This window comes from Natator depressus, chromosome 21, assembly GCF_965152275.1.
Source record: "Natator depressus isolate rNatDep1 chromosome 21, rNatDep2.hap1, whole genome shotgun sequence".
Taxonomy (NCBI): domain Eukaryota; kingdom Metazoa; phylum Chordata; order Testudines; family Cheloniidae; genus Natator; species Natator depressus.
This window is the reverse complement of record NC_134254.1, coordinates 1,033,256-1,176,380: the sequence shown is the minus strand read 5'-3', so window position 1 is coordinate 1,176,380 and position 143,125 is coordinate 1,033,256. Positions and strand designations below refer to the sequence as shown.

At 48.2% G+C, this 143,125-nt stretch overlaps 1 protein-coding gene across 7 annotated transcripts; it reads right to left on the bottom strand.

Annotated features, from left to right (window-relative positions):
• Positions 1–30,784: 30,784 nt before the first annotated feature.
• SYT6 (synaptotagmin 6) lies at positions 30,785–141,036 on the bottom strand. Of its 7 annotated transcripts, none has more exons than XM_074936021.1 (7): positions 141,015–141,036; positions 84,217–84,464; positions 78,868–79,426; positions 44,071–44,191; positions 41,238–41,409; positions 40,370–40,520; positions 30,785–33,229 (listed from the first exon to the last, which is right to left on the bottom strand). In XM_074936021.1, the coding sequence occupies exons 2-7, from the start codon at positions 84,384–84,386 to the stop codon at positions 33,158–33,160; spliced, it is 1,245 nt and encodes a 414-aa protein (XP_074792122.1). In that variant the 5' UTR covers positions 84,387–84,464; positions 141,015–141,036; the 3' UTR covers positions 30,785–33,157. The 7 variants fall into 7 exon arrangements, with proteins under 7 accessions (XP_074792122.1, XP_074792116.1, XP_074792119.1 ...); XM_074936015.1 differs by lacking the exon at positions 141,015–141,036 and adding an exon at positions 122,701–123,303 and having other exon boundaries at positions 84,217–84,547; XM_074936018.1 differs by lacking the exon at positions 141,015–141,036 and adding an exon at positions 122,701–122,833.
• Positions 141,037–143,125: the final 2,089 nt, after the last annotated feature.

Genomic DNA, 143,125 nt, shown 5'->3' with positions numbered 1-143,125 from the left:
AATTAAACCCGTTCTTTTGGCTCCCAGATGTGCACTTTTTGCCACTGCCTTTAGATTTGGCTGAACTGTTATAGACACATCACAGGGGAACAGTAAGTGCCTTGTTCTTGTAGATAATAGAGCTAATACCCTCTGTGGGGATAAGGCGCCTTCCTGCTGCTCTGTAACGCCCCCCAAAATGAACACATCCACTTTTGGCATGTGTCAAGAAGTCCAGCACTGAGGCATTGCAACCTCCAGGCCGCTCTCCAAGGAAAGATCAGCAGCTGTCATTCTTTTTAGTTTATTACTTACAAATCTAGCAAGGGCTGGGTTTCCAGTGTAAGCCAGGAACACGTACAGGTAATTAACAAGACAGAGAGACGAGGGAAATATTATCAGGCAGTTCCACACATGGAAGGGGGTAATGTAATTTAGAACCAGCCTTGGTTTTAATTTGCAAGCGTACACATTCTAGATGAATTACTGGGTTTAGAAAAGGACTCTATTTACACCCTGTGAATTTCTAATTGGAGACCATCTAACTCCTCCACAGAGCAATCTGCAGGGGAAAGCCACAGAATCTGATACAAAACCTCACCCAGAGAAGGAAAGCTGAAGCACAGATTCTGGGAGAGGAACTGTGTACTCAGATTCAGAAGATTTTTTTTATGTAGAGAAAAACGTTGTATTTCACTGCCATCCATTTCCCCTCCTCAGTCACTGACCAGTCGCAGTGCCCCACAGAGGCTGATTTGGACTAATTAACCTCACTACAACCAATAATATTCCATTAAACCATGTGTTGCACATGCACACACACACGCACAGAGCCCTGGTAAAGCTTCCTTCAGGACGGACACTCCCATGTCTATTGTGGTTGGCACCCACCTTGCTGGACCCATGTGCTCTTTGAGCCTCCTTATTCTGACCTGAATCCAGGCCCTGCCCCTGGCAGGGTCTCTAGCATGCTTTCAGGGTGCAGAGTCTCTAGTACCCACTCAGGAGAGCTGGAACCTCACAGTCCAACTGCCCAGCTCCTGGGCCCAGTGCTGACCCCTCAGACTTCCCATTATTTAGACACCCCCTGTTCAGAACTGCAGCCATGTGGGCGCTCTGGGCTTGCAGTTTAATGTGTCAAGGGCACACGACAATGAAAGCCAACAGACGGATGGACAGAGAGACAGACAGCCAGTGCACAGGATTCTAAACACCACTGGTCTGTACTTAGCACGAGAGATATATGGCTCTAGACAAAATAATACACACATCTGTCTGCATTTCCCTGCTTCAGTTTCCTCCCCAGGATAGAATGTGCTTCTTGGTGCTGCAGCTGACTAATACTGGCACTTTGGCTATGCCACGGAACCCACGGGGGTTGACTCCCAAGATGTTCTTGGAAGAATAACTTTTCTGTGGAACTTTGTCCCGGGTGCTGAGATGCCTAGGTTAGACAGAGAGATTGTGCCCCAGAGATGGCTGCACTTGGGTTGCTTTCTGTACTTCAATAGTTTGTTAAGCACTTGGGGATGAAAAGATGCTATCTAAAGATAACCTGTCTGTTTAATTCCCACCGGGGCAGCCCACTACAGACAGATAGGAAGGGCCTCAACCTAACTTCTTTCTCTGCTCTCTCAACCACGAGTTTCTCCCTTTGTCAGAGTTGCTCTGTTCTAACACCATTGGCAGTGATGGGTACAATGCAGACGTGTCAGTGCTGCTGCATTAGGAGGCTTCCTTGGTTTGTGCCTGGAGCCACCCTTCATGTTATCATTAAGAGAGCCAAGTTCACTCCTCTGTGCTAAAACTGCAGAAGTTTGCTGGGTAACTATTAGGACTATCGATTAATCACAGTTAACTCATGCGATTAACTCAAAAAAATTAATCGCAATTTAAAAAATGAATCACGATTAATCGCACTGTTAAACAATAGAATACCAATTGAAATTTATTAAATATTTTGGATGTTTTTCTACATTTTCAAATATATCGATTTCAGTTACAACACAGAATACAAAGTGTACAGTGCTCACTTTATATTTATTTTTATTACAAATCTTTGCACTGTAAAAATGATAAACAAAAGAAATAGTATTTTTCGATTCACCTCATAAAGAGATTGCACTACAGTACTTGTATGAAGTGAACTGAAAAATACTATTTCTTTTGTTTATCGTTTTTTATATTGCAAATATTTTTAATAAAAAATAAATATAAAGTAAGCACTGTACACTTTGTATTCTGTGTTGTAATTGAAATCGATATATCTGAAAATGTAGACAACATCCACAAATATTTTAATAAATTATATTTTGTTATTGTTTAATCGCATGATTAATTGCGATGAATTTCTTTAATCGCTTGACAGTCCTAGTAATTATTCATCTATACTTAGGTGCTGGATTCCATTTATATTTTTTTTAATTAACCCTTGATACAATCAGTCCCCAGTCATCTTGGCTCTTCCTGTTGATTGAAACTGTGTTGCAATTATAAACTATTGATTAGTCTTTGAAACAGCAACATGCATCTCTTGGAAATCAGTGACTATTGTAGTTAATAACCAAAGATTCCATGACATTAGCAGCCTCTGGCTTGAGACCAGGAAAGTTTACCAAAAACCATTAAGACCTACATGAAACAGTTAATTTTCTTGCAGTTTGTTGCCTGAAAGGATTGTTTTTATTTTGTTGTAGATAATGCCCAATGTTCAGCTCCAGCACCTCGTCCCCTTGTTTTGGGAGCTTAGAGCATTTTGTATCATTCCTAACCTTCATTGCTTCCCTTCATTCATTTTATGCTTATCTCCTCTGAGAGGAACACAGGTTTCATAGTCAAGGCATTGAAAATGTACCTCTCTCTCCTGGTGCAAAGATAATGGACCTTAAATTCCTCCCCTGCCAGAGAAAGCAAAATCTTAACATCCATATTAAATGCTTATTTGAGATATAATTTAAAGAGATTTCCCCAAACTTGTTGAAAATGCTGCTTGCTGTGAAATCAGTTCAACACAACATTAGTAGGAAACATGCAGCTAACGCCTGATTGGTTACGATGAACTGACACTTTGTCTATGTCTAAACTAGCACTTTTGTTGGCAAAACTTTTGTTGGTCAGCGGTGTGAAAAACACACCCCTAACTGACATAAGTTTCACCAACAAAAGCACCAGTGTGGACAGCACTATGCCGGCAGGATAGTGTCTCCTAGATTCATAGATTCATAGACACTAAGGTCAGAACGGTTTGTCGCTCCAGGCCAATAGGGGCTGCGGGAAGGGTGGCCAGCATGTCCCTTGGCCCGCGCCGCTTCCCGCAGCTCCCATTGGCCTGGAGCGGCAAACCGTGGCCAGTGGGAGCCGCGATCGGCTGAACCTGCGGACGCAGCAGGTAAACAAACCGGTCCGGCCCGCCAGGGGCTTTCCCTGAACAAGTGGCGGACTCGCTTTGAGAACCACTGCCTTAGAGGACACTCTCCTCCAGGAGGGCTGGCTGGGATGGGCCTCACACTGCACATCCATTAACATGGATTGGCTAGGGACATCACGGCATGGGCGATGCTTCTTTGCAGCACCTTGGGGCCTAGCCCTACTTTGCTCTCCTTTCCTGGGCATTGGACTCATTGAGTGCAGACCTGTGACTGAACCAAAGATTTCCACGTGTTAGATATTCACCCATACAAATGGGTGTTAGCACTAATTTTATTCTAGGCGAGTTTTTTCACCACTTTGCCAACAAACAGAGGTTGGTTTGTTTTAGCTGGGTAAAGCCAGGAGTATCAGGGCCATGCCTATTCTTTTCAATTCATCCTCAGGACACCTGGGGGAAGTCTTTCATGCCAGCAAAATACTGGGAGCACAGATGCTGACTCCATGGGTGCTCTGGGGCTGGAGCACCCATGGGGAAAAAATGGTTAGCACTGAGCACCCACCGGCAGCCCCCCTATCAGCACCTCCCGCTCCCTACAACAGCTCCTGCCCACTGGCAGGTCCTGCTGATCAGCTGTTTTGTGGCATGCAGGAGGCAGGGGAGGGCAGGGGGAGGAACGATGACGTGGCGCACTCAGAGGAGGGGGCGGAAAGAGGGGTAAGGAGTGGGAAGAGGTGGGTGGGGTGGGGGTATGGCTTTGAGGGAAGGGGTGGCGTGGGGGTGAAGCCTGGGGCAGAGGTGCCGGGGCACAATTGCAAGTCGGTGCCTGTGACTGGAAGAGGGAACCAAAACGATTTATGTATGTTCCCAATCCTCAGGATAGAGAGAGATAGACGGGTGCTGTTCACCACAGCACCTGGAGTCCTGAGGCAGTCACCAGGCACCAGGGAATCCTCACTCTGCTCGGCCTGTTAATGGGTGTTCCCAATCCCAAAGCCAGTATGAACCATGTTGTACTTTCCTCCCATGGTGTAACTGTGGATAGAGCTGTGTGGCAGCTGTAATCTGATCGTCACAACATAGCCTGCTATTGCTGATGTTGCCCCAGGATGGTTGGTTGGTTCATTCATTTACGTGGCACCACATGGTGGGGCTTGTTAAAAGTGTTGTGTCACTTTTTATATTGATTGTTTATGGATTTAATTATATTAGATTTCAAATGCTTCCTGTAGGGCTTTGAGCACCCCAGCAGGGCAGCATGCTATAAACAGCATTGCTGTTATCACTGAGATGAGGCAGACTCCTGACCTGCTCTCCCTAGCTGATTGAGCCCAAGTTCTCTTTCTTCACTTGCTTGGTTTGTTGATCCCTGTTGTATTAATGTAGATGGAATATGGGGGCCCAAGGCATTAACATAACCCAGTCACTGTCCAACGTTAAGCAGTGTTGGACAAGGTCTGGCGTTCGGTACACAGAGACAGATACTCGCTTGGTTACTTGGTTCCTAACATCTTCCCAGCACTCCCTCCCTACCTTGCAGAGACATCAGAGGCCAGAGTTGAGAGATGAGAGGTTATAAATATACTGCATGGCTTCATCTTATCTCTGGATAAACCACCCCAATGAAGATGTACATTTGAAGGGGTTTTGTTCAGGTTCTGTCACTGCTGCAGTCCAATGCGACGGATAAATGTGTGGTTCATATAATTTAATCAAAGGGCTAGATAATGACTCTGTTTTCCATCAGACGTGAGTGACAAATATGCTTTCTCGGCTGCCTATAAAGGGAAACTGCTTGGAGGATCTCATTATCTGGATCTCTGATTCATGTGATTATACCTGAGTCAGCTGCTGATTTACTGTTGCTCCAGATATTAAAAATCTCAGCGTGAAAGGAGGCTGAACAACTAATGCTGTGATCATCCTGAAATGAACAGGACTCAGGAGATCCCATCTCAAGACACTTAGCACTAGACTGGCAAAGCTCTAGCAAAGGTAGCAATGCACCCCTCAGTGCCTGAGCCACAGAAGTATCAGGCTGGGACAGCGCCCTGCCTGGGGGCTTGGTCCTGTAGGAGCTGCTGCTTTAGTTCTCCAGGGGCTGGATTCAGTCTCTAGTGCTGACCAACTTAGCCATGGTCACAGACACACTGGAGGGAATACTTCCTCACTGGCCTGTCCAGTGGGCAAGGGTTCCAGGGTTCTCAGGTGCCAGGCCTGCCAACCCCTCAGACACAGGGTCTTGGCTAAGCTCAGGTGGTTGCATGCTGATTGGACCCCTGGTGCTGGCGTGGATGCTGGGGGTGAGTGTAAACATGCCTGTGTCCCAACCCAGTGGTCACCTCCAGCTGGAAGTCAGGGGCTCCGCTTGGGCCCCTGGTAAGAATGGACACTGGCTCTGCCTGATTTCAGAGCTCTCCAGGCCAGTGCCCCCCAGCATCACCCTGCCCCCCAGGACTGACTGACACCAGAGAGTTAGAGTCAGGAACCCTGGCTATGGAGGAGCAGCACTGGTCTCCTCAGGACCAGGGAGTGGGTTCAGGTGCCTGTCAGTAACATCAGATGACAAGCTGGGACTGTTCCCTTGCTCCTAACGATTAAAGCCAGCACCTGCTGCTCATGGCATTCATGGGGCTGGGCTCCCCAGGTGCCTAAGCTTGTCTGGGGCATCCCCTGCCCTTTGCCTGTTTGGCCCATCAGAGTGAAAGCTCTGTGGGCATGAGATGCGTCTCTTCCACGCTCATGCAGCACCCAGCACAGTGGGGCCCGATCCCAGCTGGGACCTCTGGAGTCTTCTATAAATATTTACTGCCACTAGTTACAGGGGAACCCACCAGCAGTTTACAGCTCCTCTGTGAGAACTAACACAGGTGGAATGAGTCTTCCAGCAGCAGTTCTTCACGTTCCTTCCCCAGATAGCCCTGGAGTTGTGATGGGCAGTCACACATACTCCCCAATGCCTGTGGCTGCTCTGACCTCAGTGGGACACTAGCTTGTAGATGGCTCATCGGGTATTGCTAGTTTGCATGCAGAAGACTCGTGCACACAGACAATGCCTGCTTGCTTCTCTTGAGCTATTTTAATCTTTTACCTTCCCCACCCATGTGGGGCTGATCTGACGTGGACGGGGATAGAGAGAGGGGGTTCTGAACCACTAAGTGCTTTGTGCTACTTTTAGAGACAAAAATTCTCTGAGATATCCAAAAACTTAAAAGCCACCTCTTGCATGCAGTTTTTCCTCTCTGCAGTGTGATTATCATTAATTCCAGGCATGCGGTTTGTATGACATTTTTTTGGTACACTCCTTAGAATAGAATAAGCAAGCAGTCTCCTTTCAGAAAGACTATGGTATGGGATTTGAGAAATCTTTAGTTGACTCCTGAGCTGACCTATGATTTGCATATATATGATAAACTCTGCCATAACACAAGAACAACTCACAGTGAGGCTGACTGGTGCAAAGTTGGACATGCAAGGAATAAATCTCTCTGTCAGTGACAAAGAGACAGTTCTTTCTAGCAGGCTTTTAAGGATGCAGTAGACGTTCTGCTAGTCTACATGATAAGAAATCATAATGGCTGTTGCCTTATTAATTAATGTACAATGAGACTGTACCTCAGTCTCCAAGCACTGGGCTATTCTCTGAAAACCTGCCCCATCATGCAGATAAACCTTCAAAATCTAAGTCTGTATCTCTGGGCTTGGAGAAACTCTGATAATTCTTTTAGCTTTCAAAGTGCTTCCAGCATCTACGTAGCGAGAGAGACAGTTCTGGGTGCCTTGGGACGACCTTGTTCTGTATCTTGCTCATCCCATGGTAGCTTGGCTCCTCAGCAGAGTCTGAACTTGTCCTGAATCACAGAGGTTTGTAAATCTGAATTAATTGCCACATCCCCTCCACGAAGGGGTGGACCCCACAGACATCTGAATGACCCATCCCAGATTCACCTGCCAATCACAAGATTAACTCTGCGTCAAGGGGACTAATTTGTAACCATACATTATTGGTTCACTTAATCATTCATGATTCTGGACCCCTGTGGCTGCAGTCTGGGCATTGCCATGACTGTCAGTGACGACCAGGTAGCCCTAGATGAAGCAGAGGGATGAACGTATTCGCTATGAAGGGCGGCATACACTACAGCTCATGAAACGTTGCTGTGAAAACTCCGGAGCCCCAGGTCCAGGGAAATGACATTAAAAGCTCCCTCATCTCCAGCATCTTGCAAGAACTCCACAGGTGATACTGCCTATACTAATGCCATTACTTCTGGAAGACCAGCTCCAGAGAAGGCAGGTCCTTCTGGGTCAGTGTGAGCCCCCCTCTTGTTTATTTGGAATATAAATGATCTTGGCTCATGTTTGCAGAATGCCATCTGGTATTTCAATGTTTTTTACTCCTGGGACTTGTGTTTCGGGCAGGAGACATGCCACTGCTTCCTGGGCCAGAATAAGCACTATCTATTAATTCCCAGTGCAAGGTTGAAAAGCTGCTGCTACTTTGACACGCAGATTTGTGGCAGGGGGCATTATGCTTTGGCCATCTCCTCTCCAATGTACATTCACGCAGATCAGCAGCATTGCAGAGGGGAAGGTGGACTGCTAGAACGAGGCTGGTGCCAGCATATGCAGGCTCCCTAGTGTGGGAAGTAACAGACACTTATGGTGCCATGACAGTTCACACAAGCTGAGGAGCAGCCTGCTCTGGCTGCCCCTGATGCCTTTACTGTTCTCCACAAAGTTGGTGCCATGGGAGGGTTGAGCTGAATCACCCTCTGTGACTTTCTGAGCCTTTTTAAGTTGTTTTGGGGCAGAAGAAAGGGGTTGTCTTCTCTTGTGTGGCTGTGGTTCGTTGTTGGGGATACACTGTATCAGATGTTGGAGCAGACTGCACTACACTAACACAGCTACACAAATGCACGTGGAAGGGGAAGAAGAGTGTTGCACCCCAGCTCCTCTATAACTTGTAGTGCAACACATTACAGAGTAGCTTGCAAGCTCACCTATGCCAGCATAACCCCACTGGCTTTAATGGAGTCACTCCTTAATTACACAGGTTGGTGAGAACAGAATTAGCCCCAATCTGTGTCACAGCCTTGCCAATGTCAGCGTGCTGCAGTGACCCACAGCTCCAGCTGAGGGTAGTTGCTACAAGTGGAGGCAAATCCAGGCATGGTGGTTGTAGAGCTGCTCCGCACAGCTGTGTCCTGACAGTGCCTTAGTGAACATCATTGGACGTGGCTTCATGGCACATGCGTAAAGCATGTTGGTGATTCAGCTTCTCTGCATTATCTGGGGTCTGATGCTAGGCATGGAGGCAGCGTCACGGAAGCAACCCCCGCCCAAGAGTGCTCTCTTGAGGAGTAGTTTAGCCACAAACTAAGCAGGCAGAATCCATTGCCAACACCCCAGGGACTGACCTAGTTTATTTTTTGAAGGGAACAGCGCCATCTTCAATGGAACATTCCTGCATTCATGTTTTATCCATTCAATCATTAAATGTCAAATGTAAGACTAATTCTCAGCTGCTCTCAGTTTGCCTGCTCTGTGTTAATTGGGAGCTGTTCCTGGCTGGCTTATCTAGGTACATCGAGGCAGGGCTTCCAGTTCTGTTTCTCCCTTCTGGCTGGGAAAATTTCAAGGCCCCTCAGATAAAGGTAACACACCGTCTTACCATGCCACATCTCCAATTTGTTCCTTAGTAATACAGCCAGTCCTCAGACCCTGATCTCAATACATGTGCAAACCTAGATAATAACTGGCAGGCCTTGACATGGGCTGGGCAAGCTGGTATTCAGCTGGGAGAATCCACAGCCATTCCTCCGAAGATGGATTTTTTGCAAGGGCAATGTGGATGCATTCTCAACTACTTCATTTAGAATAAAACTGCACTTTACAGGTCCCATGATGCCAGGGTCTGTGGCACCATCTCTGTCCTTCAGGGGTGTTTCCTGTCCTTGTTTTCAGCTACCTGGAAAATTCAGATTTCTGCTTCAGCCAAAATTTTAATTCATGCTGGAAAGTAATTCGTTGTTTGGACAGGCAAGCTCCCCTGGCTCTCACTGTTGGAGTGAGCAAATAGCAGCCCTATTGTCTGGCCAAATTATAGACTGGCCAGTGACTCTGTGCCTCCCAAAATCCCTCACCATATTCTTCCCTCTCTCTCCTAGACTGTTGCATGGTGTTACTGTGTGCTGGGGAACAGAAGTGGCGGTGTCTCAGAAATGAGTGACGTGAGCCCAGTACACACGAGCTTGCAATCAATTTGCAAAATGCCTTGAGCTCTTTGGATGGATGACAGGCACTAGGTAAACGTTACCCGAGCCTTTATCACTGTGCACGCAAACAGGAAAGGAACAGATCCACTCCCGTTGTTCAGTTTCTCACAAGGGCAGCTGGATAAGGACAGGCTATATTGTCCTCCATCCCACCCTTGGTATCAACAGCTAATTACACTGGGAAGGACAGTCACACACTTTTCCTCTTCTCTAGGTCACGATCCACCTCTTTTTTCAGGGTGACTGGCGCTTCTGGGTATGCGTTGAGAAGTAGCCACTTGATTTGGTGGCAGGACAATGCCTCTCAGGGCTGCAAACAGCATTATCAGTGTGAGAGGAAGCAGATAGACAATTCCTTCTGATCTCTTGGCTGAGGGTTCAGGGATGGACAGAGCCCTGCCCAGTCTGCTACCTATACCCAATTAGCTCTGCCAGAGGGGAACACAATTATCCAAATAAGCAGGCAGCATGATGACAGAGACCCTGCAGCGAGGGCCCAGCACATGGTAATTAGAGCCTTCATTAGATAAAGAAGAGATTGCACAACAGCCAGAAAGGTCCTCCTCGTTTTCATAACGATCACTGCCTAGAAAATTCATTTATGATCTTCTCCAGCAGGCAAGGCAGTCCGATAGCAGGCAATGCACAGGGTCAGCCAGCCCAAAGCCCTTCATAGGAGCGGGGCCTCAAAACACTCATGGGGCTAAACCAACACATAGCTGAAGAATGCCGCAGCCACCTCGCAACAGAACAGGGGAGGAGAAGACACATCTTCAATGTGAAAATGAATGGAGAGCGGGGGAGGCCATTCCAGACAGCAGGCACTGCGGAGGAGAAGCCACTCATACCAGCAACACTTGTATTTTCTGTAATATCTTCTGTCTAAAGGCCTGCAGAAGGTGCACCCAGCACCACACAGACACAGCAAGGCGCCCAGCAACTCTCTCCAGGTGCTAAGATGAGTTCATTCCATTTATGTCCCCACCATCCCCAAGATCACTGCACTGTGGAGAGGGAATGAAATCCCCCCATGCTGCAGAACGTGGGACCTGCCTGTGTCTGTGCAACCTGCCCTCATCAGGAGCCTCCTACTTGACACCGAAGCCACTGTAGCTCTCAAGGAGCATAACGGAGTTGGGAGCAGCCACCCAGTGTAACTTGGTGTGCCAGAATAGAACTGGGGGTTCTGGGGTGCTCCGCCTGCTCATTTCACCCCTCCCAGCAGGTAGCGCAGTGACTGTGCCAAATGGAGCAGTGGTTACACAGACCTGGCCTTGAACTGGGAACCTGGGGGAGTGAACATTGGCCAGCACTGGATGGAGTGTGGGGGAAAGTAGTTGTAAACCCTTGGAGCTGCATTGCCACTCCCCAGCCTTTGCCCCCTTTCCCCATTCACCTGAGCTGAGTTTGGCCAGGTGGATATTTACAGAAAACACCCATGACTGGTGCACAGACCTTCATGAACAACCTGTGTTCTGACCAGTCCCGTGGGTGGAATAGCAGAGACCCAACCACAGATCAATAGTGCTCCAGTTTGTGAGCTGCCCATTGGCTGAAACTTTTTCACATTAAATCTTCAAACATCAACAAACATCTATAAAATCTGTGATTTCTTGGTGGGCAGTTTAAGAACAGAAAGCAAGGCTGGATTCAGCAGAATAATTGTTTGTGATGTACTATTGAGCCAGTTCTAGCCGCGACATTGGGATATTCCTTCCACATGGAAATGGTAACAGGAGCTTTGTTAGACATTTGTACAGCACCTAGCACAATGGAGGTGGAGTGTCTAGGTGCTACCACAATACAAATAACGTATAACAGTCTCCAACATTCAGCTGGACACAGCACCCAGAGCAGGGAGAGGAAACTCCAGTACTTGCCATGTTAGTACCTAAGCATTTTGCCCACTTTGATGAATTTAGCCTCCCAACAGCCATGCAAAATGTCATCCATTAGCAGCATGGTGCTGCAGTTATTTGCCTATCATGCTGTGACTGAGCAGCGAAGCCAGCGAAAGAACCCACCTCCTGACACCCCATCCTATTCCTTAATCACAAGGCCATGCAATAGTTCCTCCAGCACTGCCTTGTGCACCCCTTTGGAGCACGGGGTGAAGCAGTGCTGGATGTCCACTGGCATTAAGAATTAGGTGTAAAGATCTTTTCTTTGGTGGGTGACACCCTCTATGAATGCAGCAAACCCCAGTGTTATGGAGTCTGAGCTCGAGATTCAGGGGGACTGGACCTGACAGGCTGCCCTAGAGCTGAGAGCCATGCCTGTGGATCTATGTTAACATTGCAAATGTAAGGCACAACCTCTGAGGCTTTTTGCAGGTAGCAGTTGACTAAGCAGTGTATTAATGGAGGACTACAAATCGGGAGTGAGGCAGCTGGGACTGCAGCATTCGGAGGAAGTTGACAGAGCAATAACAGAATCCAACTCCATTTATGAAAAACAGATTCATTTTATCCTAGAGTAGCACCAACAACTGACTTAATTAAAAAAAAGTCATTAGTGCTCTTCTTCCTGTCCTTTGTGGCAGCAAGACTCATTTGCTGAGGCGGTCTGAAATGGAAAGAGACGTGCGATTGCTAATGGGAGATTAGAAACGAGCCCTTTGCACTGGAAGTAACTAACCGCCCAGAAAGTATTTACAGATGTGAACTGATTACTGGGTGAGGTTTCCTGTGTATTGGTTTGCTACGTGTCTCTCTGAGCCCAGAGTGTACAATGCCAACGCGCTGTACAGAGAGCGCAAGGGTTTCCTCCCTTCCCAGCTGCTCACCCCACAGCGCTTGCACCCCTCTGATAGGAAGGCAGGGAAATGACCCTTAGCAGCTCGTCCTGAGGGCTTCCTCCACCCCAGCTGTGGAATTTGAAATCCAGGCCCAAGCTTTGGGGCCCAGCGGGATCACCCCTGTTAGTCTGTGAGCCAGACATGCCAGGCAGCAGGTCAGCGCACAAACCTGCTGGCCACAGCATCTGTCTATCTCTCTCCTGCAGAGCCAGAGAAACCAGAACCAGCCCAGGCGGGACACAGCCAGGGGTGGTGCAAGCTCCCAGGCCCGCGCCTCTGCATCCCTCCACCGGAGTCCAGAGCCACCTCCATCCCCCGCAGCTACCGGTCCCCACCCCAGGCTAGCTCCCCCCAGCCCAGCTCCACCCAGCCCTGGAGCCCTGGGAGGGCGGGTGGAGCGGCCCGAGCCGGTGCCACCCCACAGGGAGACAGGACTCCAGCTGCATGGAGCAGGAAGCAAAGGGGTCACACCTGGTACCTACCACCCATGGACACAGCCAAGGGTCAGACGGGCCAGGGGATGATCTCATGTCTGAGGAGAGGGCAGAAGCGAAGGAACTGCTACATCAGAAGCATCCCCCACTGGAGCCCTGCGAAGAGCAGCCACCAGCGGTTCCCCTTGCTTTCCATATGGGCTTGGGGGGAAGAAACATTCTGTTGCCACCTGTGGCATCCCCCAGGGCCCTGCCATGTGGCTCTCACAGGCAGAGACTGGAACACTGGAAGGGACCATCATGATCACCTAGCCTGACCTCCTGCACGTGACAGGCCACAAACCTCCCCCACTAGCGAAATGCCCTGCAGCAGGATTCTGCATGGAAGAGTTCAGAGACACGTACCAAGCACTAGCAAACCCTGTCCCCCAGTTGTTCTGCATTTGAAACTCTGCCCCAGGAGAAGTGATTTGGAAGCCCCCATCCCAGTTGCCAGGGAAGGGGGCTCCATTCTACACCCTGATTGTTTCTTTGACATGGCCAGATGTAACATTTAGATAAGTACTGCTCCCACGGGCATGGCTGCTCTTTGACGCGTGAGAATCAGTGGAGCTCTCATGGATTACATGGGAGTTGACATGCTGCCCATCATTTCTCTTACAAGTTAGTGTTTGGATAGCACGGCTCAGCTGCCAAGCAGACAGAACAGGGACTTTCTCCCTGTGATTTGCCCTGCTGTGGGGGCTGGGGCAGGAGAGAGGTGTGTTGCTCAACCTTGGACCCATTACTCCAGTCAGGAGGTAGGCACCATACAAATGCTCGGGAAGAACCAGTCCCTGTGTGCTCACAAGCTAAATCGATAAGGCAGAGTAATGGGGATACAACACAGAAGCAAACCCATCCAGTTTCCAGGTTACCACATGCCCTAGCTGAATCTAACTGCTCTGTGGATCTGGATCATGATGACGTTGGAATGAGAGTGCTTCTCAAAGTTTAGCAAATCCCATTTCCCTGCTTGCAGAAATCCTTGTGCATTTCTCTCTAGTTTCCCTTAGGCCACAAGCACGGCTGGGAATATAAATCTTGCTGCCCCATGAACCCAGGACTGTTCAGACTGCAGCACCAGCAGTTTGCAGCCCACAGTTTGGCCTGAAGCAGTCACTGCACGTTTCCCCACCTGCAGCTATATATAGCGTGTGGGTTTTTCCAATATGACTAGTAGTGCACCTTCCCAAAGAGTCAAGAGCTTCCCCTTTGTGAGCCAACCCAACAGAGCTGGGAGGCTGTCTGCACTTCGCCTGAGTCTCCCCTGTCTGCAGAGCCAGCCTGGGAGCAGTTACAAGAGGCTCCCTGAGGACATGGAGTTACCAGCAAGGCCCTCGCCCTGCAAGCTGACTCCACGGGACAAACTGCTGAGCACAGCGCTCTGCCTACCTCGGTTTAGTTTGAACCCCTCTATTTTCAGCCCCTCCATAAAGCAGTTTTCTCCATCCTGCTGCCAGCTCTCATGTGTAGCTCATGTTCCCTAGCTGGCAGCTGTGGTCTGTTACAGGAGCACTGGGCTGGGCAGCTCCTCTGGGTGTTGGTCAGGCAGCACTATCCCCCTTGCCCAGTGCAGTACTCTTAGATATACACATTTTGCATGGCTACTCTCCTAAGAGGTGTCACTACCAGCTAGCTTACACCAGTGAGCTCCAGCCTAAACACAGGCTAAACACCCTGTGAAAGGGACCTTCTGAAGCAGCTCCTCTCTCCGCTTTCTCAGGGTGTCCCTGGAGCTAAGTTCAGGTGCAATGAACCCACTGTTCTAATGTGGGAGCTTCTAGAGGCAGCAGTTCCCTGCCTCCTGCCATCCCTTCCATTCAGAGTCCTGGCCTTGGCCCCTAGGCAGCTACAATCCACTCCAGTTTGCCCAGGGCCTGGCTCTTCCCCCAGGTCAGCTGGAAAAGGAATCTCTCTAACAATGGCTGCAGTGCAAGAAAGTAACAGCCCTGCCCTCAGCTGTGCACAGGTTACAGAGCCTGCCTTGTGACCCTCCCGATATAAGCTCTCCTGCAGCCCAGTCAGCACCCTGGAACACCATACACCTGTGTAGGCTTTAACCGGAGCCCAGCAATTAACCCTCCATTAACCCTCTGCACTTGTGCTCCTAACGAGCTCTGGCCTGTCCCGCCCCTTGCTCTCTAGTTCCCCATGATTGTTCTATGGGGTGATATTAGAAGAGACTGGACAGCCGCTGTTTACTTTTCCTCTAATTACCTCATGTTGGTTCATGTGTCAAGGTCTCCCAGTCCACCTATCAGACTGAAAGGGCTCCTGTCTCAGCTTTAATGCCCTTCTTTAGATCCCTAATTACACAGAAGTTTGTTGGATTTCCCCAGGTTGGAACTCAGCAAGGAGGGGATCCAGCTATTGCAGCCCAGCTGCTTCTTACCGGTTCTTACATTTACCCCGGTTCTGAACAAAGATTCCTCGTTGTCCTTAGAATTCCAGTCAGCCCTGCCCTAGGGAGGAAGCACGGCCTAGTGGATGGAGCTTCTGGGTTCTGTCACTGAACCCCTGTATGAGCTGGAATGAGCCCCCTGCCCTGCCCCCTCTGTGCCTTAGTTTCCCCAACTGTAAAAGGGAGCAATGACAGCGACCTGCCTGTGTAAATGCTTGTGAGATGTATGGATGAAAATCTCACATATATTCATCCATATGAAATAATGGATTTTATTGAGTGTTGTGTTGTTATTAAGGCACTGGATAAGCCCTCATGGTTCCTTCCTCAGCTATTCTGATCTCTATCTGAGCTGATGGGCCCAGCCATCTAGCCTCACATTCTGAGTTACAGGATCTGCTCTTCACTTGCACTGAGGAGTCTATACAGTAACATCCAAGCATTAAGAAAAGGAGTACTTGTGGCACCTTAGAGACATGCATCAGATGAAGTGAGCTGTAGCTCACGAACGCTTATGCTCAAATAAATTGGTTAGTCTCTAAGGTGCCACAAGTACTCCTTTTCTTTTTGCTTATACAGACTAACATGGCTGCTACTCTGAATCCAAGCATTACTATCCCTCCCGCCCACAGCCCCTAGCACTTACCCAAATGTAAGCGGGGGAATGTTCCTGCTATCATGGGGAACTTCCCTGGCCTATACCTCACCCCGGTGAAATTGGCTAGCGAAAGGAGTCCTGAGTCCTCGCTCCCACTCCCTTTACCCAGAGGCCTGCCTGGCCTCGAGGACTCCCCTTCCTCCCTCCCGTGGGGCAGAGTCCTCATAACCCCAACAAGGCCAGGCCCAGGATCCCTGGGGGGAGGGGGGGCTGGACCCCCAGTCTTGTCGTGGTCACTTAGGACAGTGGCTAGGGTGTCCCCACTGCGGGGGGCTCTTTCCGCCCCGGCCACGTCCCTGACCCACTGCTCATTACATAGAGTGGTTCAAAGCAAACACGACTGATTAAACAGCAACCAACAAACAAAATAAGGACAAATGGGCCGGTTAAAGGAAACCACGTCACCCCCTCGGTGGGCCGGGGACACACCACCAGCCGCCTCTGGCTGCAAGGGAAGGTCAGTCCGTCCCTCGCACGTCCCAGGCCCTGGCCGCGCGGCAGGGACGCCGCGGGTGAGTTGCCAGGTGTCCAGTTTTCACCCAAACACCCAGTTGAGAAAGGGCCCGCCCCAGCCCGGTGAAACGGAGCGAGTGGGGGGGGAGATGGAGGGGGTGGGGCCTCGGAGAAGGGGCGGGGCGAGGGTGTTCGGTTTCGTTCAGTCAGAAAGTTGGCAGCCCGGCGGGTCGGACACTTGCTCTGGCCGGAGCCGCCCTCAGGCTCTAGGTGGCCGGGCCCTTCCCCCAGGGTTGCCCCCTCCCCCCGCGGGGTCACGGCCCCCCTCCCGGTCCGGCCTGTGAGACCCCTGGGCTGGTGACCTCTCCCTGCGCTGGGCCCTCGGCCTGGGGTCCCCCTCGCAGTCCCCAGCTGCTCACCACACGCGGCTCCGGACGGCCCCGGCCTCAGCGCGGCTCCCCAGGCTGCCCCTCCGGCCGGCGCGGCTCTCTCCCGGCCCCGCCCTGCCCTCTGGGCTGCTCCTTTCGGGCTCTGCTCCCGGCTCAGCTCGGGCCCCCGCTCCCCTTAGCTCGGCCCTGCGCTGCCTCAGGCAGCTCCAGCGCACACGGAGGACGGGACCCCAGGCTCCTGACTCCCTCATTGGCCCGTCTGCCCTGTCAATCAGGCTGATCTGGAGGTTGGCCCCTCCCCGTTGGCCCTGGGGACCATCAGTCTCAGGCTCCTGATTTCTCATTGGCCCTGCCCCTTTCCCTTGGCACAGGGCAAAGACCCGCCAAACCCCCCACTCGGTGTCAGCGAGGGGCCGACGGTCCCCTGACCCAAACGCCTGTAGGGCAGCACCACCCCCGTCAGAACGGATCTGCGCACACACCACGTCGGGCACCCAGCTGTCCTTTCTCCTGCTCTGCGCCGGCAGCAAGTGCATTATCACGAACTTCAGCACAGCCGCCATGTTTCCCTGGCCTCGGGCAGCCCTAGTTGCTATCACAGCGTGTCGTGTGGAGACGCTGTCGCTGGAAAATAGGCTTTGGGGTCAGACTCAGACAGCACTGAACAGGAATTGTCGCTTTACGAGTGGGGTGACCCCAGAGAGCTTCTGGGTAACAGGGAGGCTGGATTTTGTTCTCTGGACCCAGTCACGTGAACTGAGGCTGGGTGACAAAGCCGCTACCCTTAATAGGCTGCTGTTACTCCATGTGCAGTCAGAGCCAGGAGCCTTGGTGCCCAGAGGGTTTTGTGAAAAGGCCTGTTTTGTGCACTGATAGGGAGAAGCGTCCAAGGCCGGCGAGTTCTCACCCCTCTACTGCTCCTCTCCTAATGGCACATCTGACAGAGTGGTGTGTCCCTCCTTCTCCGTAAGCAGCTGGTTGTTCAGCCTGGTTACGCAGCTCTCCCTCCGCCAGCCTCATGCCGCAGCTCAGAACTGTTTGGAGAGCGACATGTGGAAGAGAAGCATATGGAAGAGAAGCATTATTACTCATGTGGAAGAGAAGCATCTGTTCAGATCTTCAGCCCATTCCTTCCCTTCCCCTCTGGGGCAACATCCCAAGCCTTGGCTGATCATTTACTGAGACTGATCCTGCAAGCTGCCCACACAGACAGGTGGTTGTGCCTGGAAAGAGCCATATGCAATCCACTCTGGCAGCAGGGCTTCCTAGGCTGGGCCTAATGCGTGGCTGCAAAATGAGGGGATGCTGGAGGTAAAGGGCTGGCCACGTTACACTAGGTCATGATGGCTAAGCCTGGAAATTTACCCAATTAGCTATTCTGAATTCTTACTCTGGGATAGTTATTGCACTATAAATCCCGGGTGGACACGCTTATTCTGGAATAAAAGATTAATCCACCACCAAGATATGGATGACTATTCTGGACAAGGTATTTCAGTCAATCCCAAGTGCAGACAAGCCTTATGTCTTTACTGTCCAGTGAACATGAGTCAGTTGCATTCCAGCTAACTCCTCTCCAGTTCGCCTCGCTCAAGTGAGAGCAGCCACACTGCCCAAGGACATGCGAGCGGCACAGAGAGCATTAGCAGCTGACAGGTTGTGCTAACTCAGCCTGAAGGCTATACCTGCCGACAGGCTAACCAATTTGAGTTCAAAGCACCACCACACTTGGGAGTGTGGACAGGACTTGACTTAGAGCCAACACTTGAGTTATTCCTCGAGTTAACTCCGCAGTGAAGACAAGGCCTGGGAGTTTTCCATACATGGCACATCAGGTGAGAACCTCCTGATACTCTTTAGTTCCTAGCTTTAGTCCTTGCCACTGTCTTTCCCAAGGGTGACTGAATGCTCTGGGATAGATTCCTGGGAGTAAGGAGACCCAGAATGTGCAGATGGGGAGATGTGCAGCAATCACTCATGGGGCAATGCACCAAAGGGAAAAAAGCCAGGGAAAAAAAATCTCATGTCCATTAGTGAACTGGACCCACCAGAATTAAAATCCTCCCCACTCCAGCTGTCATTGGCCTGCAGTAGCAGCATTGTCCATCTGTCCCAGATCAGCCAGGGGAATTTTTTGCCTCACACATTGCTTAGGCATCTCTGCACACTGTGTTGCTGATGGTCCTTCCCACAGTACAGTGATTTCTTGGCCTTGTTGAAGTATTTATCCATGTTTTCCATTTGCCAGTGAAAGTGCTAGGTCCAGTATCTGGCTATATGTCAGTGCCTTCTCTCATTGACACACAGGATTCTCGGCTGTGGGTGGGAGACTCAATGCTCTGCTTACTGGTCTCTTGGCTCCATAGGCCTTCATTTTCCCAAGTGACAGTGGTAGTTGGTGCCCAGTGCACAATGCCATAAAGGAGCTGGTTTTCAGGCCATGCCAAGCACCCACCCTCTGAGAGCCAGGCCCCTCGAAGGTGTCTCAAACTAGGCACCCAAAATCATTAGCCTAATAACCAGGGAAGCTGTAATCCACATGTGTCGTGTAAGACCCAGGAAGCAAGAGCAAAGCTTGGCTTATGTCCTCAGGAACTAAGCAGTGCCCTGAATGTGCCCCTTTGACGTTCCTGCAAGATGCTTCCATCACTTTATGGTAATTTTCTTGCCTTCCTAAGCTTTCCAGTGAGACTTTTTCCTCTTGTTCATTTGTATATTTAATACTTCTTGGGGGTGACTCTGAGTCTGGTCCCTGAATGTTCCAGCACTGTTTGGAAATCAAATCCATCTGAAGGCCCTGATTTCTTGGGGTGCAGGAGCTCTACAGTTATAATGACCCGCATTGTGACTAGGTTGGCAGCCTGGTGTTTGACACTGTCCTAGGTACAGGAAGTTCAGTTTTTCTTTGTTCAGGTATATAGGATTTGTAGTAATGGATCAATCCCTTAACCCACAGTCTGGTATCCTGCCTCTTGCTGTGCCAGACCATCCATCAGCTAGCTCACTACCTTCTCCACCAGCTCCAGCCACTGGAACATACAGTCTGGCAGCTCAGCTTTGGAGGAGGTAGAAAAAAAATCTTCCAAAGGCCCCTGTCCAGCAGTACCACGCTGCACACGGAGGGAAATTCCGGGGCCCAACAGAAATGTATTATAACCCACATGTCTGGTGGTATGAGGAAGACGCTACAGGGGAGACTGGCTGTTGTGCACTTGGGCTTAGCTGGGCATTGCAGCCTCACTGGCAGACACTCACAGAGGGACAGGAAGGAACAGGGGGAATTGTGGGTTGTTTGTTTTCATTTTATTTTGTACTTGACAAAGCTGCAGGTTATGCTCATCACCATGGGTGTTTTCCTTGGCAACAGAACATATATTAAAATGAAGACTCACAATGAACCATTCTAAGTTATTTTATTAAATTTAATAAACTACATTTTTGAATTCATGTCTAGACTGGATTTCGGAAATAAAGTGTATTGTAAATTCCTTTTTCTTTTTAATTAGGAGTTAAATGGAAAAAATAAACTATACACCTACTTGCATGCTTAATGCCCTGTTTTAAAATATAGAGACTCTCTAAAGACAAAGACAATCACTGCATGGCACAAAACTGTACAATTATTTTACACATCTAGCTACAGGAAATAAACATTCCTCATAACACAGAGATTCAAGTAAAATTGCCACTGATGGTGCACTGAGGATGTAAGGCACAAGGACTATCCCAAGATGTTTAATGCAGTCATGTACTAAGTGTCATTCTCTGTAAACCCAGGTATCAGAGTAACAGCCGTGTTAGTCTGTATTCGCAAAAAGAAAAGGAGTACTTGTGGCACCTTAGAGACTAACCAATTTATTTGAGCATAAGCTTTCGTGAGCTACAGCTCACTTCATCAATGAAGTGAGCTGTAGCTCACGAAAGCTTATGCTCAAATAAATTGGTTAGTCTCTAAGGTGCCACAAGTACTCCTTTTCTTTTTGTAAACCCAGGCTGACTGTAACGATGAGTGAGAGCCTGCTTCTTAGTCCCAAATTCACCATGGGCAGATGACCAGAACAAAGTCTGACCTTACCACAAAATAGACTTTAAATGGCACATTGGCCTAGTTTTGGCCCTTTTCATGGGGCAGCATTCCTTCTTGGGCAATAGAACCAGCCTACATCTTTCCCTTCTGCACAGTGAGTAGGGTGACATATTTCCCAGAGAGAAAATGGGACACCCCCAGCTGCTTGCCCAAGGACCACTCTCTCCACACACCCCCTCCGCGAGGCTGTTGCCCATGGCTAGAACCCTGCAGGGTTGCGGGGAGCCCTCAGGAGGCTGTTGGCCCCTTGCTAGAACCTTGCTACCCTCCCTCCTCCCCCCATACTGGAACACTGCCTCCCCTCCCCAGCCCTGCCTCCCCTGTTGCAGGGAGCTGGCATCTCTGCTTGCCCTTCCCTCCCCCCGAAATTCCTCCACACCGCACCCCACCTTTTTGACAAAAGTGGGCATTTGTCCCGTTTTCTCTTGCCAACTGATAAAGTCAGCAAGAGCACAAGGGACAAATGCCTCCTTTTGGAAAAAAAAGTCAGGACGGCCAGGGCAGGGCTTAAAAAAGGGAATGTCCTGGCCAAAACGGGACGTTAGTTCACACTAGGAGTGAGCCACTCCAGCCCCATGCACAGACACAGACTGCAGCTGATCTTCTCAGCAGGGCATGCGGAATAAGGTGGGGATCCAAGACCGAACCCATTGCTGGAACGGACTACAGAGCACAACACAAAAGCTAAGGGAGACCCAGGGCATCAAAGTCCTGACTGAATGCTGGAATAAGTAAGGGCAATTTCCTTCCAATTGCCTCACAATGTGTGCATGGACTGTGGGAGGTTGTAACTGTGACAGCCACGGGTAGTCTGCACAGCACGTGCCCTTTTCATGCACACTTAGCAAAAAAAAAAAAAAAAGCACAGTCCAACTTGACTGCACACTGTGCCGCAGGATTCCCACACGTTCACAACACAGCTAGAGCTAAAAGAATGGTCCTTAGGGTGCTCCAAGACTTTTCTCACCTGGGAGGGCTTTTTCCTTGCCAAGGTTTGGCCTCCAGCCCTCTGCCGTTTCTGCTGTGCAGCTGCTAAAGAAATGACCAGAATGTTTTTCATAAAGGGGAAAGTATCTTCCCTTGCTGCTCATACCAACAAAGAGCTGAGCCACTTTTGCTCACCGTTAAAAAGCTCTTCTGGACAGAGAGCAAGCTTGGAATATGTCAGCCTGGAAAGGGAACATTTCAGAAAGTCTGACAGCAGCAGAGCTCAGGGGTTTATAACAGAAACGGTCACAGCTTTTTAGCTAGGAGTTGCCCTGTGCTACCTAAGAGATCAGACTTGGTGACAGCGATCTTCTATGAACTCTGGGTGAAGTTTCTGCTAGAATGACGTCCAGGTTGCTGGAGAATATGCACCTGTGACTGGGCTTCTGCTCTAGCAGAAGTCCATGTATAGCAAACTGCTGACAGCTCTGCTCTGGCAGAGCTCGGGGCTGGATTTGGCTACCAACATGTGAAACGACACTGATCGCACACGCTGGACGCCACAGGAAAGATTTTCTCTTTGGACCTGTTGCCCTTCTTGCCTATATGCAAAGCTTTGCTACAATATAGAGAGTCATTAATACATGTGTCAGAGAGATTATCCCAAATCTGTCTAACTGGGGGGCTCTTGCACCTTCCTCTGAGGCAGCCAGTGCCACTGGCAGAGCCAGGATACTGGACTAGATGGCCCCCAGGTCAGATCCAGTCTGGCAGCTCTATATTTCTATTGGCTTCTAGGGAAAGCATGTGTGCAAAGTGCTTTGCTGGATCAGGGCATAATGTCCCAACTGCACAAACCTTTCCCTCGCTCCTGGCATCGCAGGCAGACTTTGGAACTTTCTCAAACTGGCACAGATGCTTGCTGGGAGAGCTCTCACTCAGCTGAGGGTCCCATGATTGCAAGGGGGAAGGAATGCTCAGGTACTTCACCACATTACCAAGACAGCTGCAGGGAGTTAGACAGCGGGGGGCACACTCACTGCAAGGCTGTGCTGAAGTTCGTCTTCTGTATTTATTGCTTTGGTCTCTCTCAGATAACGGCACAGAACCTTCATTTATTTCTTAAGGCCTTGTAAAGCCTCTGTGGCTGCTCTGGCCTCCTTTTTCAATTTGTCCAGCTGTGACAGTCTAAAATCAGGGCCCAAAGACTTCCTTGAGATGTAACAATAACTTGCTAGGACAAGGATCCTGTCATCAGCAGGTCTTGGGCTACTGGTGCTTAGGGGAGTTTCCTGACACAGCAACTGGCCTGGAATCTGTGGCAGATGGAGGAAGATGGCCAAGCTCCCCAACTAAAAAGGACAATTTATTTAAAAAGGAAAAGAAGATATTGCGATAAACTAGTCCTTGGGGGCCTAGGGAAGGAGGGCAACCAGCTGACGGGATACTTGTCAAGCAAGCCTTGTGAATTGTGGGGAAGCAATAGACGTGGTATATCTGGGCTTAGTAAGGCTTTGGATACTGTCTCGCATGACCTTCTCATAAACAAATGAGGGAAATACAACCTAGATGGAGCTACTATGAGGTGGATGCAAAACTGGGTGGAAAATCGTTCCCAGAGAGTAGTTATCAATGATTTGCAGTCAAGCTGGAAGGGCACATCGAGTTGGGTCCTGCAGGGATCCATCATGGGTCCAGTTCTATTCAATATCTACAGTGATCATTTGGATAATGGCATAGAGAGCTCTCTTACAAAGTCTGCAGATGATACCAAATTGGGAGGGATTTCAAGCACTTTGAAGAACAGGATTAGATTTCAAAATTATCTTGACAAACTGGAGAAATAGTCTGAAATAAATTGGATGAAGTTCAATAAGGACAAATTCAGAGTATTACATCTAGGAAGGAATAATCAATTGCACAAATACAAAATGAGAAATGATTGCCTAGGAAGGAGCACTGCAGAAAAGGGTCTGAGGGCCATAGTGGATCACAAGCAAAATTTGAGTCAACATTGTCATACTGTTGAAAAAAAAGCAATCATTCTAGGATGCTTGTCAGCAAGACAGAGAAGTAATTCTTCCACTCCACTCAGCACTAAGGCCTCAGCTGGAGCAGTGTGTCCAGGTCGTGGCACCACACTTCGGGAAAGACGTGGACAAACTGGAGTAAGTCCAGAGAAGAGCAACAAAAATGATTAAAGATCAAGAAAACATGACCTATGAGGGAAGATTGAAAAAAATGGGTTTGTTTAGTCTGGAGAAGAGAAGACCGAGGGGGGACATGATACAGTTTTCAAGTACATAAGAGGGTGTTATGAAGAGGAGTGTACCGTTCCTCCGTCTCGGGGCTGGGGCAACTCCTTTTGATAGTGTTGGGCAGGTGGTATGCCCGCTGGCAGCTCGCCAGGCAGTCTGACTTGTGGCCGCACAATTGCCCATATGACAGTTCAGGGTGCAAAAAGGAGGATTCAGCACACCACCAGTCAGATTGTAGCCTCGGCCTCCTGGCTGGGTGGGCAGCAATACACTGGGGCGCTGGCCCTTTGGCATGGGCAGAGTAATCAAACAGTCTGAATCACTGACCTTCTGGCCTAAAGGTTTGCATGCAACCAGCCCCGCATACGGGGCTAGAGGTAGGGAATCCAGGCCCATCCTGCTCCACCAGGTCCCAGCCCAGGGCCCTAGAAATGACGGGCGATCCCACCACGGGGCCAACAGGGAAACTTGCAGTCGCTGCCTTGCGTCCTGGCAGCACAAATGGACCAAAATCTTGTTTCCCTGAACTACTTCCTACTGGGTTCTGCTGGTGCTGCTCCTTCGCCGCTGGGACCTGGCTCTCAGTCTCAGTTGGGTGGCCCTTCCTCCAGTCTCTCCCTGGGGTCTTCAATCTCCTGGGGCAGTGGGTGGGGCTGAGGGCTCAGTTCCCTGGGAGGGATGTCCTGCCTCCTTCCTGGCTCCAGCACCAACTGAGCTGCAGGGCCCTGTTCTTATGCTGCTGGCCCTGCCCTGCACATCCTGGGGGAGTTAACCCCCTCTGTGCTGGAGGGAGGCCGTGCTGCCTCACTACAAGGAGGGTGATAGATTGTTCACCTTATCCACAGATAGGGCAACCAGATGTCCTGATTTTGTAGGGACAGTCCCGATATTAGGGGCTTTTTCTTACATAGATGCCTATTACCCCCCACCTCCTTGTCCCGATTTTTCACACTTGCTATCTGGTCACTCTATCCACCGAGGACAGGACAGGAAGCAATGGGCTTAAATTTCAGCAAAGGAGATTAATGTGAGACATTAAGAAAAACTTACTGTCAGAGTAGTCAAGCACTGGAACAAATTACTTAGGGATGTTGTGGAATCTCCATCATTGGTGAACAGGTTGGACAAACACCTGTCAGGGATGGTCTAGATAATACTTAGTCCTGCCTCAGTGCAGGGGACTGGACTAGATGACCTAGCACAGTCCCGTTCAGTCCTGCATGTCTCACACCAGTTAATTTCATTAAGATCACTAAGGTTACTTCAGAGTTGCAGCAGTGTATGAGATCCGGGCCTGATTCTCATTCACACTGTGGCCCTTTCATACAGCTCCAGTGTAGCTGCGGAGTCAGGCTTGTATAGCTCAGTCTGGAACTACAATAGATGTTTCTTACTATGACTGTTATCTGTTTTTAAAAGAGTGTGATTGTGTGAGGATGAACAAAATCAGCTGTAGTCATTTGAAATGTTTCCACAGAGTACTGGGGAATCGATGCTATAACCCAGGGCCTGTCTACACTGGCACTTCAGAGCGCTGCAACTTTCTTGCTCAGGGGTGTGAAAAAACCCTCCCCTGAGCACTGCAAGTTTCAGTGCTGTAAAGTGCCAGGGTAGACAGTGCACCAGCGCTGGGAGCTACTTCCCTCGTGGAGGTGGGGTTTTATAGCGCTGGGAGAGCGCTCTGCCGCGACTACACAAGCCACGTTAAAGTGCTGCTGCGACAGCGCTTTAAGGTTGCTAGTGAAGACGTGCCCCCAGTGGGGGATGCCCAGAGGTCTTTCTCTCCCACGTATCTGAACACTAACGTGCCTGTATATGATGCAAAGTAAAGGCAGGATTGATGGCAGACCATGACAAGTGTGTCATGCAAAAACATATTTGCAGGACAAGTATTTAGCTACACCCAGTGTGTCACATTGTCTTCTAGCTTCATTTCAGAGAGTCCCACAGGAGCACTTGGTAATTAAGCTGCACCTCAGGCAACAGCATTCCACTGGTTTTTCTGCCCTTTAGCATGGCTCTGAAAACCAGGAGCTGTGTGAGGCTGTAACAAAGAGAAGAATGAGGCTGAGGTCAGGCCCAGGGCTTGGGAACATTTGGCAGGGTTTGGTTAGCTAGTTTCCCTTACACTGAGTAAAATTCACCACTTGTGGCTATTGTTCTGATTTTGCAAAGTTGTCAGTAACTGGTTCGTGCCCTGTAAAGAGTTACGTGTCTCCGTTGTGTGGAGGGTGTACGCAATCAGGGGCTGGAGCTTGAGGGGCTGAAGGGGCAATGCATACTTTGAGGAGTACTTAGCAGAGCCTTGATCCAGCTCCCATTGGAAAGACTGCCAGTGACTTGGCTGGATCAGGCCCAGGAGCTGTCCCACTGATTTTAATGGGACCATTGGCATGAATCAGTACTAGAGGGGTGAAAATCACCCTTGTGCAGCGGGCGACCATTGGCCAATGTAGCACTGACGTCCCACCTAAGTCCAAAGCGTACGTGGTGCATGGCCCTGGCCTGCCCCTCTGCACGAGGAAAGAAAGAATTGGTTCTGCATTCCACATGTGCTGGCCCAAGCTGCTCGCAGAGATAAAAGAACAGGTTTTCCATTGGGACTAAGGGAAATAGTGTGGTCAGCTTGTGGCCTAGTTGAGGTCAGGTGCTGATGAACATACAGCGGATTGATTATCCCCTCACCAAGAGTCATAGCTCAGCTGCGGTGTTTCTACTCTAACTGTGGGTTTCGTAGCATGCTCGGTTGGGGGTGTTATTCAGTAACAAGGTGGCAGCATTTCACAATGCTGCTGACAATCAATAGCAAGAGGAAATTGATTATCTGTGTGAAGCAGGAATTAAAAATAGAAGCTTGATGCCAAACCCCACATCTATTTTGACTAAATCCCAGCTAATGAGAGACATGATGGAAAAGCAGTGATTGTTACAGAAGCACAAAGCCCAAGAAGCGAGGCTTTAGGAAGCAAGGGACTGAGTGGGAGAGTGATTAATACATTTTTAGATTACAACATCTTACCATCCAGCCGAAACTGGACATGCAGCTTCCAGGGGGTAAGTCTTCCCTGCAACCGTAACCCCTGTGATGGGCACCTAGGTCTGAGCCCTGGGTTAGCCTAGGTGGGGTGTGAGCTGCCCTGCTGCAAAGCCCTGCCTACATTGCTGTGACCTCCCTGGGGCTGCATTCACTGGGACCGCTGGGAGCACAAACCAGGGTTCTTTGGGTTACAGTCAGCTGAGCCGCTCTCTGATTCCTGCCTAGGGAATTGTGGGAGAACTGCTCTGGGGGGGCGGGGGGGGAGCAGGAAGCACTAGAGGGCTCTGAGCACTCGCCTGTGTTACCAGCCTGTGTGAAAGCAGAACCTGGGCTCCCCCAGTTAACGTGGCCTGGGTCAAAGCTGGTTAGGTCTGAGCAGTTTAAAAAACACCAGTTGGCATCAGTGGGAGCCACGTGGACACAGAGGCCATGGCCGCTAGCATGGGATAGATTCACACCCCAATGTGCCATGAACAAACTGGTCTTGCAGCCACACCCTTGGGGAACTTGACTAATGTGACCGTCATTCTTGTGCTGGCTGATGAGCAGCTGAGTGTTCATGGGGAGGCTGTAGTGGGGCAGGGGCAAGCTGTGCACCTCGCTCAGTCACCAAAGAGGCTGAGCAATGGACCCAGGCCAGCTCTGACAGGAATGAGTGGAGCAGGGGCCCACATCGAAACTAAGTTACAGCACAGTGACTCCAGAGTAATTATACCAGAGCCAGTGAACCTAGTGTACTGGGGAGCAGAGTCCGACCATAGGACTCACGACACTCAGGGTGTGTCTGTGCTTCCTCGTGAGCACAGCTCTGAAGGAACTGGCCTACGGACTCAGCATCCCCACTTCATTGTAATCCTGTGTGGCCTACTGCTGGCCCTGGGTCTCACAGCTGTGCTAACAGAGCTGCTGATGGGGCTGTGGCTTGAGCTGCGGCCACACTGCAAACATGCCAGGGCTTGGGTCCAAGGCTCAGTGGGAGTCGGGCTCTGACCTGCCCTGGTAGGTAGCCAGACTGATTTGTGTGTGGACAGAATGGGGTCTTGGCAGGGCTTAAAGACTCATAGAGTAGTTCCCAGTGCCTCCCCCTCCCCCCCCCGCGACACCCTCCCCATTCTCTGCCTACCAGACTGGGAAGCGGGTGGAGCTCTGCAAAGGGGGGAGGTCATGGGGCTAGGGGATTTGTGGGGGGAAGAGCATGGGGCTTCTGCCCTGCATGGTGGGGTGGTCTAGGGGCTTTTGTTCTATGTGTCTCCAGGCTTCAGCTACAGGGCGGAAGGCCCCCCCGGGAAGCACTGGGGCTCAGGGCTTCTGCCAGGCAGGTTTTAAAATATTTTAGGAACACCACTCTGGCCAGCACCCCCTGAATTTAAGCTCTGGGTCTTGGGTTCAAACCTGAGCCAGAACCCAGGCTCAGTGCCCATTGTAGCCATAGCCTGCAGTGTAAGCCTAGGGTTAGTGACTAGCGTTAGCAGAGCCTGTTTGTTACCCTAGGGCTTGCACGTCCACACCCATTTTTAACCCCCAGGTTAGGAATTGTTGAACCCTGGAGCCGAGCCTCACTCCTCTCTAATGCGTCTACACAGTTTTATATGGACCTGAGTCCACAGCCCAGACTTTCTAGTGCCCTCCCACAACGTGGCCGCTCTAGCCCTCTGTTCATGGTGCAGCGTGAGAAAACTTGCCTGCCCATCCAACCTTAACTGTCCAGAAGATGGTCCGTGGGCTTGTGGGATACTATTGGCCAAATCGCAGTGTGTGGCCACATCTACACTGCAAAGCAATAGGGCATAAAACTTGGGCTTGACTCAGACTTGGCTCCTCCAGCCCTGTGGGGGCCTAGCATGATAGCTGTGTAGACCAAAAGGGATTGGGCTTGAATCCTGGACTCACATTGCAATGTAGACCAGGGGTGCTGGAATTGGGGGGGGGGGGGGGGAGGGGGGCATGGCTTTGCCACTTTTTACCGGCCCTAAAGGCAAGCAGTGGGGGGGAGGGGCAGAGAGGAGCAAGCGAGGACAGAGTTGTCGGGGGGCGGAAGAGGCAGTGTGGGAGTGGGGGCTCATGGGAGGGGCAGGGCAGGGGCTCAGGGAGAAGGGGTGGCATGGGGTGAGGCCTCAGGGGGAAAGGGTGGCATGAGGGGTGGGGGGGGCCACAGTTCAGGCACCAGTGACCCCCCACTTTTAGGAAGCTTTCACCGCTCCTGGTGTAGACACACTCTCAGTGGCCCCAGAAGGCCCATCAGGAGAGAATAGCATGCATGCATTGCAGAAGATTAACATAAGCCCCTGAAAGCAGTGGGAGGCACTTTTTAACTTATGATAGCGACCCTCAACAGGTTCAGTTCAGCTCAGATCTCAGAGTAACAGCCGTGTTAGTCTGTATTCGCAAAAAGAAAAGGAGTACTTGTGGCACCTTAGAGACTAACCAATTTATTTGAGCATGAGGTTTCGTGAGCTACAGCTCACTTCATCGGATGCATACTGTGGAAATTTCCACAGTATGCATCCGATGAAGTGAGCTGTAGCTCACGAAAGCTCATGCTCAAATAAATTGGTTAGTCTCTAAGGTGCCACAAGTACTCCTTTTCTTTCAGCTCAGATCGTGGTTTAGAACGTAAGAATGGCTATACTGGGTCAGACCAATGGTCCATCTATTCCAGTATCCTGTCTTCGGACAGTGGCTGGTGCCAGATGAGTTAGGGGGAATGAACAGAGCAAGGCAGTTTATCAAGTGATCCATCCCCCATTGTCCCGTCCTAGTTTCTGGCAGTTGGTGGTTTAGGGACAGTCAGAGCATGGGGTTGTGTCTGTGACCATCTTGGCTAATAGCCATTGATGGACCTGTCCTCCATGAACTTATCTAGTTCTTTTTTTAACCCATATATAGTTTTGGCCTTCACAACATCTCCTAGCAAGGAGTTCCATAGGTTGACTGTGTGTTGTGACGTAGGACTTCCTTATGTTTGTTTAAAACCTACTGTCTCAGCATTTCATTATGTGACCTCTAGTTTTTGTATTATGTGACATGGTAAACAACACTCCCCTATTCCCTTTCTCCACCCCATTCATGATTTTATAGACCTCTATTCTATTTCCCCCCTTTAAGTGACTCTTTTCTAGACTAAGGGCTAGGTCAGTCTTTGTGTGGTCCATAGTGGTTCGGCTTTCCCTGCTTGTGAGTCACTATTTTGACTTATTAAAGCTTTTTCCTACTAGAAGACACAGGCCACTACAGGAAAGGATATACTGTCCGGAAGGTGTTTGTAGGATACCACCTGGGCGGTATAAGCTATAGCACCAATCACCACACCTAATTCTGCACCTTCACTTCTCTTTTGAAAACGAAGTGTACGTAGCAGTGGACTGCAAAGTAATATGTTTTATTGGGCCAACACCTGTTGGTGAAAGAGAAACATTTTCAAGCTCTTCTTTCACCATTAGACGGGCCAATAAAAGATCTGACCTCCCCTCCGGTCTTCATAACATCCTGGGACCAACACGGCTACACCACCACTGCCAGTATCATTGGATTGTCTCATTTTCAGCAGGGTGTCTTCACTCAAGTTTAGAGTCCCACAGGGGTCTTTGTGTGTGTGGTCTGATTGGCTGAACATCTGGAAATGGACAGACACAGTCACTACGTTCCCAAGAGAAACAAGCATTTAGGCCAGTAAAACAGGCATTACAAATCAAATCTTTTATTGAGTTTCTGCTCCTTTAGCATGTGGCACACAGAGAATTAAGATACAAAGTCTGGTGAGAAGTTAGGTATTTGTGCTTCACCGAACAAAGGCTCCCTCCTCTCACCCAGCAAAGATATACATACAAGTCTAGAACATTCAGATCAGTCAATCATGATGCACAGTATAGACTAGTGCATGGTGTGACATTTAGGGGAAATGAGGCCGAGCTGGAAACTGATTGCTGGCTCAGGTGCTTGCTAACCTGAGTCACTGTACCTGTACATTGGTGATTAGAGAGGAAGGGGATGACTGCCCAAAATTGTTTAATATCAGTGAAACAAACACTAATGTATTTAGCAACTTAGAGAACAGAAGTCCAAGATGAAAGGTCTCAGAAAGTCCATTTGCTGATAAATACCAGCTGACTTTGTAGGATTCAAAAACCTGGTACATTGAGATGTGGTAACATCATTTTCTGGATCTTGCAGGTAGTGGCATTAGCAACCATTCATTATTCACAACAGACTTTTACCTTGATTTGAGATTTTAGACACTTCTCTTATTAAGTAGCTGCTTACAATTTATGGAAAAATTTAAAGTAGGGCTGTCAATTAAATCAAGAGATTAACACAAAATTAGCTACAATAAAAAACCTCTAATTAATCACAGTTTTAATCACACTGTTAAATTTAAACAATAAATATCAATTTATTATAAATATTTTTGATGTTTTTCTACATTTCCAAATATATTTATATAAATTACAACACGGAATACAAAGTGTACAGTGCTCATTTTAATATTACATTAAAAATGAAACAAAATAGTATTTTTCAGTTTACCTCATACAAGTAGTGTAATGTAATCTATTATGAAAGTGCAACTTACAAATATAGAAATTTTACATAACTGCTCTCAAAAACAAAAACAATGTAAAACTTCAGAGCCTACAAGTCTACTCAGTCCTACTTCTTTTTCAGCCAATCGCTAAAACAAACAAGCTTGTTTACATTTACAGGAGATATTGTCAATAAGAAGTGGGCAGCATTGTCACCAGAAAGTGAGAACAGGTGTTCGCATGGCACTGTTGTAGCTGACGTTGCAAGATATTTACGTGCTTGATATGCTAAACATTTGTATACCCGTTCGTGCTTCCACCACCATTCCAGAGGACATGCTTACCAATTGAAATTCAGCATGGATTCTAGTATTGTTTAACAGTGCAATTAAAATTACGATTAATCACAATTTAAAAAAAAAAAAACTCATGATGAATTGTGATTTTTTAAAAATTGTTTGACAGCCCTAATTTAAAGCTTTAAAAATTAAAAAAAACTTGTTTATATTTTTTGTGCTCCCCTGTATTCTCTCACGCTGTACTGCTAAGGATCATTTATAAAAATAAAGATCTAGTGTTTATGCAAGACTTTCACCTGCTCCTATAACCCATTTCCCACCTCACATCAGAACCCTGCTTGTGTCAGCACAGTCCTCCTCACTCCGCATCAGACAAGCGATGTCACAGAGGAACAAGCAGCAGTAGCAGACAGGGGTTGGGGGGAACGGATAGCTCAGTGGTTTGAGCATTGGCCTACTAAACCCAGGGTTGTGAGTTCAATCCTTGAGGGGGCCATTTAGGGATCTGGGGCAAAAATTGGTGGTTGGTCCTACTTTGAGGAGGGGGTTGGACTAGATTGACCTCCTGAGGTTCCTTCCAATCCTGATATTCTATGATCTATAACTGTGTTCATGCAAATGGCCCTAGTGAGAATACAGAAAATGGATCATTTTCCCTGAGGAATCAACAAATCTTCAATACATCACAGAAGGAAGTTTGGGGTACACATGGCACAAACTTTGAAAGGCTCATGAACATGTCTACGTGAATAAGAAACCTGTAAACATGTGGCTGAATTCAGATTGATCACAATAATAAAGAGCTGGTCACATGAAGTCTAATCAAGGCTTCTATTTATACGGTTCCAATCAGTCAGAAAATGCAGCAGCATGCTTCTCCCCATGCCTCTTCCCTGGGGCATGTCATCGGTGTTCAGATAGGCTGAGAAGGTCTCTGTTACTGGTCCAGCATTTTACACGTTATTTTACAGACCAGCCTCCCAGCTCATGTTTTGTTCCATCTTCTTCCTTGGGCAGCAGATCCATAAAATGCAAACCACAATCATCATCTTGGGAGACATAACAGACCAAGACAAATTTGACCACAAAGTGTTTCTTCTGCCTTTACCTACGTTCGAACAACTAGGCCTGGAACGCCTCACTGGTGCCACTCAGCAACAAGTTGTTCAGACTGTAGGACAAGTGCAAAATAACTTTGTTTAGTTCCATTCTAGTCCACTGCTTCAGTGGCTCATGGTGTGGGAGGTGGCTTAGGAGATGGACATGAGCCTTGGCTGTCGAAGCTTGCTGCTCGGCCTTGCCACTGATGGGAGAGAAAAGCAGCACGTTATTTCCCTTGTCATGATCACAGTCTTACTTTCCACAGTCTCATCTGCTGCTGAATTAGGTTTAGCCTATGACTGTCTACTTCCATCACTTGGTCATTAAGACCTCATTGGTGGCAGCCATACCTACCTGACACCACCTATTGGAGGTTGCCAGTGCGTTTTATTACCTTTTTAATCCTGAACCCCGGTGCAGAGACTGAGCATCAGCTAAATCATGCCCATGCTCCTTAGCTGGAGAAAGTTTTGCCCTCCCGCTGCTTCCCATTTTACCATGCAACTTTTTTTTTTTTTTTTTTTTGGTAATACTGAACGACAGCAAAGTGAATTAAATCACTGCAGCACAGAGAAATAATGAGACTCCACAGGACCCAGTGCCAGAGCCATTTTTCAAATTGAAAATCAGATCAGACTGGGGATGGATGGATAGGTTAGTATGTAGTAAAGACTTCATTGTCAGGGACTTCAGATCATAAATTATTAGCAATTTGTCTTTGAGCTATTAGTGTAGTTTAAAACCAGTATCACTCGAGCTTTTGACGTCTTGCCAGTCTCTCTCTCTCATTTTATTGAATGCGAATGACAAACTACATGTATCTCCCAAAGACTGCAGGGAACATGGTATTTCACATTGCACCTGCTCCTGGCTCCTGTTGCAGTGTTGTCCACCCCAAACCAAATCTTTCCTCTCCTGAGCCAGCAAAAATCTTTGCATGTAAATATTAGAGCTCAAAGTGCATGAAGTTCACATAAGAGAAAATTCACCAGCTGATTTGCACCAAATCACTGCAAATGAATGAATCCAGGCAAAAGTCACACCACCGACTGGCTTTGCCACAGGGTTTCCCTGTTCCAGTCCAAATGTGCAACGTGAATGTTATGCTGTTTAGGAGGACCAATGCTCTCAACCATCACCCATGCACGTAAATCATCCTGTGCCATGGAAAGCATACACAGGACAGGACCCTGGGGAAAATCAACTTGCCCAGTAGGATCTGAGAGGTGCAGTTACTCACTTAAACTCTCAGAATAACTGTGATAATAAGTTCCAGAGTAATTGCTCCCCCAACCCAGTATAAACCTTGCAAGTGGCTGGGTTTACTGCCATAGAGAAACAAATGTGGTTCCATACCTGGTTGTGGCTCTCATGTCCACATGATGTCATTGCAGCTTTGGCCTCTGATGGTCTAGGAATTCATTCCATGTAAAGTGGGTGGAAAATGCCATGACAAGTGTGTATGGGTGGAGAATTCGGATTCAGTTTCATTTAACACCCACTTTGCACAGGTATAAATGGTGATCCGAGGTGCAAAGCAGTGGCCAATCAGGCCTTTCACCCATCACTTGCTACCTTGGAGGTACTGTCCCTTCCATGTGCAGTTCTCTCCTGTACTCTGCTATGCCACCAGCACAGGATGGCAGATCAGAGCTATGTAATCTCCTTTGTGTAGGATGGCTGACTCCAAAGATCCTGTTTAAGACATGCTATCTGAATACACTCGCTGGCCTGTAAGAGTTCTCATTAATTCTTTCCCCGTTTTTCACTTCAGAAAATAAATGCTTGCTTTGGCCCAGGCCCATTAGTGAGAAGAATGAGTCAGCATGGGGAAAAGGCATGGTGGTGGGAACATGATAGTGACCAACCAGAGAGAGAAATACTCAAAAAATCCTGCTTCCATGTAAGAGTCATTAACTCAAAGCCAGAGGGCTGCAAGTGGGACATCAGGGTTGCATAGGCCTTGGGATGGTTCCTTGTATGGGGGGAGTTTCTCAGGACTCCCCCTGTTCTTTGCAATGGGCACAGTCTATCTGCCCAAGAGGATCGGATGTGCTAATGCACAGATATGCCTGGCCGGATTGTGAGGTCTCCAGTCAGTGCTGAGCAAGTCACAGGGGAAGGTGTGCTGGCCATTGCCCATCTCGGCTCAGCTCTGCCTTTGCAGGGTACACTCAAATTAATGTAAAGCTAACATTATGCCAGCAGCAGCAGCAGACCTGCTTTCATGACTTATCTGTACAAATACTCATTCTGGGGAGGCAGGGGGCAGAATTGGGGGGTTAAGGGTTGGCATTTACTACTTCTCCTCAAAGAGGACAGACCTTTTCATTTCCAAAGCAATCCACTACACAGCAGAGTGGGCATTTAATTAAAGGTCAGCAGAGAGTACTGCGTTAAGAACCAAGAATGGTCTCTCAGACCTAGGGTACCTTAAGGTAATAAAGGCATTCTGCAGTTCTGCCAGGCTGCTCACTACAACCTAAAGCCCCAGAGGAAAGCACAATGCAGATGTAATCTCAATGGTAGAATTGCCTCCAAAAAGATGGGACATCAGAAATTACTCCAGAAATAAGCTCTTGGTAGAGTTTAGGATGTGCCATTGCAGCATTTCTCCTGCTTTTACATTGATAATGTTATCTATTCTTAACAGTGAAGGAAGCTCTAGTGAGACCAGGGTCAAGTGACCTACGTGTCTTGAGAAACCTCAGGATAATTTTCCCTTCTCTTAATTAGAGAAGTGAGCCATTCTTTCTGTAACAGCCAGGGAAGTGTCAGTTCTTGGAAGGCCAGATGAACTCAAAGGACTAGAGGAGATTGGCTTTGCATATCATTAAAGATGAGCAGTTATCCTTCATTATGGACTAGATCCTGCTCCCAGTGAAGTTAAATTATTTCTCCAGAAAAAAGTTTAAAAACAAATAAATGCCCAAGTGCTGAACGTTGAAACTGCCTCGTAACATTGGAGACACATTTTATACTGGGCTGGTGATATTAGGTGCTCCGAGACAGAGACAAATCTCCACTTTTCACTGTTTCCTTTAATGTTCCTAAAAATACTCTGATTTTTAAAAATCTCTTCCTGTAAACATGGCAGTTAAAGATCCTGACTGACTGATGTCAGGAAGTATTTTGAGGGAGACAGCAAGGCATGAGAAAGTAATTGGAATGGCTGAAGCATACCTAGTACTGCAAGGGGAAACTCATCAGATGCTGAATTGTCCTGGATCAGCGTGTAGGTTCTTTAGCCGTGTGCTGATGATTGTAGGAAGCGTGTGTTAGGTACCAATCAGTGCAAGGCACTGGAAAGCAGGATACCTGGGTTCCATGACCAGCTCTATTGAAGTTGGTGTGAATGTGGACAAGCCCCTTAATCGGTCTGTGCTCATTCAAAGAAAGGGGGAATAACACTTCCTTACCTAATAGGGGCCTGTAATTAATTAATTACTTTAAAGTGCTTTGAAATCCTTCAAAGAAAGTCACCAAAGAAGTGCAAGCTTCTCACTTACTGGCAGCAAAACAAGAGTGAACAGAGCTGTGGCTATTGACAATGGTTCATTGGAGATCATCGCCATGAAAGAGGGAAAGGGAGAGCAAAGACTTGGCTCATGCAGACTCAGGCCTGATTCACCATTTTACTACCTATTCCTGCAGGGAGCCATCCGTGTAAGACTGATGCAATGGCTGGGGGAACCAGGCCATGCAGCACACAGGTTCCTCTTGTTGAATAGTCAGGAAATGCCAACGGGAAGGCAAGAAGTCCCTGGAAGAGAACTCCAGGTTTTACACAACTCTGGAAGATTGCCACTGAGAAGCCATAGTGCAGTGTTGTGTCTGGAACACACACCAGCAGCTGGAACTGTACAGGGATGGGCAGCAGCAGCCTTGGAGGAGAGGAAACCTTGGGGGAGGGACTAGTTCATTTCATTAAAGAAAGTCCTTCCTAGCAAGGAAAGTCTTTTTCTGATTTATTTGAGGTCTGTGATCTTATTCCAAGTCCAAAGTGTGACAGGAGCACCTTTTAGACAGATTTCTGCCCCCTCCCCCACAAAATAGGCATTAGTTGAGTGCAGATTAGAGAACGTATAACAATTAGCAAGGAATTCTACATTGCTCTTCAGTTTGCACATGTGCAGTCAAATTGGGAAAGGAAGATGAGATGGCCGGGAGCTTTATCTGAGAGGAGGAGAGGAAAGACGTACAGAACTAAATGGTATAAGTCACTGCAAATTCCCCCAGGTTGACACAATTTTCTGTTTTACAATTTAGATCACTTTAAAAAAAAAAAAAGAATTCAAATTGGTTTCCTTGCTTTTGACTTAAGATCCAGGTCTGCATTTGGAAAGAAACTGTCACATGACAGATTGTTCCATTTCTTTCTAAAGTTGTTGATATTCCTCATATTCAGAGGGAACACATGTGGCGGACGGAGAGAAGGGAATCCAGAACTTGCTTATTCTAATGGAAGCTTCCTAATAGAGACATTGCCCTGAATAGCCTGGTTATTACTGTTCCCCACAATAATGGAAAGTAAGCTCACCCAACCCCAGAGGGCAGGAAGGGGAGACACCGGCTGCTTCATTGTGACAATTCACACTACCTAGGTGTTTTCACCAGAGGATCTTTCGATGCAAGTGATGCGTACCGAGTACACTGGATAGGGACATCTCAAACAAGTGCCTCTGTCTTGAGAAGTGTGACCAAAGATTTGAGTCATCAGCTTTGCTAAGACTGTACATCATGAGAATAGAGTCAATCAGCTCCCTTGTTGGAAAGCTCAGCTGCACACACAAGATCTGAAAAAGCACACTTGCTGACAAGCTCTGGGAACAAGATACCCAGCAGTTATAGGAGAAACCTTTCATTTGCCACCCACCTTGTTTTCTGTGAATTGATGCCTGCGAACATGACAGTGGGTGATGCCCAACACCACACAACAGACCATTAAGGAGCAGGAGGAGGAGGGGGATGTGCAGGGATGAAGCAGCTAAGGATAACAACTTGCCACCAGAATTCATCAAGGCATTTTAACAACCTTACCCATCTGTTTTACACAGGGATTGTGTCCTGACCTCCTGAGAATCCTCGATAGGAAAGTGATCAGCAGATCCAGCAGGGGGGCAGCAGAGCTATTTTTATGCTCAGAGGGAGATTAAAGACACCTTGACCCTAAACACTCTTACAAGACTATGTATATTTAGTGCAATAGAAAAAACATTTCCCCAGTAATTGCTGCTTGGGACTCTGGTAGGTTTTTTTGTTGTCTTTTGTTATTTGGTTTTTAGATATGTCTGTGTACAAAAGAGTTGCACACAGGCGGGCTAAAAAATAGACACAAATAAGAGATGGTATGATGGGATAACATGATTTTGGTAATTAATTGATCTTTAAATATTCATGGTAAATAGGGCCAATGGCCTGTGATTGGATATTAGATGGGGTGGGATCTGAGTTACTACAGAAAATTCTTTCCTGGGTATCTGGCTGGTGAATCTTGCCCACGTGCTCAGGGTTCAGCTGATCGCCATATTTGGGGTCGGGAAGGAATTTCCTCCAGGGCAGATTGGAAGAGGCCCTGGAGGTTTTTCACCTTCCTCTGTAGCATGGGGCCCGGGTCATTTGCTAGAGGATTCTCTTGCTCCTTGAAGTCTTTAAACCACGATTTGAGGACTTCAATAGCTGAGGCATAGGTGAGAGGTTTTTCGCAGGAGTGGGTGAGATTCTGTGGCCTGTGTTGTGCAGGAGGTCAGACTAGATGATCATAATGGTCCCTTCTGACCTTAGAATCTATGAAAAGGGACCATTTGCTTGCTGGCTGTGTGTAGTGGGTTGTGGCAAGAATACAGGACTCGATGATGCTGGGCTTTTGTAATTGTCCCCCTGATCTGCCCAGCATTAGGGTGAAATGATGCATTTGATTTTTTGTTTTCAACATTTGGGTGGCCCAGCAGTGGGTTTTGATTTCCATTTTAAGTGGGTTTCATATTGTGCCTGTTTCTTTGAATTTTCCTGTAAATAATTGAATTTTTCCTTGTTTGTTACCAGAAATTTTATAGGAACTGAGCCTTGAAACTGTAATCTGGGTCTTAAATATAATGGAATAAAATCATGCAAACTGCCAAATGGAGAAATGATTCTATCCTCCTGCATCAGACATGACAGCTGGAACCAGGTGCTGTGTGGCTGCTACTGATACTGCAGAGGAGGTTAAGCTTCCTGGCTAATGGATCACTGAATACCGCATATTTATCCTGAAACTTAGCAGCTACTAAATGCCAGCCCAGCAGACAGGAATAACTCCTATATTCCTGCCAGAGGGGTTGTGTGACATGCTGCAGTTTTAGCCTGAGTGGTATATTTCACAGCACAGCTCACCACCCAAAGTCACTGCTATTGTCAAATAAATTCCATATCAGAGATGACTCTGGGTCTGATTCTAGTCTGACTTGCACCAGTTTTACACTACTGACTCCTGATTTACGGTATTCTAAAGCATCTTGGTGATAGATGACCAGGTTTCAATGGACACATACTGGTTCAGGCCACTGCTGTGATCCATGGGGCCCAGCATCTGGCCACCAGCAGAGCTCAATCTCTGACACTTCAGAGGACAACAAAATACTCCTTATACCACACCTAGCCATTGGGCAATGCTGCATAGGAGGGGAACGCTGGCTGTCCTGGCCCCGGCCAGGGTGGGGATGTTATCGTCTTTATTGCTTTAGATGGCATAGCTGTAAATGGTGGCTTTGTTTATCATCACTAAAGTGCCATTGATGTGCCTGGCACTGTGCAGGTTGGCAACTGCACCTCTTGGGATTTACCATCCAAATTAGACAGATAGCAAAGGAGACCAGGAGCCTGCGGGAGGAAGGGGAGGAAATGGAGAGCGAGGGAAAGGGAAACCTTGTGGATGGTCAGGAAGTTGTCCAGCCTTTTCAAGTCCAGTGACCATATTGAGGGATACAAAGATGCAGCGAAATGCTCTCCAAAGATGTTTGGAGCAGTTAAGAGTAGAAACATGTGGTGTGCCTGGGGTATTTATTCTGGATCACAGCAGTGTTCCCTTTTCCTGTCTGTTCTCTCAGATAAAAAAAAAAAAGAAAACCACAAAAACAACCTGATCTGTAAATTCCATCCCTTTCCACTCCTGCTTGCCAGCCAAGGAACTATGTCAAGCCAGAGCAGAGATGCTGGTTCTCTGGGGTCCACCTCCAGCAAAAAGCTCCACTCAGCCCATCTCAGAAACTCCCCAACTGAGAATAGAAGCTTTTTGCAATCCTTGCACCAGCTCAGCCATGCGTGGCACATGCAGTCAAAGGAAGTAATTGACTTCAAGCACCTCTTTGAAGGATTTCTTCACCTCCACTAATGGGTGCCAGTGTGCAATCGGTTTGCGAGGGTATGCCAGCATCTCGTTCCAGTGGTCTCGGCCCAGTCCCTCGGCATTGATCCCCACACGGCAACCTCCAATGATCTCATTATGACCAACTCTGAAAGGCAATGGGAAAGTGGCGTCATTATTTTGACTAGAAAGTGTATGTGCACATTGCCTATACAGCCATACTGCTTACGAGTACTGGAAGTTTCCTGTGGACTGCTAAGACAATCTCTTACTATCTCTTGCAACGTGTGTGCTGCTCCCAGCACAATGGGGCCCTGATTGCAGCTAGGCCTCTGGGAGCTACCAAAATATAAATAAAAATCATGCTGATGGTTTTATCCAATTACAGGCCTTTTGGGATTCTGTATGTTGGGCTGACTTCCAGACTAGGTCAACAGACAGGATCCCAATGGATGTGTGTTCTGATAACTGAGGAGTGAGAATGAGTGCTTGGGGCTCACTAATAAACGAATCCCTCAGAAACGAACGGCTCCACTCTGGGGGAAGTGGTTTGCCTTCTAACAGGGATGATGGCTCAGATGAAATGCATTCAACACTCTGCAGCTATGGGGCATATTATGCTCACTCAAGGAGAAAATTACTTAAAACCTAAGGATCAGGTTTATTGTTCTCATGTTTCTAGCAACATAATTATCCATAGCATTAAATGTCCATGACATTTTGCAATGCATCGTTATGGGATGCATGGTGACACAAACTGGCTGTGTAATCCAGGCAGCAATACCAAGGCGATTTGGAATGGAGCATGAAAACCAGGCCGAATGGGCTTGTCCCTTCTTTCTGCTCTCCAGAAGCTCCCACCTACCTATCATAATCCATGACGGAGATGAGCAGGCTAACTTGATCCATGTTCTCTGGGGGAATATCAAAGATTATCGCCTCATTGTAGGTAGGATTAAGAGTGTTTTTCTTAATGGTGGTTTTCTTCTTTTTCAGCCTCCGCCCATCACAGAGCAGAGACACCTTGACATACGGATCTGAGGAAGAGTGGAAGGGAAAAACCTACTGCTTATGGAGGATCATTTTGTCCTATAGGAGGTAAATACAATGCATAACACCACCTCTGTGGGATGTTTATAAGAGGCCATTCCATGCAGCTAATTTATTAAAAAAAAAAAAAAAACCAATTCCACCCTTTTCTTCTACCTGCAAATATTCCAATTTCTGTCCCACAGCAGTAGCTCAGGGCTCAGTAACATGAGTGAGCAGCAAACAGATTAAACAAGGGAGGTTATTTTTTTGCTGCAAAAAGAAATTTTATTTAAACCCATATTCTGTAGAATGCAGGAATGGCATGAACAAGAACCCCATTCAAATTTCCCTGGTTATAGCGATAATTATAAGACATTTGACCTGACAGAACTCTACTTACTTTGACCAAGGGGAGAAGGGGCCCCAAAAGAACTGCTCTCTTCACCAATTCACCACTGGGAAGTGAATGTGTAATAAACTCAGCCCACATGGGTCATCAGCAGGGTTTGAAACCAGGATCTTCAGCACCAAAGTAAAGCCTTCTACCCCTTTAATTAAAGGAGTAACTCCATGAAGCTGGTAGAAGTAGTAGACTGTTATCCTGTAGTGGACCCACTAATAGAATGGGACCCAACATACATTTTGCCAATGAGTTACACAGGATATGTAGCAGCAATGACTCATTTCTCTGCAACGATGAGACAGTTCAGCTGCCGTCTGTATCAATTCAGAGTAACTGTCAGTCTCTTAAGGAGAATCTTTCATTGTACTTTTTCCCCCATTAGGTTTCATCCTGACATTGCCTTAATACATCAGTGTCTAAGTTACCTCAGGAAGGTGCCATGTGCCTACCATAGAATCCTCACTGTATTTCCAAGTGGAGGGAATGTTCCACAGAACAAGCCAGCAGTGTGCCAGTTTTCACCTTCATCCCACTGCTTTCAATCCCTGTTTAGTTTTTGTCATTTTACATTGTCAGCTCTTTGGGGAAACCACCTGGTCTTCCTACCAGTTTGTACGGCTCCTAGCACAATGGAGCTGAACTGAATCTGCAAATGCATCTGACAATACAGCAACCCCAAAACATTTCCTGAAGCAAAAACAACAACTTCAAACATTTGTAGAACAGAGTAAAAATGTAACACAGCCACCTTGAAGATCAAAATATGAAGTGGAACTTAATTTACAGAGATCTTTTGCTGCCATAGCGCTCTGTGTGTGTGTGTGTGGGGTGTGTGAGAGAGAGAGACAGACAGACACACACACAGCAGGTACTCAGGATACAGTCTAATTAGATACAGCAAAATGCCTTTGTATCTTAGCCAAAAATATCCTATTTCTAGGACCATTCTCTAGGAAAGTTTCCATAACTTGCACATACAAGTTTATTGTTTAAGTGGCGAGGAAATAAATGGCTGTCACATCAGGGGCCTGATAGCAAGAAGTGGCATTTAACAGCCCTTTTTCTTGGTGCGAAAGGGCAGGGGGAAGAAGAGGAGGTAGGGCAGCCGTCACTTGCTTCACCAGTGGCTGGTTTTGGCAGAGTGCCTCTAAGTTACGAGCACAGCTTGGTTGCTGGGTAGACTGCTGGGGAAATCTCAATGCATTTTGAAGTTCCAGTAAACAAACAGCATGTTATTGCAGAGCTACTAAGCTGCCTTCCATCTGAAACTGGGATTCTCAGACATTTCACACTGCAGCAAGTTCCATTTGAGCAGAGCTGAGTGTGCTCAGAGATCTCTTCAGTTAGTGTTACTGTTTATTAAAAGAAAAGGAGTACTTGTGGCACCTTAGAGACTAACCAATTTATTTGAGCACAAGCTTTCGTTATGCTCAAATAAATTGGTTAGTCTCTAAGGTGCCACAAGTACTCCTTTTCTTTTTGCGAATACAGACTAACACAGCTGTTACTCTGAAACCTGTTTATTAAAAGGTTTGTCAGAAGAATTCAAGTACTTCCATTAGACCTCCAGGTAAGAAACTTGGCTGGCTTTCATGTTAAACACTAGTGTTTGTGCATGGTGAGTTCCCAGGCAAGATTTTGGTTTTTGGAACTATGAACGCACAAAACCTTGCTAGTTGATTAAACTTTCTCACACTGGAGTGCTAGGGCAGTGTGTGGAGTGGAATTCCCGGTCACACACGTTTGCTCATCATGGGTCAGATTATTCAGGCGAATAGTCTAGATTCTGGCAGCAAGTGGCTAGCAGAAATTTCCCTAGGTGGAGGGGAATGTCCTTGCTAGCAAAAAGCAGCTGGAGCCAGTGCCTGCATCATTCCCCAGGCCCCGGGAGTGCAGAGAGAAGTGGAGGGACATATCCGAGCTCCAATCCACCAGTACCGCACTGTTGTAACTGGTGATGCAGCACGACATGCCCAGCAGAGAACGAGGAACCATAACTGTCCCCACTTCCCTGGGCCGAGTGGCGCGTGGCTCCTGGGAGGGTCGAGCACCCCTCTCATTCTCCTGGGACTGGCTTTCCAAGTTAGTTTTATTTTTAAAGCTTTGTGAGTACAGCTCCATATCTGTGTGCACACACAAACACCCCACACCCTTTATCAGGGCACCTCAGAAACAACACAAACACAGCATCAAAGCCAGCAAGCTGCCAGGTGGGTTAAGTAAAAGGGAATGACACTAACTCTTTGAGCAAATGAACACATACCTGAGTAGCCGGTAATATCCATAGCTTTAAGATTCCTGCATTTAATGACTGTTAAGGTGAGGCGACCTGCAGTTGGCAAATAACAAAGGGAAAACATGATCTCTCCCAGGTCCACGCTTTCCTTTAATAAAAGAGGGGACAGAGCATTAGAAGTATGTAAGAACCAGCCATGCACCAAGGTCAGTCCTTTGCATTTTTTGACTCTTTTACCCATCTTTCCTTTTTCACTCTGCAGAACTGCTTCACTTCTCTCTCACCCCAGAAACCCACTTCTGGGGAATGCATTTTGAATGCTAGCAGTGCACCTGAATTAGATACCATGGACTAAAAAGCTTCCTGTTCTCCCGAGTTAATATCTGTTGGGGAAGTCAGCATTGTTTAAAAATCCTAATTTTGCAAATATTCTCTGGTCAACCCAGGTTTCTTGTGAAAAAGAAACCAGTCGGCTTCCTGCTGAAATTGCAACATATCCCAAGTTTCTCTATCTCACCAATGTGTGAGAGGCAGGGCAGATACCATAATGTCCAACAATGCTTCAGTAGACAGGCCTCTTTGGATAGTGGGCAGAGACTTGGGGAGTTAGTCTGAATCCTGGGCAAAGGCTTTTCTTCATCTGAGTCAGTTTGCCTCCCTCATTCTGTTTTACTAACTGACACAAAGGGGTCAACATTCTCCCCCACCCCCCTACAACCACTGCTCAGACCTGTACACTGGTTTTATTTTTAGTGTCTCGAGTCAACTCATCTTATTGTGGTAAATACCTGCCCGGATGTTGCTTTTCCACAGCCATTTGAATGAGGTTCACTAGAATTCCTCTAGGTGGCAATGGGACCCCTCCCTTTCTTCAGACTCATCCTTCCACATCTGTCCTGCCAACTAATTAAATCATTTATGGAGTGTAATGAGCCAGGACCCCCAGGACTCCCACGTTTGGAGGGGCGGGGAAGGTGCAGAGGTAACACTATCAGCTCAGCCGTCACTGTTCTTCATGAATCCTTGCAAATTGGATTGTATTTAAGTCAGCGGCTCCAAAATCCCATTTTAAAAAACAGATGCTATATCTCTTCTGACTCCAGTCGCTGTACAAAACCCCATGCTGAGCACCCAACATCAAGGGACAGCCATTATAAAAATCTCAGGCCAGGCCAAGCACAGCTTCAGTTGGCTAAAAAACTGTATTCTGAGCTGAGGTGCTTCCTGTGACCCTAGGCTGCAGCCTCTGACCCTATCCGTATTTGTACACTGCATTACAGCGGCGCCTGGAGAGCCTAGCCAAGATGAGGGCCCCATTAGAATCATAGAATATCAGGGTTGGAAGGGACCTGAGGAGGTCATCTAGTCCAACCCCCTGCTCAAAGCAGGACCAATCCCCAATTAAATCATCCCAGCCAGGGCTTTGTCAAGCCTGACCTTAAAAACTTCCAAGGAAGGAGATTCTACCACCTCCCTAGGTAACGCATTCCAGTGTTTCACCACCCTCCTAGTGAAAAAGTTTTTCCTAATATCCAACCTAAACCTCCCCCACTGCAACTTGAGACCATTACTCCTTGTCCTGTCATCTTCTACCACTGAGAATAGTCTAGAACCATCCTCTTTGGAACCACCTCTCAGGTAGTTGAAAGCAGCTATCAAATCCCCCCTCATTCTTCTCTTCTGCAGACTAAACAATCCCAGTTCCCTCAGCCTCTCCTCATAAGTCATGTGTTCCAGACCCCTAATCATTTTTGTTGCCCTTCGCTGGACTCTCTCCAATTTATCCACATCCTTCTTGTAGTGTGGGGCCCAAAACTGGACACAGTACTCCAGATGAGGCCTCACCAACGTCGAATAGAGGGGAACGATCACGTCCCTCGATCTGCTCGCTATGCCCCTACTTATACATCCCAAAATGCCATTGGCCTTCTTGGCAACAAGGGCACACTGCTGACTCATATCCAGCTTCTCGTCCACTGTAACCCCTAGGTCCTTTTCCGCAGAACTGCTGCCTAGCCATTCGGTCCCTAGTCTGTAGCTGTGCATTGGGTTCTTCCGTCCTAAGTGCAGGACCCTGCACTTATCCTTATTGAACCTCATCAGGTTTCTTTTGGCCCAATCCTCCAATTTGTCTAGGGCCCTCTGTATCCTATCTCTGCCCTCCAACGTATCTACCACTCCTCCCAGTTTAGTATCATCCGCAAATTTGCTAAGAGTGCAATCCACACCATCCTCCAGATCATTTATGAAGATATTGAACAAAATGTGCTGGGCACTGCCCGTACATCTAGTCAGAGACAGCACTTTCAGTCTTAACAAATAAGACGGACACTGGATGGGAGGGGAAACTGAGGCCCAGGAAGAGAAAGTGATTTGCCCAAGCTCACCCAGCAGCTCAGTGGCAGAGCTGGGAACAGAACCCAGGTCTTCTGATGCCTTATCCGTGCCCTGACCACACAGATGGGGAGATGCCCGTCACCATGACAGCGACCCTTGACACTGCTTATCCTGGGCAGGACTGCGGCACATTATGCTATTTGTCAATCTCATTAACTGATGTGACGCTGCACTGCAGACAGCCTGGAAAGCATGAAGCATCCAAACCAGACTGCAGGCCATTACAAACATGCGTTACATACCACACAATTCCTGCACCCTCTGGATGGGACACAAGGCGATTTTCATTTGCCTTCCTAATTCGGTTTCACTGGCCTGGGATATCATCTTGCCCTAGCACTGTATCATTTGGAGAATTTCTTTGGGGTGTCATGTGCAAACTTGCTATTAGCTGGGACATTGTTCCTCACAGAGCAGGGAACTGCCCCTGTATCAGTGTGATGGTGGTTCCCACAGAACACCACTACTCCACCTTGCTCATCAAGGTGACATCAGCTGCACATCACAGTATTACACTTTGCTTGGGTTTGATCTCAATGAGCGTATTAGTCTGCCTAATACACAGTATTTCTACAATGGAGCCCAATTCCCAGAAGGGGGTTTTACCAGAATAGTTCATTCTAATCAACTCTTGCAATCATGCTGCATTATTCATGGCTGCTAGTGGAAAGCCTAGCCATTTGCAGATAGTGCTTCTAAGGGCCTCAGGGAAGGGCTGCCTATGTGACAATCATAATTCAATCATAGATCTTCCCTAGCGTCTCTTTCATTTACTGGACTCTGCTCATTCCCTAGGTCTAACACCTAGCCACCCAAATCTTGCTAACTGTATGCTCATGAAACCAGAAGTGAACAGGTCAAAAGGCTACTTCTAGCTAACCCTCACCTGCACAGCACACAGAGCTCATTAGTTGCTTTAAGTATGGATGGGATAAATGAGGTTTCTCAGCAAATACAAGGAACTGGGACTAAAAAAAAAAAAAACACTGAGCAAAGAGGCTGACAAGCCCTCATCTCTCAGAGTATTTAGCTTTCCTCCACTTTGCCTTTAAAATTCCAACCTAACCTTCCTCTGCTGTGGAAATTGCCAGGCAGTAAATCTGCCAGTCGGCTCACCTTGTCTATCTGCTCTTTTGTAAAGGGGCACCATATGTTTTGGTCTCTTTTTTATCCCAACTAGAGAGGCTTTGTGACTGGAGAGTAGTCGCTCTGGCAACTGCAGACAGCATGGCAATGGGTATTGGCGGGGGGGGGGGGCCCATATGTTGGTAATGAGGAGCATGCACTTGAACAGCCTACTGCTTCTGATTTAATTTCCGAAGAGCATCGTGTTTGGAACTTCCAGATTGTAAATAGCTTTTCAAAGGCTCTTGCTCCTTAGTAATGATGATGCGGGGAGCTGGCTCAGGACAGAGGCAGAAGGAAGCCTGCTGTCTTGGCTCCTTTCAGGAGCAGCACTGACTTGTTGGTAGAGTTGAAAAGAGTTCAGTTATCTTGGGAGCAGCAGTAGAGCACTGGCAGAACGGCAACATCTCCTCCTCTAGTGGCTAGGCCACAAGAGGAGGAGATGTTGCCATTCTGCCAGTGCTCTACTGCTGGGCCACTAGAGGGCAACAGGTTACCACTACCACTTAAACACGCCTTATAGCGTTAAGTTAAATAGATTGAGCTCCTGGAGCCTAACAAAAAGAGGAGGTTAATGGCTGCCTTGATTAAGGTCGTATGGGGAACAAATATTTAATAGGCTCTTCAATCTCCCAGAGATTCAGACTGGAAATAAGGTGTATGTTTCTCATAGTGCGGGTAATTACCCTTGGAACAATTTACCAAGGGTTGTGGTGGATTCTCCATCACAGGCAGTTTTAAAATCCAGAGTGGGTGTTTTTCTCAGAGCTCTGCTTTAAGAAGGATTGTGGGGGAAGGTCTCTGGCTTGTGTGATACAGGGGGTCAGACAGATGGTCAATGCTGGCCTTGGATTCTGAATGGAGCTGTTTCTCTAGCTGAAGCAGTAAGAAGTCTGGTGCAGCTCTGAAGTTCCTAGTTTCCAGCCCTGCTGACAATCCATGCCGGGAGAGGAAGGCAATATTATACAAAGAGGATTTTGGTGGCTGAAACAGAGTTTCAGCAACAACAAGTGTTGGGTGCTACAGAGAATCAGAGACTCTGGATCCACTACATCCTTATTGTACAGTAATGTGTGAAACTGGAGCATACTAAACTCACAACTGAGGAGATGCTTTGCAAATTAAGAGACTCAGGGAGCTGATGCAGACCTCCAAAATGTTGTTCTTTCCAGCCCGGCTTGCTCCGCCACAAGCATGCATTCTTTCCTTAGCGTTGCTGGGTTTGTGGATAGCTTGATACATAGGGGCAGGTGGCCTAAACATCAGCAGTGGGGAAGCTGGCTACAAACAGAGCTACTGGGATGTGTTTGTCAGATGCTCAGACTCATTTGAAAAAAGAAAAAGGGAGTACTTGTGGCACCTTAGAGACTAACCAATTTATTTGAGCATAATGCATCCGATGAAGTGAGCTGTAGCTCACGAAAGCTTATGCTCAGATAAATAGGTTAGTCTCTAAGGTGCCACAAGTACTCCTTTTCTTTTTGCGAATACAGACTAACACGGCTGCTACTCTGAAATCAGACTCATTTGTAACCCCACCCAAACAAGGCTTCTTTTGAGAAGAGACTTGAGCAGGCAGAGCTAGACAAGGCAGAAGAGCACATACCAGAGCCATTGCCTCCTATGACACCAGTATCCTCAAGACTTGGAGCCTGGCATTCAGAGGCAGCAGAGGCTGCAATTCCGTATCCGGACCATAAAACAACATAGTATAAGTAAATCACCAAATCTGCAGATGCTAGTTTAAAAGCGGGTGTGGACCCAACAGCCAGCTTCACATATTGGTAATTCCTAGATGTAATTCTGAGACAGCGAGCACATCTTTTTCCCCATTAGTACAATGGGGCCCCATCTCCCAGGAATGCTGTGAGGCTTAATAAGTTATTGCCTGCAAAGTGCTGGGAAACCCTGGAGTGAGGGGTGCTCTGTAAAGGAAATTGCTGTTTTGAGTAAAAAGAAAAGGAGTACTTGGGGCACCTTAGAGACAAACAAATTTATTTGAGTATAAGCTTTCGTGAGCTACAGCTCACTTCATCGGATGCATTCAGTGGCCACATCTGATGAAGTGAGCTGTAGCTCACGAAAGCTTATGCTCAAATAAATTTGTTAGTCTGTATTCGCAAAAAGAAAAGGAGTACTTGTGGCACCTTAGAGACTAACACGGCTGCTACTCTGAAAGCTGTTTTGAGTGTTTCCATTGGCTTTTGGGATGCTGCTCTGGGCCAATGAACCTGGAAAGCTTTTCCTCAGGCTGACCTTCCCCTAGACCATGAGCTCCTTGAAGCAGGGACCATGTCTGGAGTGTTTGGAAAGTGTCCACCACATAGGAGGTACATCCCTGAGTAATAAAGCATGGCTCCAAATAGCTGGCATATCCCCAGGGTACAGACTGACAAGAGTCTAAGTACTGATTATGCCAAACTTTGAGGTTTGGCTTCCAGAACCCGTGTCTATTCCTCTTCCTTTGGATGGATGGATGCATCTTAAGACTTCACTAACTTAAATCCTCATGTCCCTACCAACCACATACAAGGGAAAGCCATGGCCTGAGTTTTTCCCTCTTCTGAATGCAGGCAGCAGGAAAGAAACATGAATGTCCATTGCTTCTAAAAATCACTGATATTTGTTCGAGTGATGGAGAAACTTGTGTGTCTGAATACAAGCAGCAGCCAGCTAGAGAGCATCTGAGGATATTTCTGTGGGAAAGACCACGACTCAAATTCTTGGCATGGACAGGGAAGCTCTGATGGGAATGCCAGCTCGAGCTGTGCCAATGCAGAACTGGGGTTTGTTCTGAGATGTAGTGATCCCATTTAATGGGTGTCTCCCTGCTGAGAGGCTCCAAGCCCACCTGGACTAGCAGGGTGCAGAGGGAACTCTGCACAAACACCTGTGGGTTTCCAAAGCGTGATGGGATGCTGCACACTCTGGGGTGGTTGCTGTGTTTGCGGCATCCCTCCACTGTGTGTATCTGAGCTGAAGAAGAGAGTGTGTTTTTCACTCTGAAGAGCAGTGGTATGGTATGAGAGAACAGCAAGCGTGGGCACAGAGGTGTCTTATGTGAGACTATAATAAAACGGACTTTGATGCCAAAGACAGGGGCGGCTCTACCAATTTTGCCGCCCCAAGCAGTCGCCGCCGAATTGCCACCGCACCCAGAAGAGCAGCGGAGCTGCCATGGAATTGCCGCTACGGGACATGGACTGCCGCCCCATTCTGAATGCCGCCCCAACCTGCTTCTTGGAAACCTGGTGCCTGGAGCCAGCCCTGGCCAAAGACAGGGCTATGACTCCTCCAGACACAAAGGGAGTGAACAGACCCAGCCAAAGTGATGCTTTCACCTCAGTTTGACGGAGTTGAAGCAGGTAGAGATTTCTGAGACACTCTGCAGCTGTCCTGTTCTCTTTGAGCACATGCAGGACTTCTACTGTGTAGCCCCTGATTCCACAAGATGAATTATTGATTTCGGGGATCTACCTTCAGCCCTGGGTATCATGAGCAGCCCTTAGCTGTGAAGGGAGCACAGGACGCAGGCAAACACCTTTCAGTTCATTCAGGAAAAATTACTTTCTTTTGACAATATTTGCCCAACCTTCAGCCTCTCAGTTGAGCAGTTTGGAGGGGCTTGCTGGGAGAACAGAAAAGTGCATTTGTGGGCAGCAGTCACAGGAGGGGGTTATTAGGAATTACACCAAAGCCAAGGGACATTGGCTACTCCATGCTTGGATTCTAAAAACAGCCTATAAACTACTGCAGATTTCCCTTCTCAACAGCACTGCATGCTGCGCAGCTCACACTACATTCTGTGAGCAACAGGATTTCACTGATTTATGTGAATGTTTAGGGTTAGTAACGCCTATGGAATGTTTATTTACCACCTCAGTTACATTGTTTCTGTGCAGTACTCATAGAAACACCTGATGCAAGACAGGATATTTTCTGGAAGAGACATGAAGATGAAAGGCTCTTTATTTCTGGCATTTGCTGGCACACAAATTCCTAGTTTACAGGGTTTGCTTCAGAGAACACAAACTGTCCAGTATATGGCTGCTGTTAAGACACCCAAAACACAGCCCATTTCCTTCTTCCAGTGGGGTGACTGCAGGCCCAGAACAGCATGCGAAGGATGAAAAGAATGAGAGAAGCGCTTTTCTGAACACCTAAAGGCCTTCCTTGGAAGAGTCGCTTTGATTTAGCATTTGAGATTGCACCGAACCCCCGATCCTCATGGATGGCAAAATACACCCCGTGCCAAGGGCCAGCACCAGGCTTCCACTCTGCTTCTTAGGTGGTCAGTCAGCATTTGGCTGTCCCTCAATGCCAGCATACATTTCACCCTGGAGAAAGCTGCCCCGCACAACCAGCTTCTCTTCTTCTTGCAGTTTCTGGAAGACCATCTTTCTCCATGTTCTGATTTGGATCTTCATAAGGAAGAGATGAGATTTTCCACATCTAGCTAGAAGGTAACCGGCCACCTCTCTTCTCAATCATGTAGAATGAGTTGTTGGTAAGATAGCATTTACGCAGCCTCACTTGGATAGCTCACATTAACCAGAGCAATTCACTTTAACCTACCTAATTCAATGTGCTAATAGCAAGTTGCAATTAAAATAGACTTAATACTGTGCTTTTTCAGACAAAATCGGACACATTAACGTGCGCTTTCACATTAAGACCTTTCATATCACTGGAGAAGCTGGCACTGTTTGTGGTAAGAGTCTAAATGAGACAAATTGCTCGTGTCAGATTGAATTGCAAATTGTGAAAGCATGAGTTTCTTGTTCACTCAGAATTCTGTGCTAGGATGCTGGCCTCAATGGTTCACTACCCCTATCGATACCTGTTCAATGAGACCTGACACCCTGGGGGGGCCTTGAAAAGAACTATTGGGTCTTATTTCTGAAGAAGCAAAACAAAACCAAAGAGAAATTATTTCTGTTTCCATACATACACACATTCCTTAGGATGCTGAAAATCATCTCCTTCATTGTAGAAAGGCCCATCCCTGCCTCTCACTTTCCCTGTAAGAAAAATATGGTTACTTACCATCTCGTAACTGTTGTTTTTCGAGATGTGTTGCTCACGTCCATTCCAATAGGTGTGCACGCACCACATGCACAATCATCAGAAGGTTTTACCCTACCGTCGGGTCGGCTGTGGAGCCCCCTAGAGTGGCGCCTTCATGGCAGCGTATATAGGACTGCTCAGCTCCTTCTTGCCGGAATACTCCAATAGAGGGGAGGCGGGCAGGATTGGGAATTGACATGAGCAACACATCTTGAAGAACAACAGTTACGAGATGGTAAGTAACCATTTTTTGCTTCGAGTGCTTGCTCATGTCCATTCCAATAGGTGACTCCCAAGCAGTTTCCATCAAGGAGGGGTCGGAGTTCACAGAGTTGCTGATTGCAGGACTGCCTTGCTGAAGGTCGCATCGTCCCTCGCCTGTTTGGTGATGGCATAGTGCTAGGTGAAGGTGTGGATGGAAGACTATGTTGCTGCCTTGCATATGTCCTGAATAGGGACTTGTGCGAGGAATGCAGCGGAAGAAGCCTGCGTTCTTGTGGAGTGCGACGTCAATGCCGGGGCTGGAATCTTAGCTAAGTCATAGCTTGCTCTGACGCAGGATGTGATCCATGATGAAATGTGCTGGGATGAGAAGCCCTTTCATCCTTTCAGCGATTGCAATAAAGAGCTGTGGTGACTTATGAAATGGCTTTGTGGGTTCAATGTAGAAGGCTAGGGCACACTGGACCTCCACAGAATGGAGCACTCTCTCTGTTGCTGGCATGAGCTTTAGGAAAGAATACCGGTAGAAAGCATGTCCTGGTTTACATGAAGGTGTGAGACTACCTTGGGTAGGAATGCTGGGTGAGGGCATAGCTGCACCTTGTGTTTATAAAAAACAGTGTAGGGGGAGCTTGGAAGTCAGCGCTCTGAGTTCAGAGACCCTTCTGGCTGAGGTTATGGCCACCAGAAAAGCCACCTTCCAGGACAGGTAGGATAGAGGGCAGGTTGCAATGGGCAGGTTGCAATGTCCACTGATAGGTTCAGCAACGTGGTGAACCAGTGCACCAGCGTAGCCTTGCGGATGAGGATCACTGAAGCCCTGTCCTGCCGGACCCTGAGGACCACCTTGTGTACGAGAGGGAAGGGCAGGAACACAGAACAGGTGACCCGTACTTGGGAGGTGAAAGGTGTCTGCGGTTCTGAAGAGAGCAGAACAGCTGGCACCTTCTGTTGCTCTGTGTGGCAAACAGGTCCGTGTGGGGATAGCCCCACCTCTGGAAGATGGAAAGGCCATTCCCCGTGTTCAATCACTTGTGGCAGAGAACATGCGTAGATGTTACCAGGCACCAACAGAACTTCATCCACCCTCCAAGTGACTGTCCTGGGGCCCATTTTTATCCATTTTCATTTTAATTATGCCCCCGAAGATCACAATGGACCATCAAGTTTCCAGTAGCTTGTTGCACTGTAAGGAGCCTAAGCAGGTCCAGCTGGAGCTGCCTTAGAGAAGATACCACTCTGGGGGGCTTGGTTTTTTATTTCAAAAATAAATGATAATAGGATGAAGGAGCTTCTTTCATTTGATCATTACCTGTTAGGTTCACTCCCTCTGGGGCACCTGGCATTGGCCACTGTCGGTAGACAGGATACTGGGCTGGATGAATCTTTGGTCTGACCCAGTATAGCCATTCTATGTTTAATTCCCAAAGGCAGGGAATGCAGAGACAAGAGCCCCATCTCTTCCCCAAATCCTCCCATGTACATGTGTGGGAGGGTATTTAAAGAGTGGACACGGGGTAACCTGGCAAACAGGAACTCAAACATGAAGCACTTCAGCCCTTAGCTCTCTATTTTATGGATTTCAAGGCCATAAGCCAGACTGATAATACCAGTAATTTTCCTCATGTAGCCTCCTTGCTTTTATGTTGTATCATACTGTAGATTCATCACCAGAAATCGACCTTATATAACACGACACCAGACCTTCCCAGAAGACAGAACTAGCTACTGGAATGGGGCTTGAGTCAGTCTAACAGAAGAGAAGAAATAGGTCCAGATGCCACTCCAGCTAAGACATTTTGAGTAAGAAACTAGAATACAAAATCAACATGGGACACATTAAATGGATTAAAAACTGAACAGATATACAAATACATTTTGAGACCTATGGGGAATCATTATTACACAGGTGTGTTTTAGCAGGGTCCCTCAGGGATTGAATCTTGGCCCTACACTATTTAACATTAACAACGACGTGGAACAAAAAAAATTCTCTGAATGTTTGCAGATGGCAAAGACTGAGGATGTTGGAAATAAAAAGGTGAAGTCACTGATACAGTGTGATCTACATTGCTTGGAAAACTGACCAAAAGCAAATAATATGCATTTCAATATGGCTAAATGTAAAACCATACCACGCACAACAAAGAATGTAGACCATACTTACAGGATGGATGACTCTACCCTGGGAAGCAGGGACTCTGAAAGAGACTTGGGCTCATGGTGGATAATCAGCTGAACATGAGCTTCTAGTGCAATACTGTGGCCAAAAGGTCTAAGGTGATCCTTGGATGTATAAATAGGGGAATACTGAGTAGGAAAAGGGAGGCTATATTCTCTCTGTATTTGGCACTGGTGCAATCACTACTGGAATGCAGTGTTCAGCTGTGATAGCCACAATTCAAGACAGATGTTGAAAAACTGCAGAGAGTTCAAGAGAGTCTACAAGACTAGAGTAGGGTTGGAAAGCATGCCTGATTGTGAAAGGAGCTCAGGTTAAGGGTGACTGGAACACTGTCTACAGGTATCTACATGGATAGCAGACATTTGAAAATAGAGGGTTCTTTAATATAGCAGATGAAGGTATCACAAGATCCAGTGGATGAAGGTTGAAGCTAAACAAATTCAGACTGGAAATATGGCGCAAACGTTTACCAGTGAGGGTAATTAACCATTGGAACAGCTTACCAAGGGTTGTGGTGGATTCAGTATCACTGGAAGTCTTTATACCAAGGTGGGATGGTTTTCTAACAGATCTGCTCCCATCAGGGATGTCTTCTGGCCTGTGTTATGCAAGTGGTCACACTCGGTATCACATTGGCCCCTTTGAGTGAGGGCTCGGAACAGACAATGAGAAGAACCCAGTCGAATGGAGAGAAGGCACACAATCCCCTCCCTCCCCACCCCACCCCCCAATAGCCGGATGGGCAGGATTCACTCCAATGCAAGCCCACTGCAGGGTGGGGAAGCACTGCAATCTGTGACATGGGCCCAGACCGCTCAGAAGCCGCTTGCTGTTGAATGTAAATTAATTCATTAACAGGATGAAGAGCTGAATTCAGAATGGATGTTATCCTGGAAGTCTCTTTCACAACAATTTGGTTTCAGGGTGATGATGGGGGTGGCAAAACTCCAGGCAAAAGCTCCAAGCAAAGGATTTTGCCTTGATTTAGAAAGTACTCAAGAGTCTGCAGTACGTGTAGGAGTCAGACAAACCCTGCGACCTGACAGCCTGGCATTCTAATGATCTGCATCCACCCAGCCATTTGCCTGGAACAAATAAACCCACCAACCTATTTTGTAATAAAGCTAATTTCTAAACTCAAATATTTTTGTTCCAGGATCAAGGTCTGAAGTGAGTGACACTGCTCTAACTGGTGTCTGTTAAATGTGTTTTATTCTGGAAGAAAAGATAACATTGGAGGAGAAATTAGTTGATCATTATCCTGACAGAATTTGGTCTGTCCCTCTTGAATTATAAAACTGATACACCGAGGAGTTTCACTAAGCTAGCCTATTCTCCCCCCCATAATTTTGCAGTGAATAGCACAATATTATTATGCCTGGCATAATGGAATGTGCCCCAGCCATGTATTTCCCCTTTCTCTTAAAAGCTGAATATTTGGAACAGACCTAGAAAGTAGCCTGACTCCTATCCTACAGCTCAGGTTAACCGTTCTCTGCCTCCCAAGGAATATGCAAGCCCTGCACAGTGCAACACTTACTTCTCATTGTTACAACCAATACACTTGTCATTTCATTTCTGTATAAGCAACAGCAGAGGAAAGGACATGTAATGCCCAATGAAGACCATTAGGAAAATTATATGCTGTACATTCAAGCTACGCCAGCTACTACTATATCTTCCCTTGCCAAGCATGTGACATTTGTTTCCTCTGCTCCAGGAATATAGAGCAGAGACAGGAAAAGACGATACAGAATGTGAGCACGTCAACTTAGGGAGCTGATTGCATCCCAGAAGTTTTGGATTTCTGGCTGTCTAATGTGATAAACAAGGCAGAGCTCCTTTCTAATTGTTCCACTCCATTGGCATAGCCAGAGCAAAACCCAGCCTTCCCTCAGGCAAGAGATGCCTTTGGAGGGTGCAGCTGGGCAAAACTTTCAATAAAAAACAAACAAACAAACAAACAGCTTCAGGTCGACCAAAACCATCTGTGAATTTGGGTCTATTTCAGCAAACTGTTTTGGAAATAAATAAAACAAATATATGAAAATGTCAACCAAAATGTTTCCATCCAAATGATGAAACTTTTTTTCAACATTTCTGTTCATTGAAAAATTTGAAACATGTTCACTTTGAAACAAGTCCCCGCCCGCCCAGTGTTTCAGACCCCAACCAAACCAAATATTCAATTAACTACAAAACCTTGTTGGGGGGTTTCTTAGTGGGTCACATTTATGGCATGGGTTTTGTGAGGATAAATACGTTCATGATTATGATTGCTCTAAGATCTACTGATGAAAAGCACTCTGAGAGCTAGGTATTGTTATGGCAAACCCAACTGGGAAAAAAAGAAAAAAAAAAACGCTTTGCCAAAAGACTGTGGCAGAAAATGGGTTAGGAGTATTTTGTTACCGATTTTCACTTCATTAGTCTGGACTTCTCCGCTCTGGATTTTCCTCCTCTGCTCTCTGTACAGTCACCCTTGATGCTGTAGCTCACCTGCATGTATTGTTCCTACCAACTGCCCTCTATCATGCTATAGGCACTGGTGAGGTGTGTTATCTTGTAGGCCTGATGCGTGCTGGACTAGGTCCCATGCCATAGTCTGCCATTTGCCTGCACAGGACAACGCGCCTACGATGCGACAGAAAGGAAATACAGACTGACTTTGGCTCAACCCATATTGTTATACTGTGTTTTGGCTCTTTAATGTCACAGAGATTCCTGACCTGAGGCCAGTTGGGAAGGATACAAACGTTCATGTTTCAAAACGCTGAGACTGTCAAGCTCCTGGGTTGCCACCGTGCATGCTGGCAGACATTCAATAAACCACTCAGTCCTCCTTATGCTGTGGAATTGAAATCTAACCTAAAACCCCAGAAACTTTAATCCAGCTTTCTTTGGACCTACCTGAATATTAGCCTTCCAACTGGTTTTCTTTGGTCTCACCTGCAGATGCCAAACAAGCAATAATACTCGATGCAATGTACCTTGCCTGCAGGAAGGACTTTCCCTTCCTGTAAAATGCTTCCTCCTTGGGAGGAGACAAAGAGCAAAGTCTAGAAACCGCTCCTAAGTATTTAAAACAGTCAAACCAACTGAAAGATTTGGAATTAGGGTTGTCAACCCTCCAGGGTCGTCCTGGAGTCTCCTGGAATTAAAGATTATGTCATGTGATGAAACCTCCAGGAATACGTCCAACTACAATTGGCAACTCTATTTTTCAGTTTTCAGAATGGAGAGAGGTGAACAGTGGTGTTCCCCAGAGGGCTGTTCTGGGACCACTCCTAGTCAACATATTCATAAATGATCTGGAAAAAGGGGTAAACAGTGAGGTGGCAAAATTTGCAAAAAGTAAACAGAATGTTGGGAATCATTTAGAAAGGGACAGATAAGAAGCCAGAAAATATGTTGCCTCTATACAAGTCCATGGTACTCCCACATCTTGGATACTGCGTGCAGATGTGGTCACCCCATCTCAAAAAGAATATATTGGAATTAGAATAGATTCAGAAAAGGGCAACAAAAATTATTAGGGGTATGGAACAGCTTCCATATGAGGAGAGATTAATAGAATGGGGACTTTTCAGCTTGGAAAAGAGACGGCTAAGGGGAGATATGATTGAGGTCTATAAAATCATGACTGTAGAGAAAGTAGATAAGGAAGTGTTGTTTACTACTTCTCATAACACAAGAACTAGGGGTCACCAAATGAAATTAATAGGCAGCAGGTTTAAAACAAAGAAAAGGAAGTATTTCTTCACACAACGCACAGTCAACCTGTGGAACTCCTTGCCAGAGGATGTTGTGAAGGCCAAGACCATAACAGGGCTAAAAAAATAACTAGATAATTCATGGAGGATAGATCCATCAATAACTATTAGCCAGGATGAGCAGGAATGGTGTCCCTAGCCTCTGTTTGCCAGAAGCTGGGAATGAGCAACAGGGGATGGATCAGTTGATGATTACCTGTTCCGTTCATTCCCTCTGGGGCACCTGGCACTGGCCACTGAGCAAGTCACGTCCCCGCTCTGTCCCTCAGTTTCCCCATCTGTACACTAGGGATAACGACACTGACCACCTCTGTAAAGCACTTGGAGATGAAAAGCACTAGGTAACAGCTAGGTATTCTAAAATAGCGTTTTTCAAATGCAGCCACCAGGACCTTTTCTTGCGGTCACAGTCTCATGGACAGTGATTGGGAGACAAAGCAGCTGCCCTTCCCCCTCCCTGTCGCTCCTGAATGTGCCACCTTGCTGTTGGTTGCTGGGGCTGCCAGCAGGGATTGGGCCCTGTCTGACACACCTGGGGCATAATGCTGGAGGAGCAGTCAGCCAGTGAGTTCCCCACATTCCTGGGGGTGGTGAGGCTCAGGCTTACAGCCCTGGGGCGGCAGGCTCTGGCCACGAGGCTTCAGGCTTCATGCTCGGTCCCTGGGCCTTCAGACTCTGGCACCATCCCCTGGCTGCAGGCTCCAGCTCTGGCTCCCCGCTCCAGCTCTGGCTCCCCATTGCCGCCCCTGCCCCTCATTGCCCCTGGTGCCTATCCATCCAGGACTTAATTTTTCCCCAGGCTTGGCAGGGCTGAGTAAGTCTGCTGTGAAAAGTGATACTTGTGTATTAGTTAATATCGCTTTTCACACCTGCAGATTTACTAGCTAGCAATAAATACATTACAATGATTTGGACGTGTCTAGGTACGTATTCATTTGTTTTTCCTAAAGTTAATTATTTTAGAACAAAGTGTAAGAGCAGCCATCAGTAGGAGTTGGTAGCTGCACTCTGAGGCCACCAAAAATTTTGTTGTGAGAACTCCTGTCAAAAGATCTGCTCCAAAAATGATTTCGGAGCAGATCTCTGGCCTGCATTACACAGGTGATCAGACTAGATGATCACAATGATCCCTTTTGGCCTTGAAATCTCTGAAGTCCTTTATCCAGCTAGAGATATTACAGGCAACAGCAGCACACGTTTTCCCCAGTCCCCAGAAAGTGCTTTGGCCTGGGATGCCCACCTCGGACAGTGAAAGCATGGTAGATATTGCGTGTCTTTGGGGAGACACTGTATTGAGTATCTATCACTGTACATGTGATTGTGTCTGCTTCACGGGAGAAGGCTACCACAACTCCCCTCAGGAACTAAAGTGGGGGCAGGAGAGGAAGAGGGGATTAATCTGAATCTCACATTGTAAGAGCCTCCAGAGAAGAGCCATCACCAGGGAGGTTTGCACGTTCTGGTTCAAATGGGTTTCCAGACATTGGAAACAAAGGAAGGCCTTCTGACATAAATACGTAGCATTTAAATGGATTCAGGGTCTCCTTTTTAATCCAACTAAATGGACAGTGCCTTTTGTGGGGCCTCCACCCTGGATGAAGGGCTTTGACCTACTAGGGTTCCACATGACTCAGGGGGGACCATGCGTATGCTGTTAGCATGAGAATAGTGGTTGTGTGTGTGTTCGCTGTAATGCTTCTCCCTTAAGAAAAAAAATGTTCTTGTTAGAAGTTGCTGTGTGGGGACTTGTAACTGCTGGCAATATGCAGTTCATAGCACATAGACATAAGCAGAGCTCAGGTGTTGGCCTTTAGGCAGACTGGCTTGCTAGGGCTATCACAGTGTAAGGCAGGAAGCTGTGCAGCCTTACAGCCCCTCAATCAGAAGAGAGAGGGGCAGGTGTCCCTGCCCAGTGCCCAGACAGGTGATGGTTGGAGATCTGAGACTGCCTGAGAACTCCTGCAGTGAGCCATGGAGGCGAGAATACAGGGGCTGTTACCCTGAACTGGTGACAGAAAGGAGACTTAAGTTGCCATAGTACATTCAATTTTTAGTCTCTCCTCTGAGGTTACCAGTAAGGAGGCCATTAGTGCCAGCTGTGCTTGTGGGTTTGTGATGTTTAGTAAAATCTAAAGTGAGGCCACTAAAGAGTGGTCAGACAGTTACAGGCCCCCCAGACCAGATTCAAATGTAATCCTAGAGGTCTGCATCTGTTCCCTATCCCATCCCCAGTGCAATTGGGCATGCTCTCAAAGGCACTTCCCCCTACAGATCTCGTGAATGTCTGAATGGAAAAGCCATGCCCTTCATCTAACAGTCCACACTCTGCTTTTTATCCTTTGCAAAAATAAAGTGCTACATAAATATTAACAGAGCCTCACAATCTTTGTGAGATAGTGGTTGATATATCCCATACCTAACAAAATGCAGACACTTCTGGGGTGGCACAGCAGCAGTTTAATAGAACACTTCAAGACGCAGGCAAAACAAGAATCACTGTGGAAGCATGCTGCATTGTTTTCAATTTTGTGTGCATGCTGGCTAGGAGGGGACCAAATTGTGCAACTGCTAATATAACGAAAAAAGGTTGGAATAGCAGTGTGGTGCAAGTCACAGATATGAGCCTGTCCACATGACACTGGGGACAGTTATTCATGCTTATTCCCCACGTACACACACCGTTATCCTATCAACAAAAGCATACTGGCTGTGTCCTGGAGTGTTCTCATCTTTGCCTTAGGAACTTAGTATGTATGCAAAGGGATTACGTGCTGTCCTGCTGCATGCAAAAGCCCCAAGCCAGGGAACGTCTCTCTCTGGATCTTTATGATGTGAATTACCTTCGCCCAGCCCCCACTTTTATAAGCTCAGCAAGCACAGATTCATTAGCATCTCAGGATCTCTCAGACCAGACCCATTTTCAGTAGAAGTTTTAAGTATAGAAATGCTAGTAGCATGAGCACAATTACACAGCATGAAAATGCTGAACTAGTCACGGAACCGGAACATGTATGACCATGTACATTGACCCGACACACCCATTCTGGAGTAAATGGGGCCAGAGAGGAGTTTGACTGAGGTAAGCGAAGGAGAAGAAGAAAGTAACTAGCTGTACTGGGACCAGTAGTTAACTGTGCAATTAGTAGCTACATTTTTGCATCACATCACTAGTGAAAGCTACTTAACGGCTGAAGCAAACTCTGGAGTGCCTCTGCCACCCCAGCTCCAAGGAAACCAAACCGCTAGTTCCTGGAGGAAGTGGTTGGTGTTTTGATAAATTACAGCCTTTTTCTCTCCCTGCTTCCCTTTGCCACCCAGTAATCTGCTTCAGCTCTGTCAGGACTGGATTAATGGCTCACTGGCCTCTTGGTACTTGGCAAACAGAGAGAAGAATCACAACTAATTATTGTGTCATCTTACTACTTCCTTCCTTGGTATTCTACACCAACATTCCAGGGTACCCGCGAAACACACATTGTGCATCCTCCTGCCTTGCCAGATCAGTGTGTGTTGTAATTGTAAAACAAAATGCTCAGGTGCCTCTGGGGCTAGTCCATAATTCCTTCTCCAGCTCTATTGCCTACTTTACCGTCTATATAAGAAGAGTCCTAGAAACAGGGCACTCCAGCCAACAGAAGAGGCTTAAATGGTGACCAAGTGCTCTGGAAAGAGAAGGCAAAGGAGACACCCCAGATGGTGGTATGCAGTGACTGCCATTACAGTTGTTGACATTTCACAGTCATTGGTCAAGACTAAAGGGGACCAGAGAAAGGTTAGCAAAGGAGAAAACATTCAGAGGCATAACCCCAAGCATTATAATGAATAGGAATGTTACAGCTCCATAGCACATAATCAAGTGAAGTTAAGAAAATCTAAGTGAACTCTCTCTCTCTATATATATCACAGCCCCGTTGCACTGCCAGAGTGGTGGAAGTGAGACTCAGGAATGGAGTAGATGGAGAGCCGAAAGCTGTAGTAGTAACCTACCGTCAGAGGGCCAGTCTGCTCCATCCCAGCATCGGGCCAGCCAGGCCTCCACTTTTCCTCTGACTCTCTGCTGACCTGCATGCAGCCTAATCACATTCCTCCCTCTTAATTAGGGCATAACACAAGACTAATGTAATCAGTTTGCTTGGCCATGCCAGGCACAAACTCTTCCTCTCCCTGCACAAATAACCCCCTTTACTGCACTGAGTTGCAGTCACAGGCTCCTCGCCCCCCATTCCTGACATTGCTTGACTCTCCCTAAACTGAACACAGTCCTCACTACCAGAGAGCCACCCCCCAAATCTCTACTGCTGAGGAAAAGGCTGCCTTTTATAGTAGCTCTGCCTTCAGGCTGCTGTCAAATGACCCAGTCACCTGATCCACCTGCAGGCTGCACTGGGGTTTTAACCCCTTGTTGTGAGTGCTCTATAAATGAGTGGAACACTTAGGGTGACCAGACAGCAAGTGTGAAAAATTGGGAGGGGGGGGATAATAGGGTCCTATATAAGACAAAGCCCCTAATCTTGGGATGTCTGGTCACTCTAGGATGGCTATATATGTAAATAGCTAGTTAACAGATACACGGCCAGTAGCTGGTGCTCAGGAACACGTAGCATAGTTCCTGGGGTTTCTAGGACCAACAACACATGTTGTTGTGCACCGCAAATGGATTCTTGTGTACAGCTCTTTACACACAGCTCTTAACACCCTTTGCAGGCCCAGCCTGCCCTGTCACACCTTCTAATAGCATAGTCTGGTGTGTATCACTGTCTTGCTCATGGGAATTTAAAAAAAAAAGTGAAGCCAAACTGAGTTTATAAACAGATTGGTATTGCTCAGACTGTGGAAAAACGTTATCCTCTGAACTAAGCAGAAAAATCCCCAAACATATACAAAGCAGGGTTACAAGTTTGCTTATTTTATGCATAGGGCATACAATCCATTTATCATTGCAGAAAGGGTATTTGGTTCCTTCCATTGTGATACAATTATCTCTTGAAATTGCAGCTGTTAGTATCCAAGTGACAGAACTCGCAAGAGAACTATATGCATTGGGGAAAGGTAAAATGCCCATGTGTTAGTGGACTAGGTCTTGTTGATGCATGTGATTTATGCCAAATGATTTTCCACTCTTTCTCTGGCAAAAGATTAGATATTTATTCCACTTAGATGTGCAGAATACTAATGAGTGATGTATTAAAGTATTGGTTCTAGACACTAGACTTCTCTTGTCTAGCAAATAAATCCCAAATCTTTTCAAACACGAAGCATATGAAAGAAGCACTGACAGCTAAATGCTTTCTGGATAGAGGGGCTGTATGACTAGACTTGTAAGAATCTAAAGACACATTGTCACAGAAGATGCAAGTTGCTTGTAAAAGAGTTTGATATACCAGTCCATTCAGAGCTCCCTCCAGGATCTCTGTCGTCTCAACTCTCCTAAAGACCGTTCCCTTCAAAATGACAATCACAGTTTCGTCTAATGGCATGACAAAAACATCTTAGTCCCAATCTCATTGTCAACTTTCAGTAATGAGATACAACCCAGTGACTGTGTTTTCACCTATTATATTGCCCTATCCTTAGCACCTACTGACAAGTCCATTGTGAGTTGAATTTCTAGCTTCCCAGAATATTAACAAGGGGCCTTTTTAAAGCATCAGAGTTTTCTGCATATCATCTGCAGCTTTTAGAATCTCTGTGGCTTCAGGGTCTTGACTGAAGTCCAACTACTCCCAGCCAGAGAGATGAGGCAGGCAGATAGCTTGAAAATAATAGCTGCTTCTGAGTGAGGTCGCTGAGCTCAGAGAGTAGAATATGAATGAACAATGCTGCCTAAGTGCTTAGACACTTGCAGAAATGTTGCTAGTTTCTATTCCAGTTATCCTGTGCGATATCATCTACATTCAGTGAAGAGTTAGGCTGTCCTGCTAGCAGCTTTACTCTCTCACTCTGCAATGTAATGGCTTGGCTCTTAATTCCATTAGCTACGCTAATCGGTGTTACAGCTGTATTAATCATTAGTTCTTGGAAAGAGCCATCCTCTACTTTAATGTTCCCAAGGTCACTAAGAGTTTCATCTAATAATCTACTCCTTTTTTGTTTCCTTTTTCTTTTTAATGAGGCGAGGAGACACAGGTGGCTACACCGTATGCTCTATGGCTCTTCATCACAACAGTAAATCTGTGGGGCGGAGTTTTTTTATTTTTTTCCACAGAGAGGCTATGAAATGATGTATTCAAGTAGGGTGAGATTAAAACGAATGTCTCGAGCAGTTGCTCAGCTGTGTGATTTAGAGCAGATTCCCGCAAGTGGGTTTGAGGGGGAGGGACACTTCCAGAAAGAGGAGAAGAAAGGACAATATTGTGTATCTGTTTATTACAGAATGCAGTAGGACATTCCTAGAAACAGAAAACATGACATTCCAAACTAAAGTAGAGTTTGGCCGTATTGCATCTCCAATTTGACAGGAATGAGAGCAGTATCAGGGCTGTGTATTCAGGTTCAGATATACGTGCCTGCCCATCTACAGTCTGCATACTGGGCTTCACATCGCCTTCTGCAGTGATCATCCCTGACTCCTGCAAACTATATAGATCTTCAGTGTACCCTCAGATGGGATGTTTGGAACAGGAATCTGGTTAAAGTGTAAATGTTATCCTAGTCCACACATCCACTGAGTTCTAAGGACTGTATGATTAAGAGGGAGAACTAATTAAGTCTGCTTTCACTCGTGGAAAACTTTCCTCAGTCTAATACAAATTAAGTATTTTTGTTGAGGAACCCCAGTGGAGTTATGTGATTCTTTGATACTCAGCAAACCTCCCATTGAAGTGAATGGAACTCTGATTTTAATTATAGTCGCTGAGGCTAAGATACTTTCTAACCTGTAACAAGAGTGCCAAGCAAACTACCTCCACCGTTCTGCTTTTTCCTTGGCAGAGTCCGTGACCTTGTGCTCCCTGTGGGATGTTATTCTGCAACAATATTTTCCCCATTTAAACCAGCCAGTGTAATTTATTTCCCCTCTCACTCTGCACAGTCTGTTTGCTTCACTTGCTTCATCCTACCCCCAGGTGCAGGGTAAGCTCTATAAGGTGTATGGTTTATATGACTGCAAAGCTCATTGCACAGACTTTGGTCACTGAATAAATATAACAACACAGCACATGCTGATGAACATACGCAAAGAGAAAGGCACAAGAGAAGGGCGCTCATCAATACCATTGCTTTATTTTTCATCTTGTAAAGTGAAACCCTCCCCTGTGCAGAGCTTCAGGACAAAACCTACTTGCCACGTAAGTCCCCCTTAAGCACCCAGATATGTGCTGCCCAGGGGTAACGTTTTATTCATGTTAGCTCCAGTATTGTGCAAACAGTGGTCAGACTGGGCAAGTATAAGGGTGTCTGCCTGCCCCTCTGCCCAGCACCAGCCACGCCACAGGCAAGAGACGTAGCCTTCATTCAGTGGCATTTTTATTAAACATCCCTAGACCAGAAGCCAGCGGGCTCAGAGGGTAATACACAGCTGGGCACCCATAAACCCTGCTGCCCAATACCGCCAGGGGCACGTCCCACCACCTCCCTGTCACTAACGCCCTGCAGCTGAGGTGCTATGGGCTGGGGACAGTCAACATGGCCATGGGGTGTCTGAACCCTCTGGGGCAGCCCCTGCTAGAAGGGACCAGCCTTGCACGGAGTAGCGCCTGGGCACCTGCAAGAAGCTGGAGCTGCTCCAGGGTTGTGAGGGACAGAGAGCAAGAGGCCCTGGGAGAGACCCAGTAGGTGCTGCAATGCAACCATTGGTCCCTACATGGTGGTGGTGAGGAGGGACATGGCCCCCTGAGGATTTCGCCACAGGATTTTCTATATCTTGGCCCAGATCTTCCTCTTGTCATTAATTCTCATAGACTCAGACTACCAGGGTTGGAAGGAACCTCAGGAGGAGGTCATCTAGTCCAACCCCCTGCTCAAAGCAGGACCAATCCCCAACTCTTGCCCCAGATCCCAAATGGCCCCCTCAAGGATTGAACTCACAACCCTGGGTTTAGCAGACCAATGCTCAACCCACTGAGCTATCCCTCCCCCCAGTGCAGCAGAATATCTTGGTGCTTCAGTTAGAATATTGTGCTAAGCCATCATTTAAAGCTTTCCTGCCCCTTCCTCCTGGGACGATGGAACGCCCCAGCAGCTTCCCTCCATGCAGTGGGTGTTGGAGGGGCAGTCATGCCTGCTCTACCCTCGGGCTTTGCCCCGTGGCTTCCTCGTACCCCAGCCCCAGGCGAGAGCTCAGGGGGCCCCATGTGGCTCCATGGCAGCTAGTTTATGGTTCAAGGGGGCATTCCACAGATCTTGACTCCTAATCCCATGCAATTGCCAAGTCAATTGCCCCCCGTGCAAAGCCCAGGTGCTCCCTGTGATCTGGGCTCCGGGTTCCCTCCATTCCTCCAGACGCAGCGTGATAGGGGGAGGGCATGCGGCAACATTCGGACAGACAAAGGGACTCGTGCGCCTGGCTGGCCAGGCAGGGGCCATTTCGGGCTAGCTGGGCCTAGCTCCTCTCTACTGGTTTATTTCAATCTGCGCCTGCAGAGCTTGGTGTAACCAGGGTAAGGAGCATGGACTGGAGAACGTCTATCTTGGCACATGGCACCGCTAGGAGTCGGACAGCTGTGCAAACCCATTCTTCCTTGGCGCTGGTGAGCACAGACCCAGCTGCTCCTCTGATAGCAAAGAGCTATCCCCACATTAAAGAGGCACCCACTCAGGCTCTGACCCTCCATGCAGCTGAGAAGGGGGGAAATGGCTAGGAGCCAACTCAGCAAATACAGGAGAAAACGTGAGCAAGGCTTTAAACCTTCCTCCTCCCAGGTTGTACGGACAGGCTTTAGAGCCTGTGAACTTTAATGCACCACACCAGGTCTGCTCCTGAAAGTGCTGAACTCCTCCACGGAGCCTGTTCCTCAGAGAGCCAAGCTTGGCTCTACATCACAGCCTGGTGTCACTGCCATCGATTTTACCCTATGGGATCTGGTGGAGCTGACTGACTGGATATCGCACTGCCAGCCTGACAAAGCTGCATCAGAAGTATCAGATAGTATATTCCTGTTTAACTCCATCCCCTCCCAGACATGGTGCAAGAAACCCCCAGCTGCACAAAGCAGCCCCCGCACATGTCAGGATTGCCAGGATAAATGCAGACTGTAACTGATAAATGTACCTGTAAAAGAGAACATGGAAAGGACAGCTCAGTGATACCTGACCTGCAGGGCTATGACAGCTTTATCCAGGCAGCCAGCAGCACCCATTCCATACATTACTTACATCCCTCAGAAACCCCTCACTAGGGCCTGGCTCCCTACACAGAGCTTAGCAATCACCACTTATAATGATTCTCTGGCTCTGTGGCTCAAGTTAGTTCCCAAGCCCTCTTTCTGCATAGGTGTCGGTGCATTTGCTCTTGTCTATATAGATTAGTGACACATTTAGCTGGAAGAATTCAATGGGGATTAGTTTTTTCCTGTTGTTGTTTTCCAGGGTAGAATTCTGAGAGCCAGTGGCTGCGGGTGAAGGTTCTTACAGACTGCAGGGGAAGGCGCCTATCAGAGGCCACAGAACCCCACTGACACATCCAAGAAATCCAAGACAGGTCTTGAGTTCTCTGTAGTTACTTGGACATGGCCATGTAGTGAGTGCTTCTATTTTATCAGGATCAGTACTCACACCCTCTTGGGACACGATGTGACCCACATACTTCACTGAGGTTCTGCAGAACTGGCATTTGTCAATTGAAAGCTTCAGACCATAATCCTCCAACCTATCAAGCACTTTAAGAAGTCTTTCTTCATGCTTCTCTAAGGTTCTTCCAAAACATAATCAGGTCATCCAAATAAACTAACACTTGCAGTAAATTCATGTCTCCCACAACTTTCTCCATGAGACGTTGAAAGGTGGCAGGTGCTCCAGAAATCCCTTGGGGCATGCGTTCGAACTGATAAAACCCTAATGGGCAGATGAAGGCTGTCTTCTCCTTATCTTCTTCTCCCAGAGGGATCTGGTAGTATCCACTACGAAGATCCAACACAGAGAACCACTGGCTTCCCAGCAAACAGTCTAAGGCATCTTGCACTCGAGGCATAGTGTACTGGTCGACCACAGTACGGCTGTTTAGGGTGCGGTAGTCAATACACATCCAGATTTTCCCATTCTTTTTACGGACTACCACAATGGGTGAGGCGTATGGGCTGCGGGACTCTGTAATGATGCCATTCGCAGCCAGCTCCTGAAGATGATGTCGCACTTCTTCCATCTCAGAGAGAGCAATCTTCCTAGATCTCTCCCTGAAAGGTTGAGAGTCATGTAGTCCGATATTGTGCTCTACTCCTTTTGCACATCCCACTCATGCAGTGAGAACACCTTGGATCTTTCACAAAGTTTCTTGCTCAGGCGATCTTTCCAGTCCTTGGACACTGGTGAATCTCCAAAGTCAAACTTTCCTGGGTCTATTGTCGGAACTTGAGTTTCACACTGGGATTTTACAATCGACTCAGGCTCAAAGAGGTCTGCTATCTTTTGTCCTTGCTTCACAACAACATCACGACTCGTTTCATTAGCAATCAGTATAGTCACCCTTTCCTGGGCTTCAGCAGTAGGGTTATGACTCCACTGGGGACCAGCACTCCTTCAGGGAGCTCTCCTCCCATCGGCTGCTCTATCATTGCTAACGTCCGTTTACTGCCTTTCAGCCAGGTACTCATGACGAGCACTTCTTGCTCCGTCCTTGCAGGCACTACTAAGGGGGTCGTACCCGTGTACTTCAGTGCCCCAAGCGGTAGCTCAGATGTGTCCATTTTAGCGCTCTCAATTTTCCTGTAGGCTTCAGCACAAAGCGTATGGATCATCAGGGTATTCAGGTACTGGTCCCCGGCCCGCCTTCTGCAGTAATCCACGAGTACCTTGAGGAGACTGGAGTTGGTCCCTATCAGCAAAGACACATCAGAGGTCCATTTAGGGTCAGGGCATATTAAGGCAGCTTTGTCTACCTCTTCTCTTACCCCAGCAACCTCCTCTGGGAATTCCAGGTGCACTATGACATACCCTTGGTAGGGGTATTCATCCATGCTGAGGCCACACAGGCCAAGGCCAGTCAGTGGCTGTATAGGCAGGTGCCTAAGCATCTGTTGGTAGAATGACTGAAATATAATAGTCACTTGAGATCCAGTGTCAAGCACTGCTTTACACTCCATCCCTTCAATCCTCACCATGACCTCTGCTCGAGGTCCTATCAGTCCTGCGGGGATCCCAGCTGGATAGTCTTTTCTGGGGGAATCTTCAAATCCTGCAGACCTGGGGGGTCCCCATCCCCAGACCCTCTGGCAGCTACTGGATCTCTCCCAACTGATCCTCAGCTTTCCATACACTAAGGAGGGGTTTTCTTCATTACGGCACTTGGCAGCACTGTGTCCATCCTGACCACATCGGTAGCAGAAGAATTGACCTTTCCCCCTTCGCCTGGGTGGGATGGTGGCTCTAAGTGCAGGCTTCTCAATCGCCACAGTTTGAGGCTTCTTATTCCTGGAAGTCTTAACTCGGTCAACGGTACTTTGCAGCTCAGCTATCCGTTCCGTCAGGACCTGCATTTGTTGGGCAAGTTCCTCTCTGGTGCTCACCATCAGTACACTGGCCGTTTGCAGTGGTGTTGTGCTGGCTGGCTCTGATGTTTGGGCTTCCCAAAACTCACTGACAGCCTGCCTTTCTTCCTCCTCTCTGACCTCTTTTATCAGCTGGGAGTAACTTGGGGGATGTTCCTGTCATTCTCTTAGCTGGAGATGAAGTAGAATCAGGTTCTGATACTGAGTTCCTCTTACAATTTGAGCCAGTCTGGTCTGATCCATCTGCTCAGCAGTCACTGCTCCCCTCATGACAGCTCTCTGAAGTAGTCTCTCCAGTCTCTGCATGTAGGCTGAAGCCTTCTCGCCCTTTTGCTGTCGGGAATTAAGAAACTTACAGTAGCTGTCTTCAGGGCCCTCTACGCTCCCAAAGGTGTGTTCAAGGGCCTCTAGGCAGTCCTTCACACTGACCCCAGGGTCAACGAGCTTCAGGGTGCGAATCACATCTAATGCTGGGCCGCCAAGGCTCTCTATGAGGCATCTTCGCTTTTCTGCGTCTGGTACGGCCCACTCTTGCAGCATTTCAGTGGTATGCTCTAACCAGGGTTCAAACTCCTCCTCCCCAGCACATGATCTTAACTTACGACAAGAGTTTGATGCAGCATGGGACAGCACAACCTTTTCCAATGTTTGCCCCAGAGCTTTTGTCCAATCATCAGCCAAGGCTGCAGCCTCTGAGCTAGAAGCTGCTAAGCGAGGGTCCAAGAAACCTGACATATTAGCCATTATACAAACAGTAATTTCCTCAAAATATAAGCACAAACAAAATAAATATAAATTGTTTCCCAATGTAGTGGATCACTCAACAAGTGCTTGCGAGGGGTACTGACCCAGGGATCCTGGACGAGCCCCCAAAAATGTAACCCTTCTGCCCGTCAGAGTTGGCAGCAACAAGGGCCGGGTTCAATATCTAGGGGATCCATTCCAATAACACAATGCAAACCGGCTCGAGCCCCCACCCAGTGACCTGGGACAAATATATACCACCCCCACTGGGCGCCTCCAAGAGGCAATACTTCTCCTCTCGCAAGCACATAGTCTGAGTGTAGCAAAAAGCCTTTTAATAACAGAGAGAAACAATGTGGCATTATGTTGGGGAAACACCACCAACAGGATTCATAACACAACCCATGAGCAAAAAACCCACTCCAAGCAAATTGGGGCATGCCCTTTCCCTTTGGTTCTTGAGTCCAGCAACCCCAAATCACCCAAAGTCCCAAAAGTCCAGTGACGCAAAAGTCTCTGTCCCTGGTCAGGGCAGCCCCAGAGTTTGAAAGTTTATCTGCAGAGCTTTACCTCCCAACCTGGGTGGAGGTAGAGGGGGGAGAGAGAGAGGTAAGGGGCACCTTACATGATCTGAAACTGACCGCCCCACAGCTCCATAGGCCTTCGCTCCGCTCCGCTCGCCGCCCCACGAACTGCTTCGCTCGGCTCAGCTCTGCAGCCCACAAGCAGCGCCTACCGTCCCACAAACTGCTCCACCAGCCGGTCCATGAACTGCTCCGCTCCGCGTCCCACAAGCAGCTCCCACTGTCCCATGAACTGCTCCACCAGCCGTCCACAAGGCACTCCAGCCGTCCCGCAAACTCCTCCACAATATATCTTCAGGCTCCCCCACTACTTAACACAACACTCAGTGATCTCAGCTTTTAGTCAGTTCAGCTCTTTGGTGAATTCAGCTTGTAGTAGGGGAGCCTCAGTGCTGGTCCACCATTAGCTCAAAATGAGCTCAGCAGCCTGCAACTAGACTCCTAATGGAATCAAAATTAGCTCTGATATTCCATGGTGGAGAGAGTAGAAAGTACAATTAGCATGTAAGGCCCTCACCAAGGGGCCCATACCACCAAGTATCAATACTTGTCTCCAGCCTCTCTCAATTCACAGAGTTTTGGAACCCATGACCCTTGCCTAGCGAGTGCTACTTAGTTGATGGTGAGTCCCTCCATCGTAACAAAAGACCAAGTACAGTTCCAAGCACAGTTCCCATAATCAGGGTAATAACAATTTATTCTTCCTGCCCCAATAACAGAGACACTGGGGATCCCACAGCAGCCAAAGTGACCATTTGGGCAGCTATGGGCTCATTCTAGGCAGGGTGGGTGTGCCTATGCAAATGAGATCGGCCCCAGAAGTTCTTTTCCACAACTTGCCACACCTCACCACCAGATGTCAGGGTGGAGCTCATCCTGACTCTGCTTACACACACAAATACTGGGGAACAGCCATTCTGGCTCGGACCATTTGTTATCATGTCCAAGCGGACAAATAATGAGTGGGAAAGCATCTGTGCTTGGTTCTGGTTCTCTGTGCCTGACTGGTCTGTGCAGCACACCAGTGACTGCTCATGTGGGCAGGGCACAGTGCTGGCCTTTATTCATTCCATGCATTAGTCAGAGTGCTGGCTTGGGAGTATGTCTAGCAGGAGGCCTTGGACACAGACACGAGAAGAGATCTCCTTTAGCATGAGAGAGCATCTGAAAGGCACCTTCTCCTCTCCTTGCCCTGCAAGAAGCTGCACAGGGCATGGAACTGGCACTACCAGCACTGACTGGGAGCATGGTCCAGAGGGTTTTACTCTGTGACCACAAATGAGATGGGTGAGAAGGGCCCTATTGGATGGGTGAGTTGCCTGCACATTTGAGACACTGGGCCATTTCCTAACTTCACCTCTGCAGCTCGGCGGAGTTAGCGGAAAGTCTGGATCAATAAGCTTTGCAAACACGAAGACCAGAATGGCTCACAGGTTCGTAAGCTACAGTTCATTCAATAGCTGCTCAGCAGCGGCACTGTCTGAATGGCTGTACATCCTCCTTTGGGCACATTCTGCTTTCCCACATGAACAAACTAACTCGAGCCTTTGCTGGTACTGTAGGATGAGAACCACATTTATCTTCCCACTCTCTGCTAAAACAGAAGTGTGCCTGGGTAGTTACAACTGGCTGCAACAGACCTGCAGCACTCCCATGGAAATGAATGGGACCGTGTATGTGACAGGGAGAGGATGGCAGGACAGACACAAGCAATTGTCCCATACTGTCCTGGGGGAGTTCCTCAAGGCTTGCTCGATGCTACTGTCTGCACATAGCCTGCTCTGCTCACCCCACAGCTAATATGACCCCTTCACAGGCCTGTTCTTTCATAATCCCTCTGTTAGGGGTTCTCAGCTTGTTCAGTATGTGCCATTAGCTAACCCCATTCCCTCTCCCCTGAGAAAGCCCTTACCACTTCCTACATGCCCAACCTTGATCTCTGCTGCACAGTCAAATACAAACTACACAGCTGGCATTGTCACAGACCCTCTCCCCTGACGATCCAATCCTTTTGTTCCCCTCTGACACTTTTACAATAAAGAGGAAACTTGTTTTCCTTCTTCCGGAGAAAAGGAAAGAAAAATACCTTTTCCTTCTGGGCTTTGATGTTCTTTGTGTTGTATTTTTCAGATTTCACGCTGGAAGGCGCTATAAAAACTCCATATCATCTGCCTCAGCTCCGAAGGGCTGACCAATGTGCTAGCAGATGCCTGTCCCAACCTGGGCTGGCTTTATTACCAAAGAAATGAACAACACAAAGTTAGGTTTAAGCCTCCTTCCTCAGTTGGGCTGCTTCTCAGCTTCCTATCCCAGAATTGCTCAGCCTACACTCTACATCCTCTCATTCCAGAGAGCCACTCCCTACTCCATTATGTCCAGGTTGGGTAAGAAGCCACCTGCCTCTGGTAGTCACAGCAGCGCCCTGTTACCCAGAATAATTTACACCTAGAACTGCAAGTGATCTATGGTACACAAGGGTCTGGGAGCAACAGCAGCCCAGCGCGCCAGCCATTGAATATGCTTTTGAGAAAAGCTCTCTCGAGCAGTCTATACATATTACCTCTCACTTCTAGGTGTCAGGAATGGCTTAAACGTAGGTGCCATATTGACAGATGCTAAGCCTGGCCTTGTCCAATAGGATGAAAAGATAAAGCCTGTATGTGATGATCGTTAAAGATAACAGACACCCTTCCAAAGCAGCCCAGTACACAAACTTCAATCTCAAGCAAGACAATTAATCTGGCAAATTTCTTAACTACGTATTTCAGTGGTTTTGTTTAAACTCCCTCTTATAAGGAACATTTCATAAGGAAGAGCCTTTCAAAGCCATTCGAAAATTAAATTCAAGCCAGCCTCAAGCCAGCTAGATCAGCCTGCAGGGAGTAAGGGCAGACTCTGGCTATGAAATGACCTAATCAACTCTTTTTGTCCGGTAGGTAAATATTAGCTAGAGAACCCAGCTGTGGCCACAGAGCAATCGAAGCATGTTCTCACAGTGGGAAAAGGAAGCGATTTCATAGCAATGTCTGGAGTGCAAAGCTGGTATTAGGATTTCAAAGCAGGGAACTACTCCCTAGTAGTAATTTGAAGTTAGAAACATTAAATCAGCAAAAGAACACGTCTGTGTCTTAAGTCTCCAATACACTAGTCATGTCAAATAACTGATAAAGCAAGGCAGGTTTAGACTGTATACCCTGGGACCAGGAAATTCACCACTGAATCTATGCAAAACTGTATAGGCCTGAGCCAGGAGCCTCACAAACTGAACAAACTCTGGAGCAAGTGGCTGGAGTAGCACTAAGAAGTGGGTTCAGGGACAGTACTGTGAGTGCCGGGGGTGGGGGTATTGATTAAGTGCTGAAATAGAAGGACGATGGATGAAGATAAAAAAGGGCTGGTGTTTTGGGTGGGCTGGGAAGTGTCTGGCTCGACTGGTGCCTCTTGTTCATTGGATCAGATCCTCAATCCCTCAACAAAATCAGAAAATCCTCTTGTAAGAGAAACAGCCACCACAGGCATTGTTCTGAAAACGCCCCTGTCTGGAACCGAGTAGCAGGCAGCCCATTGAGAGCTGTCAGTTATGAGCAACCACCTCACCCCTGAACAGGGCACAGAATCAGTGCGCGGCAACGCGCGCACACGGACACGCACACGGCGCACACACCAGGCTCCCCATGAGGTCCCTCTGTGCTGAGTTCAAGTCGACGCCGAGGGTAGGTCTGCACTACGGCTGCCACAAGTGGCACAGTCCTGGTGCTGCAGCGGCGCAGATGTTGCACCGTCACGTAGATACCTCCATCAACGTCGGTATCCACCTCTCTGAGAGGCAGGAGCTAGGCTGACGGAAGAATCCTTCTGCCTACCTAGCCACATCCCCACCAGGGATTAGGTCGACCTCACGATGGCCATCCGGACGGGACATTCTGCACAGCCCTGAGTGACGTAGCGAGGCTGACCTAAGTTTTAGATGAAGCCCAGGCCACGGGACCGTTCAGGATTAGCACCAGCAGGGCAGTGTGGAAGGACCCGATCACAGGTCCTGGATTTCTCTGAAACAGGCTGAACTGACATCCAAGACGAAGTGGGAACAAAGAAGCTCCTGCAGAGCTCTACCTAGTGAGTATCCCAGCTGCAAACAGCTCAAGTGCAGGGGCCACCTGGGTGCAAATACACCCAATCTCCATGCAGACAGCGTTGCCGGAGGCAGCCAGAGCATGAGGGTCTATCCAGTGGGGGGGACTAGTGTAGAGCTTGGAGATCTGGAGTCCCTGCTCTACCACCGACTCCCCGTGTGACCTTGGGAAAGTCACTCAGTCGCTCTGTGCCTCAGCTCCCCTCCTACACATGGGCTGGTGTGACGATAAATGCACTACAGATGCTGTGTCAGTACCTGAGACCCAGAGCCACACACCGGGGGTGCATGTGAGACCTGAGACCCACAGCCACACACTGGTTTGGTATGGCTGCGGGCAGCCCTGGCTCCCAAGGGCCCTGTCTTTGGGAATCCAGCCAAACAAGTTGCTGCTGCCAGCATGTCAGAGTCAGAACTGGCAGTGTGATGGGATGGAGACCAGAGTCAAACAGGAACTGGAACGCCTCACCTATCCCTGGCCTCAGAAACACTTCAGGGGACTGACTGCTTAGTTCAGCTCACTCCATCCTTTCCCACGCAGAACAGTCAAACTTCAGCCCTGGCCACATGCTGGGCTCTCCAGCAATTGCATGAGCAACGTGCAGCTCTCTCCCTTCCCTTGGCACTGCACCCCCCCAGGCAGAGCACAGCTAGAGGGGGTCTCACCAGCCCAGTCTCACCAGGCCAGTAGATGGGCAGCACTTGTAGGTCAAGGAGAGCCCTAGCTTGAGGGGAATGCAAGGAAAGGTCAGAACTCAGTGTGATGACAGAGTGATATTGTTGACAGAAATCGAGTGGCAAGATGGGATTGTGGCCAGAGAGTGAGAGCAATATTGCTAGTGGGCTTGGAGCAGTGCCAACAGGTGTCCTTTAATATTGCTGGCACCTGTGGAATAGCTACTGCTATGCAAGAGCTCAGTCCCCAGGCAGAAAGCGAGAGAGCTGAGAGACCAAATAAGCCTGGGGGAATTCCAGGCGGGATTACACACAGCATTCACTCCTTTTGCCAGTCAGTCGGATATGCTCATCGCCAGGCAGCGTTGGCAGGGCCTTTGCTTTGGGCCACAGGGCTATGGAAATCCCATATTCTGCAGTCTCAGAAATAAGGCTGTGACATGAGACAGAAAAAGAGCAAGTCGCTTCCAGACTTATAAATGGTCTGTTGTTAGCCCTCAGGACTAACTATCTTCAAACAGGCACTCCTGGAGGTGATATGGGAAGAGCAGAAATGCAGCAATTTATGTGGTGGTTGACGTACACTTCTGAACTGAGCAGACAGCGTGGGCAGGTGGTGCCCCCGGCTGGCCATAGCCACAGTGTGACCAGTCACAATGGGTCAGAACCACCCCCCCTTCATTCACAAAAGGAATTCAAAACACCCACCAAAACTCGAGTCTCCAGCCTTCACTGCTCCTAAGGGTCCTCCCTCCCTCAGGCCTGCTCAGCTCACACACTAGATCTTCTCTGCAGAGAAACACCCTCATGTCCTTTTATCCCCAAGGGGTAATGAACATTCTTTTCAGTGAGTCAGCACAATAGGTTTTACTTCCCCAGCAGGATCATCACCTGCTGACAGGGCTCGGGGGCGTGCAGCTAACATTGCAGCCTTTTACAGACCATTGTTCATAATGTGCTGCCCTGTCTCACCATCACCGTTACTGCTGGTACTCTCCCCCGCGCAGCACAAGGGAGGGAGCTACTGCAACTGCTCCACTGCCAAAGAGTGGATGAGGGTAGCACTGCGTGGGTAATTGGTCAGCATCACACACACACGCACACACACAGCTCATGTGGCCAGCCCAGCCCCACCAATAGCCGGGGGCAGTGAGAAGTGACACTGCCAAGCAGCGCTGATTGACTACTACCCGTCAGACAATCACAGCCCAATGAGACGCCAACTGCGCACTTGGGGCTAAGGGCAGTGTCTGAATGAGGAAGCTGCCGCTATTTGTACATTTTATCCCCAGATTCACAGATTTTACGGCCACGAGGGATCATTACAATGCTCTAGTCTGTCCTGCACAACACACGGAATAGAATTTTACCTAGTGATTAATCCCACAACTTCTGGTTGAACTTTAAAAGAGGTGAAATGATGATGCAACCCTCTAAATGAAAAGCAAACAAAAGTTATGCTTCCAGCTGATCCCTCTGGGCATAGATTTCCGAGGGGCTTCTGAGAGAGCCAGATTAATACTAAATAATAATGGCTGGAGCATCTCTGTTTGAATTTTCCACGCAGGGTCAGCTTGGAGGTTGGAGTTTTTTGCTAATTTGTTTTGTTTAGAGGACTTGAAAATGTTACTTTTCAAAAAGGTAAAAAGAAAAACTCCAGGAAACCTAGCAGTTCCTACATGTTTCCGAAATGATGTTTTCTGATACTGTGGAAACAAGTCACGCAGTAAATAAAGACGGTGTAACTTCTCAAAATGGAGGTAAGTGACCAGGATGTTCCTCCAGAGTAATTTATTAATGTCTATACTATGCACATGGCAGACACTGAGAGCTCTCAGGCTACCATGGACTTAGTACGTGACTCACCACATGTAGGGAACAACACACAGTACTGAACAGGGAGATAACAGCAAGTGGAGCTAGAATGGCATCTGCAATAAATGAGGACCCTGGTAGAGCTGACAGGCCTGCGCACACAACATCCTCCCTCCCCACTATGCTTGCGTGATCATTGGTGGAGTTTAAATTGTGGGTCTTCAGTGCTAAAAGTACAAGACCCTCTCACTTGTGCTAATCGAGAAACTCCATTAGCTGGCTACTCTAATAAACTCTTATTTACTGGTGTGGGAGGAGAGGACAAAGACACACTCCTGGTGTGGGTGGCTAGACACACTATCCAGTTTAATGTGCACAGACAGTGCATACAACATTGATGCACAATACCTGCATAGATCTCAACCCATCTGAAGGCCAACGTGGCTCCCCTGCAGCAGATACTCACAGTTGTCGCGTACTGAATATCCTTCCAGATGGAGGTTTCCCGGGAAATGTCCGAGGCCTCAAACAGGTTCTCCAAGATAACCTCCCCTATCATGTCATGCCTGGAGAACCTGTCAAAGTCGAAGACACTCAGGTGGAGTTTCCTGCTAGTCAGCTCCTCATAGGGCACAGGGAAGTGGAAGGACTCATCGAAGGTGGGGTTCAGAGTCTTCCTGTGGACTCGCGTCTGGAACTTGCGCTTCCTGTCAGGCAGGAGGTAGATCTTGACGTAGGGGTCTGAGCTGCCACAGAAATCCTTGGCTGGCAGGTCAAAGGCCTTGAGGATCCGCACAATCAGTGTCTCGTTCTCATAGTCATATTTGAGGGTGAAGTTTATTTTCCCACAGGTTTTTGCCGCCTCCTTCTTGGGGTCCTCGGAGTCCACAGACTTTTGCTTATAAAGCTCTGGTTTAATCCTGCCAATGCTGGTTGGCTGCTCGGCCTCAAGGGGCAGGTCTGTGCCATAGTCCATGCTGGACACGTGCATCTGCCGAGGCAGGTGCCTCTTGAAGGAAATGTGCCTGCAGGGGAAGAGGACAGTTGTACACTTTGCCTGGCGCATTCACACAGCTCCCTCCCAAGATGAGCCCAAGCAGAGCTGGGGATGGGAGAAAGAGGGGAACAGGTGCTCGTGCTGTCTGTGGGGAACCTCTGAGCTGGTTATGGGCTAGGGGCATTAGGCTCTCTTCCTGGATCTGCAATGGAAACATCCCAGCCTAGCTTGCAGAGGTGCCGCCTCCCATCTCACACACAGAGACGTGCCTGTGACTGAGGAGCCCAGATAACAAGCAGACACCCAGGGTCCTTCCAGTTCTCATTTGTTCTCCTTCCATGCCCCTGTGACACAAATGAGAGCAAATACTCTGTGTCCAAGCTAGAGCCCATAGGCCGGGGAGACTCTGTAGCTCTCTCACCCTTTTCCATTGCCAGACCCTGGCACTAAACTTCCTTCCCCTCAGAATTCACAGCACTGTGAAAGCCAGACAAGCAGAGGCAGGACTAGCTAAGATGGCTGCCTTCGGGCTCCTGCTGCACCCAGACCTCCCCAACAGATGCCAATCGGGCAGTGGCACATGCAGACCTAGCAGGCTGGGTCCTCATCTCGCGTGGAAGCTGCTCCAGCCCCAGGGGACCTCAGCATTAAAAGCATTTCATGCTACTTCAGATGCATTTTTCATGTTTCCCTCTGACAGGAAGGGGCTCAGAGAGGCCCTGCTGATTTCCCAGTACAGGTTCTCTGTGCTCTAGCAGGATCCTGCTGTTGTTATTCACTTTAATGGTCTCTGCAAGGCTGCAGAATCTCCCCCTGCATGAGCTGGGTGGCTCCTCTCAGTTCTTCCTTTTGCTCTGTAGCTAAAAACTGAGGACTCAAGGAGCCCCCATTCCCTGCCTGATCACCCATAACCTGCCTCACTCCCAGAGCTGGGCCTGCACCACACAGTGCTGAGCCTGCCAGTTGCCCGGTGGGGTGTGAGAGGCCATGTGAAAGCATGGCAGGATCCCCTGGGGCAGCAGCCTAGGTACCGCTGAATCATTGGGGCAGGTACAGCTCATTAGACATTCCCCGAATACAAGGGGAGGGGGCAGCACCCCTCTGGCAGAGGACTCTAGGGCCTGGGGACTGTGGAGCATCCAAGAGAGGGGAGAAGGCTGACACTGGGGGTCATGTAGCTTGGCTTTGGAATTACCCTTCCTTAATATAGCAGGCCCCGAGGAAGATGAACTCAAACTGGAAGCGGTACCAAGAAGGGCTACTAGATGACAAGGAGGATGGAGAGCTTGGTGGGTTTAGCCTAGCAACACAACGGCTGACAGGGATGCGACTGCTGCCTGTAAGCACATCGGGATAAACACCAGGGAGGGAGAGGCGCTGTTTAAGTGAAGGACGGTGTGGGCACAAGAACTAATGGCAATGAACTGGCCATGAATACATTTAGACTGGAAATGAGAAGCTGGTTCCTACCCATCAAAGGAGGGAGGCTCTGGAACAGCCTCCCAATAGGAGCAGTGGGGCCAACCAGCTAACCAGCTTTACGACGGCTGTTAGTGATGCATTTATGAACAGGGTTATGTGACAGGGCTGCCTGTGAGAGCAGGGAACCGGACTCAGGAGGGCTAGGGGGAGTTTTGACTTGGCAGTGAGTGTGTCGTGGTTGTGTGGAGCTGGATGGGGATCCCACCAGGCACCAGGAGGGTACAGAATGAAAATGTCCGTGCCTGGCATTCAGCTAGCACAGGAAGGAGCGATTTGGAAATAAATCCAAGAACAATCCCTGCTCCAGCACTTGTCTCTACCCTACCTGCAGCCTCAACACCCACAGCAGCTGGACCTGCTACAGAGATATCTCATGTGCCTGATTTGATCATTCAGACCCATCCACTTGCATTAATTAGGGATTCAAGAGGATACTCAGCTATGCAATACTCAGTACGGGAGGCAGCCCCAGGGCAGCGAATCAAACAAAGGAGGGCAGCGTTAGGAGCTTGATCTCTGGTTTTGATGTGGCACTTAGGGGCCAGAAATGATGTGACAGGACGATGATTAAAGTGCACAAAAGAAACAGGGCTGCTACCCAGGGGGCCTTCTCCACTATGCAAACCTTGGAGCCCAGGTGAATTTTGAGTGTGTTACCACAAAGGCCAACGTGCTGTGTCTCTTTCTTGGAGGTTTGTACATGATTTTTTCCATGCAGTTTCGTACCTCTGTACATCTGAGGAAGGTGCAAGTGGGAGATGAGTGACGATAACACATCCGCACCATTATCCCAAATACCCCTCTGTAACTCAGGGTGCAGTGAGACGTTTGCCAGTGGAGTCTAACACAAATTCCTGTTTCATTTTTTTCTCTGTTGCATCTTGGGGGTGAATTTAATGATGCAAGTGACTATGAAAAACTAGCAGGGCTGGCATACCGTCAGGAGGCCCCGGCAAGCTGTCCCCACACACGCTCAGCCTGACCGAGCTTTTACCCTCTCTTGTGCATGAAAGGTGCTGGAGAGGCAGAGCGTGTGTGTGTTTGTGTGTGCACACAGAAGGGGTTCTGGGCATGTGTGCAGTGTTTGTGTGTGTGCGTGTGCACATGCTGCACGTGTGTCATGTGTCCATGTGACTGAGCTGCCCGAAAAGCAATGCAATGGTCACAGACAAAGCCTGGCATAATTCCAGCTGTCACAAGCTGAGTTTTAGGTCCCCTTCAAACAGGAGACTGAGATGTGTGTCTTGTATGCGGGGCGCCAGTGCAAGCAGCGTTCTGAGCAACAGCTGCCTGCACAGTGGTGCTGCCCACCTCACTGGGGATGTGGCCAGCACTTCAGCCAGAAAGCTTGGACTCAGCTTCCTGCCCTTGTTTCCCAGACTCTGGACACAGGGAGAATTTTTGGATTCTCCTCCAGACTAGCCATCTAAGGCCCATGCATCTCACCTCTCATGTTAATGACTCTCATGCACAGGCCTTTGGGCTGCGGCTGGGGCAGCAATGAGCCATTGATCAGGGGCACTGGCATGCAGCTACTCCTACGCCTGGCCAGCGAGTGATACGTCAATTCTGTTTATCCAGTGAGTCCTGCTGTGAGCCAGAGAAGCAAGAAGAGAGCAAAGGGGTCTAATTCTATCTGACAATATACCAATCCTTCCCTCGCCCTGTCTGTGCTGTCACAAAATTAAAGTGGCCACAAGCATATTGACAGCTTGACACAATGAGGGCAAGTCACAGTAACAGGGTTTGAATCTTTTACTTTTAATCAAGGGCCTATCCTAAGATTGACTTAATACGACAGCTGGTTCAAAACCAAGCAAATCTTTGGCAAATGCTCCAGCATGGAGATGGGTGTATTTCCTTCAGCCCCACTCGGTACATCTCCCCTCAGGCTCAGACATAGTTCTTACATATCGAACAACAAATAATTATTAAGAACACACACAAGGCAAGCCAGTTGCCGAAAACTAGAGGTACGTGTTATCACACATTCTCAATAATCAAACAGCATTGAGCCCAGGGTATAACTACCCTGTTGGGTGTAAGTTAGACACGTACACATATCTAGGGTTGCTAGTTTACAGTGATATAATATCTGATTCCTTGTGAGTTAGTTAATAACCGTTTTGGAAAGTCTGACTTCCCAGTGCTGAGCTCCAGGACTGATCAGATGGAATGAATCATCCAGGCTAAACTTGAACATGAAGAACGCCCCCGTTACACATCATGGAGATTCTTTCAGGGGCCCATGGAGCCCCTCTGGTTTAGGCACAGAAGCCAAGAAGCTGCAGGCTGTACTCTAATTTTAGGGCTTCTCTCTAGCGCCGGGCAGAGATTAGAAACAATAAAAGAAAAGGAGTACTTGTGGCACCTTAGAGACTAACAAATTTATTTGAGCATAAACTTTTGTGAGCTACAGCTCACTTCATGAATGCATCCGATGAAGTGAGCTGTAGCTCACGAAAGCTTATGCTCAAATAAATTTGTTAGTCTCTAAGGTGCCACAAGTCCTCCTTTTCTTTTTGCGGATACAGACTAACACAGCTGCTACTCTGAAACTAGAAACAATGGTTCGCTTTTGTTGGCAGCTCAGTGCCACTTACTACTGAACTTCCAGAGACAGCGTTTCTCCCCTATGGAAAGGCACCATCTGGTAAATTTAGTTGAAGCCATTCCCAAGGAGTAGTGCAGTGGGAGCGGTCTTGGGGAACATGGGCTGGGACGTACATGAGGGATATATAACCTAACAGCCTCTGCCCGCAGACCATGTCAATGGATACCTACAGCATCTCTAATCCTTTCTTGGTTTGCTGGCCAGGCTCCATTCTTCTTCAGCCTGTGCTCAGGATTACTGTACCTTCTGTAAATTCAGGGCACAACATCAGAGAATGGGCACTTACCCAACTTCTCCCTGAGAAACCCAACCTCCCCCCAACAGTTGCTAACTCCATCCTTGACCACCTCCTGGAAGAATGGGCAAATAGTCTTTGACCAATGGCCAACAACGCAGCTCCACCTCCAGCCACCAGGAGGTGCTGTATTAACAAGGAAACTTACATGTCTTCTATGTATGGGGCAAAACTGTCTCGTCTTGCAGGCTCATGCTAGTAAGAATCCAACCGAAGCCTGAACTTACGCCTCTTGCTTTAAGTGCCAGCAGCCGCCAAGGTGTGGGGTGTCTGGGAAGGCCTGCAGATCAGCCCAGGTATTGCACAGCTTCTTAAATGCAAGGCTCTCGGAATGTAAATGGAAAAGCCATTTCAGCCAAGCGTGTGGCGCCGATCTGCACAGACCCACGCGGTCTCCATGCTGCACGGAGCACAGCACTGCACTCACCTGGTGGACGATGCCGGCTCTGTTGTTTGCCTCTGTAGCCGAGCGTGCCGCATGATATGGTCTTTCATGGACATCTGGACCTCGGCTGGGATATCCGGCGAGGTGTGGCTGATCTTCACAGCTGCCTCCAGGAAGCCAAGCGTGCCTGTGTCCTTTAGCTTGTCTGCCATGGTCTCCTGGTTGCAGGCCGCCTCGCTCTGGGAGACGTTAGAAGAAATGGCCTTGTTCCTCCAGGGCACCCAGCACAGCTTCCAAAAGAGAAAGAGAAAAACTGCCACCAAGGCGAGGCCACACACACTAACTATCACTGCAAGGAGGCTGATGGAGAGCTCTAAGGGCAGGAGAGGTGAGGGTGACACAGAGGCAGGGAGCAGGAGGGGCAGGGAGGGAGAAGAGGAAAGAAAAGAAAAGAAAAGATGGCTGTGAGAAAGCTGTAAGGTAAAATGAGAAGATGGTCCAAGATGGCTTGTCTTGTCTCTACACCGGGCCCTGCAGTTCTGTGCATGACCGGTGAACACGCACAGGTCCCCTGTCGCGCGCTGGACTCAGACAGACTGAGTCAGCAGAAGGGGCAGGGACGAGAAGGGGCGGGGGCTGCAAGGCTACCAGGCAATAGCGATCTCTGCTGTGAATGGTTCAGAACGCTCAGATTCAGGGGTAAAACTACATTTGATCTGGCTCATTGGCACTGTCAGATATTGAGTTTGCACTTGGGTTTGTGTCCCTAGCAGGCCGCTTAGCCGCAAGCCTGACTGCAGAACTGCGGTGGGACCGAGCTTTAATAAACCACCCTGGAGACGCACCTTTCTGCTGTTATGGCAGAACGTGCCTTCCACTGCAAAACACGGGCTTTCTGATGTGCTATTAAAAACCCACTGCCATGACTCTCAAAGGCAGGCTGGTTATTGGCCTATTAAAGTGCACCTTCCATCCAGCTGTGCTCATGGAGAATACAAAACCACAGGCTGCTGACACAGTGAAATCAAATAGAGAGGGAGGTTTTATAGCAGGCAGTACATGTTCTCCCCTGCATTAAATAAAACAGACAAACCCAAAGTGAAAACTGACACTGTCCTCTGGCTGTTTGGTCATTTTCCCTTATATGGTGTAGGTTTCAGGTTTTAAATCTCTTCTCTGGAGAGGGAAGAGGGTTCATAGCAATAGTGGAAGAATCATGGAACTAATAAAGAGCATGCACATGACATGGGGTTTAATAGGATCCACAATATCTCAGAACAGGATAGGACAGTTTATTTTTACATCACTTTTTGCAGCATATTAATGGACAAATCACTGACATAACATCGTAGGAAGATTCCTCCCCATAGCCTAGATTCTGGCACTTTGGCATATATGAAGAAGAGACGGCCCACTCAGCATCGACGTGTGCCCTGGGACTTTGGGAGCTGAGGTAGGTCTGTGCACAGAGTTGCAAATAACCGTTCTGGTAGTTTTGGATTTGAGTACACAACTGCAGATTTGTTCCCCTGCCTAGCTGTGCAGCTTAGTGACCATTAAAGTTATATTCCAGGATCTAGCCAAGACTCTCAGGTGCAAAATGGGTAACAGAAAAACGGGCAAAAAGGGAAAAATCTCAATGTTCCAAAATGTGGTCCGAAGTGAAACTGTGCCCCCTGTTGTCCTGTGTCCGTGCAGACAGTCGGGCCATGGGTTGACATGCAGAAAATAAAGCTCACACCATCAGTACCCAAAGCTCTCAAGAACCTGGGCTGCCACAGTATTGTTAAAAGAAAAGGAGTACTTGTGGTACCTTAGAGACTAACAAATTTATTTGAGCATAAGCTTTCGTGAGCTACAGCTCACTTCATCCGATGCATTCAGTGGAAAATACTGTGGGGAGATTTATATACATACAGAACATGAAACAATGGGTGTTACCATACACACTGTAATGAGAGTGATCAGGTAAGGTGAGCTATTACCAGCAGGAGGGGGGGTGGGGGGGAGGGGGGAGCTTTTGTACTGATAATCAAGGTGGGCCATTTCCAGCAGTTGATAAGAACGTCTGAGGAACATCTATATCACATTGGTAGCTGTGCAGTGTATTTTCCACTGAATGCATCCGATGAAGTGAGCTGTAGCTCACAAAAGCTTATGCTCAAATAAATTTGTTAGTCTCTAAGGTGTCACAAGTACTCCTTTTCTTTTTGCGAATACAGACTAACACGGCTGCTACTCTGAAACCTGTCAGTATTGTTAAGGTATTTACAGAACTAAAACTAACACTTGCTGAATACCACAAACCCAGTCAAGCCATCGAGATACTCGAAGGAATATAACAGAAGCATCTGCTGGAAGTTCAAACCATCTGGTGTGAAGTGGAACTAACGAGACCCACTGGGTACCTGCCTACTTTCCCCACACTGCACTGCGGGGCAGACTCTGAGCTCCTTGCCCAGTTCTCTCGAACCATACCTGTGTGAGGAGCGCCAGGCCTCTGCTCTACCAAAGGGGCCAGCACAATGGAGCTCAAACCACCTCCAGGAAGCAAAGAGACAGAGGCTTTCATTGGTTGGAACAGCCCTTGAGAGAGCAACCATAACTGTGGCCACCCCTGGGCAGGACTCTCTCGCTCTCCCAGGACAGGTGTTGAGGGAAGAGAAGGAATGATGGAAAGAGGGAGAGACGGAGTGGGATGGGTAATGACAAGAACAGGTAAAGAGACACCCTAGGAGGAGGGAGGGTGGGTACAACATCTCAGGGAAGGAGCAGAGTATACAGAGGTTGTAACAATAAACAGGAGAGTTGCACAGAATAAAGAGACGTGAGGACAGGACACAGAGAGCAGCTGGACGGGAGAGCTGGGGCTGATCAGAACCCTCCCTGCCTACAGTCCCAGTTCGGGGTGTTATTTTCTGCTACCGCTGGGCTTGTCACACACAATGGAGAATCCGGAGAGTGTGCTGTTTTCAAACCAGCCTTTTTATTGCTGGTTGAGATTGAAGTGCATTGGTAGAAATTTATTTATTTGCTATTTATTTGCTATTTTTTACAATTGGCATAAATGTGTATGAGTGTACAATACCTGTTTGCACTATGCCTAAATCTAGATAATGCCAACCACTTCTCACTTTCATGAGCTCTAAAAGGTTCTTAATTCACCCCAAAACTGCAATTTAAAAATAAATCACTCCAAACCTGTTATTGAGCAGCTGAGCCTTTATCAGACAATCCAGGCAGCTTGCATCTGTTCTTCATTGCAGCTGTTATAGAAATAAGCCTTGAAATATGTCTCACCATAAAATACAAGGTCTTTCCATGAGTTCTATTCCCTTTGATTCTATGTTTTACTTTAGATCTAGCCATAATTAGATCTTTGATGTTAAAGGCTAGAAAAAAAATCTATAAAAAATGAAGGGGGTTTAAATGTTCATATTGACAAAACACCTGAATCTAAAAATGAAATAAAGAAAATCACTTTGTTGGCATAATGAGGGAACCTGTTCATATTGTTAGCTGTCGCTGGCTTGCTATTTGGGAACACAACTGCTATTGGATCTACATGATTTTTAACATCAGTTGAAATAAGCAAACAATTCTCAAACAAGTGTCATATATACACAATGTGACATTTGGATATCAATAAGCTAGCGCCACTGAGATAAAGAAACCTCTTCAGGAGATACAGCTTTTTGTGGTTCCCAGTGTTCCATGTATCTTAACTGTATTAACACCTAGGAGCTGCATCCCAATTGCATTAACTATCTAGGTTGCAGGCTGTCTAAGAGAGCTGGGGAAAGCTTCTTTGCTACCCACAGGTTAATTGCCTTGAAGGAGGCATGTAAAAGCTGCCAGTGAGTGAAGGAGCAGGACATGGAGAGAATAAGCACCCACCTCCCACCTCTCTGAATACTGGAAACCTCCTGCACTCAGCTACTCTCCTTCGGCAGCCCCATGAACAGTCCATGTCTGAGTCTGACTGTACAGATTATCTTATTCAAGCCATTGCAACCAGAGCCTTGGGAGAAAGGGCATGTCATGGGCTGGTGAGTGAATGGGTTTAGTCTCATTTAATAATAAACAGAATTGCAAGACAGATGGCGGAGCTTCCTAGGAGACTTGGCTAATTGTGTTCTCAACATCGCAGAGTTCCAAGACACCGATCTACTGTATTTTGAGCTAAGTCCTAGAATTTTTCTCAGGGTTCTCAGTGTCAAACACAGTTCTGTACGAAAACATAAGGAGTTGGGTTGTTTGAAAATGTGTCTTTGTTGCTCCTTTTCTGGCACTTTCCTTTGCAAATGGTTTTTGAAATGAAGAAATAGTTTCCACTACAGTTCCTTCAAATCCTTGTCAGAAGTCTCTAGCCCTAAGCCTGGAGATATAGATATGAACACACAGTATATTAGCATCAACGACACGAAGTTACCATGTGGTGCATCCCCTGAAAGCATCTTTATCCTTATTATTATTCCTATGATTAGCAACAAAAATAAGGACATTTGTTGCTGGCCCTGAGCTAAGGCCTTGAGGCTGAATGAGAAGTATCCATATCACCCTGCAAGGGGACAGCAGAAATGAGAGAGCAAATCCTCAGACAGTTCAGCTGTCTGACAGGAAGTTTTAAAAGGAAAAGAGTTACAAAATCCAACAGCCCAGCCTGGCTGCATCAGGACAAAGCTGCTTTTTGGATTTACCATCAGGAAACCCAAAATAATAATAATCATAATTCCTCCCCTTAATGTGCATTCCCTCCTCTTGATTATTTAAACTACCTACAGTGCATGATGCTATAAGGGAAATAAGCAGAGTTGCAATGCAGAATCCATCACTGATAGAAGTGGTTGTGTTGCAGGAAACTTCTCCTAAGACATTTCTTTCATGCCATGGAATTATGTAGGACTCACAAATCTGCTAACACACCATAGCTGTTAATGAAAAGTTTCAGAAATAATGAATCATCAACTCTGAAAACTTGTTGCCTATTTGAGAAGGCTCCACACGTCTCCTTGCTGAGCTGGCATTCACAAGATTTGACAGGATTTAGAGATGCTTTTATGCATGAGCTCCGAAATCCTTCCTCTGGCAGCTCACCTAAAACAAAGGAGGATGGGACCAGGAGTTTACAGATGGTGTTAAAAAAAGAGCCGGCCTCAGAAAAACATCAGCTTGTTTGAAGATGACATTGGATTATCTGAGAACAGATTTAACAAACAAATATTAATTTGATGGAGTTGGACCATAATTAAGTCCATGAGTCTTAAACTGGGGCCGTGAAAAGATCAGGTACTCTAAAAATGTTATTGGACCAACTTCTGTTGGTGAAAGAGACAAGCTTCTGAGCTTACCCAGAGCTCCTCTTCCGATCACCTGAAGCAGGGGAGCACTAGGTGAAGAAGAGCTCTGGGTAAGCTCGAAAGCTTGTCTCTCTCACCGACAGAAGTTGGTACATTAAAAGGTAATATCTCCTCAACCTTGTCTCTCTAATAGTCTGTGATCAGCATTGCTACAACAACACTGCAAGTTACTTAAAAGACATTTAGTGTTCCACAAGGTATGTCTTCGATGTCCTTTCGTTTACAATGAAAAATCAGAAATTCCTTCGCTAACAGAAACTCCTGGTCAGGACCCTGCGGATAGAGGTTGCTAGGATATTCCTGCCATCAGAGTAGATGGGAACCACGTGAAGATTGCTCCTGAGAGGCACTGGGGACAAGAGGAAATTCTAGCTTGGGGAAATGATCAGCCTGTGTGTTCATATCGCTCTGCCATGCGCAGCACTTCGGGGCTGCCTTCAAGGGCTGGCTGAGGGCTGGCAGGTCTGACAGTAACGAAGGGAGACTCCTCCTGACTCAAAGCACAGCACAAATAGTCCAGCCATTTGCTTTGGCTTAAACACTTCCCCAGCCACACATGGGAGTTCCCTGGAGTCTTCCCTCTCTTACAGCATTTCCGAGAAATCTGCTACTCAGAGAAATTCACCTTTTCCCCTTAGAAAGGACTGTAAATTATTAACTAAGGCAAACTACTTATTGGCCGTATTGACACTTCATTACTGGAGAAGCAGGACGTACAATTCCAGAACGGCTTCAGCAATGTATCACGAGGCTCTTGTGACCCTGTGGTGGGACGGTTGTCATAATCAGGCCTACAAATGTATACAATGTCCCAGCAACCAATCACAACAGATGCTGATGGGGAAAAGTGCATAAGAGAGACAGACGGACTGAATCACCCCCAAAGCAGAAGGACTCCTGTTTGCAGGTCCTTACCTCACTAGAACACAGAGAGCTCTCTTGGAGACCGCCCATGGTAGTGCAGGCTCTTTAGGGTCACATTTCCTTACTGTTTAGGAACCCTGCAAAGGGTCCCTAAACTGCAGCTGGGGCCTCAGCATCCGTTGGGTCCCCCACAGCTCCCGTTTCCTGGACAAATCCCCCTCAGGATCTGCAGCAGTCGCTGTTGGCCAGGTTACCGGACATTCTGGCCTCCCTCTCCTTGCGCTTACACCTTGACCCTTGTGAGATTTCCAGGGTTGGCTCCACCCCTATAGAAAAAAAATGCTGCTGTGTCCTACAGTGACGACCCAAAAGTGAGTGTCTACCGCAGCATCGCTGGAGCTGTGTGACTGAGCACAGGGAAAGCACCCTGGACCTTCAGCTCTGGGCACAGGCTGCTACCACCTGCGCTAAAGCAGTAACCCCAAAGTAGGGTTTTAGGCTAAGACACCAGATGTGGCTATAGCACACTGTGCACCGGGGCAGCTGGCAGCAGCTTGGCACCATGATGGTAAGATACTGGTGCTGAAGATTACAGAGCACAAAGCCCCCCATGTTAAATGACACAAGAGGAGTGAAAATTGGCCAACTGAAAATGTTGTTTGCCTCAGATGTTTGCTGCGAGCACAAGGAAAGTCTTGCTCACACTCTTGCTCTGCACCATCTTGAATGTGCTTTGGTTTTGAGAAGGGGTGAGGGGATGTTCACTGGCTGGAGGAGGCCAGGTGGTACAGAGGAAGCTACTGCTAAATGAGTTTTTATCACTGTTTATGCAGTAGGAGGAACAGTTAAAACATCAAAGAAATTGAGTCAATTTTGTCTCTGATCTCCCACATCTGCATCCTGACACTAAGGAAAACAATGAATCAGACGAGTCCTCTGAGCCAATGAAGAGTCTGGATCAGCTCATCACCAAAACACCACTGTGCGCTCTTGTTTTCCTGCAGAAGTAGCTGTCACTTTAACAGAGCAGCGTGGGAGACAGTGGCCAGAGGGGTGCAGCTCAGGAGCGGCGCATGTTGTGTGAAGGCAGCTGGAGCCACCCTAGGAAGCTCTGGGTCCCTTTTGCTCCCTCTGTCCAATGGACACAGCACACTCAGAATCCTGCTGGGACTGGTGCACAGAGCTCCCCGTAGGCCCCTTCCATGCAGGGTCGCTGCAGTAGCTGGCCCCTCTTTCTGCCCGGTTTCTGTTCAGGTGCTAAGAAGCTCTAGCTACACTGCAGAACCGCCGTCAAGCTGCCAGATGCCCCCAGCTGCCTGCACTAGCGACTGATCTCAGAGGGCGCGGTCCATCTCCCCTAAGTCACTTCCCAGCCAGACCCAAACCAAACCAGCATCATGAAACAGGCATTGCTCTTTGCAGAGAGTGGCATAGCTCCCTGGGGTCTGCTGCCGAGGAGGCAGCCCAAGTGAAGCAGCTCACAGGATAGCCCCACAGTGTCAGTGGGCCGGCACCCCGATACAAAAGTCAGTGCAAACTGCTCTTCCAACGCCTTGCCAAGTGGCCTCTGTGTCACCTACCTGCTCCCATGTGCAGCCAGTGACCCTGCTGGGAAGTACCTGTGGCAGGCTGGCTCCCCTTACAAGCAATGTCCCTGGCTCCTGATCCAGGGCTGCTCATGGCTGCTGAGAAGGTGTCTCATCCACATGCCATCCCCCAGCCAGAGGCTGCCACTGACGCCAGGCCTGACCTTGGTTGCAGCACGCAGTCTTGGAATGGGAACGCTGGTTTGGAGACCTTGGCAGAGACAGAGCTTAGCCAGTCTGGTGGCCGATGCAAGTAAAAAACAAGGAGGAGGAGATGGCCTCCAAAAAGCCAAGGAAACAGCAGCAAGTCCAGAGCCCCAGGGCATTCTCTCCTTCCTGAGAAATGGAGCACATGATCAGCTGCTGCCTCAGCACAACAACACGGTGCCTGGCACAGTCAGAAGCAGGGGTGACTGGGAGAGCCGCGCAAGGGCCATGTCACGGGCTCACCCTACAGGGGAGCAGGAACCTGGCTTAGAAGCCTGGGCATCTGAGAGCAGGCCATCCCCAGGGTCTCAACTTGGCAACCACAACTTCCAGCCTCAGCGACATTGGGGATAATGTTTGGTTGGAGACTCACACACTGAAATGTCCAATAAAGAAATCTCTTTGTCATGGAAACAGCCTATAGAATTTAATGAGTTTAAACCAATAGAGCCCTAGAGGAATGTAACAGGGTTCTAGAGAAAGGGTGCTAGAATCGTTCAAACTGAACTGAGAATGATCTCTCTTCTCTAGTTATCTGTAGCTGTCTAGAGAATTACATTCCTGTGATTGATTTGTCTAGTAAACCTTGCAGGATTTACTCAAAAGAAAGAAAACCAACCAACCAACCTGTGGGAAGGTTTCCATTCTCTATTCCATCTTGTGGGTCTTTTCCAGGAGGGGTGCCCAGGAGATGGGATGGACTCTGTGGGCAGACAGGACAGTTTGGAGATTTCCACCTTCAATCTAAAAGCAAGTCTGTGCTATTTGCAGAGGCAAAGGGAGAGCCTTTGTTGGGTTTGTCAAAGCCCTTCCTGCCCCCCTCCCTCCAGACCCCCTGCCCAGGCCCAATGCCTTCTGAAGACCCTGAAAGCAGCTCATCAATAAAATGGTCCGTTTTGTTTCACCTTGAAAACATGTTAGGAGAATATGGTGTGATTAAAATGCAGTTTTTATGTCCCTGGTGATTTTATGCTCCCCAGGCTTGAGTTACCAATGGAGATAATTAGCAGAGTCCAAACAGAAAACGAATTAACGCTCCAGACAAAGCCCCAATTACACCAGTCTATTCACCGCAAGACAATGCTGGGCTAATTATGGCAACCCTGACTTTTATTACTTTGAAGTAGCTTTCACCATCATTAAGATTCATAGATGATTCTTAGTCTGATGTGAAGAGTTCTACTGACTATATCACTAGCTATAATTTAGCTTTTCACCCAACCGTCCCCGAGAGAGAAAAGAAAAGAAATTTGGTAGCTCACACAACATTGTAGCATCTCGGGGTCATTCTAGCCACGTGGGAAACTTCATTGTGTACTGTGGAATGCCTGCATGCCTCCCAGGGAATTGTGGGATGCCTACCAACTGTGCAACACGCTTTTGCCATGCAACTGGACTCTGTGTGGACAGAATGCGCCGAGTGGGATGCACGCTGCAGAAACAGTTTTGTTGGTGGCACTACACTGACCGAGCTTGTGACAGTACAACTTTCTAGTTGGCCTGGACTCTGTGTGTTGAGAGAGAGAGGGAGGGAGAGCGCATCTCTCTTGGGAATGCTTCTCGCCTGGTAACATTGCAAATGGCCTAGTGAGAGATGAAAAGTCTTGGCACCGGGAGCAGGTGTGGCTGTTGCATTCCCAGCTAAGATTTTCTTTCAGATGAAGAACTGGCTCGGAGCTATACTGGGATGTGACAGCCACCTGCTGAGGAACACCAAACTCCATTACAGGAGAGTAGGAAGAGTGAGAATATCTCAGGTGGCTCCTTTTAAGACATAACCTCAGAGCCCTTTGTCTTGATGTGATTCCGAAGCATTTGGATACTTTCAAGTCAGTGAGACTGATCAATAAAAGTAGTTTGTATAAGACAGCACCTTTTAGCTTCCCAGCTCTGCAAAGATGTTACCTAATTAGTCTTCACAAAAACCTGTCAAGTGACCTTGGACAGCACAAGTCATTACAAAAACCTTACAAAGCAAGGCAGAGTCTTGGCTGCACTGTGCCCACTGTCCATGGGCAAGGATGCTAGTACAGCAAGCCAGCCACCACCACTACCGACATGGCAGGGCCTGGCGGAGTCCTGTGAGGGCCTCTCTGTCATTCAGCACCTCTCTGTTACAGTAGCAGCTATGAAGATGTATGGGTCTATCTCTAGAGCTTTTGGCAATCAGACTGTGGGTTTTTGTCAGATTACTATGAGAGTATATGGCTAGGGGAGAGGCAAAGACACTCAGCTGCTATGGCAGCCCATGTGGGACACACACCAACTGGCAATTTAATTCTTTTTCCACCAAGCACCACCAGCACTACACATCTGAAAAGCTGGACTTTGCTATCTGTGTACAAGGAGCTGCTGGGAATCTCAGGCACAAATGGGTTAATGAAAGAGAAGAGCTCACCTTGAATTTATCCATTAAATCTCAGCTATACACAGACATTGGCCATTGGAGCTCTGCCTTGTGACCTGTGCAGAGACACCCAAGGAAGCAGGGAAAATATGGGATAGAAGCATAATGTTAACAAGAGGAAAAGAAGAGCACCCCAAGGAACAGCAATCACAGACCACCTGGGTAATAGGGAGTGGGCCCTGCGGAAGCAGGAACCCAGCTTAGACTAAGCTCTGGAAGGCTCAGAGAGGGGGATGAAAGCAATGCGAAATGAAGACCTCTTTTTACCAGGGCATTTAAGAAGAAAATCTGATCACCTTTGCCCCCCTTATGGCTGCGGACTCCCAGGTTCAGGCCTGCACAGGGCCCAATAATCTGCAATCTCCCCGATTGGGGGTAAAAGTTTAACAGGTCAAAGTACAGACATTGAGCTATGGGGATATGTTGTCCATATAATGGCTATGTTCAGGTGTAGAGTATAATGAGCGGATACGATGATGAGGATGGATCTACCCTCATTTGGTGGGATTTAATGTTCAGTGAGTTTATGGTTCCCATTCATATGGTCCAATGGAAAAAGTCTCTCAGTCCTTTTCCCATAGTTGATGCACGATGTCGTACTGGCTCACACCTCCTGGTACTGTTGGTGGCCAGTGATGTGTTCGATGTAGATGTCCCCGGACCATCGGATGGTGTCCGAGACCATGAGGCGCCGCATGAGCCGTGCGTAGCGTCGACCGATCCCACAGGTCCACAGCACACGCTCGTTGCAGGAGTCCGACGATCAGGGCATCCATCCGCACCTTGTAGCCCTTCGCTCTCAGGGTGTCGGCCAGGGGGGCGTATTATTCCAGCTTTTTAATGCTTCTAATTCTGATTAACTGGCTGTGTTCTCTTGGTGTCTGCAAGCTACGAAAATATCTCCTGAAACATTCTTGAACTAGAAAGGTTATTTGCATCTGTTGCTTCCAAGTCTAACTGCAGCTGATTTGCTTTTCACAAGCCATCGAACAGGCTGGATGCCTGATGTGAATGTGTTGTTAAGCACCAAAACTGTGCTCCTGTAGAAACAAGCCCCCATCAGGTAGAGGCGAGGGGCACAAGTGATGGGGAGATATTTCATTAAGTTCTCGGCAGCAAAACAGGTCAGAAAACAATTAGGGACCGGACAGAGCTTTATCCTCCTTCAGACATTCTTCCATCTTGTGTGCTGTAATAAGGAATGCAAAGCAGCCCCTCTCTGAATGGAGCTTCCATGTAGCAGCCACTCAGCCAGCAAATGGCACTCAATGCGAACTGAGATTTGGCCCCACAAGTCCCCAGGTTCTGAGCTGGGTGTACTTGGTTTTCAGAACAGCTTCTGTTCAACCAGTAACTTGAATGACAAGAGCAAATGTCACCAGTCACTGTATCTTTCCCACAGTAGCAACTGGAACTAACACAGGTTTATACCTCCAGGCAAGGTGAGGTACTTCACAGCCCAGCCATCTGAGAGACTTGCCGAAGAGCAAGTGTTTCCATTCCTAGAACGGACAACAGGGCAAACCTTAGTAAAAGGCAGCTGACCCCCCAGTTACCGAGTTCTTTGCCAGTGTGACCAGGCAAAGAAAACAAATCAATCATTTTCTTTCCCCAGGAGTATATCAGACATTTCATTGCCCAGTGCAGGGCAGCATTAGGCAGTAGCCACAGAGATACCAAAAGGTGCCAGGGAATGCTGGGCTTGTTGGGGAAAGCAGCCCAGGAACCCAGGGGGGCTGCTTCAGACGCACCATGCATGGTCTCAAAGGAGCAGGGCACATTTTCAAACTGTTACAGCCTGTAGAGGAAGGAGTCTTGGTTTCGGCAGCTCCCTATCATAGAATGTGGGCTGAATCCCATTCTCAGTTATGCTTGGGGTCAATCCGGAGTATCTCCATAGGAGTCAATGCAGTTCATCTGGATTGATACCAGTGTAAATGAGAGCAGAATTTGATCTGGATAGCTTTATATGAAGCATTCTTGCAAGGTTTAGCTGTGTGCATATCTTCCAATGGCTGGCTCTCCCTTCCCACAAGGGGTGGGGCAGAAATCTCCACAAGGAAAACTTCACTGATACCCTGCTGGGAGAGGCTCAAGGGCCCCTTCCAAGCACTACAGATCTGAGATCCATGTGGCAAGGAACCTCCCTTCATCCTGGACCCAGGAGCCACCATGCATAGACCCCACCCCTCCTTCCTGGAAGCCTAGCTCCCTGTGGCTGATTCTAACTCCCACTGAGATTCTCACTTGGGAAATCCAGGGGCTCTGCAGTACCATGAAGAGTGGCTCCAGCATGCAGGGCCCCGGTGGAAGGGCATTGGCGCAGGGATGCAGAGCTCTACACACAGAGAGAGCACCCTTTGTCCCTGCTAAAGAATGTTCCACAACACTGTGGAGACACCAGGTCCTGGAGTCAGCTACACCAAAGTTTCAATTACATAGAAATGACTTCTGAAAAGTTTAATTTACCACTACAAGATGAGAGAGTTTATTGGAATGCAAAGCGCCAACTTCAAAGGCTGGGTTGAATCAGAGGATATTTTGAGAGTAATTATATAAGATTATTGCCAGCTAAGCATGGAGACAACATGCTTTCTAGGGAGAGCTTGGAGGGAGCTAGTGGCTGGATCTAACCAATCATGTTCGGCTGCCCAGAGCATACAAGGCAACCTCACATTTTCAGTCCAAACCACCCTTGTTCCATAGGCAGCTGCAGTTTTTCCCACCCTCTGTAATTCTTTCTTGGGGTGTTTTTATAGACTCCAGTGCCTGAATGCCACTGACTCAAAGATGTGGCTTTGAGGTCCTTTCCATGAGTTCTAGAGCTGGTAGAATAATTGGAAAAGTGGCTCATTAACAACTTTGTGAAAAGTGTTCTGAGTTCTACGTCGGTTACTCAGAGGGTGAAATTATTCCTTCTTCATGAGTCTGGACACTAGTTTATTATGTTTCATGAATTTCAACTTGAATTATGATTAATCCAACTGCATAATTCATTATTTGTAACTATTTTGCTTCAGAAGCTTCATTCAGCAAACAGACATCAAACCACGTGGCTAGATAACCAGTCACAAACCACAAAAAATTATTAGCAGACAATGAATAGTTTAGATATTCTGTCAATCACACTTTGGATACAATTGCAGAACTCATCTCTTTCCCCACCGCTCTGTTCCTGTTAGAGCACAGCACTGTACAACTGACATCTTTTGGACTCTGGCTTGGAGTCAGGCGTATATAATGCATTAGTTAATAGGGTCCCAATTAATGGGTGATTTTTCCATAATGAGTGTATTACCGCAGAGGGTTTGTTGTCACTATGACCTGAGTAAATGAGATATTTCTTCTGTTGCTTGCAGCACTTCTCATCCACACCTATCAATCCGCTCTCACTGATGCCCCGGATTCCAGACTTGGGACCTAGCCACATCAGCTAGGTGATGGGCAACTGTATTGCTAAAGTAGGCTGTGACAACCAAGACATGGAAAGAGCATGGGGATGCATCAGCTGGGGACCATCAACCAAAATGGGGAGAGACTCATTGAGCTGCGCTTGGTTCTGATCTTGTTCCTGCAAGTAACCTGTTCCCATACAAAGAACCACGGAATTCACCAGATGGCAATATGAACACTCAGGTTGAGCACATCTGCATTAGCTTGAGCATCAGGTCACCTGTCCCAGAATGAGATCCTATCATCCTGTAGATATTCTGCAGTGACCATAACACTTGCACTGCTAAACTGAAATTGAAATTGAGACGATCAGCTTTAAACAGAAGATGATAGAGAACATTAAGAGTATAAAACTGAAAACAAAGGAGTACTGTGAGAAATCCCAACAGGAACTAAGGGGCAGATCTGCGACACTGCCAGAGGCAGAGGAAGGTGAGATACAGCTTGGTTCTGAAGGAGAATGAGCAGCGCTCAGAGACAGTGTGATTCAAGTTGCAGCCGTCACAACTGGATATCAAAATAGACAAAGCAAGAAGTGGATAAACCAAGAGATGTGGCCTCTCATTGAGGAAAGAAAAGTACTGAATGGAAAACTCCGGAATGCTAAGACCAAAGAACTACTGGAAAAGGCAAAGGAGGCATATAAGAAAGCAGACAAAAGCTGTGAAAAGCAACACAAGGAAGATAAATGGAGATATGCTGGAGACCTAGCAGCTGAAGCTGAAGCTGCTGCTTTGATAGAAAACCACAGAGCTGTTTATCTAGTGACCTGGGTAGAAATTTCAAAACAGGACATGGGCCAATAAAAAGGAAAGATGGAAAAATGCTTACACCTGAGATAGAACAGAAAAAATGGATGAGGAGAGCTGTCCAAGAAGTCCTCAATGGATCCACCCCCCACCTCCACACCAGATTTTAATGCAACATGTGAACTTGAGTAACATGACCCCGATCCTGTCCTTTGCTTTGGATATCTAAATGTGGTTTCCATCTCTTTGGTAAGCTGCCAACCCTTTTTGCTCACGTTTGTGATTCAGCCCCACTGGCCATTAGCAGAAAATTAACCAAGTACTGCAATTCTGCTCTACCATATGGTGCTATTCCCCATGCCGCAGAGGTGCTAAACCAATCCATTATTTATTTTTAATTACAAAGCAGGAACCAAAACACATATCTGTACAATTAGGGGCTAATGCAAAACAGGTTGAGTCCCTGCAGTGTATTTACATACAGCAACGAAGTGTATCAACATCATCCACCATGCCAGAAAGATCCAAATCTGGTAACAGCTATAGGACATCAAAACTCAAGTAACTTCTTCTTCACATCAAAGCAGATTGAATACACAGATAATCTACCATGTAGCACCAAGAAAAGTCTGCCATATCATTAATGTGCAGTAGGTACAGGGTCTTTCCATGAGAAGACTGGATCTTTGCAAGCAAAAAGAAAAGAAAAGCAACTATGCTTAGCTATTGGTGGCAGCTGTTCACAGACTGGGCAGTGCCTTTATTTAGGAAGACAGGCCGTGTGTTTGGCTAGGCAGACCAATGGGTTAGTCGCCCAGGCTCAGGGTCCTATTCCCAACTGACATTGATTCACTTCCTGACACTGAGCAAGTTAACTTCTTTCTGCTTCAGTTTCTCTGTCTGCAAGCTTGAGATAACACCAACCTCACAGGGGCATGCTGAGGCTTAACCCAACCTTGTAAAGGGTGCTGTGATCCTCAGATGAAAGGCTGTATTATAAACACAGCAGGGACAGTATATACACATACATTAGTGCATTATTAGCAGGGCTCTCCATACTGTATTCCAATACATAGCTGGAGGTTCATTTTGAAGACAGAGGGCTAACACTAGCGTAAATGGGAGAAAATGGGAGAAAGCTGAGCTTCGGAAGGCCTCCAGCTGTCTCTACGTTATAGGCCCCAGTCCAGCAAAGCACTTAAGTATGTGCATAGATTCAATGCGATTACCGATGTGCTTAAAGTTATGCATGAGTTTAAGTGCTTTGCTTTCACTTGATAATTGCCCTGTTTTGTTCATTCCCTCTGGAGCACCTGGCACCAGCCACTGTTGGAAGACAAAAAGAAAAGGAGGACTTGTGGCACCTTAGAGACTTACAAATTTATCTGAGCATAAGCTTTTGTGAACTACAGCTCACTTCATCGGATACATTCAGTGGAAGACAGGAAACAGGGCTAGATGAACCATTGGTCTGACCAGTCTGGCCATTGTTCCATTGGTATGTTGCTGGATGGGAGCCTTGGTGCGCCCTTCTCTGTGGTATTTGGGTGCTATGAAATGCATTAGTTCCCACAGTCACAGAGAACAAGGGATGGAGGTTGCATAAACTCCATTCAGACCCTGGTCTCTTGCCTCTGGGGTTCCCCATTAGTGGGGATGCTGAACAGTCACTAACAAGGTAAACCCACTGGTTTGAATTTACCCTGTAATGGAGAATGCTCCCTGCCTTTACTGATACCGAGGTTGAAGACAGTGACAATGCACAGCGCACCCATTGCTGCAGGTGGAGGATAAGGTAATGGGGAGTTACACACATCAATGGACTGGGAGACTGTGTTTGTGGCTATCTTCTCTTCTAAGGAGGCTGAAGAGGAGAGCATGGCAGAGCAGGGAATGCAGCGCCTCTAATGTTCATCACTAGAGTACAATATTAGCAATAAACAAAACTGTTCTTCAGCACAGCCTGGGAGCCTGGAGTGCTCATTAGCTTGGTACTTTGCATGGTGTCTTTCTGTGGAGGTGAAATGCATAGTGCCACTTACTGAGATGAAATTCACTAGGAGCAAACATTTACTAGAGATATGGCAGGGGAACCTGTGCTGACAGGCCCCATACTGCTTGCCTTGCTGACACCCACAGTGCTGGCTGCTTTGCTGTGCCTCTCCTCTGCTGCTTATGGGCAAGGACTGTACCATGGGTGTTCCTCACATGACTTTTCAGAGCAGTGGGCAAAGAAAGGGGAGTGTCACAGGCACACCAATCCTGGGCAGTTCTGTAACAGCCCCTCGTGGCTCAGACTGGCTTTGCGGCACCTGTCTCAGTTTCCCCTCTTTCAGGGCTTTCTCAAAAAATTCCCAGACAAACTCTTCTCTGGTTCCCCTCCGTGGGGCTGGATTTTGTAAAATAACAAAATCATTCCCACAGGAAGTTCTCAGATTCACACCAAGTTCAGACTCCCACTTTTCCTGCTGGGAGTCTGCCAGGCCTCCCCTGCCTGGAGCCTTTTCCCTGACACCTCAGGGTTCCCTGCCAGAGCCTCATCGCCCCACAATCTCTGGAGTCTCTCTATCCCCACGTGATGCCTCATGGTTCCCTGCCGGAATCTCCTCACTCCCTGCCTTGGCAGGCCTCTGCTCGTCTCTCCCTGAGCATCTCCCCTTCTCGGGAGCTTCCTGCTGCTCTTATAGGGGAAATCAGTTGATCCCTGCTTGGGTGGGCCTCCTTAGTAACTAGGGTTGGCTGGCCCCTGCATCCAGCCCTGCCGGGGAAGCCATCCCATTACAAGTACACTGGGGACATGAGGTTTCCCCATGTGTTCCAGCTGAGGTTTCCTTCAGCAAAAACAACTGCTATCACGTCAAGGTGGCAAGCTGCTCTCTGAGATGGACACACTATTCTGAACTTGCTTGGCTGCATCTCAGTTTGTCTCGGCTGCCTGAATGCTAACAGCAGGGTGCCCTATTTCTTGCACTTTCTGGGGCGGAGACATGACTGAGGTCGTATTGGCCACATTATCTGGACAAGCCTGTATTTGCAGAGATTATTAACTCTAAGCAAGACTTTGTTCTGAAATTAGTCTGGGGGCTGGGCTAAGAATTAAATATTTTATGCCAATCAGAGTGAGGACATAAGTTTGGAGCTTTTCAAAGGACAAAGCAACAGGCCCTGGTCATGTTCTGCCAGTGCCCAGAGCTATAGAGGGGAATTCACATGGAAGCCAAGGAGCCTCTGCTTCCAAGCACATGTAATAGTGAAGAACATGGGCACTTCATAAGTTGCTGGAACAGACCTGCTGAAGCATTTGTCCTCCCTTCAGTTAAGCACCTCTCAGCAGCAGCAGAGACTTCCAACAAATTCCATTCCGGAACAGCAGGAAAGTCTCGATAGCTGTGGAGCTACCATGCACCGGGGAAATGAGCAAATATCTGGAGGACACTTACAGCCCAGCCATATGGAGACTATCACAGTGACGTCAGCATCAGTCCCCACCTATCTCAATGAGAACACCATCCACCCAGCAGTACAGGACTGCAGGCCATCTCCTAGAGCACCTCGGCACTGGCAGCTCTTCCCAGCAAATGGCAAAGAAACTAAACTGAATGCAACCCAATCAGCTGAATGAGGTTTCTCCTCCTATGCCACTGGATCGCAACATGCCCCCATGTCCTCAGGCTCTAGCAGGAGGGAGGCTGGGGACTGCTGCAGCTTTGCTATGTGTCTGAAACTATATATTGCCATTTTATTGTAACTGAGTCTTTAGGAAGAGATGCATTAAAGTGATTTCTCAAGTGCTGAAGGCTTTTAGCAGCCTGGCTCTCTGGCGGAGTCACCCCCCTTTTATCTCACATGCTTTCTATTGCTGTGAGCTCAGGTGGGATTTTTGGAAAATGAGCTGTTCCTCTGGGTTCCTCCCCCAGCCAGGGCTGCTCTCCCTCGCCTGCAGAAGGGGAATTCCAGTTACGGGGCTTGGGGACCAACAGACCCAACGGCAGGTTCTTGCTGTGGGCAGCTGCTGCACAGGTCTCCTCTGGATAGCGCCGCTCTGGCTGGCAGCAACTTTCCCACCTAGGCAGTGACAGTAGACCGAGATCAAAGGTCTGATAGATCCAGAGAATCAAGCTTCAGAGATCAACACCAAACCCAGGCATTTGAGCCCTTTGCCTACATGGGAACAAATCCCACCCAGCGCTATTTGATCCCTTGTCTCTCATGCAGGCTGGGCCAGAATGCTGCCTGGGGATTAAAGCAGCGCTCCTGCATGTCAGTGAGGGGATGCTGGAAGAGAGAAAGATGAATGAGGCAGATGCAAGAGGGACAAGCTGTTTCCAGCTGGAGACATGGTGACGCAGAGGAACATAGGCAGGCACAGAAATGTAAGGAAAGATTCCGCGTGGCATTCTCTTCAGAAGCCAGACAGAAGAGGGGGCCCCACCACTAGCCTTGCAGGATTAGCCCCGGGTGGGCCATGACTTGGGGCTTTTTTGTGGAGAGCCCAGGTGCCAGGATTTAAATCTTTGGGGAATGGCTCACGACATCTCCGCACTTGCACGGCCACAATCGCCCCAGTACTATGAATGCTCCTATCCCTGCTAAGGATCTGTTCTGTGAACACAACTATCAGTGGGACTGATGCGAACTTTGTCCTGAGTCCATTACTCTACATTCAGAGCTCGATTCTAGCACGGGGGAACGGCTTAGCTTAAGGCAGCGAGGCCAAAGTACAGGGTTACGGAGCGAGGCATCATCAGGGCCACTAGAACAGCTCGGGAGCTGCTGCTCGGACACCACCCCCTCTCAGTTCTGACTGGAAAGGAAAGTGCCAGACTCTGCCACAGGAGAGGAGAGACCTGGCTGCCAGCTTCCAGGAGCTATGTTTATTTTGGGTTGGCTGGCCCTTTGCTTGCTTTGCTGTCACTTATAATGTGCTGGGAGGAGGGACGCTCTTTGAGAGAATGTGAGCGAATGGCATTCTAAAAGGCCTTTGAGTAGAGCCTTGGGTGAAAGGATTAACCTTGTTGTAAACACTACCCTTTGCACCAGCAACGCCTACCAGCCTGGATGCTCAAACCAAGGGACACTTCCTGAGCTGCACAGCAATGGACCTGTACACACCATGCTCTGTCTCCAGCACATCCCATTGCTTCCCTCTCACCCCCGTCTCTCTGCTGAGGAAAGATGGCAACTGCAAGGCTCAGATCCTGGACCAGCAGCCACAGCTCACCATCTTTGGATGCTGCTGAGATTGGGGGGTTTCATCTCTGCCTTCAGGCTGCAGCTTGAGGCCTCGCTTGCTGCAGAGCTCCTGGTTCAGAGCAAATTGTACAGGAGGCTATGCAGGGGGAAGGGCTGCAGGTCCCTTTGCCATCTTAGCTGGCTATTACACGCTCACTTCTTCTCTGGCACAGAGTAGTTACCACATAACACCTGCCCTCAGAATTGCCTCTTCTGCTTCCCAGTCTCAGTTCCGTGATCAGGAGCCTGCGTTCTTTGGGTTTGTCTACACTGGCACTTTGTCGGCCTCCCCCCCAAATGACAAAAGTTTTACTGGCGAAAAGCACCGGTGTGAACAGGAGCGCTCTCTTGCGGATGAAGCTGCAGCCGCTCGTGGGGGATGGAAGAGCTCTCTCCTGCCGACAAACAGCAGCTACACTGGACGTCTTCTAGCAGCCCGGCTGTAGCAGCACAGCCGTGTTGCTAAAAGCCTCGTAGTAGTGTAGCCAAAGCCTTTGTCTTTTAATGGTGTGTTTTAGGGAAACAAATTAAACCCAGAACTGACCTTCCCCCCATACCCAGCGCCTTTCAACGTGTGGCTTGATGCGTTTAGAACGGGGCAGCGAGCCCACTAATCTCTCTGACAAGGGCTAATCAGGCATAGCTCACGAACCAGTTTATAGGGGGTGGGCAGCTGGCTCATTGTGCTGTGGCTTTAAAAACCAAACCAAACCCCAGAGCCAGTAACTCCCAGGGAAATACCCAAAGGGGGGTTCAAATGCAGAGGCAGACTAATTTATAATGGGAACTGACTCAAGTCTCCAGTCTGGCTCTTGGGCCCCTCCGGGTGGAGTGAGGCAGGGAAGGATTTAATTGCCCAGCAAAGAGCAAAGGATCATAAATGACTGATGAGCACAAGGATTCTGTGTGCCTGCTCCATGTATGAGAAGCCTCCGTCTTATCAGGCTCCAGCCAGGCAAAGCGCAGCTAATGAATCCTGGCTCTCAGAGACATCTCTACTAAACAGTAACACCACACACAAGCGACAGAGCTTCTGTGGGGGGACACTGAATGTTCAAGAGGAGATATAGTTAGATTTTGCTCCTCTGGATTGTTGCAAGTACAGTGCCCCATCTAGCAGGATGGGGAAATCGAATCACAAGCATAAAATCAATCTGCCTTTAGACATCTTTAATTTGCAGGACTCTACCTTTGTCCAGTGTGAGTGGAATACACAGGCCACAGTGGGTAAGTGCTTTGTATTTTTGTCCCTATGGGGTGGCTCTGGGGTCTGCCCCTCAGAAACTCTGCAGCCATCCCTGACTCATTGCTGTGCATCACCACTGATCATAGCTTCCCTTTACATTTATACACACACACAAAGTACAATTTACAGCTTTTGAGACAGACAGGCCCAAGATGCAGAGCTTAGGTCTAATTGCAAACATCCCCAATATTCTGGGGTATCAAAGGGATGGGGAACTGGCTTCCAGCTTAGGCAGACTGTCTGTCATAAAGCAGCAAGTTCCCTTCCTCTTGTCTCCACTAGATGCACGCTGAAGCACTGAAAGGTTACATAACCCTGATGTGTTTATATGGCCTGAATCAGATCATGGCTGATAAACCAAGGATTAGCAGTAAAAAGAAATCTCAAATCTTGTTCTAGTGGGAAGCTTCAGGCCACAAAGGAGAAAATGGAAAGTTCGACACTGAGGCTGGAGTGAAAGGTGTTATTTCTTAATTTGGCAGCAAGGGCTATAGAAAAGTCACAAGCCAAGTAATAAGCAAACGGTCACACTTGCTGTACAATGAAATTCCTTTAAAATCCGGAGCTGTTCTTAGCATAAGGGCTCCAAGTGTAGCAGATCTCTGCAAATTCCTCTTTCCACCCTGTGTGACAACCCAGGCTGCCCCTGGAGGGATGCGGGTGGGGGAGGCAGGTGGAGTTGTACTTGAGGCAGCTGGCCCATGCTCTGCTCACAGCTGCCCCACTATGTTTGGCCTGCTAGCTCGGATGAGAGCTCGTGCAAGTGTGTCTATGTGAGCTGGGACTTACTCCCCGCTCATAGTTTATCCATGGGCTTAATCTGCCCTGTGCCTCAATTCCCCATCTGTGAAGTGGGGATGAGACCTTCCCTGTCACACATTGCGAGGCAGCAAATACTACCGGAGTGGGACTCAGACACGTACCTAGAGAGAACCAAGCAGCCATTTCAATGGGCTGCCACACTCGCAGAAAGGCAAGGCCCCTACACAAATGATACAAGGCATGTGAGAATCAAGGAATCATGGTTCAATGAAAGGAACACAAGGTTACTGCCCCGGTAAGAACCCTGCTTCTGGAATCCTGGCACCCTGCATGTGCGCGGCTTGCTGTTTGGCCAAGGTGGGCAAGCAGAAGGATAGTTTTCAGCTACAAGATGCAAATAACAAAACAAAATCTCCCCATGCCCCCAAAGCTCCCATAAACCCGAACAAGAACCAACCAAATCCCGCCCCCAAAAAGCTCACCCTACCAAACCAAGCCACTCCGAGCACACACTTTTCCCCTGCAGAGAGGATGAAGGGACAAACCACATGTGACAGGTGTGAGTGATGTTGAGTAATTCACTCCTGGAAGGTGCTCAGCTACTACAGCGAGGAGCACAGCAGAAGAACCTCTAGTGACGAGAAGCACCGAAATATATTTTCCATTATAAAAAATGAAAGGTAAAAAACCCTTCTTCCCAAATCCAGGGAGAACACAATTCCTCAGTGATTTACGGTGTTGTGTCTTAATCAGCTGCTCTCCAGAGGGTTATAAATGTAGTAGTAACAGTTGTCAATGCTTTATGCCTAACAGATGCCAATCTAATAAGCTATAATAAGCCATGCTGAGTATAATAATAGTACTGGGCTGTGTGCTAACCCCATGACATGTTATCATAATGTGCTGTAGCAACATCTGTAAATGACTCCGTAATACTGAATACAGAGGACTGCTGCTCTGTCCCAGGCTCATGTGAAACAGCTGCAACTGAACCTCACGATCTTCCTCCTGCAAAATGCCCCATGTACTTTAGCAGGCTCACTCCCTTGGGAAGGCCAGAGCCCTCTGGTCTGTGAACTCTGCTGGGATAAAGAGGAGAGAGAGACAGTGGTGTCCCCTGAATGAAGGCTACATAATCCGTACACACCATGTCTCTTTGCCCAAGCCGCTGGGACCTGAGGAGAGGTGGCCAGAGGACAATTCTGCTTCACACAAACTTGTGAGGTTTTGAAATCTCTTTCCATTCCACTGTGGAATAAGAGCAAATCCTTTTGAGCATTTTTGCAGAACGGGCACTTTTGGATCCACACAGCCGGATCTCTATAGATAGATAGATAGATCCGACTGTGTGGATCCTAAAGTGCCCATTCTACAAAAATGCTCAAAAGGTTTTTGCTTTTGTTCCACATTGGAATGGAAAGAGATTTCAAAACCTCACAAGTTTGTGTGAAGCAGAATTGTTATCTGGCTCTCTCTCTGGTGCTCTCTCTCTCTCCCCAGAAGTGACCAGAGCCCAGGATCTCAGAAATCTTCCCACTGAAACGTAGTTCCCAGTTCAAAACCACTGCAGCTCTGCTAAATGCTCTGGCTTGGATAGAACAGCACATTGGGACAGCAATACATGCGTGACGTTATTGACATAATCTGGGACCGTATAGATCATTGTTGCAACCAAGGTCCTGCAGTGGCACCAAATCTTGTATAAAGGGGGTCAAATAAGGTGTCTAAGACAAGGTTATGGTTGGCTGGTTATGATTAGACTCTCTGTATGCATGTATCATTTTTGTATTTGAAGTTATAAGTATTGGCTCTGTACTGTCTGTATTTGAAACTTACGCTGTGCTTCTGGGTGACACCCCAGACAAGTTGGTGTCAGCTCTGCCTACCCTGCTTGATGGCCCATTAAGGACCATCAGCTACACAACTGACCCACTGAAAGAAGGCAGGTACACCTTGTGACTCAGCAAGGTATGCAGGGACATGCCTATGGACAGAACTCTGAGGTTTTTCCATGCCATGTGATGGACAGCTTGTCTTTGGGACAAAGAAAGCAGAGTCCACATGGCAAGAAAATATAAAAAGCTGCTGCAGCTCCTCCATCTTGTTTTCAATCCTGCTTCTTACCTCTGGAGGGACTTTGCTACAAACGGAAGCTCTACACAAAGGACGGAATGACCCATCCCAGCTGTGGATCTACTCCAGAGACTTGATTTGAACCTGCCGTTTATTCCATCACTGCTACAAGCCTGAACCAAGAACTTTGCCATTAATGTATGTAATTGATTCCATTTAACCAATTCTAGCTCTCATCTCTATCTTTTTCCTTTTATGAATAAACCTTTAGATTTTAGATTCTAAAAGATTGGCAACAGCGTGATTTGTGGGTAAGATCTAACTTGTTTATTGACCTGGGTCTGGGGTTTGGTCCTTTGAGATCGAGAAAACCTTTTTTCTTTTACTGGGGTATTGGTTTTCATAACCATTTGTCCCCATAACGAGTGGCACTGCTGGTGATACTGGGAAACTGGAGTGTCTAAGGGAATTGCTTGTGTGACTTGTGGTTAGCCAGTGGGGTAAAACCAAAGTCTTCTCTGTCTGGCTGGTTTGGTCTTCCTTGGTGTGCACAGAAACCCCAGCCTTGGGCAGTAACTGCCCTGCTTGAAGCAATTTGTCCTGAATTGGCACTCTCAGTTGGGTCCCACCAGAACCAGCATCATTACAACATGTCACCAAAACTGTTCTGCCCCTCTGCCGAGCCAAGAGGCAGCCTGCCGGGTCCCACAGCGGGGGGGAGGGGAAGTGCCTTGCAGTCCCAGGAGGCAGGAGGAGTCACCCAAGAGCATCCCCACAGCTCTGCCTTTAACTCCGTTTGGGTGCGTGAGCTGCAGCGCAGCGACAGCGCGTACTCCTGGACTACACCCTCTGCTCAGAATCAGGGAAGGGAACTCTAAGCCAACTCGCCTGGGCATCCCACTGACCTGGGCTCTGGGCTGGACCCAGTGCTCACGCTCTTGTCTGGCACGGAGCTTTCCTGCAGAAGCGCTCAGGACAAGGCTGGATTGTGGGTGGAATCGGGGTCTCCTCATTCCCACGGTCAGGCTCTGGGGCTCACATTTCTGATCAGATCTGACGTGGGGGGAGACAAGGCATCATCCACACACTTGCATGGTGCAACGCACTGGGGACACAGGACTCATTGAGGGAGCCCCGGGGATTTGCACAGGAGTGACCCTAGACTGAGCATCAGGAAAAGCAGCCTGTGTGTGAGCACTATTAGACCATGGGGCAGGCTCCCCAGGGAAGGGGTGAAAGTCCCACAGCTTGGAACAAAACAGCCTCTCAAGCCTCCCATCCCATGATGGGGCAAGGCTGGAACTACGTCCTGAGGGCACCCCCTCTTGGCAAAGCACCAAAGGACACATGGCTGTTTCTGCTCCCAATTGCTCCCCTGGCATGGGGTGTCCGGGAGGGGGGCAGTTTGGCTGCAGGTGGGTTTAGGTCACCACTGAAGTCCCACTCTTGATTATCAGACCTGACTCCCTAATGGCACTAGTTGTGGCTGTGTGCTGGTCGTCAGCAGGCAGGATTGAACTGGGGACCCCTGGAGCTTAGTGCATGAGCCTCTACAGCATGAGCTAAAATCAGTTCGCTCTTAGCTAAGGCTGTAGAGCAGACTCATTTAACTCTCTCTTTAAGTGGTCTCAGATGGGACAGAACACCACACCCAGAAGGCGTGTGTGGGTTACACTAAGACTCACCCCAGCATGTGACTGACAAAGCCTCTTTGCAGGCTGCAGGGAAGGATACCCCAGCCCAGCTCTGTGCAAGGGCTTCTCTTGGCCCCAGCTCCCTGCTCCGGACACCCGGCATCGCCCAGCCTTGGTAATGCAGCAATTATGGAAACCACCTCTCTTTGGTAGAGAGGCTCAGGAGCTAACTTCAGGCTCAGCTGAGGGATCGAGAACTCTCCACTCCAGCTCTGCACGGCTGGCTCCTGTTGTTAGATGCTGCTGTCGTTTCTATTAGCTTGTAGCAAAGGCGGAGCTCTTTAACCCCTAGAATGTACTACACAGCAGCAGCTCACGCAGGCAGGACTGTCTGATCCTGGAGATTGATAGGCAGATGCCAAGCTTCCTTTGCCTTTTCTAATTAGCTGTGTGGCTCTGTGCCATGCACCGTAACACCCCAGCAAAATAAACCTTTTAACCAGAGACCAGATTCAGCACTTCAGCCAGGTGATTTGGGGGCAGATGCTTGCCCACAGTTGACAAACTACACTGCACATAGAAAGGTGCATTCAAGTGGGGTTTGGAGGTGTTGACCTAAGACTGTATTTCAATAGTAAATACATTTCCTTGCATCAGCTGCAAACATGGATGGAAAATCAGAATTATAATTTACAGTACAGGAGGCATCAGGACACTGGAATTTCTATGCAATTACTTCTCAGACAGGACCAGACACCCTGGATTTTCTGTCCTAATGATGTTTCCGGTGGGTATGTAAAGAACTGAGATCTTGGCAGCCTGCCTGCAGTCTTTGCTGCACAGTTTTCTCAGATGTTGTCAAACACTAGCATACTGTACCATAACAAATTGAACTAAATTTCAAGGTGGCCCTAATTAGCATCCACAGCTTCCAAATGCTTAGCACTCCCCAGAGAGTAACTTCGTCTTTGCATCCCGTCTACAATTTCATTCACAACAGCTCCAAATCTCCCCCGCCTCAGCCCCACTAGGATGCCATTTTGCAATGTGTAAGTCTAATTAAAGACACTGCATGGTGCAGAGAGGATTCATATCTCCCCCTGAACAACTCCTATTCATTAGTGACTGTTAGATTAGTGAGTTCATCAAACTGAAATGATGACATCTATTGCAGACAAGTCTTGTGTTTACACAATTCCCAGGTAGAAAGAGCACCAATCATTGCTTCTGACAAGAAGGAAGAGGAAAAATATCATACTGGACAGGGAAAGCTGCCAAAAATTGTAAGAAGAAAACAAGGGTTTCTCAGGGAAAAAATGAAATTCCACCTAAATATGTGAAGAGTGAGAAAATGAGCAGAGATAAAAAAGCAAGCAGTGGTTAAGCTATGAAGTTAAATGAAGAATTGTGTCAGGCAATGAGATCCACTGCTGGTTTTGGTGATGTTTATGTATCTCTCACTGATACATACACACATGTTGGAATGTGTGCATAGCCGGCATGGAAGTGCAGCATACACTACACTGAGACTAGTTTAACAAGCAAAAGATGTCAAGCACAAACAAACATCTACAAATAGAAAATCACTAGCTTCCCAGTTTCATTTTGCCCGACAATGGAGAAGAGGATAGAAAGGGTTTGCTCTGATCTGAAGTAGTTAAAAGCACATGCTTGGTCTCAACACAATCTAGGCAAAATATTTGAAAGCAAAAGAAAATGTTTCAGAAACAAAACCGCTGAGGCAAACTGCTAATGCGGAGGAAGGGTTAGCATTACATTTAGAAAGGCAACCAAAATTAAGAAAGCAACTTTGGAAGTGTAGACTTACCAACCAGGCTTCTGTTCCTGAGCCCAATTCCTAGCCACCTTCCGCAGCCCACTCCAAACACACAATTAACACTGGCAGAGATCTGGCTGGCTGTTTCTATGGAGTTTTAGATTCTGATTCCTGACTATGTATGAGGCTACTGCAGCTGCACTGGAATAGGCTCCGAGGTACACAAAAAAGTCTACAAACATGATCAGCCTCACTGTACGGCTTCAGGAGTGATTCAACCAACAACAATCAGCCAAACCTAAACCCACATCTGTGCCGAGGGATGCTACCAACACACGCACACCACAAAGCTCTGTGTGTGCATGGTATTTACATGTGCAAACACACTATACAAATATAGCTACATATATAGGTACACACACAAATACAAACATTCACGTGTGAATAGGTGATTCAATTATTGTTTCTATCTGCATGTCTCTGGTTTTGTAGGTTTAATATTCTTTTAATATAGTTTGATTAAAGATGTAACCTGCAAATGTAATACACCCTACATTTGAATCTGGAACCTTCAACATCAAAAGAGAGCCCTCTCTCTATTATTTGAACTAAAGGAATAACTCCATCAGCTAGCAGTAGGCTCTTATTCTAAACGTGGACTAGCCACTAAAGGGGAATGCAACATACATTCTTACAATGGTGTTATACAATGTTTAGATAAAGTAGGTGTCTGTCCCTGTGTCTCCCCTGTCAGCTCTTTGTCCCTACATGCTACTCCTCACCTGCGTGGCCACTAGAGGTGGAATTATAAGCAAGGAATATCTTTGCTTTAGAGGATTAGGACACACATGGCATGGCATGGCATGCTATTGTATTAATGTCTTTGTTTAAAATACATTTTTACCGATGGTTCGAATGAACCCATTATGCCCAGTGCACTAATTTACTTCACACATCTGCCCTTTCAGAGCTGCTGCTTGTAGCCACACAGCATCAGCAAGGAGTGACGTCACGATTCTATGCAGCTTTCCCGACAGGTCTCCCTGCTGCATGTACCACCTCAAACGGAGCTTTTTCCCCACAAATTTTAGAGGCAAATTTTCCATAGAAAAAACCCCAAGCAACGTCTGTGCCCAGCAAAGTCTACACAATGCAGAGAGCTGCAGTGCATGAGGAGGCATCCGCATGTCTGTATGCAGGGACCACACAGCCACAGAGCGGAGTCATTCACGTGCGGGTGTTTATAGTAGTTACCGTTTATGAGTGTTTGTCAAGTGCCAACAGGGTGTTCCCCACTGTCCAAGGCCCACTCCCTGCCCCCAGAGCATGCATGGGGCACCCCCCAGGACTACACACAGGGCTACAGGTAAACAGGACCGGGCCTACACGGACAGACGACGTCTGCCAGGAACTGGGGGCTTAGCCTAGGACCTTCTGTTCTCCTTGTTTTTACGCTTTGCCCACCCCGCCATTTCCTTCCTCCTCTCTCCACATTGGTATCCCAGGGGGCGGGGAAGCGTTTTAACGGCAGTGACTCAGCGGGAGTGGGTGTGCGGAAGAAGTGAGTTTTGAGGCAGGTTGCATGTGCTGTACTGAGATTAGCGCCCAGCACTTGTGGTGGGGACTTACTGGGAACGATCTCAACATACCTTGCAATCATTCAGTCCTTAAACTGCAGTGCTTCCCCATGAGGCAGGGACGCATTTAACATATGGATAAACTGAGGCAAAAGAGTAGCTAATTGGTTTACACAGGGTCACGCCCTGCCTCAGTGCCACGGTTGGGACCAGAGCCCAGAGTCCCAGCTCCCAGCCAGCTGCTCTAACCATTACACCAGATTCCCTCTCAGAGCCAGACGTAAAACCCAGGAGTCTCAGCTCTCTGTTCCCTGCTCTAACCACCAGACAATGTTTTTCCCACATGAATGCCCTCCTGCCAGCCTCTAAGACACTAGCCAGTTCATAGTACCTATTTCCCATTTTATTCCACTGGGTCTCCGTCCAGTATTGGATCCATTTTATAATTCTCATCCCACCTTGGACTCACGCTCTCGATATCCCACTTGTCTCTCAGACCCCTTCTGACCCACCACATCCATTCGAATTGTCTGCCACGACTTGCTGGTGACCCTGCCTTCCAGTGGACGGCCCTGCTGCCAGAATGCCCCAGGCCTCTGGGCCTTGCTCCCCCAGCACATTAGGAGTGAGTCAGTAACACAATTCAGCCCTGAGGGGCAGCCTAATTTTGCAGACCAGCTGATTCCTGTCAGACTCTGAAGGAAACTCATTGTTTGCAGGCAGCCAAAGGAGCTCGTTTTCATGCCACAGAAAAACAACAACATGTTGTGAAGCTGACAATGAGGACTCTGAATCCTGCACTGGCCCCTGGGAGAGGTAGGATGGCTGTGACCTAACTAGGTCTTTTCCCTCTGATGGACAGTTCAGTTAAATGAACTGAGAGCCTGCCACTGCAGATTCCTGCTTCTCAAGACCCCACTGACTCCCCCACCACCACTCTCTCACACACTGGTTTTGCCCAGTCTCTCAGATGTCACACAATGCTGCAGAATCTCTAAGCAGCAGCCCAGAAAATGGGGACTTTGGGCTCCCCCACAGCTCCATGGCATTTGTCTTTGGCCACTGCTTGCCCTGCTAACCTGCCCTTCCAGTTTTTGGGGGGAGGGGGTAAGGGGGTGTGTGTGTGTGTGAGCCAGCATTGGATTTCACTTTGCGCTTTGGACTCTAACTATACTGATTCCTCTGCTCTTCTCCCCCAAGGGCTTCTCCTCATTTTACAGAAGGAATTTTCTGTCTCCAGGCAATAAAGCCAGTGGTACCTCCAGAGTGTGGGCCACCAGGCAAAAAGACCCCAAGTCTGCAGCCACCAATGTCATAGACTGGGGAATTCCAAACACATTGGTCAGATTACTAGCTGGATTCCATTCTTCTCTCAGGCCAGACCTGCTGCCTCCCGGCACCGGACAGGAGAGATTCCCTAAAGGAAGGAGTTGGGGTTTCTTTTGGAGAGAGCTTACTGTGATTCTCAGGTTTAGCTCACGAAAGCTTATGCTCAAATTAATTGGTTAGTCTCTAAGGTGCCACAAGTACTCCTTTTCTTTTTGTGATTCTCAGTCATTTACTAACTCTCATCTGAGTACCAGAGCTCTGGCCCTTGAGAAATGCTGACAGAGAAGTAGAGTTGTTATTATTATTTGTGTTACTGTGGTGTCCTGGAGCCCAGCCATGGAGCAGGCCTCGGCTGTGCTCAGCGCCGTACAAACACTGAACAAAACAATCTAAGTATCAAACAAGCCACAGACTGATGGGGGAGCACAAGGGATCAAGGACACAGTATTAGTCAGCATGACGGGCAGTGGTATCAGTGCATCACTCCAAAGAGAGTTTTAAGGAGTGCTTTGAAGAAATTCCTTAGTTTTGCAGGTCTTTATGGGAGTCCCTCCCCAGCGTGGGGGAAAGCATGGGAGAAAGCAGAAAGGTGCTTACTTGAATGTTATTGAACAGGCGGGTGATGGAGGCTGCCAGCATGGGCTGGTAGGAGGCCGGAGCCAAGGTCTAGAAATTGGTTAGTCTCTAAGGTGCCACAAGTACTCCTTTTCTTTTTGCGAATACAGACTAACATGGCTGTTACTCTGAAAAAGGTCTAGAGAGTGAATTAAAGATCAGTAGGGTGGGAATAGGCAGTGAAAAGCCTCGCAAGGGAAGACAGCAGCGATGTGATGGAGAAGGAGGAACCAGTGGAGGGATAACAAGAGAGGGGTGATGTGGCCAAAGTGACAGGCTAGGAAAATGGCCTTTGCAGCAGCATTCTGACAGTAGGAAAGGTGTCAGAGCACATTTGTCAAGGCCAGAGAAGAGGATGTTGCAGTACTCAAGATGCAAGATGATGGACAAGAGTTATGGCTGGGAGGGTGGATAGGAAAGGCTGTGTCTATGCAGGAAGAATTGGCAAGATTTAGACATAACCTGGAGGTGAGGATCCAGAGAGGTCTGGGTTGAAGGTGATGCCCAGGTTACGGGCCTTAACGCCAGGCAGGATGGTGGTATTGTCCACAGTGACTGAGAGACAGACAGATACAACAGCCAGGGTTTTACAACCTGACTCTGTGCCACTATGGGGCAGCGCCTGCAGGATGCTGCGGAGCTCCTGAAAGATGCTGAACTGTAGGTGTGCAGCACCACGCAGGATCAGGCCCACTATTGGTTCATTGTTGCAGATACAGCACCATGCGATGCGTCTAGGTTGCAAAAAAAGGATGTAGTAATAAACAAATAAATCAATAAACACTTATTGTCAGCACAGAATCTACCTCTCAGTCTAAGAGCAGCTTGCTCAACTGCTGAGAGCAATGGGAGGGCAAGGGACCCTTCCTGCCCACAGACCAGTTCCGGAGCACTGCTCAGACTGCATTGTGGCAGGGCCAATTCTGCATACACCAACCCCCCAGGAGGGGCTCATTAGCTGCCTCGGGGCAGGTACGCAATCTACATTCAGCAGCTGGTATTCCAACCAACCAGTGTCCCCAGGCTGCTGTGGGAGCTGCTGCAGCAAATGCATTAGACACCAGCGCACAGCTGCTTTTACTGGCAAGAAAGCAGGCGACAGAGCGATCCCGGCTGGCTGGGGTGAGGGTGGGTGGCACTGGCTTGGTACAAGCAAGTCTTTTCCAGCTCTGGATGTGACACTGTGAAAGCTCCTTTGCAAACAGAGGGTGTAACTCACAGAGGGGGATTTCGATTTAATGTAACAGCACCCAAAACTGCCTGCTCTTGACACAAGCCAACACGCCCCAAATATGTCATGGGATCAGGCTACACAATGGAGCCACAGCATCAGAAACTACATGCGCCCCCATGCATGCCGCCGTCCCCAGCAGTGGGAGGCGGGGGGGCTCACAGCATGCCCTCTAGGTAAAAAACCTGGGGCCCAGTCCCAGCTGCATTTCTCCAACTAATGCCAGCAGAGCTGTGTCACTCCCAGGGGTGAATGGCATGAAAGCAGCGTAAAGCTGGAGGGACACAGTGGGGAGGCTGGCCGGCCCCTGGGCTCTGTCACACAAAGCAGGGAAAGGCACGTAAAGGCCAGGCAAACCAGGGGGGCATGTCCCCTGCAGACAAACCCTTACAGAGCAGTTCCCGGAAGAAGCTTGGGGGGTGGGGGGAGAAGGCAAGTGCGACCTTGGGTGAAATGTACCCCCAGTCCCACACGCTCATGCCTGGCTGCAGTTCAGCTGGCCTCTGACAGGCTTTGTCCAGAGCTACGTGGCCTGCCCTGGCACATCTGCTCTCCCGTGATGGGATTTGAACATGTGGCCAGTGGCATGTCACACTTCACGCCAGCCATGTCACAGGGAATCTGACTAGAAGCACGTTGGAGCTGCAGATGGGAGCAGCTTCGGTGTGAGATACTGTGAGATACTTCGGTGTGAGACACAGGCACCCACAGAACAGCCTCCAAACCTGCCTCACCCCAGGGTGCATCCTGCTTGTCTGCATGGCCCCCTCCAGAAGGGCACTTCAGGGAGCGATGTCACAGTGTGAGTGAGTGCTGACTGGTCAGTGATCACATCACTCTGAGACACCTGCCCAAAGGAAGGCGGAGCGTTGTACTTCTACAATATAAGGCACACCAGCCTGCAGCAAAGCGACCCTGGAACCCTCCCTTTCTCTCGGCTGGACAATCCATTTTGCTGAAGCACGAGGGAAGCGGGCTAGGAATGAGACCCCCTTCCCCATGGAAAGCTGCACTCCATGGCAAGCATGAGGAAGCTTTATCTTACAGCCACTTGCATGATGAGAAATGCACCCCGGGCTTAGCTCTCCTCCTGCCCTCTCACTGGCACAGAGCTTCCAGCCAGCTCTGTAGAAGCACAACTCCTAGGCACGACAACAATACAAAACAAACAATAATAATAAAGGGTGCTTCAGGCATCGGTATGGCAGAGTCTGGAGAGGTGCTGTCTTAGCTGGCAGACCTGGTATAGCTTCCCAGATCCCCAGCTCAGCCAGCGTGACGATAGGCAGAAGTAAAACATCACCACACTGCATTTGCTGCTCTGTTTCTAGTAAACATTGTCACTTCCAGTCGTGTGGAGAGGGCACAACTCTCAGCCCGTATCCTCTTCAGTGCGGGGACTATCTCTCACTGGCCGTCTATCCAGCACCTAGCACAACGGGCATCAATCCCGACTCCAGAGCCATACAAACAAACAACAGTAGATATTCTGCACTTCTCTGGGACCTGTTCCCCCGTATTTCAAAGTGTTCTGCTAACTTTAAGCCTCACACTGCCACAGTGAGATAGGTAACCCATCTATCCATCAGCTAAGGTGCCTATTACCGGGGTATCCAAGTGCTATGATAAAGATGAACTGATATTTTAGAGTTCACTTCTGCCAGCATTAAATGTGGCTGTCCCTGGGGTGAACCAAGACGAGCTGTTTAACAGCTCACAGCACCACTGCACAACAGCTTCAGACTTGAAGGGAAGCAGGATTTCCAGAGCTGCAGGCGGGATTTGAGGCAGACAAAGCAAAGTGATGTTCTCCCCTGCTAAATTCCCATTCAGATCCCTGATTTTTCTAACTGACTTAATGATCTGTTTGCAGTATTAGCCAGCAGCAGCCTGCAGCACGCCTTTGCTGTGTAAACAACACTGCAGAATGGACTGGGAACATGCTGCAGCTGCATTTACCTGTGCACTTTGAATAGGGGAGAAATAGCTGATATATAACCCTAAGTGCATACAATGGAACAGCATCTGCTTTTATATACTGTAGCACCTTTCGCACACACCCCAAAGCACTTTAACAAAGGTTCCTGCATAAAAACCTGCTCAGCTTATCCTCGATTATTCCAGCCCATGAACTGTTTGGCAAAGGTTTCTGCCTTCACAGTTTTAGGCACTGACCAGGGCAACCAGCAGCAGTTGAACAGGGTTAGGATCGGCTGGCCATTTGCTGTGTAACTGCAGTTTTGCCCAGCACACACTGCTCTCCATTGGCTTATGAAAGCCCATCCCAAAATCCACTCTTTCCTACAGGTCTGGTGACAAGCAGGAGCAGCCATGCAGAACAGCCATGGCTCCTAGCCTTGGAGTGTTAGTTCAGTTTTCTTTCTCAAGTCTACACAAAAGGTGCAGACTGCATTTAAACATCAGTGATGGGCACTTAGCAAATCAAAGACTGATAGATAAACGGATACAGAAACTGCAAAAGCTGCTTGATTTATTCCTTGGTTAACAGATTGACCCAAACCGTCAAACTCGGATAGAGAAATGGCTCCAGAGATGCTGTGATTAGAGAAGGAGTCAGTCTTGTCTCGGTGACAACAGGTAACACATAAGAAAAATCCTGCAGCTGCTGCCTCCCCACTAGTGCACCAACTGTTATAATTATACTCGAGGCTTTATCGTCTTTACCATACAACCTGCAGGCTTCTGCTTGGGGCTTGGATCTGATTCTTCACACAGGATTGTCTGGCTCAGTCTGTTCTGTGCTGGATTGATAAATGACCCTATGTGGTGCAGAATAAGCAGAACTACCATTCCCCAAGTCAGAGATGGGCTAAATACCCGAGTTCATTGGGCGTACACCAGAAAGGGGGCTGTGTGTTCCAAGTGCAACGTGTAAACAAGAGCATCTAGAACACAGAAGTCCGACCGGGCGTCCAGTTAGCTCAGTATTCTCCCTCCAACAGCAGCCAGCACCACTAGTGGAATAGCCCATTATGCGGCAGCATGTCCCTAACCCCCGTCAGTTAGTGACTGGTTTATGCCTTGAATCAGGAAGGTTAATATCCCCTATAAACATTTGATCCGCTCTACTGGAACTAGATTGTCTCATTATCCATATAAATGTCTAATCCATTTTTAATCTTCCCAGGCCCTTGGCTTCAGTGACACCTTGTAGTGCGGAGTTCCGCAGGAGAATGTTAAACATTGTGTAAAAACACGCGTCCTTTTAAATGTTATTTTTTCATTGGGTGTTCCTTGTTCTCGCACAATGAGAGAGAGTAAACAGAAGAGCCCAATTTACCCGCTCTACACCATTCCTTCGTGTAAACACCTCACTAATGGCCCCCCATTCATCTTCCTTCTGACTTGCACAGTCTCTTCCTTCAGCCTCTTCCCATTTAGCACTCTCCCTGCACACAGCATTTTCATTGCCCACCTCTGGGCCCTTTCGCCTTGTGCTCCATCCTCATGCAGGAGAGGTGACCAGATCTGAGCCCAATATCCCAGGTTATAAGTCTCTAATGCAAAGTGTGTAGCAGGCAGGCTAAGACACTTCAGAGAGGCACTAAGGCATACTACAGATAATAAACAGTAGTAGTTGGGAGAAGTTTCTTATCAAAGTGAAGGCCCCAGAGAGACTGCAGCTGCTTGTACTCAGGTCAGTATGCAAATATGCTCATTTGCTGGGCTGGAGACGTTCTGCAGTCAGACGTTCTGGAATTAGCCCTACCAGCTCAGCTGGGCACCAGTCAGCGTGCTGAATGCTCTGTAGGCATACACATAGCCCTGGCCTGCCCCACACAGGGACCAGCGAGCAGAGGCAGTGGAAGCAGCTATTAGCATGCCCTCTGCTCAGCATGATCCTCTCCCATAGCCAGGTTCACATACATGATGTAGCTCCACTCTGAGCTCGGAACACTGCAGTGATAATCAGACAGAGTTTTTAACCCTCGAAGGGGTATAATGCTGAGAACGGTTAAAACGGGACAGGCCACTGCAAGGAAAAACCGCCTGCAGTTCTCCCTGTGTGTGGACTAATGGGGTTTTAAATGGCTGATGGATAAAGACCAGGTAGCTATGTGCCACTGTAACATTAGTGACTAGAATTAACATACAGGTACGTAGCCCCAAACAGCAATAAGTTGACTGACAGACAGACAGACACACACACACACACAATGGAGAGAGACTCCAGTGCAGCACGCCTGCCTTACTTAAAACACGCAGATAGGATCAGCGCAAACTCTGCTCCTATGCACATGGGGAACGTGCTGGCTGCCGTGGGAAGTGGAGCAGGAGCAGCTGAGTGGAAGGTGGTGGCACCATCCTCCTGCAGGCTCTGCAGGGTCCCCCCCTACTGTACACCCCCACCCCAACATCTCCAACGGTTGAGAGCAAGATCCGAGAGCCCTAAGCCAGCTCATTGCACTGCCCTGGGGACACAGATGTGTTACCTTGCCTCAGGCCGAAGGACCCATTCGCTCCATGCTGCCCTGCTCCGGCAGGGGTGTACAGGCCCTCTCTTGGCAGAGACCAGTGCCAGTCCCCAGGGTCTGCAGCTCAAACTGAGAAAATTGGTGAGACTTCAGTAATTCTGCTTATGGCCAAAACCAGGGAAATGTAACCTTTTCCTAACAGACTCACTTCACCCCTTCAGCGCAGGTTTAGCCTAGGGCTTGTTTTAAACCAACAATCCCTAATATTATGCTTTACAAATACGCAGAAACTCCAATAATAGGGTGACCAGATAGCAAGTGTGAAAAATTGGGACAGAGGGTCGGGGGTAATAGAAGCCTATATAAGAAAAAGTCCCAAATATAGGGACTGTCCCTATAAAATCAGGACATCTGGTCACCCTATCCAATAAGGAGCTGTGAAATAGAGACATCAGTTCCGACTGGCATGCTAACAGTGTAGTGCTGTGGGCAGTAGAAAGATGTAGACAGACGTGATGTCTGGCAGAGCTATTACACACAGCCTGCACAGTGCACACACACAAAACAGGAGATGGGCTATGGCACGCGACTCTCCCACTGCCCTGTACGCTGGCGCCTTGCACGGGTTGTGCTGAACACAAAAGGCCCTGTTTAATAAGGCTACAATGACTGCCCTGCCAGCCTGTTCTGAGCACAGCACCGGGACCAGCCGGCAAGGCTGGCAGGATTTGAGATGCTCTGGGACAGAATGTGTTTATATAGCACAGAGCACAATGGGGGCTCAGGCACCACCGCCATGTAAGTGTTAAATAATAACAATAGTGATGCTTTTAAATATGATTAAATTGTTTAAAAGAACAAGAAACAAGGTAGCAAAATACTTACCCCTCCCGGGGATCACGCCACTGGACTGAATGAATCTGGCCCAAGGAGTCTGTGAGAGCTGCCTAGCACAATCTGTGCAGGCTGAGTGCTGGTGATGGCAGAACGTTCTCTTTAAAGATGTTAAAAGACTCTCAGCAGCCGACAGATATTGCTGAATACGGATTCTGCACTTTGTGGGCAACTGGCCGCATTCCAAAAAAGGACAGTGCTCAAATACGGCATTATAACCTCAAAAGAGGTTGCCTGGTTGATCTCCTGAACTGTGGAGGTGGAGTGCAAGGATTCCTCTGCAATGAGACGTTTAATCTAGAAGCCCCTGGAATTACCAGCTGACAGGCAGAGAGATCCAGGAAATTAACCTCACTTAAAGGGTGAAATACCCCTTTGCTGTTAGAGCTGCAGCGCCCGTGCATAGTTCAGCTCGGAAATGCCCAGGTGTCCCTCTAGTGTTAGCCAGCTGGCAAGGAAGAACTGGGGACAGATGTGAAACTACAACTGCATTTGCTTTTGCTAGCAAACAGATACAGAAAAGTCTATTAAATGCCTCGTTAGTTAAACAAATCGATTCAAGCCCTTCCTGTCCTCCTTAAATAGAGATATGGACAAACACTTCAGACCACTCTGGTCACTGAAACCACTGTTGTGTTTACTATAAGTATCTAACTTGTCAGTACAACATGGGACTTTCACAGAAACTTGAACAGACAAAACTTCTCTGCAGCATGATTGTGCCTCTGTTATTTGCACTGGTAACATCCCCTCCCTCTCCAGTTCCATTCTAGCCGTCCTCACAGCTGCTAGCTCCCGAACTTCCAACTTGCAACAGGTTACTTGGAATTTCCAGACAGAACATGACAGTGGAACTATGGGATGGTGGGGGGTCAATGGCAACACATACACACAGATGGAGATAAATTCTGGACAGAGACCCAGCCCCTCAGCTCCTAGCTAGGGGATTATCAGTGCTGCTAGCTACACAGCTGTGCCAACTTCAGTCGCTTTGGAGAAGTCACCTCCCATGCCAGTCTGCCTTGGCTCTTGGTGTGCGGTAGCTCTCTTACCTACAGGAAGAGCTCAGCCCTGCAGGGCAGGGGTTACTGTACCTGGCTCCGAGATACTCAGGCTCTGGTCTGACGGCAGGAGGAGGAACCCCCTGCAGGTGTCCAAATCCAGGCTGGGCAGGCTTTTCTTCCGGCACAGGTCAGTGACAATCCGAACTGCTTTCTGACACCGGCTGTCCTCCTTGGTGGTACTCATCTCCCAAACTGCATCCTTCACTCTCCCCCTAGCTGACTGTCTAGGAAAATCAAACTAGGGAAAGAATGTATTTATTTCCAGGAACCCAACACCACCCACTCTACCCCCTGGTGCTCCTGTGCTATGCCCGGCTGCACACTGCCCCTGAGACGTCAGGGATCTGAGCCCTTCTCAGAGTTAGGACTTGACTGCCGGAGGGCAGCTTCCTGCAATCCAGCCAGTGTCTGATTGCCTCTGAGATCAGATAGCGCTGTGCTGCCAAGGCGTGTGCCAGACAAGGAACCTCCTACCCAATTCAGTTTGATACCTTCCATGTTAAGTTTTAAAGCTGCAGCCAGAGCATTTTTTTAACCTCTTACTTGCTGCACCTTCTCTCTCAGCATGTGAGGAGACATTTCCCCTGCCCAGGTGCAAAGCTCAAATCCAAGCCCAAGAGCTACTGTGCAGAAAAATGAGCGTTGGAATCCTCCAACCAGGAACAGCTTGTCACCAGAAATAGCAGAAAGCCGGGAGTGTGCTGCACACTGCTTCCAATTGCAGAGAGCAATACACAGAAAGAAACAGGTTTTATTTACTGGCTTTTGCCAGTACTAATGTACCAGGCTATGGACAGCGATAGGGAGTGCAGCCATTGTTGTGTTGTGTAATTAGATGATTTTTTTAATGTATGATGGTGTCACTTTTGGATGCCTATTGCAATTTAACAGATAGATCATGCCGCATGACAGAGCTACTCTGTTTAATAGAAAACACATTTGCTAGGCATGAGCAAAGAAGAAGATCACATAATGGGATAATTACAATTATCCTCAGTGGAATCATTTCTTGCTGCTTCTGGAGAGGAGCAGTAGTGCAAATATAAATGAAGGTGCTGGAGAGAAAAGCAGAGTTACGCTGGCTGGTGTGCTAAGCCGCCATTTCACGGCAGAATAGGAAGTGTGTCTGAATGCATGCCACTCTACCCGTCCAGTCCGGTAATTACTTGCTGCAGCTCTCCGAGCAACACCACAATGTGAGCCCCAGCTCAGGGCTCCGCAAATGCCCATACAAAGCATCAGGCACCTCTGCAGCTGTGTTTCCTCACACAGACCAAACTAAAAGACACACTGCAGCCAACTATCAGGGGCTTCAACGCCCACTCCTGGGGGCACAGAATAAACTGGCACTGTTCTGCCAAATAGCACTGCAGATGGACCAATATGGGCTGCCTGGCATAGTTTAAATTTAAACTGAAATAAACCTGGTTTAATCTGAAATAAGAGTGTCCACATTGGTTTGCTTCGGATTAACTAAATCACTTAACAATCACACCGTGAGTTAAAACAATGCAGCTTGTTGTGTAGCCAAGGCCTCAAGATCCTGTAACATGTGCAACAGCCCTGGATAATAATATTTTAAACTGGCCTTCATGCTCTCATCTCCCTGATCAGTAACGGTGATACTGACCAGAAGTTTAGGCTGCCCTGATGGTGCGATCTAGACCGTAGAATGGTCAGTCCCTTGAGCAGTAGTTCTGACTCTTTTCCATACAGTAACCTGGGAACCGCCCTCCCCACCCCACATCTAGCCAGGAGCCCCCACCCAGCAGTGAGGGGAGGGCAGGGTGGTCACAATCCCCTGACCTTGTTTGTGACACAGCTGGAGGTCATGACCCCAGGTTGAGGGGCCCCCCGACTCTGAGGGAAGCTCTGTCACTTGGAATATTTATAGTATTTTTTCACTGGGCTGAATATAACACTAGAAAACAGGCTAGGCCTGCTCTGACCCCTGGATGTGGCCATTTCCTTCTCTAACTTCTCTCACATTCTGTCTCAGGGACATGGACGGCGAGTTCAGAGACAACTGCTACCAGAGCTATTTGCTGTGGGGCCCCAATAGAAAAAGGCAGGAAGTGTCCAGTGCTCTGTCAGGCCCATGGTCTGTGCCTTCCCAGGCCTAGAAAAATCCTTGTTTGTCACAGAAAAGGTGGTATTTGCAAACCCCTGGAAGAGGTTCCAAATATTTAGTTATGTATAAAAACAACCTATTACTTCCCAATTCAAGAGCCACTTTTGGGAGGGATGCCCAATTATTTCATACATCAGAAATGCCATCAGGGAGTTAAGGAGATACCCTGAGTGAAAGGACACATAAAAATCAGTCAGACAGCCACAGCGCATAACCAAGTCCATTAAAATGCACAATAAATCGCCGGAATGGCAGGTTAACGACTCCCTCCAAGGCAGGCCATGTGGATTCTGTAATGGCAGTGACAACCCCTCCAGACTGAGGTGCATGTGCCAATCGAGTGCTGCCAGTGACACTGGCTCTGAGGTTCACATGTAACTGTGCACAGGACTGTCACAGGCGCATTGTTCCTTGCTACACATCTAGAGCATGCGACACTGCGGTGTACAATTCTAACTGTGCGAGAGTTACCGTTTCACCATGGCAACGTGATACAGTGTTCCAGCTGTCCTGCCTGTGCACAGGCTGCCATGAGAGTGCGGTATGGAGCTCCGCATGGAGCACGATACCAACACACTTCTCAGGTCAAAATTCCAGTTGCTATGACATGATTGAATCTGTTTATTGAGAGGCAGTGTCCTGTGGCTAGCCACACACAGATACTTCTAATTAGTTCTCCCACCCTGGCCAGCTCAGCCACGAATACGCGCAGAATCAGAGACATTTCAGGAATAGTTTGCCACGCACAAGGGTAAGACAGAACGTTATCAGCGCCAGCAACCTGCTAGGGTCTCGTATGGAGCGCACAGGACTCTGCAAACCAGGCAGGGAGCCCAAACTTTGCAACACTGGAAGCCACATTGGCAATTTGTGCAATTTGCATTAAAGTTTACATAACAGCCTCACTAAACCCCATCTTTATTTGCCTGTTGAAAATTGCAAATTATCCACAGAACTCGTCCACGTAACCAAGCCGCCGCCTGCGCCCGCCGCCCAAGCACCTCTCCCCATTGTTTGCATCTCGGCGTTCGTTAGACTGTACGCTCTTTAGAGCAGGACCTCTCATTTTGTTAGGCGAGGTGTACATCCCTAAGCACAGGGGGGCCTGACCCTGATTAGGGGCTTTAGGCTCCCCCACAGTACCAGGACATTAATAATAAAGTTCTCTCCCAGCAGGGCTGCGCACTAGGCACGGGATGCTCTCAACACTGCATTGGGAGTGGCGGGGTGTTGCTGCCTCCCACAGTAGAGGGCATATTCCTGTGCTTACACTAGTGTAAGTGAAGAGGGTCAAGAAAGTGAAACCAAATACACTGTGTCAGGAAAGGTTCAGAACAACTGCAACCCGCTTTCTCTTCTCCTGGTCTGTGACTGAGAAAAACGCAGGGTGGGACAGGAGCTCAGAAGGAGGTTCTCCATTGCAACCAGTCAGGGGCTCGCTGGCCTTCAAAGTCTCCACAAGACACACACTCACACCCCAGGGGGATGTATGCAAGTCTGTGGCTCAGAGCTGTCTCCCCTCAATGCACAGCAGCTATGCCTCCAGGGTGTGCTGGGCTCAGCCCTCCTGGTTTTAAAAGACACAAGCTTTGTTTTCTTTATTGGGTGTGCCATCAGCTGGGCGGCAGTGGACAGGGTGTAGATGTGTGACCATAGAGCTGGCTGTAAAAGAAGGAAACAAGAGAGGGTATATTCTGGTTATAACCAAACTGCACTCAGTACTTGATCCCTCTCCATTAGCGCCTCTCGTCTCTCTCTTCTGAGTCAACAGCTTTTATATACTTGATCTCTTTCCATGAGTGGGCTGGCACCTTCTACTCTCAGTGCTCCAGAGCACATGGGTCTATGGCCTTTGCATCAGTTATTAGTGCTAGCAACTCCAGAATCAGGAGCAGCATGCAAACAAGCAATTAGGACAGGGATTGGGGAACATTCTCCTAGGCTTCCTGGAGAACAACACACTCTCCAAGCTGATTAGATCTACACAACACAATATCCTGGAGCTGCATGGCAGTGATGGAACATGTGCAACTGTTGGCCTTGTCAGCAATAATCCAGATCTATGGGTTTTAGGCCTAGGGCTAGATTCTGCTCTGCAGATAGAGGTTTAAGCCATTTTAAACAAGAGCTGCAGGATCCAGCCTTAAGTTACGTCTTCTGCAATTCATTAACTCCTGTGCAATTGAGGAGCAGGGGAAGAGAGGCAGACTATGCCTTAGTCAAAGGTCTGGGAAATGCATACAGAGTGGCAGACTCTGTCCAAACAATCAGGTATATATAATCTCCTCTTGTGAAGAGCGAAAAGCAGCCCAAGCCAATTGGGGTCCTTCCTACTGAAAGGCATGAGAGTCACGCTTGTCCTTTTCTCAGTTTCTTTCTGGGAAAGGAGAGGTTGTACCCACGTGGGAAAGTGAGAATCAGCTGCTCAGTGAAAACACTGGAAGATCCTGCCCTCTTCTTCCAAACCTCTGCCTCCCTAGCTCACCTCTGCATCTACCCCAGCTCTTTCCCTGCTGCCCCCAGGATCCAGTCTGCCTCCAGCTGTGTGCAAGGGCTGAAGGCAGCAAGAACAACAAAACAACTCTCTGAAAGAGACATCCAGACGTTCCCTAGAGCACCAGGAAGAGTGTCCAGAGATGCCGTCTACGCCCGCAAACTCCTGCAGCCCCTTACTGTCACTACAGCAGAACCCAGACTTGCTTCCCCCAGCCAAACTTCCATTCCTCGAGGTGACCAGTGAAGGCACCTGGTCCCCCCATCTTTCCCAGGCAGGAACCATGACATGATCTCAGACTCCCTCCCTGATCCAACCTATATGTCCAGCAGATGTCTGCCCTTGCACTGCAGCGTTCCCAGCTCTGGCAAGCATCTCCGTGCAGATGTTCTCACAGTATTTCGGGGAGCACAGCACCTCTTTCTCATCCCTTTATTGCCAAGTGGCTCAATGTTACGTTTAGGGATCATTAAACGGAAGTGTACGTGCTCAGCACTGCATCTCCAGCTAAGCTCAGACTTGAGGATTTAACAAGTCTCTAAAACGTAAGGTGAAAACTGCCTAGTAGTTGAGTAACCTAGAGAAATGCTTTGTATGCAACAATGCAGATCTTCAGATCATTTGTAAATAATGCCTTCAGACAGGACTGAAAGGTGAACTAATGAACAGAAAGCTCTGGATGTAATTTGCATTGGATATAGGGTTGCACACAATCCCCAGCAACCAGGATTAAAGACAGCTATATTCATAATGCTGCCAGAGAGAACAGGCTCACAGGAGGACTGGAATTTTTCTTCCTTAATACATGAAAACCAAAGCATGAATCATTACAATGAACATTTGAAAGAGTATACAGACGACAGAGAAGCAGCAACCATACATTGTGGCAGTCAAAGCCAGTTCTTGTACCTTGAGCTCATTGTCATCTATATTTTGCAATCAACGTCTCTATAAACAATTGAGGAAAAACAGAGCACTAGATACTAAATCCATCAGAAACAATTGGCACGGTTGTTCACCACCACCCCAAACAGTCTTGATGTTTTGAATATTAATGAATGAGCAATTTTAATGAGCATGCTGCTGGCAGCTGGCACTCTCAGTTGACTGGGGATCATCTCCTCTTACCCAGAAAGCTGCATATGGCACCACCACTGACTCAGCCCCTGGTGCTGTCTCTTGAGGCTCTGAGCTTCCCTGAAATGCTTGTTTGTACGTAACAGGCCTTTGACCAAACAGGTCCGGAGTGCAAAGTGACAGGACAAAGCATGACTCATGCATCAGAGCAAAGGCCCAAAGGGCTAGGGAGACTGGGAAAAGACTCCTGGGGCACACCAATGAGTCAGAGATAATCTTAGCAAATGGGTGAGCAACATCCTTCTCTGAGATGCTCTAGGACACTGCACTGGCACCACTGCCCATTCCAGGTGCCACAGAGTCACAGTTCTCCAGGTTCCAGAGAGTACAAACATGGGGAATGGCAGGGAGTTTCTTTCCTGCGTGTATTTCACTCTTATGAGTCCCATCACCATACAATACATTTCTAATCGATCTAATGCCATGCAATGTTGTTTACAGAACACAATGGTGCGACCTGTGTTCGGTATGTGTCAGTACACTTTATGTGGAAGGGGTCTGGTCACCGACGTGGGAAAAGAATTGTGTCCTACGTGGGGAGCTATTCATGACATATGCTTGTCCACCTCAGCACTTAGCTTCTTCAGGAAAACATCACATTTTGTTTCCTTTTGAATTATGATTTCTTTGAAGCTGAATTTCTAAACTAACAGAGTCTGGAGAGGGAATAGCAGGATTTGTTTATGTCAGTTCTCACTAGTATTGTAATATTGTTTATTCTCTCCATTAAGATGATAATTGGAAATGGCTCCAAAATGATTCATAGCTTTTGATAGTGAAAAACTACTCTGATCTGGATTGCCATCTATGTATAAACGGAACATGTATTTCTGTGCACCAACGGATACCACTTGGCTATGCAGATGTGCTGGGATTGCCCCTGTCTGACTCAAAACAGAGGTGAAACCAACATCCTCACGTAATCCCAGCACTCAGCAAGGGGGGGAGGAAATTATTGCATTTGTCACACTAGCCCCAGAGCTTGAAGCCAGGAAAGAGTCTCAGTCCAGTAGATGCAGTGGAAGTTGGAGTCCAAGCTAACATGGTAAAACAGAGTGTTTAAATCAGCGTCCCTGTGCTCTGCTCCAGGCTGGGGTTGCAGCGGAGAGCAGACGGAGAGTGATGTTTCTCTGATTCCCAAGCCACAGCAGGCCGGCCTGGAGCATAAGTCTCTGCTGCATATTCCTGGGGAACAATGAGCGGAATTAAACACCTCTTGTCATGGAAGCACTGCTCATGGTTGAGTTTTGCACTTCAAGCCAGGATTCACCCTCTTCTCTGGGTACATACACAAGGGGCTCGCCTTTTCCCACTGACAACATGCGGAAATGTCCAAGTCCTGTCTGGAGCCGGGTCCCTTGTGCTGGCAGCCTACAAAAGCCTTATGAAAACTCCACTTGCTACACAAAACAATGCTAACCACACAAAGGAAATGACACCAGCCCCCAACCTCCATGCTGGGGAACATTCTTGCCTGGCCACCCACTGTCTGCCCTCTCCATATTGATTTCAGTGAGAGCTGTTCTCTTTCTATTCCAGAGTCTCCTCTGCTTGGACACTGTGGCTTGTGGCAACGTAAAAACCAATGGGGGGGAAAAAACACCCGATATATTCCTAGCAGCTGTAGCCCAAAGTGACAGCATCTGGATTGTGCTGTGAGCAACTGGTTAGATGTGCTGTTTGTGAAATAAACACCTCATTTATTTCCTCTGCACGGCAGGCGTGGAACTACCACAGCTGGAAAGGCCAGAGTGGTGAGGGAGGCCCCTCTGCAGAGCTCCACTCCCTAGTATGCGGAGAGGAGGCTATTCAATTCCTTAGTGCTTTGGTTCAATGAGCACACACAGAATTCAGGTCGGTGCCCTGAAAAAAGTATCACCTCCAAAAGGCACTTTGGCTCCCCCCACATCCCAGAGGCGGAGGGACACTTGGAGGATCAACTGGTCAGAGTCATTTGGGAATGAGAGTTTGGGCAGACTGTGGCAGCAGGTCAGTTACCCAGTCCCAGGGCTGCTTCCTGGAGAACAGGGAAAGTGGGTTAGTTCCGAGCAATGTAAATTCTTTAACTGAACTAATCAAATCAGCCTGGGCTTCTTCTGGGTCTAAACCCTGCTTCCACGAGGCTGTAAAAGGCCCAAAGGTTGATGTGCAGCCCTTGGAAGGACCGAGCCAGCCTTACATAAATATTAATGCAACACACTAATGGTTCCCTTGTTCTGAAAACATATTGCCAAGCTGCTTCTTTTATGGTCTCATTTCATCCGCCTCTCTCACAGCCAGCAGACAACATTACCAGTATTGCAGCATAATTTGTTTTACCAAGGTACCACTTTTCTCTACAGTCAATAAAACATGGCTGTCAGAACATGGAAGATAGATTATTACTTTATTACTAAATACAAATTGTAAACCTTGGTTTGTGAGTCTTCCTCAGCCACTATAACTCAGGAGGAGCAGAGTGTAGCAAGTCCTCTGACTTTCTCCAGTGGCAGTAAATGTTTCCAGAGCCGCGCGAGGTTTTAGCCAATAATTCCATCGATGTCTTCTGTGTTAACCCCACCACTAAGCTCACACCCGCACACAGCTCCACTACCATGTGAGGCGAGGTAATCGGAAGTTCTGCTTCAGCCCTGCATTGCCTGGTTCAGTGAAAACCTCTGCTCAAAGTGCAGCAATAGTCACATGAGCAAAGAGAATACTTGCTGCATGAAGAATGGGATACAATAATATGGGCATTAGAATGCCAATATATCTAAGTGGATGGGATGCCCTCACCTCTAATGCTATGTTCAGTTCTGTCTTTACGAAGATATAGCAGAAATAGAAGGGATTCAAAGATGCGTGATGAAAGTGATTATGGGCCTAGAGAGACTTCCAGAGAAGGATCAACTGAAAAGATTTGTGATATTTTGGGATAGTCCAGGAGGAGGGGAGAAAATGGCATGTGATGGAGGCATACCGAATAGTGAGTGGGAGAGAGATGGTGAGCCAGGCACTGCTGCTTGCCCACTCTCACAGCACAAGGAGAAGGGGGTTAGGGATGAAAGTGAAAAGCAGCACACTTAAAACTCATTGAAGGAAACTCTTTTGTGCACAAAGGACAAATAACCTGTGGAACTCATTGCCAAGAGATAGCCCTACGGCCAAGAGGTGAGTAAGATTCAGAAAAAGATTAGACATTTCTATGGCTAATCAAAACATCCACAGTTACGTGAGACATGATACAAGTGTACAAGGGCTATAAACTCTCCCTGCTTCAGGGCATATGCGAGCCACAAACAGTCGGAGTTAGGCCAAAAGGTGCCCCATAGGCAAGTTATTCCACAATTACCTAATTGAGGATTCTTGCCCCTTCCTGTTTGTCAGCTGCTTCAGAGAAGGTGAGCTGGATAACAGCCTGGCTAGCCGGGCAATGCCTGTGCCTCTATGTTACTTGTAAGTAAGATTAGAGACAGTTTTCCTCAAAGACTGCTAAGAAAACCGACAAGGGCCAAGGTGTTCAGACTCAGGCCTGACCCTTCACCCTGTTACACCAATGGGTAATTTGTTGTCACTGTTCTCTCCCCTCTCTGCTGGGTTTGAGACTTCCCAGCTTTCCTTCCTGCCCCGGGCTTTGTCCATGGTGCTGAACGCTCAGCCGTAGCGCCATGCAGCAAACCTGGGCACTTGCTCAGGCACAGGTGTCTCTTCACATTGTTGGGTAGCCAGGCAGACCTGGTCCATCTGCATCTCCCATATTTCATCCAAAAGACATGGGTAATAGCACCAGGTAGGGCACACAGGAGGGGAGCATTTGGATCTCAGACTACAAAATTTTCACCATGGCAGAGAAGACCAGCACAGTACGTTTAATCTGAATCCTGAGCAAGGAGCAGTAAACAAAAAGAGGAGGTGTAGGCTATGTTCTTCCCCACTGTGTTTAAGAAACGTGGGCCACATGCTAGTTATTTTTTTCACTACTCCTCCAGTTCCAGTGGAAATCCAAAGGATGAAAAGAGCCGTATTGCTATTACAGCCAATACAGAAATCGTGGCACAGGCCCCTGAACCACTGAGAAAGTCACATTTTACTTCCCTTAACATTTCCAGGTGAAAAGAAACCTAAGAGCTCTTTGCTACCCTCACTTTGTCAGCCATCAAATAGTGTCCTGGAGCTGAGAATTCCTGTGTTCCTTGTTGTTCCTGCATTGGGCCCACACACCCAATGGTGCACCTTTGCAGGACTTGGCCCAGCTATGCATTCTCTCTGAGAGGCGTGCATGTGCGGGGGTGGGGTGGGGTGGGAAGGTGTGAATGCATCTCTAGCTAGCTGGTCCTCTAGTGTTTAGCATGGCCCTATATGCGAAGATCTCTCCTATGAGCACAAAGCGACATTCAAAATAATTCTCTCACTCAAATGTAATCATCTCACTTGGTGATCTCCTCACCAGGGTCACTGTAGGCAGGGGAGCTCACCTGAAGGGCAGGTACCTTGGGAATGCCAACTCCTGCACAGGCTCCCCTCCCCCTGAATATTCTACTCCCCTGCCCAACCCGCATATCCCAGCACAAATACCTGCTCCACAGGACAGCAGCCTCACTGTCACTGTAGTGTTTAATGCTCCCCACACCCCACCATCCATTCCCTCTAGGGCCCTATGTTCCCTGTGGGGTCCCCCACCCATCCTGGGAGCCACTGGGGAGAGCAGCACCCCAGCAGATAGGAACAGATTCCAACCAGAAGGCATTTTCTGGGCTCACACTTTCCCTCTATCCATCCCTCCCATAAAGAGAGAGTTTATGAAAATGCCTGATAAACTCTATGTTCAGTTGCATGATATTCTTCAAAAACAACTGAACTCTGGCTTTGTGCCAGTTCAGTTAAGATGCCTGTGTTTTACTAATATACAGAGAATCAAGAGTCATCTTTATTCCCCCTTGTAGAAAAGGTCACTCCTAAGTAAATCTGGCATCGTTTTATTTAAGGAGACTTCTCCTTGGAAGCACCTAGGACAGATTCACTATCAGAGCTTCTGCCCCACCTGCCCCTGTGGGAGATGAAAAGACAAGCTTCAGTATATATATGAAAAGTTTATGGCTGAGAACATTCCTCAGGCAACCACTCACCAGCATTTAGTGGCATGAACATCTCTATTCCTGGCAGGTTGGTGGCCACATAACAATATTGCCATGGAGAGATCTGAATTCAGATCATGAATTCCTTGACTTGACAGGGACTGGAAGAGCTGGGAAGGCAGCAACTCCACCCCTGTCTGTTCACCCCCAAGAACGTACATCCAGAGTAAACTGTTTGGAAGCCTCACTGCCAACTTTCAAAGGAACAGGAACATTTTCAAACTCTCTCTAATGGAAGCTCAGCAGAGCAGCTTTCAGGAGTTGCATTTTCAAGAAGTGATGAAGCCAGAGCCCCTGATCCCGAGCACTGCATCACGCTGGGAGAAATTTCCAGACATAACAATTCCTTTGGGAAGCCCTGAGCTGTAGTTCACAGTTATTTCATGTCCCCATTGCCCAGCCCCAGCAAGCCCTGGTGAGCCCTTGGAAAGATTTCAAACCCCGTCAGCCATGCGCTTGGGTCTGGGGTTTAATTCCATCCCCGGGTTAGAAATATAGAAACTGTCAGGCCAGACTGCACCCCAAGTCCATCTAGCCCAGTCTCCTGTCACTGACAGTGGCCAGAAGCAGTCAGAGCAGAACCCCCCCATCCCGGCAAGCAGGGCGAGGGATTGACAATGTCCACACTAGCCTGACCAAACCTTATGGAGTTAAGATAAACGTTATTGAACTGAGGTTCCTACCTTTGGGGTCCATTGTATTAACTATGCAGTAGTGTACACGTTCTTGTGGCATTGTACGTTCCTTCTCTAAAGGGAGGGAGGATTCTACCCTGGCTGACCTGGGCCAAGTCACTCAGCTTCTCTGTACCTCATTACCCCGCTCTCTGATGGGGACACTGATATGTCCCCTCCTTGCAAAGTGGTGGGAAAACTCAAAATAGACCCACTTTCTGCATTATTGTTGTCACACCGTCAGCATTGTCATGATCCCATGACTATGGCTGAGTGTACTTGGGCATAATCTCTGCAAAAAAAAAGGGAGGGGGGTTTAAAAAATACCTAATGTGACAATTGCCACCTTTGCCACATGCCCGTTCCGCCCTTCCCCGCATCCTTTGTGTGTACGTCTATTAGAAAGTGCCTAGCCCACTGTGAGTGCTACCAGAACCAAATACATCATGAATAATCCTAGCACACAGTGGTGGGCCAATTTTTGGGCCTGGTGTAAGCAGGTGAAAATTAATCCATTCCAGCGAAGATGCACACATAGACTAAGTGTTATTACTCCTCCATGATGTCCACATCTGATGGGGAGAGAAAGAGAGGGGCCAAACCTGATTCTGACTGTGTAAATCAGGAGTAGCCACACTAAAGTCAGTGGAGTTTGTGTAAGGCCCGTGCATCTGAGATCAGAATCAAGCTGAGCGAAGGAATGGCACTTGAAGCCCCCGCTAATGCTATGCGTCACTTAGCTATATTCAGTTGTACAATCCAGCGCAGCCATATTTCATTCACTGACTTTAGCCAAGGTGGAAAAGGAATTTCTCTAAAAATCTGCACTTGCGAAGGTACCAGGCCATAGGCAGAGCTCTCCATCCATCCACAAAACATCACAAATGCCCGTTCCACAGAGCAGCTTGGGCACCAGTGTAAACCCCACATGACAACACTTCATTCTGCCAGACCACAGCCCTTCAACTGCCAACCAGGAAGAAATGCAGAAGGGATTTCATGCACCTGGGCATGGCTCGCAGGCCCCAAACAGACACAGCACAGTCTGGCAACTTGCCAACTTCCACCCACTAATCCAGCCACCCACTGAATCCTTGGGCAGATGCAGAAGTTACAGCTGCTCGCATCTCTACCTTTGTTGGCTGCAACCCTTGTTAGGCTCAGTTTGAGGGCTGCAAATTCTTGTTTCCATAGAAATGGCTGTAGTGTAGGATTGACCAAAACCAGGGCCAGTGTTGGAAAAGTTGCTTGTGTAAAAAATGTTCTGACTGTCTTTCTGCCAATCTGACACTCTGCACCGTGGGGACTGGCAGCTGGCCAGCTGTTATCTTCAGCTCCAGGCTGAGCACTGGAAGGGCGCTTTCTGGCATGCAGCCTATGGATCACGGGCCAAAGAGCGGAGAAAAAGTCATGTGTTAATTTCAGCTCCCTTGAAGTCCCAGAGTCTTCAGCAGCCTGGCATGAGCTTAACCCAGTTCTCAAACTTTCATACCAGTTGCCCCTGTCACACAGCAAGCTGCTGAGTGCGACTCCCCCTAAAATTAAAAAACACATTTTTTTACATTTAACATTATAATAAATGCTGGAAGCAAAGCAGGGTTGCGGGGGAGGAGGCTGACAGCTCGTGACCCCCCACAAAATAACCTCATGACCCCCAGTTTGAGAACCCCTGGCTTAACCCAAGCCGCGGGAGGTGCTCCTGCAGAGTTGAGGAAAGGATCTTCTTGTTGATGGGGTTTTGGTTTGCTGCCTATCACCGTGGCAGTTCAGTGCCATAGAACTGCCTCGATATCAAACCATTTAACTAAGGAAAGAAAAGTTGATGCAAGGAGGGAAGCAGAGGGGGCAATTGCTGGCACATAGTTATCAAGGAGGAGATTGGACTCAGGAACTGGCCAAACAGAAGTGCCTTATCCTCTGCCCCTGTCACCCCAGCCAACCAGAGGATAGTCTCCGTCACTGCAGGGGCGTTCTCATCAGGCACTGCCACCTATGTGGGCAACCTTCCCATGGAGAACACTGTGCTGCTCACCTCACGTCTGCGCTGCCAAACCCGTCCCTGTCGGAAACACACTGCAGCACAAAGGAATTTTACTGAACTCCGAGAATACATAGCAATAGGTTTGGTTTCAATAGAGTAGGACGATCATTTCTCAAGGAAGCAGCAGCTCATTCAATAACCGATCAAGGGGCAGACCCTCAGCAGGTGTCAATCCAAGTATATTGTTCCACTGCCAAGAATGGGGCACTGCCGAGTCATTGTCTCAGACAGATACACAGAGATATTCCTCCATGGGAGGCCCGTCGCTGTGTTCTTCACACAGGCAGGGCGGGATGGGGAAGGCTTACTGCAGGTGCGCAGGGTGACCACATCTCCAGATCCAGCAGTAACATTATTGAATTCTTTTCCACAGACCCTAGTTTCCAATGGCCAGCAGCAAATAAGGCGGCCTGACACATCCAGGCTCTGCTCAGACATTAAAAGGATGCCAGCTCTGCATGTATCTGGAGGAGGATTAGATTGTAACTGGGTGGAAGAGTAAGTTAATTTGACAGGTCCGTGTCCAGCAGGCAGCGTGGTGAATATTATATCCTTTGATGCAGAATGGGGCTGGCAGATCCTGGATCAACACAGAAATCTTTCCTCTGCTCAGGGCATCAGTTTGGGGGAGAAAACACTGTCCAAGGAAAGATGCTGGGGACACATTCTGATGAATCGTGTTCAGCAGAGGAGAAAGGAGCCCCACCCAGGCGATGACTCAGGGGCACTCGGCAGTGGCTGCAGGAAGCACAGGCTGCCAAGAGGACTCCTAGGGCTCCAATTAACTGTCAAAGGAATAACTGAAACTCCTTGACCTCATTGACTCAGTTGCCCGCTGTCCAAGATGCTGTCCTTCCAAAAGGGAATTCAGCTCCATTTGTTTATTTAGGCTAGAAATCCCCCTTCTTTTCTATTTCAGAATTTCTGCTGGTGCCCCGTGTAGCAGACACAGGTCATAAAAAGAGAAGAGCTGATAGTAACAAAACTCGAGCCTTCCCCGGTGATTAGCAGCATTTATTATCTGTGTGATAGTAATGCTCAGGACTCCAAGCAGGCTGGGGCCCACGAAGCTAGACTCTGGTCTTGGACAGGAAGGTGACTGGCTCGATAGAGAAAAAGAGAGAGATTCTAAAAGGCACCCATGGCAATTAAGTGTCTCATTAGCTTCCCATGGGCCTGGGTGCTCATGGCACATGGCAGTTTGAAAGTCATGGGTGTGGGGAAACTTGGTGCCCTGGAAAATCACCTTCAAGGAGACTAAACAAAGATACTGAGCAATAATCAATGGAGGAACAACATGTGCCCACTTTCTAGACAGGGGCAAGACTAAGATCCAGGGCTAAATCAGCAACACATTCAAGCCTCACTCTAAAAGGACGGGAATAAAAAGAGATTCAGTAACATGACTTAGCCCTCGTCTCCAGATGTTTCACAGGGACGAACTAGTTTGTTCTCCTGGCTCCCAGGAGGTAGGGCACAGACGATCCAGTTCTCACTTTACGTCTGGAAAGCTGCAGCAGAGGCAAGGGTCTGACTCAGACCACAGCTGGAGTAGTGGGTGCTCAGCACTTCTGGCATGCAGGTCCTCCCATGACCCGTCCAAGAACCAGTGTCAGCCACACATTAGATCCCGAGGGTTCCTGTCTCCCAGGCCCCTGCTCAGGCCTCGCCGCTCTCAGCATCACAGCACGTGATTGTTCTCTCTGTAGCAGCTTGGTGAGACTTCTCACTGTGTTGAGCCCTGCCTGCTCTGCTGCAAAGGTAGGCTGCTGAAATGCCAAAATTCGTTCAAATGACAGCACTGAAGAAGCCCCGTCCGAGCATTGAAGTCTTAATCTCTGATTTGTGTAGAATTAAAGCAACAAAACTTCAGCAAACACTAGAGTGCAATGCAGCTGCCTAGCACGCATACTGAATGCCCACAGGTGACTCCAGGCTCAGGTGCAAAGGAGCTTGATCACCATGCATGTCAGCCCTGAATGTCTGAGGGGCATTTCAACCTCCTCACACTGGTCTCAGGCACAGCAGAGAGAGCATAAGGAGGCAGCAGCATCCAGCCCCCATACATGCTGAGAGCCCAAGTGCTGTGCTGCACCAGATCCAGAAATCCACCACTGTGCACTTGTCTGACAGCACTTGGCAGCCAGGGCTCTCCAGGTGCTTTACAAAGATGGAAATTAGCATCCTCTCCATTGGACAGATGGGGAAACTGAGGCATGGGGAGGTGACATGACTTGCCCCAGCTCACCTAGCAGGCCAGCCACAGAGCTGGGCATAGAGCTCTGGTCTCCTGAGCCCCAGCTACAGGCTGTGCCATTCTCTAGACCACAGACTGGAGGGGGACTGATGAACCCAAAACGACCCCTCGATTGTGCCATCTTGCCCACAGGGGATGTAAGTGCCCAGATGGCAGGTCAAACTGCTGCTACTGGGACTGTCGACACCACAGCATCCCTGGGGGCCAGGCATGTCCCTGTTCAGCATGAAGGTTCTGCCTGCCCTGCCTGACAAGAACCCAGATGGAACAGGAGGCCTGGGGATCACAGACACACAACCAGGGCATACTGATGTGGCTGCAGGCCTCTGTGCATTTGGGCTTGTTGCTGCTACGCTGGGATTTTTCTGTCCCTTCCAGCATGGTCACCCCCACCTCTCCCAGGCTCTCCACAAATCAGCTGCCTCCGAATGCCTCCAGATGCTGGGGCACCGGGGAGCAGCGTTGCTGTATGGGATGTGCTGGGGGTTGCCCTCAAGTGACGGCGTGGCACTCCGGCTTTGTGAGACTCTGCCCTGGCAGGTTTGCACTGGAGCCCCATTGGCATGCAGAGCCCCGGGAACCAGGGGTGAAGGGAGCTGGCTGCACCTGCAGGGCAGGGCCTTTAGAAAAGGGACAAAGATTTTGCTTCGTCCCTCCCTGGAGTCTAGCTCTGCCCCCACTTTGCTTTGGGAAGCTTCGCTCCCACTCTCTTAGCTCAGAGGCCCAGCACCAGCACTGACATGTGCATGCTCTCTCACGAGTCCCCCAAGCGCTGCTTTGTATTCAGAGCAACTCCCCAACCCTAAACCAGGCATGTTGCAAAGAAAGGACAAAGCTTCCCCAAGCCTCCCACCTGCTTTGCCCTTCTGGGGGGCTGGCTCTGGGTCTGGTCTGCCCTGAGCAGTGACTGCTCAGCACGTGGGGTCCCAGCTTGTGCAGGGTCGGGGAGCACAACAGGGCAGACTGAATGAGCACGAGTGGGGAGCTGGGACTCAAGCCCAGAGAGACAAGCACAGGAGAGCCAGAGCACTAGAGGGGGGACACGCAGCACCTAGGGGTCAGGGGGTTCAGTACCCATGTGTTGCTCACACACGAACCCAGGATGTGAGCCCAGCACCTCGCCCTCTGCACAGCCCATCTGGCCTTGTGTGAGCAGCACAGGAAGATCTAAACCCCCCTCTCCCACAGGCAGCCCACAGCCCCAGAGCCACCAGCCAGTCTGGACAGGGTGTCCTCCAGCCAGCGCTGGGGGAGGCAGGGAGAGCTGGGGTCACAGAGACTCCTCAGCTCATGGCTCATCCCAATACCAACTCCAGCCTCAAATCCATGAGGCTGAGGAGCAGAACCCCCAGCCCCAGCCCCATCTCCAGGGGTAATTAGCAACACAAGTGCTGGCCAGTGAGATTCCAACCTCACAAACAAGTAAACATGGGGAAATAGTTTTACTTTGTGTAATGACCCATCCACTCCCAGTCTTTATTCAAGCCTAAATTAATTGTATCCAATTTGCAAATTAATTCCAATTCAGCAGTCTCTCGTTGGAGTCTCTACGATACAACCGCATTTGCTCCAACCCCTCTGACAGAGACAAACACCTACAAGATCTCTATCAAGCATTCTTACAACGACAATACCCACCTGCTGAAGTGAAGAAAACAGATTGACAGAGCCAGAAGAGTACCCAGAAGTCACCTACTACAGGACAGGCCCAACAAAGAAAATAACAGAACGCCACTAGCCGTCACCTTCAGTCCCCAACTAAAACCCCTCCAACGCATCATCAAGGATCTACAACCTATCCTGAAGGACGACCCATCACTCTCACAGATCTTGGGAGACAGGACAGTCCTTGCTTACAGACAGCCCCCCAACCTGAAGCAAATTCTCACCAGCAACCACACACCACACAACAGAACCACTAACCCAGGAACCTATCCTTGCAACAAAGCCTGTTGCCAACTGTGTCCACATATCTGTTCAGGGAACACCATCATAGGGCCTAATCACATCAGGCACATTATCAGAAGCTCGTCACCTGCACATCTACCAATGTGATATATGCCATCATGTGCCAGCAATGCCCCTCTGCCATGTACATTGGCCAAACTGGACAGTCTCTACGTAAAAGAATAAATGGACACAAATCAGATGTCAAGAATTATAACATTTAAAAACCAGTCGGAGAACACTTCAATCTCTTTGGTCACTCGATTACATACCTAAAAGTGGCAATTCTTCAACAAAAAAACTTCAAAAACAGACTCCAACAAGAGACTGCTGAATTGGAATTAATTTGCAAACTGGATACAATTAATTTAGGCTTGAATAAAGACTAGGAGTGGATGGGTCATTACACAAAGTAAAACTATTTCCCCATGTTTATTCCCCTCCCCGTTCTTCAGACGTTCTCGTCAACTGCTGGAAATGGCCCACCTTGATTATCACTACAAAAGGTCCCCCCCCTCCCGCTCTCCTGCTGGTAATAGCTCACCTTACCTGATCACTCTCGTTACAGTGTGTAGGGTAACACCCATTGTTTCATGTTCTCTGTGTATATAAATCTCCCCGCTGTATTTTCCACTGAATGCATCGGATGAAGTGAGCTGTAGCTCACGAAAGCTTATGCTCAAATAAATTTGTTAGTCGCTAAGGTGCCACAAGTACTCCTTTTCTTTTTGTCTTCATTTAGCAGCTGATATTTGACCATTTAGAGAGGGGAAAAGGCAGAGTGTATTGTTAGGTATTTGGAGGATTTGTGACCTGCCAAATGTTCATAGTTTGCTGTCTACTTGAGTTGCCAGGTCACCTGCCTCTCACTGGCCATTTAGAGACCCCTAGGAATGTCACTCTTCTGTGCAGCAACATGTCTTCACTAGGAAACTGTGAAGCTCAAAGCACGAGCCAAAATGCAAAGGAAATCAGACTCAGGGTCCCTCGGTTCCATAGGAGAGAAGGAAAAGGGGGTAATTAGGGGTCATTAGAGACAAACTACACTAAGACACTTGCTTTTAGGAGGCACCACTGTATCTTTTGCTTGACAGAGTTAGTATATGAAGTAAATAGTCCAGACCTGCAAAGAGCTTTTTCAGAGATACCAGTAAAAGAGCGGAGAGACAGCTGCAATCACTCATCTGGGCTTCTGTCCATCTGCTTCTCTGCCTGGAAAACACAGTGTTGCGCACTGTCTCAGTCTATGTCCTCAAAGGAGGGTCACGGGTAACACACAAGCAGGGGCAGCTCCAGGCACCAGCGAACCAAGCAGCTGCCTGGGGCAGCAAATGTAAAGGGGCAGAAGGAGGTCGGGCTCTGGGGTGGCAATCCGCCCTTGGCGGTGGCGGGAATTCGGCGGCCGCTCCATCACTCTGCCTCCGTGTTCGGCAGCAACGTTTTTTGTTTTGTTTTTTTTGCCGCTTGGGGCAGCAAAAGCGCTGGAGCCAGCCCTGCACACAAGCCACTTATTTCATGGCATTTAGCCCAAGAGCCTTAGCTGGAACCGCTTCTCTCTTGTTTGCTGGCTGAACTTCTCAGGCCTTGCTCAGCACTACGACTTCATGACTAGCCTCTAGGACTGTCAGGCACCTCCCGCTGCCCTCCACAGCTGGCCACGTCCCTCAACCTGCCTCCAGAGCATCAGAGGCCAAGTCTGGGTTAATGTGGGAGCTGCAGGGCCACAGCCTGGGACCCCCAGCAGCAGAGATATCATGGATCGCTAAATCCCGACGTTTTGGGAACCCTAAATCCCAAGGGCCTGGAATCCGAAGCTGTGGACTCCTTGTCTAATGCCCTGGGGCTCCTCTCCCCACCAGAGAGATGCCCAGTTCTGGGTACATGCTCAACCTGAAGCATGAACTTAATCCCCAAGGACTTCAAGTGTAAATGCTGTCCTGAATGGGGATGCTTTCCGGAATCAGAGCAGAGTTCATCCATTGCTCATTCACCACGAAAGAGTTCAAGGAGTGCTGTCCCGCAGCGAGGCTCTCACCCAGTGAATGCCCGGGCCCCAGCTCCTATTGTTTTATTGAAGTATTACTTCACTGTACATGATTGTGTCACAACAATACCTTATCTTCATTCCCGAATTTTCATAATTCCCAGAATGCAATGTAGCAAAAATGTCTGATTTAAGAGGCTAGGTGATAAAACTACCTAGAGACAGACTTGTACGTTTTATATTGCTTCATAAAAATGATGTATAATTATGCAAATGCATAAGAAGAAAGAATATTAAAATTAAAACTCTCCATAAATAGGAAGTTGTTTGCAGTGGCTGTGATAAAGGTGGCACTGCAGCTTGCATGGATAGCACAAGTGAAGAGCAAGCGATAAGTAATATGGGCTGAAAAGGGGGAAGCTTAACGAAAATAAATAATCATAACTTTAAACAGGCACAGGGCAGGAAACATGCTACTCATTTAAAAGATGAAATGACAAAACTGTAAATCCAGCAGTGTCTCGTTAGAGCCCTCCCCCCCCCCCCCCCCGCACCTGGAAAGTCTGCTTTGGGGGCTACACATCAATTTTCTTCTAAGTAATTGTAAATTTCCCTGAAGCACTCATTAAAGCAACAGACTGGATTCTTACAATGTGCACTTAATGGGTACTGTCTG

What these genes read in the sequence shown, in the direction of transcription:
- SYT6 (XM_074936015.1), bottom strand. Translation starts at nt 122,854, where the DNA reads ATGAGTACCACCAAGGAGGACAGCCGGTGTCAGAAAGCAGTTCGGATT. An exon ending in GGATATTACCGGCTACTCAG is followed by an intron (nt 41,410 to 44,070) that starts GTATGTGTTCAT and finishes ACTCTTCCTCAG; the next exon opens with ATCCGTATGTCAAGGTGTCT. An exon ending in TGAAGAAATCCTTCAAAGAG is followed by an intron (nt 33,230 to 40,369) that starts GTGCTTGAAGTC and finishes CTCTCCCATCAG; the next exon opens with TGGCAAGGCCGAGCAGCAAG.